Source organism: Erpetoichthys calabaricus, chromosome 3, assembly GCF_900747795.2.
Source record: "Erpetoichthys calabaricus chromosome 3, fErpCal1.3, whole genome shotgun sequence".
Classification (NCBI taxonomy): domain Eukaryota; kingdom Metazoa; phylum Chordata; class Cladistia; order Polypteriformes; family Polypteridae; genus Erpetoichthys; species Erpetoichthys calabaricus.
This window is the reverse complement of record NC_041396.2, coordinates 218,831,222-218,953,117: the sequence shown is the minus strand read 5'-3', so window position 1 is coordinate 218,953,117 and position 121,896 is coordinate 218,831,222. Positions and strand designations below refer to the sequence as shown.

General features: G+C 38.8%; 1 protein-coding gene across 1 annotated transcript; it reads right to left on the bottom strand.

The window, feature by feature from the left end:
- Positions 1 to 7,884: 7,884 nt before the first annotated feature.
- Positions 7,885 to 82,325, bottom strand: mcm9 (minichromosome maintenance 9 homologous recombination repair factor). Its single transcript, XM_028797799.2, has 13 exons — positions 82,249 to 82,325; positions 73,921 to 74,237; positions 49,133 to 49,449; positions 46,283 to 46,364; positions 37,788 to 37,988; positions 26,663 to 26,788; positions 21,632 to 21,751; positions 20,570 to 20,744; positions 15,962 to 16,164; positions 15,494 to 15,697; positions 13,951 to 14,033; positions 12,825 to 12,970; positions 7,885 to 9,888 (listed from the first exon to the last, which is right to left on the bottom strand). The coding sequence occupies exons 1-13, from the start codon at positions 82,278 to 82,280 to the stop codon at positions 8,478 to 8,480; spliced, it is 3,417 nt and encodes a 1,138-aa protein (XP_028653632.1). The 5' UTR covers positions 82,281 to 82,325; the 3' UTR covers positions 7,885 to 8,477.
- Between the last annotated feature and the right edge of the window lie 39,571 nt (positions 82,326 to 121,896).

Here is a 121,896-nt window from a genome sequence, read left to right as displayed (position 1 = left end):
CCTCTGGATTCTTCCTAATCCAAAGGTGATTTGTCCAAAAGTAACCTGATAAAGCTCAGGAGCCCTGGGGGATTAGTATAATAAAGACATTATCTGAATACAAGCAATAACATTAATACTTAAATTGTGGTGAGAGCATGAATGGTTTGAGTTCAAGTTAAACACATCACTTATTGCTGGAGGCTTTAGCCTGAATATAAATGTGTTGTTTATGAAAGGTGCCATCTTCTTTATGGCTTTATTTCTTACTAAGGTATATATTTATCCTTGTTTTAAGGCTGAATTCTTGACTGATTCAGAGTCACACATGGTGTTTGCAGTGGGATCTCAACTTCAGCCAATGGCTGCCAGCTAGTCCCTTTGCTATTAGACCATATTACAAGAATAAAATACAACACTATTCAAATTCCATTAAAACAACCAACCTTTCAAACTCAAATTGTAAAATAGTGGAAAATATAACTCATCAGGCCTTTGATGATCTAATATCTGTTATATCTTGGGCCAGCTTTCTTTTTTCCATGTAATAATGAAAAAATATCTAAAACATGTCGGCCTAGTGATTTAATGGACAAACAGATGTTACATCTTAAAAAACAAAGCCTACAAGAAAGTAAATAAAAAGGACTATGCTTTAAAAAAAAAAATACCCATCCATTCAATTTCTGAACATTAAATCCATCTTTACAGCAATGGGGAGAAGGCAGCAACCAGTCCAAAATGAGATATACTGTATGCTTATATCCACTGTTTCTCTGCCATCAAACCAGAGCATACAGAGGGAATCCAACAAAAAGCACAATACAATATAATAAATCAAATCCCTGCGGTGCTCTGACCTGGACCTGTGTGACGATACCTTACTGCAAGTGGAAGCAGATGGCCTCCTTTCCTCCTATCCCCCTGGGCTGCACTCCTCTCTCCCTCCTGCTCCATTCTGTCGGCCTGATTTCTCACCAGGAAGCTGCTGCTGTGGATAATTTGCATGTTGTGAGGCCACAATATGAATAATGTGTATAAGCTTTTGAAAGCATTTAGTCTCTCTTACTATGTATACGGGTCCTCGTTTAATAAAAAAAAAAAACAATTTTAATTTTATACAGCAGTTTTATTTTAGCAATCACTATAAGCAGGTACTTTATAAATAATTAATGAGGGCCCATAAGAACATCTATAATTTGTGTATGTGTCAAGGATATGAATAGAGTGCTTTTATACTTATTTGGAATTTTATTTTCTTTAGGCTACACTTTCAGAACACTGGTGTACAACTATACTATACAACATACATGGCACAGTGTTTCACAAGTCATCAATGTCCTTGTCACATTTAGACAATCGGTAGTCTTTATACTGAACTGAACTTGTTGTCCACACTTAGAAATTTTCTTAACACAAACAAAACATCCTGGAAAAGCCAAGGCTGGATAGGACTGCACTCCTGAATGATCTCCTCTCATTAATAAAACTCACAATCTACAGTGCAGTCTAAAAGCAAAACAACTTCCATTATTAGATTTGAAAGCAGTGAGGGGGACATACAGCCCTGTCCTCTGGAGGTGGACACTATTCATTTTGAGATTATATAATATTTTGTTAATCCTAATCCATCAAGACAGGTCTCACCACAAGGACAATATGGGAATACTGGACCATTTCCTTTGAAAGCTCTATACCCCCATTACCTACCTATTATAATCAGTCTTGCATCGCTTGGTTTAATGTGTTATTTTTTTACACTACTGAATTATCTTTGGAAAAGAAGGACGATACCCACATCAAAAACAAATTATATCCCAGGTTTAGAACGGAGTAAGCAAACTCTGGCCCAGGTTTTGATTACAGCCTCTCTGACCCTCTTGTCCAATTCTAATCATTTAGTTTCTGTATTTAGAGAGAGCTGGCAGCATGAGCTTTGGCTCGCCCCAATACTTCTGAGTATGTTTGTATTGTTTTAGACATCGCAGGACAGGAATAACTCTGCCTAGCTTCATCCCTTATTTTCTTAGGGTGCGTGGAGTCTCCTAATTATAAACCCCTGGTGTGAATGACAGGTACTAATTGTACATTAAACCAGAATGTACTCATCAGAACTATTTTATGTATGTATGTATTATTATTATAATAGTCGATAAGAAAGAAATGTCTGGACTCAGACTAAAAACATAGTTGTATTCAGTCCTGCAATGTTTTAGCAGCATAGATATCTTACAGTTTGGTAAAAGCCAGTGTAGTGTTTACAATTCTTAGTACAGGAGTACATTAACAGCTGGCTGTGTTGTGGCATCTCACTTGGTGTCTGCAGTGCTGAAGTACATGTCTGGCTACTTATTAGTAAAAGTGTGTCTCTGATCAATGTGACATTATGTTTTTGGCATCAATATTAACTGGGCACTCCACATTAATAAAAGTTAAAGAAACTTCAATATTGTTGCAGATTTACTTAATCTCTTTGATATAATGTCCAAACGATCCAAATGATTAATTATTGTGCAGATCAATAATAGTCAGTGTTTTACTGTGGTCTGTATATTTTAGATAGAGAAACTTTATTTGTCCCCAGGGAGAAAACTTTGCTTTTTACTGAAGCTCTTTAAATAATAAATAGATAACTAAATAAATATATATATACACAAAAATGTCATCAACAGAACACACAACAGAAAAGAAAGAAAACTTCTGACCTGGCAGTCCCAGCCACAGTGAGGCATTATGCAAACGTATTGCCGTTGATATAAAGGAGCCCCAGTAGCGTTTCTTCACACACTTTAATTGGCTTTGATCGAACAAATATTCTCATTATGAACTGTTATTCTTTTATATATTTTTATTTCTGCTTAATACTGCTATCACTATGTTACAGTGCTCACTTTTTTTTTATTATGCATGGTTTCCCTTTTGTTTTCATTCTTTTGATATATAAAGCTGTGACAAAGTATTCCTTGAGCTCTGGAGGGAGAAATTTTGAGAAAGTTCTTTGTTTTGCAGTGATTTCTAGAAAAAATGGCATGAATTTCATAGCTAGGGTGACTGGTTTATTCCACAAAATAATTTTTTTTTTTTTTTTTTAAGTATTACCACACCCTGGCATTTTGAGACACCACCAGTGGACCCCAGACACACTGGAGCGCCATAGCTGTTAATCTACTTAACCTTGGAACTGTACAATTGCTGCTCACCATAACCTTACACTGCACACCACTGCACACTCCTATAGCATTTGGAGAAGGTAACAGCCAGAGCGCACCTTAGCTAACTGCTGTATCCATCTCTGTTGAAGTTTATCAGAATTCTCCTGACAGAGCAAATGTGGATTTGCATGTGGACAGATTTTTTTTAATACAAAGTATAAACTTCTTGTTTGTGTCATGATTGTTGATTTGTTGGTGTTGTGGCTCTGAGGCAGCACTATAAGCAGAATGACCTGTCCCACAGTGAGATGCCAAGCTCTGAACCTGGATCATCTGTGCAGCTAATGCTACCTAGTGGACACAAATATATTACCAACATGTTTACAAAAATACAATTTACATTGAATTTCTTGTAGCTATACAGTGATAACCATTTTCAGTTAAAAAAACAAACCAAAAAAAACAACCAATTATATTTCTCAAATGTTGCAAGTCGCCTTGGATAACTGCATCAGTCAAATAAATAAATGTAAAATGTTCTGGTTCTTGCCTTGTACCGAATCTGAAACCAGTGAGAGAAGTTCTGACTCCGGATGACACAGTAACAAAATAAGCCAGCTGTTGGATATTACCTGGGAAAAAGACTTTAAACTGAAAGTGCAGTTTGTAATTGTTCCTCTTTAGCTTCAGAGGCAAACTTGTTTTCTTTCTGTTAAAGATACACAACATCCATCCATCCATTATCCAACCCACTATATCCTAACTACAGCGTCACGGGGGGTCTGCTGGAGCCAATCCCAGCCAACACAGGGTGCAAGGCAGGAAACAAACCCCGGGCAGGGCGCCAGCCCACTGCAGAATACACAACATACAAGTTGTATATTATTAATGTTTATAGCCATTAAAATCACACCAACAATTGATGAATAGGAGGAAACATTCTTAACTTTAACACAATGAGGAGATCCTAGGGCTTCCAACTTTTTTCACATACTTTAAAAACACTTTCACAATACAAATCACTTAAAACAGAAGAAAAATGGTATTTTATCCAGACTGCTTCCACAGGGGGGTTTGTTTTCATAGATGAACATAAAATTTTGTGCATTTACTAAACATTGAAAAAAAAATACAAAAAAAACTATTGCCCCTGTAATTAACAGCTACTCATTTCACATGCATCCTTTAATGTACAAGTAATTAAGGAACCGCCATTCAAATGACTGAACTACAGAAGCTTTTCAGCTCAAACAATAAAATATGTTATTACTGCTTGCATGACTTTGACAGTATCTCTCCATCTTCATCTAAATTTCCAATTCAAATATCTTGCCACAGATGTCTCACTTTTTTTTTTTTTATAAATATACATATTTGGTTTAAGTATCTCTCTAGTTGGCAGCAGCTTAATATTACAATAGTGTTCATTGTTCTTTACTATTTCAGGTGCCAAAGGTAGCCCTTTTTATTTTGACATTTACACTACGCCTCCTTTTGCAGCCTACCTACAGTTGCAAATCCAGGCCTTATGAACAAAGAGTAGGACTTTAGGGAACTTCAGATCTTGACTTGATGTTATTTTGCACAGTCTATGTGAATAGGATGGACAAGCTTGTTGGGCTGTTCTTGCTACAATTGTTTTAACATTTTAAAGCTCTTCCAGGTTTTTTGTCATCTATGGGCTGTTGGCATTAGAATAATGAATGATGTACAGAAAAGTGATGTATTCTTTTGAAGGTCTATATATCATGTGTGGGGAACAGCCCGGACACAGACAGGTAGACATGATGGTTTCACCACACACACGTTTATTTACAATATTTACAAGTTCAAGGTGCACAAACCCAGTGCCGCAGCACCAATCACTCCTTAAGTCCTGGCCACACAACACAATGCCTTCTCAGTCTCTGGTCTGCCTCCACTCCTCTCCACCGAGCTTCGTCCTCTTCCACCCGACTCTTGCCATTGAATGGTGGGAGGCGGCCCCCTTTATGCACCCCCTGATGGACTCCAGGTGCTTCCCGAGGAGCCTCCGTTGACACACCCCTGTGTGGCGAAAGCTCTGGCTGTGTACCCGGAAGTCCTTCGGGTGTCCCCAATCCTCTTCCCCTCAGCACTTCCGGGTGTGGCGGAAGTGCTGAGGTCCAGGACTCCCAAGGCATCGGGGCGTCCCCTGGCGGTGACCACGGGCCCCTACAGGGTTGAGCTTCCAAGCTCTGTACCTGTGGCCCCCAGTAGAACCAGGGTGGTCACCCCCTTGTGTTCTGGAGGAGGCACAAGCCGTCCTCTGGTCCTCCTGGGCATCCTGGCCGGGCATGAACCCCAGCCGGGTGCCACACGTCAGTCTATTGACAACAAAGTAACTAGTAAAAAAACACTAGGTTGTTATGAAGATGTTAATTTTGAACTTCCAATTGTTTTTTTTGCCCTGGCTTTCAATGTACAGTATACTATAAATGTGTTGACAATTAACTTTTATTCATACAAAAGATAGCACCTCATGACATCTTCTAAAATAATACAATAGGTGAAGACAAGGATCACCATGATGGCCTTTTGAAATACTGAATGTAGTATACATGAATGAAAAGTTCAAATGGCACTCACTATATTGAACAGTAGCATTGATTTTGTGACACATGGACTTTGGTCTGTATAAAATGAGGTGTACTGTTTGGTGAATGACAGATCAAACCTTACATTTTCAGATCTAAACTGAAGCACTGGGTGCCTGCTGGAAACCAACCCTGTATGGGGATCCAGCTTATGATACTTTACATAACCACAACAGCTATGATCATGACAAAAATTATCTAGTTTAGCCTATAAACATCATGATTAATATCCCCTTAATACTCCCTTTAAAAATGTCCTTCTTTATCAGATTTATTCTAATAAAGTGATTATTAATATTGATCTACCTGTGGAAAAACGTTGTTTGCATACATGTGGTTTACATACATACACGTAAGCAATATTTATTTGCAGTATCACTCTGCTTTAATGCAGTAGACTAAAAAGAAAAAAACAAAAAAAACCGGGTCTCATTCAATAAGAACGAATACAACCAAAGATTTTAAGAGGTAAAGACCAGCATTGTGTGTTTATAACATTTTGGAAGGGTTGAATTACTTATAACCGCAGATTCTGGGATGGCCGCTGTTTGATACAATTAACCATAACATTTTACTGTCCCAACTTTCAGCTATTGGTATCTCTGGTGCCGCTCTTTCTTGGTTCACATCATACCTCAGTGATCGCCAGTATTACGTCTTCATTTAGGAATACAAATCTGGCACTACTTCATTCACACAAGGTGTCCCTCAAGGGTCAGTTCTCGGTCCAATCCTCTTCAACATCTGTATGCTCCCATTAGGTGAGATTATTCGTCGGTATGGTCTGAGCTTCCACTGCTATGCCAATGACACACAACTTTATGTAAGTGTTGATGCAACTGCAAAATCTTCACCTGTTGCGCTGACTGACTGCATTCGGGAAATCAATCATTGGATGACAGATAATTTTTTACAACTCAATCCTGATAAAACAGAAATCTTATTAGTTGGTACCAAATCTGTCCTCTCTACCCTTCGTGGGCTAAAAATTGACATTAACGGGATCCTGGCTCAACCCTCAGCATCAGTCTGTAATTTGGGTGTCATCTTTGATCAGCTTCTTACTTTTCAATCACACATTAGCTCAATAGTACAGACAGCCTTTTTCATCTTTGCAACTTTGCAAATGTGCATTCTTTCCTCAGTATGAAAGATCCTGAAACACTCATTCATGTTTTCATCACTACCTGTCTGGACTATTGCAATGCTTTGTTTTATGGCCTCCCGACTAAATACTGTATATCAAAAGATTACAATATGTTCAGAATTCTGCTGCTCGTTTACTTACACACACTAAAAAATCTGCTCACATCTCTCCTGTCCTCTATGATTTACATTGTTTACTAGTTACTTCAAGAATCAAATATAAAATTATTCTTCTCACCTTTAAAACCCTTCATGGGTTAGCCCCTCATTATCTGTCGGAGCTGCTGCTTCCTTACACTCCTGCCCGTGCATTACGATCATCGGACGCCAAGTTACTCACTGTACCTACATAGAGGTTAGTAACTATGGGTGGCAGAGCTTTCAGAGTGATAGCCCCTAAAATTTGGAATTCTCTCCCTCTCAGCCTTCGCGAGGAAAAATCTATTATTAATATGAAACTCTTGTTAAAAACACATCTTTTCAATGAGCATTATTCTTTTTTGTGTATGTAATTTCTACTGTCTTGTTAATGTGTGTATTGAATTGTAAAGTGTATGAAAGGCGCTACATAAATAAAACATATCATTATTATTATTATTATAAGTATCAATATAAAAGATTACCCTAACTGCACACTAATAGACTGTAAGGAACACATCTTACAGAGAGATAGAGAGAATGTTGTAGGGTTAAATCACAAAAAAAAATTCATTATTCTTTAGTATTTTTCATTGAGTAGTAGTGTAATAATAAAAAAATTACTATGTTGTCAGGCCTCCACTAAAAGTTTCCATTAAATATCTAGTTTTAAATCTTGTTATACTGACTGAAAACACAAGTAATAAAACACCTTATCATATTTTGTAAAATATTGTTCCATTCCGATTTTTGTTTTTTAGCTTTAGAGCACATTTTCACAAAAGGAAGAACACAAAAAATTGTAAAATGGTGAAAACATCTCTTGGAATGAATTCATTTCACTCTTGCATGCTCAAGCATGCATAGGTATTGCTTCTACTTTAAACAGAAAGTTCCATACCTCATTATTATACAAAATACATGAAATATACCAAAAACAGCCTTCTTGGTCATTGTAATTGAAGACTTGTTTACTAAAGCATCCAAGAGTAGTCAAGAATATATTTTCTTAATTTTAATTTTGATTAAAACAGCTTTAATTTTTCATGATGAGGAAAAATGTCCTGTAACAAACACAAAAATTACTTGTTGAAAACTTATTTCTGAATCCACTTTAAAAATATACTGGATGTCTGTCATAATAATTAAAAACTCAGCATATTCTTCACCTACTATAAAACAGTAAAAGTGGGGAAAAAAAACTCATCAGTATTTCATGCACTCAATCTGAAAATAAGTAGTATATGAAAATTCTATATATTTTTTTACTTGCTATGCAATTCATTTATGTATAACACAGTACATACTATTTGTTAATCTACAGTACGTGCTTTTATATACACAGTAGATTTTAGGCATAGCAGCATTTATACTAAAACAGCAGATTTGTAATTTTCAGAGTATGAAGTTTAATGGCTTTCTTAAACAGAAGCATGTCCATCACAACTTAGTTTTTTTTTCTCGTCTCCTCTTCCCAATCAATATCCATTGTGTCGTCATCATATTCTGAAGAGCAAAACAAATTCATTTTAGAAACAATGCATTTTGCTTCTGGTAAAGCATTTTCAAATGACTTCCTTTTTCGAGAATTTCCAGTCAACTCCAAATGGGTTTCATTTTGATTGTCACTATGACACTTTACTACTGAATTTCCTACATTTAGGGAAGTCTGTCCAGTAGATGATATCTTATTATGTGACTCACTATCATTAGATGAGCTGAAAGAAAATTTAGCCAACTTGGCTAGTGTTGTGGCTGCCACCCTGGGCCTGCCAAAGCCGTCTTCTGGGTTATTCTGTCCATTCACCCCACCACTTTCTGTGGCTTTACTACTTCCTACATTGTTTGATAATTCATGTTCCTTATTTTCTGTTAACTTTCCAGGGCAATCTATTGACTGCTCATTTTGTTTAGTTTTCTCAGCAGTTTCTCTTGTGGATCGGTTTTCCCTTTCACAAGTGGCACTTTTCCTTAGCTTTCTACTTTCAGCGTCATTCTGGTTCAATGTCAGATCAGTATGTAACACAGGTAATTCAATATATTCTTGCTCAAAAGAAGCTGGAATGGACAAAGGTTCATTATTTTCAAAATGAATTACTCGCTCCTTTTGCTGAAACACGAAAGACTTAAATTTTTCTTTGAGGTCAGCAGGAATATTGGCACCACCTACTTTGTTACTCCCACCACTAGAATCCATTGGAATTTGGTTACTTTTTTTAGAAAAGGTTTTGGGTCTTTTTGTAGCTAGAGGGGTGCTGTGAAGTGGCACCTGCTCAGTGGGAGGAAAGATAACAGATTCATCGAGGTTTTGATCTGGCATGTCCAAAATAATAGATTTGTCAGGATTCTTATTTGGTTCAATTATATCACCAGGAGAAAGGTGTTTCATTTTTTTCTGCCTCTTCACTTTAAGGCTTTTAGATACCTTTTCTACTACAACTGAATGTGATGGATCATCATTCAAATCACAATTATGTTGTTTAGAAATAATGGTTTCAGATGTTGTACACTTTAACAGTTTTTCCTTCAGAGAATTTCTAGCCAAATTAGGTAAATCAGTCTCTTCACTTATTAAACTGTTCCTACTTATATGATCATGCTTACAGTTCTCTTGTACAAATGTAGACAGTTTTCCATTACAGTTTAATGGGGATAATTTCTGTACTGGTGATAACTGCCTGTCGACATCCAACTTAGCGTCATTATCTAGGCAGTTAAACCAGTCAAGACCACTTTCGGGGTCTGTAGATTTTAAAGACTGTAATGGGACTGCTGTTCCAGGTGACAGACTTTGATTAGATGAAGTAGTAGCCCTGCCACATGACGTTTTCTGTTTCTTTGGAGTGCCATTCTGTAACCTGCAGAAAAATATGTAAATTATTTTTAACATTAATTTAATTCACTCATTTTACATCTCTTTAATTGGGTACTTTATTACACCACCACACGATCACAAGAAGCAAGTGTAATGGTTGGTGCAATCAGGGACCAGAATTCTTTCAGTTTTTACACAACGATTTAATTTATGTTAAGCTTTATCGTAAATAAATTTAAAAGGCACAAACAAAACACACTAAAACACTGCATAATGCTATTGATTCTGTCATTGTAAGATATAATGGCCTGCTCAGTGTCTTGACATATTTTGAAACTTCACTCGTTCACCTTTCAGCTCCTAATTCTTGCCACTTTATCGGTAGGTCTCTTTAGATCCACTGGGAAGAACATGGTATTTTCTGGTATTGAAATTTTCAATTGCTGCGTGTGTATGCACCTCTTACATTTATTCCCTTACTACTTTATGGTGATTTAATAACAAGATTTTGAAGGGTTCAGTCAGAGGCTTAGTGTTTCTGCATATTCCATTTTGCTTTGTAGAGTACTTCGTAATTGTGATCATTGTAAAAAGCTTAATTTAAATACTGATTGATTGATTATTGATGCTTGCCATGGTAGGTGGAATCATTTCCTCTCAGAGCATGTATGGCTTTTCCAGTTCCTCATGTTTGGGGCTTGCATACATGCTTTGTGTGTGCTTGTATACATTTCTTTCAGATAATTTTTCCCTGAGACATGCTAGACTTGACTGATGACTTTAAATTGGATCAAATTGGACCAATGAGTGGGCAAGTTTGTACATGACAAATTGTGCCCTGTGAATGGATGGGATTTACAGACTGCCCAGTGACACTGTACTGAAAATAGCACATTTGCAGAATAATTGTGGGACAAATATCACCTAAGCTGCTGATATTTAAAAAACAAAAAGGCTTAAGAAACCATTTTATGGTTTACCCAAGAACCTTTTGCTAGCCTTAACACTTATCTAGTTCCGTTTGCTAATTTCTATTGGTACGTGTACACGTTACATTCTATCAAAGTGACAATACCAGGTGTGCATATTCTGCCTGGAGAAGTGGTTCAGTGGGGTTCAAGCTACAATATAAAAATGGGAACACAAAAATAGAAAGGCCAAGATGTACAATGAAGTGATAAATAGTACACAGATTGACCTACAGTTAGGGGAGATGGTGACAGAGGCTACAGAGGCCAAAGACTTCTTTTTTTAAATGAAGCTGTCTTTGTAAACCTTACATAAGGAAATAGGTGGAATATTCCCTCTTTCGGCAGCCTGTCCCAATAAACCAATCACCACTTGATAATCCTATTGAAACTGAAATTAATCCACCTTTCATTACAATCACAGCATTTTTACTGCCTCTGGGATTTGTAGTTTAGTAGCTATTAGCTGTCGTTTTTAATTATATTATGAAGGAGAGAAGCTCTGTATGTCATTCTAACATGGAACAAAGAGCACCAAAGACAACAGCTTCATAAAACCAGTAGTGGTTTATGAGGTTCAAAACACATATGGGAGAAATGATAAAAATCTAAAGAACAAGGCAAAAAATAAAGCAATAAAAAAATAAACAGAGACTTCTTCTCAATGATACAGACTGTACAAGCCATAGCCCTTCCACCTGAACTTTTCCCAACTCACATTTTACCTTAAAGTGTAAAGGGCACGGTGATAGAGCAGCCTTCAAAATCCTGTGTCTGTTACTTCTACAGCAATTTCAAGAATTATTTTTGGGGTAAGTAGTGCCACCTTAAAGTACAAGGTCCATCTCACTAGAACTTCTTCTGGTAGTTGCAGTGCATCTCTGATTCCCAGTACACAATTTGAAAGGTCTAACACCCTTCAGAATTGTGCCTTTGTCAGCTCCCCATAACATAGCAGAGCTCACTTGTTCCTACCATTTATTGTAGAAACATAGTAAAAAAAAACCAAAAAAACAACGTGTTTTTAACATATTTACTTGGGGATCAGCATGGCTGCTAGTAGCAAGGGTGTTTAGAAATATTATAGTAGAATCTGAGTCTATATTCTGTGGTATGAAAAGACACACCACTAAAGTATTTTTTCTGTTTTCTTCTATCACATATTAAGTAGATGTACCTTAAATTATAACTGTCAGATTAAGAAATACTATTCTAACTTGACATATTCTGACGTATATTAAAATCTTGGTCATGGCATGTAAAAAAAGCAAAACATCTACTGGTGACCCTGATCACAAGTAAACCAAGCTAAAGAATTTATACTGTAACTAATACAGGGAGACAAGTTACAAGTTGCTTTGCAGTAGACACTTTACTAACTATAACTCAGGTGGATGAACAATATGCATTTATGAATATGAACTAAAAAAAATAAAAAAAAATTAAAAAGACCTATACTAAACTTGTTAAACAGTGCCCTTACCATTCATACACCAGTTTCAAGGTCAGATATAAATGTCCCAATCATGCCAAAAAGTTTAATTAAAAAAAATTGTATTAGCAAACTAATCGACTGTCACAGGGTTATACCATTAATTACATTGCCAGATATGGCAAGAATAATTCCATGTACTCATGTTAAAAGTGTATCATGTTTATAGTTGTGTGAGTTTGTTGGGACTATTTCATTACATCTTATTTAAAAAAAATAAATAAATAAAAATTGGCCTGGTTATTTGTCTTCTGTTTGTGAAACAAAGATGTCTATTTTAATAGGAGGCAAAAATTAAAAGGCTAATGAGTATTACTGTGTTTATTATGCAGTAAGTGATGGCACAGTTTTGTTTGTATTACATATATTTATATGAGAACACAGTAAAATTATATTGTGATTGTAAGCAACAATTTAATTTCTGACTGCACAGGGAAAGAAAATGGCATTTACATCGTCTAGGGTGGGAAACACAATATCAGCTTTTACTTTTATTTTGCTTTTTATTGACATTCTTACCGATGAAGCCTTTTAAGTTCATTGTTTAGTAGTTGTTGAAGCCCTAGTCCTTCCAAAAGGATTTCACACTGCATTTTATACTGTTCAAGAGGATCTTCAGGGAATGAGGTATGCAGGGTATTCACACTGCCAAGGAGAGCACCACCCTAAAAAAAAACAAAAAAACAAAATTTTAGCAGATGTAATGACTCTAATCATTCAGCAGGAAATTGTTCCTTAAAATTTCTGTAAGTATTAAAATAAGCCTTAGTTATAAAAATGTTTCTATAATATCACATTTTGAAAATGCAATCTTAAGAGAGGACAATTCATAGTAAATATTTACCTTTTCGGCACATTTTTATATACTGCCAAAAAAAATTAAGGGCACACTTAATCATCACAGTCTAACACCAAATCAATTAAGCTTTAGTGTTATCAATAAGTCAAGTCACTTATGATAATTAAGATTATCATAAGTGATTGTGATTTAACTTCACCTACTTGGGTCCAAAGTGATAAAAGGTGCACTGGAGAGGAAACAGCAAGACAACCCCCGAAAATGAAATGATTTTGCAGGTGTTGGTAACAGACAATTGCTCTCTCATTAACCTTCCTGACAGATTCTTCTCTAATTTTGCATTTTGCTAGTGTCTTTGTCACTACTGATAACATGAGGTGGTACATGCAGCCAATTCAGGTTGCACAGGTAGTCTAGCTCCTCCATGATGGCACATTCATATGTGCCATCACAAGAAGGTTTGAACATCTCCCAGCACAGTCTTGAATGCATGGAGGAGATACCAGGAGACAGCCGTTACACAAGGATGTGCAGCCCAGTCAGTGGCATTGATGCCTTCGTTATACAGGAAATGATATCCCTGAAACTTAATTGACTTAATTGATAATGAGACAATAACGCAACATGCCAACTACACGTAGAAGACTATCAGACTGTGATAATTACATGTTCAGTTAATTTTTTGAGCAGTTGTATATTCAAAAATAAGACGGTTGTTCTATTGCCACACTTGAAGCTGAAGAAGAATTTATCAACCAATTTACACAAAGTATAAACTATTGTTTTTTGGCAGCTACGTTTTATATTTGCATATTTTTGTTATTTTCGACAGGAACTATAATGTACCTGCATAGAACATTCCATTACAGATACAACTGTAATTGCATCTTCCAGAAGTACTGTCTCCCTAAACATCAAGCGTGCATGAGCTGAAAAGTACAAAAATATGGTGTCAGCATCAAGTAGTTTCTTTATTTATTAAAAAATGTAATGCCTTTCCATTTCATGAAGTTTCCAAAAGGCAAATTCAAAATATGTATTTACTAAAGACAATCTCTTTTGGGGAAAAAAAAGATACAAAACCATATTTAACAACGGATCTTGTCACTTAAGACTAAAACAAATATTGAAAATTACATTACTTTATAATGTTAAAAAAAACAAAAAACTTCAATTTTATATGCTGGGTAAGCACTTTAGGAAGCTGAATGATGAATGAATGAAAAAACCTAAAGAATAAGTGTTCTTTGCCATAAAATACCGTGGTATAACTTGTTTGTTATAAATCAGAAAAGATTCCGTTTACATGCAAACATTTATTAGAATATAATCTGACACATCTTTAATTTATTTCTGGATTTGTGGATTACCATATTAGCTATTCACAAACTAATGAAATATTGGAAATATTGGAATATACATGAAAGAAATATTCTCAGGATTAAGTTAATTTCCATAGTTGCTGGCACTGGACTATTAGTTTATTTTACAGTGTTGTAGTCTTGTACTGTATATCCCCCACGTTGTACATTAGCAACTGTATTTTTGGAAGCTGGACAATATTTTTTTTTACAACAGAGACACATTCTCAACAGAGACTCTATTGGGCCTGACTAAAACAGTTAATTCCAAGCTACTGTACATGTGGGCAGTGTGATGTAGTGGTTAAATCTTTGGACTTCAAACCCTGAGGTTGTGGACTCAAATCCTACTCATGGTCACACAGTGTCAGTAGCAAGTCATTTGATCTACCTGTGCTCCAATTGTAAAACCAAAAAAAAAATGTAACCAATTTTATCAGAAATGTTGTAAGTTACCCTGGATAATCGCGTCAGCCAAATAAGAACATGTAAATGTTCTATTTGTCTAAACGACTTGCTTAAAATAATAGATTAAAAAAAAAAACAAAAAAAGGCTATCTTGTTGCATCCTCATTCTAAGGAAGAATTATTACGTTTAGCCATCAGAATGTTCCTTTCCATGAGATTTATTTTGTGACTAGTGATTCCTAAACAGCTTAGTATTTTATACAGTAAATATGACAGTTAAAGTAGTTGTGCATAGGCAAGGCAATTATGCCCCTTGGTGTGGTAAATTCTTTACATGGGATAACTCAAACCTACCAAAGTACAGGTGACTGAATAGCAAATATGTAGGCAAGTGGCATATTTCAGTTTTTGATATCTGTTGACAAATAACTCACTTTAACCTTAATACTTTTCTTATTGAACATGAATATCTGCAATAGAAATAGAGTGAAACAGATGTGCAAATATTTTTTGTTCTCAAAGCAGTACCTAAACATTTTCAAGGTTTGAATATTTTGGCATGGCACAATTCTGACTGCTTTGACTTCAAGTAAAACAGAAAATGGAAATGATGCGTCAACCTTCAGCCAAGCGTCCAAGGCTTTCCAACATCCGAACAGTAGTTCGGGCAGCACTACGGTTGTCACTCTGTCGCTGTAGCTGGTAATAACGAATTAAAACTTCACTTGCTTCATCTGTCATTGTGGGATGTAAAGTCTTAACAAGGCAGAAATAGGTTTTCATCTTTTCCAAACTCCAAAATTTATTAGATTCGCTAGGAACACCTGCAGAGTGAAAGAAGTCAACATGAACACAAACATTCAAATTTGACACTACAAGATATTTTATAACCATTGAAGATTAAAAAATTGTAAAAATGAATTGGTTAATTTATAAAATGAATGTGGCATTTTTTACAAATAATTCTCTTATAAAATTATTTTCACTTTCATCCAAGTCAATCATTTAAAGTGTAAATGCCAAACTATAATTCATAATGTGAAAAGAATATTTTTTACAAGGAAATCTCATAAGTAGATAATGTCTACCTTTGTTATCCAATATGAAAGATGAGATAATACGGTCCCACTCTTCATTTTTTGTGTCCAAAAGGACCAGTACCAGGTCGAAGCGGCTTAGTAGTGGACTAGCCAAGGCAACATTCACAGAGACAGGTATATCGGGGTCATACTGGCCTTTAGGGTTGGTTGCTGCTAAAACAGATGTCCTTGTACTGAGTTTGCAGACAATGCTAAATGGACAAAATGATAAAATCTTCAATCCTAATTACATTCAGCAGCAAAAAATAAAAATAAAATTATGATAAAAACATACACGCACAATCAAACATTCATACATCCATCCAATTTCCAAAACGTATTTACCTATATACCTTATAGACTCAAGAAACTGGGTCTGAATCCTGTGTCAGTATCTGTACACAACATTCTCACAATGTCAGAGTATATTCTGGGTGCCCCAGTTTTTCACCTACATTACAAAATGTATATGTTACGTTAACTGACAGCTTAAAACAGGCCCAGTGTAAGTTTTGTGGGTTCGTATGTGATTGTACTCTGTAATAGAAAACAACCTTCAGCAGAATATCAGCCTATCTTGCACCCAATTCTTCTGAGCTAAGCTCAAGGAGACCCCAAATTAGACAAAGCAGGAATTGAGAATGGATGGATAAATATTGTAGTAAAGGTGTAAATATAAAATATATATTAACAAAATATAAAGTATATAAAAGTATACAGTAATCCCTCACCTATCGCGGGGGTTACGTTCCAGAGCCCCCCACAATAGGTGAAAATCCGCGAAGTAGCGACCTATATTTATTTTATTATTTATACATATTTTAAGGCTTTATAAACCCTTCCCACACTCTTATAAACCTTTCTCACTCTCTTGTTAACCTTTCCCACGCTCTTATAAACACTTCCTATGCTCTTAAACACTTTCTACATTCACACTGCACGCAGCGATCAGACGTCAATGTGTCTGCACTCGCTTTGTGAAGGGGGGCAGCTGAACTCACGCTGAGCAGAAATGGACTTTGTGCTGCTTCTGCCAAAATGCCTGCTTGTCGCTCTGCGCGAGGAGTGTGTGCGTGTGTGTGTGTGTGTGTGTGTGTGTGTGGGTGTGTGAGAGCTGAACGCACCTTCGCTCAAACCCCCCCTCCCCGGAAGCGCAGTACGCTCCTGCCACTTCGCATTGTCAAGGGGGTGGGGAGCTGAATGAACGCTAAGGAGAAGTGGACTTTGTGCTGGCTTTGTGCTGCTTGTCGCTCTGCGTGTCAATAATTTAAAAGCCTGTACATCACCAATTTTCCTGTCTCACTGTCTTGTCTTGCGTGAAGTTAAAATGTTTTATAATAGTGAGATGTTACTCATATCCTTAGCCCGACATCCACATATCATATGTGTTAACAAAGTGTGTTTTATAAGTTTACATGTGTTTAAAGCATGTGGGATGGGAATTTTAAGGCTTAAACTATAAAAATGTTTATTTATATGGTCTTTCTATATCGCGGATTTTCTCTTGTTGCTGATGGGTCTGGAACATAACTTCCGCGATAGGTGGGCAATCACTTGTATTTAAAAACCCGCGAAGTCGTGAATCCGCGAAAAGTGAACCGCGAAGTAGCGAGGGATTACTGTACATATCTACAAAAGTTTACAGTTTACAAATCAAAGCCTACTGAATTGTACTAACATTTGTCTCTCTGATCAGCTTAATACTTTATATATTGATTGGTCATAAGAAAAAAACTGTTTTCTGCGCAATTGCCTCCAGCACCTCACAATTAGTTCTTATGTTTCTGTGGATTGCATAAGGAGGATTTTTAAACGAGCCCATAAGGCATCCAGTCTAGATGGAATTTCAGTATACAGTTCAATTCTACTGTTGAAGACATTTTTAATATCTAGCTGACAGCATCTGTGGTTCTGCAAGCTTTAAAAAGACTATTAACTCTGTTGTAAAGTGCAACTGGTGCTGGACTTTACCCATTCTACATAGTCATTCTTCTCTCTCCTTCATTTGGGTAGTAAACAGCACAAGACTCTTAGCACGCTGTTGCATTAAAGGACAAATTTTATCCAAAGGTAGTAAAGTTACTCAACACTTTTACTGACAAGTGCATGATTATTTTTTGTATATGTCGTCTTCTTCCAGTGTGGTGCCAATGTGTCACCCACTGCACTCGGGTCCCAATCCTGGTGGTTCATTGTGTGGTGGGTGCGGCACATGCTCCTAACCATATAGTCTCCTAATGAGACTCAGGTGCTTCGTAAGGAGACTCTGGTCTTTTGAAGTAAGCAGTTAGCTGCTGAAAATGTTCTATCAGTTCATAGAGATGGGATTAGATTCATACCTAGTGGCATGGATCGTGGACTATCTTAAAGACAGACCTCAGTATGTGCGTCTTGGGAACTGCACGTCTGACATTGTGGTCAGCAACACAGGAGCGCCACAGGGTACTGTACTTTCTCCGGTCCTGTTCAGCCTATATACATCAGACTTCCAATACAACTCGGAGTCCTGCCATGTGCAAAAGTTCGCTGATGACACTGCTATCGTGGGCTGCATCAGGAATGGGCTGGAGGAGGAGTATAGGGACCTAATCAATGACTTTGTTAAATGGTGCGACTCAAACCACCTACACCTGAACACCAGCAAAACCAAAGAGCTGGTGGTGGATTTTAGGAGGCCCAGACCCCTCATAGACCCAGTGATCATCAAAGGTGACTGTGTGCAGACCTATAAATATCTGGGAGTGCAGCTGGATGATAAATTAGACTGGACTGCCAATACTGATGCGCTGTGCAAGAAAGGACAGAGCCGGTTATACTACCTTAGAAGGCTGGCGTCCTTCAACATCTGCAATAAGATGCTGCAGATGTTCTATCAGACAGTTGTGGCGAGCGCCCTCTTCTATGCAGTGGTGTGCTGGGGAGGCAGCATTAAGAGGAAAGACGCCTCACGTCTGGACAAACTGGTGAGGAAGGCAAGCTCTATTGTTGGCATGGAGCTGGACAGTTTAACATCTGTGGCAGAGCGAAGGGTGCTCAGCAGGCTCCTATCAATTATGGAGAATCCACTGAATCCACTTAATAGTATCATCTCCAGACAGAAGAGCAGCTTCAGTGACAGACTGCTGTCACTGTCCTGCTCCACTGACAGATTGAGGAGATCGTTTCTCCTCCAAACTATGCGACTCTTTAATTCCACCCGGGGGGGGGGGGGGGGGGGTAAACGTTAACATTCAACATTATACATAGTTATTGTCTGTTTTTCACCTGCATTATTATCATTCTTTAATTTAAAATTATTTATTGTATCAGTATGCTGCTGCTGAAGAATGTGAATTTCCCATTGGGATTAATAAAGTATCTATCTATCTATCTATCTATCTATCTAGTAGCCAATGTGTTGTTCAGTCTTTTGGGGAAGCAACTAGAGTTCAAAAGAGGTACAATGCCTGGATAAACCTTTTAGGAAAGCTTGCACCATCACAGGGTGAACCCTGGATACAAGGGAACCTGTTGCAGAAAAGAGGATGATGGCAAAATTGGATGTCATCATGAAAAATACCCTCTATCTTGTCCAGGAGGCACTCTCTTGGAACACTTTTAGCCACAGGTTCATTCCACCCCTGTGTGCTAAGAAGCGCCTCTGGGGGTATTCTCTGCCCACTGCCATCAGGCAATTCAATGATTCCCCCACCCCGAATGTACTCATTCATTTTGTTTGTTTTATTTATTTATTTCTTGCCTGATTGGTTGTATTATAATACAATGCTCAATGAACATTCAGGAGGTCTTAGAATGGTGAAAAGGATTTTAGCTGTTGCTATAACTCAAGGAAACATCACATTTTAGATTAACAAACTTCTGAAACTAACAATTTTAAAAGTACGTCGAAAACTCTGGACATAAGGCGACATTGAAGACAAAGTCAGAGTAGCCAAGTTACTAAATGAGTAATGTGTTCAACTTGGGTTTATTACAAACTCAAACTCCTGCAGTTATCTCCCCGACAGTTCTTTCTATCCTAGATACACTAAAAACTTCAATTTTTGCTTTTAATAATTACTCCAATCCTGTATAGCAAAGAAATGGGATTTTACAATGAAGCACTCAGAATGGCAAGTATTTTATCAGCACAGAATACCCATCTCATATAATGGATACAGCCTCCAGCCAAGTCAAGAATAAACCCTTTAATATTTAACATCCACCCATCTATCTATCTTCTCAACACACTTATCCAGAGCAGGATTGAGGGGCAGACAACAAAGAAGTTAACCTCAACGGACATTTCTTTATACTCATCTTCCTCTTTTGTTTTGACAAACTTTTGAACACTTGTTATTAATATAAAATGGAGAAATATGAGTGAGTGATTCTTTGAAGTGTCTTTTTTTTCTTAATCAACCCATTATCTCCTACTACTTTACAGCCTATGCAGTTAATTTTCCAGTGGTAAAATATATGGTTCTCAATTGCAAAAAAAATTATTTAGTCGATTAGTTATACAAATGTTATAATAAGCAATCACTGACCTATCCAAAAGAATTATTTTGTATGTGCTAGCTCATAAATGCTAATATTTACACTATCAGGGCCAGGTATAGAATACAGTATACTAACCCGGCCTTGGCTATGCTGATGGTCTGCTGTTCCATTGCTTCATGAATACATGTTCTATCATGAGCTTTGATGCTGTTGAACTCATCAATGCAACACAAACCTCCATCAGACAGGACCAGAGCACCAGCTTCCAGGTTCCATTCACCAGAGTCCTTCACAGCAGCAACAGTCAACCCTACAATTATAATGCATGATATTAGATGTTAAGTTGTCTCCATTTCCTCCTCATTGGCTTAACAAGAAACATATCTTCCACACATTAAACACTAGTAACTAAAAATATTTTCAGCCATATAAATCCTCTAACTGGTAAAAGATGTTTTATCTTCATGCAATGCAGACATCACAATGGGTTCAACAAACAATACGGATTTTTTTTTTTTTTTTAACCATATGAGCAATTTATAAATTACGTACATAAAGAGTAAACTGAAGATAATAAAAACAGTCATTTGTATCATCTTATACTTGTATTTTAAAATTTGATTTACAAGTATCAGATAAAAAATTACATGCGCAATACATAAATGACTATTTATGCTTCCAAACCTTACATTACTGACTAACTTAGGAACCTGCTGGCAGATTAAACAACAGGATAGATAAACAGGAAGGATAACATTATGCTTCTTGAATTTGGTTTTGTCTCAATACAAAAAAGACAAAAATGAACATTCAAAGTTACTATATGACATTTGAAATATCTGATTTAATATGCCACTTTAACCATATTTACACACATCTATAAAAACAATTTGCTCAATTTTTCTTTCTCCAAAGCTGGTTTTGCTGCTTTATAAGTTACAGTTAAAAGTAATTTTACTGTACTGTGCATAATTAATCTCTGATGTGATCATTATATACACAAAACTCCTTATGAAAAAAATTAAAATGTACCAATAGCACAGACTTTCAATGGTATGTCAGTAATTATGAAAATCTTGGACTGAACTCAAATGAAATTATATTAAAATACATCAGATGCATAAAGATTCCCAGAAAGATAATAGACAAGATTATACAAAAAAATACATAATTAGAATACATTAGTAAACAAGATACCTGCACTTGTGGAGCCAATCCCAGCCGTAAGCACAGATCGTGGAGTAATTTTTGCTGCATACTTCAAAAACTGTGACTTCCCAGTCCCAGGATCTCCAACTAGTAAAAGGTGTGGCTCACCTAAAAATTTAAATGTACATATTTCAACATATGCTACTTAACATTAAGTGGATAATCATGTTAATGTTGAAAATAGGAGACTAAGAACAATTTGCAAATGTGGGCTGCAGGCTGACATTAACAATTGCATTTTCTCATAGGCTCCATTTCCTTTGAATATTTTGTATATGCAGTAGTTCATAACACCTTTCAACAAATTAAGCAACACTAACCTATAACATTAATCAGTTTTTACAAAATGCAAAGCATCTTCTCGTGACTTATAACTTAAGACTTAACACTAGAATTACCAGAGCCTACGAAAAAACTCGTAGATCCGGCCCACCTTAAATCGCTTCTTAAATCCGTTCACACCTCTCCGCCAGCGTCTTTTGTCCTCTAAATGTGCTGATAAAGACAAGCTGCCAGCAGCCGGCTATTCCATCCCCACACCAAACGTGCACGAACTTCTCCCAGCTCATGCCTTGATTGATTATCTGGGAGTGAAGTGGAGTTTTAGAGTGGAAATAATAGATCGTTATTTGGAACACACGCATTTCATGTGTGTTCCGTTTCTACAGTAATCTGTGTAAACACATTGTTAAAACAGAAACCTTTTCATATTCTAGTAATAAATGTTACAAAATGTAGGCATAAACTATAGAATGTGTAAAACCCGAGTTCCAAAGATCAAATAAACACTTTCACAAAAGGTTCAAGGATGATATGACAGTTTCCGTGGCGTAGCGTGCTAAGACCTGCCTCTCAGAGCGCGGCAGCTTTGCCGTGACTCACAGACCTGAGTTCGATTCCCTGCTAGGGATAAAGTGTTAGGTACTTTTTTCTTTTTAACCTCAAACGGACATAAAATTTATAAATTGGTATGCACTGTCAGTTAATGAGATTGTTATATTTTCATGTGTAACATTACTAGAATATGAAAAGGTTTCTGTTTTAACAATGTATTTACACAGATTACTGTAGAAACGGAACACACATGAAATGCGTGTGTTCCAAATAACAATCTATTATTTCCACTCTAAAACTCTGGGAGAAGTTCGTGCATGTTCTAAGTCAGTGGGGGGATGAAATAGCCGGCTGGTAGCTTGTCTTTATCAGCACATTTAGAGGACAAAAGACGCTGGCGGAGAGGTGTGAATGGATTTAAGAAGCAAGTTAAGGTAGGCCGAATCTACGAGTTTTTTCGTAGGCTCTGGTAATTCTAGTGGAATTTAAAGAATGTAACAAGATTTGGTATAATAATCCATTGCGAAAAAATATAAGTGCTGAAATAAAATGTATAAGATTACATATGCATATTAAAACACAATGCACATAAATATATTACATGAATACAAATATGACAGTCTATAAATCTTTAAAGGTCATAAATAAGATCAACTTGAACTATCACCAACACTTCAGCCAATGCCCATTTTCAGAAATCTTATGGTCACATGCCACACACAGGTCAAACACAACGTCAGTGTAGGGAAAATAAGGAAGGGCTTTGAACTTGTCCACCCTCAAGAATGGCAAAATTACGTAGGAAGAGGAAGAGAATTATACTTCAGTAATTATCAATTTTGCTTTTGGCAAATCCAGTAATTAAATACAGTGGAACCTCGGTTTGCGAGTAACTTGGTTTACGAGTGTTTTGCAAGACGAGCAAAAATTTTTAATAGATTTTGACTTGATAAACGAGCGAGGTCTTACAGTACAAGTAGTATGTATACGCTTTGTCTGCTGAGCATCATGTGATCACAACTGAGCTGATGGTTCTTCTCTCTCTCTCGCTGCGGGATTGTGGGCAATCATCTCCTATTCTCCGTCTGAGTCGCTGTGCCTCACTCATATAGTCAACATCCATACGAGCGTATACTGTTTACTACAGCATTAGCATTGTGACTGTGTGTGCACGCGTGTATGTGTGTGTGCTCGCTCGCGTGTGTCTGTGTGTGCTGTGACGTGCGAGTCCCCATTTTGCACCCTAAAACACAAAGCTGAGTCTCAGTACGTTAGCAACACCAGCTTTATTCAGCTTGAAACAGCAACAGCGCGGTTATTTATACACAGACACAGCAGTCAGGCAGGGCCCTGCACATTTATAATGTTCCTTGTATCACCCATCGACGGCAGGCGCTTATAGCATGTCCGCGATCTTTTCGGATTCGCTTTTATGGCGAACTGCTACAGCGCTGGGAGACTGCGATTGCTTTGGGACGCTTTTCCGCGTGTCGTCCCGTTGGGTGCAATCCCACAAGAGTTTAGAAACTCACTGATGCCAGCCATGATTCTTTTCAAAGGTAAAGTGCAGGTTAATTTGTTTTATGTATTTTTACTTTATATTTTGTATTAATCATTTTTATATGAATAGTTTTGGGTTATGGAACAAATCATCTGAGTTTCCATTATTTCTTATGGGGAAATTCACTTTGATATACGAGTGCTTTGGACTACGAGCATGTTTCCGGAACGAATTATGCTCGTAAACCGAGGTTCCACTGTAATTTGGCTCCCATTTCATTCTCCATACCTTTCTCAGTAGTAGGCAGTTTCTGACTTTTAGACTTGCATCAAGGTAACAGAATAATATTGTACAATTTACTTATTAATAAACACAAGTATAACTTCATATATATTGACACGAAGACAGGACACAAGACATATGAGAGAGACAAACAGAACACAGGCGAGGCTAGCCGTTTTCTTGCTATTTAGAGTTCCGATTTATCTTGGCACAGATGAACAGTTTTACAATATCAAGTCTTTAAGGATGGTTTCTGATGTTGCAGGGAGTTGTTCCAGTTTCACGTATAGGACTCTTCTTGCACTAGTGTGCAAGCTCTCTCTTTATGACATTGTCCTTTGTTTGTAGCGTGCTGTACTTTTTCTCAGCTAGCTGTTAAGCTTTTTGCTGTGTCCTCTGCAACTTCATTAAGAAAACCATGACTCTTTCTGGCACAAGAGTTTAGATGCTGAAGTTCCTTTCCTGAAGTAATGACTGCTTCCCAGACTGGGCTCAGTCACTTACACAGTGTCTGGCCGAATGGATCTCAGGTTTCAGGTACAAAAAGAAAAGAGATTGTCAGCTTTCAGCTCCCCAAAGAAGGGGCAGCTTATCAGATTTTAGGTTTCAGAGAGTACAATGTGAGTGCAAGCAGAAAGTTCAGAGAGAAGTGCAGCTTGTTTTAAAAAAAATGTGATTGGATTAAAGTACCTTCCAATTAAAGAATAAGTGCCTGCTCATAGGTGTGTTATTTTGTCCATCAAAGTTATCACTCATTGAATTATAGCTCTTTGTTTGAACTTGGTGTATACTTGGCCCCTTCTGGTCTGGAGGAGCCTCTGTAAAAATGTCACATGAATGTCATAAATGTTATCAGATGAAGTACAGGCTGATCCTGGTATGTTAAGAGCTGCATTTAAAGCCATTTTCTCAGCCATGCTGATTTGAGCGTTTTTAGCTGGATTTCTGTATCCCTGTTAAATCTGCCATCTTTATAGGCCTTGTGTGTCACTAAAAATCTAACAGAATGGGCATTGCACACTTTGTCCTACATTTTCTTTTGTTTCCATTATTATTAACTACTAAGTGAATAGAATAAGCAGTTTATCACAATGTTATCAGAATCAGACCATTTATTTACACCACAACCCTTATCTGGAAAAATGGGTTTGAAAGATAAGAACATTTATATAAAATAAAATAATCTATTATCCCATAGATCCAAATGCTAAAAACCAGAGACACATAGCTAGGTAGAGAATGTCATTGACTTCTGTGGACTTTAAATATTTTATGCAATTTTCATTCTTTAAGAAAAGAAACTTAAGTTTGCTTTAATGTTGAATATGTCCTGGAAAAACTATATCTTTACAAAAAAAAATTAAAAAAAGGAATAATAGCTTATGTACACGGTTAATGGTTCAATGGTGCAGCGCCTCTGATCTTAACCAATCCAACTTAAATTTTGAAATTCAAGAACATAAATGCAAGAATGCTTCTCCGAGGACAAACAGGTTCCTAACATTTTGCACAAAACTGCATTACATTCTGCTTCATCCAGTTACTGGGTCTGATTATCACAAAACCTAATATGAGGACTCTCAACAATTAATATGAAATTATTATTACAGAAATTTAATTTGTCAAAAAATGCATTTCACTGATATGGCATCAAACCCATTCTTTTCTATGAAATGATTTTTAACTGTACTGTTCTTTAATAATAACAGTACCTAAGTTACTGTATATACTCACAGATAAGTTGGCGTTTGAATTTACCATATAATTTCTGGTATTTTATAATGTCGGTCATACAAGTTGAATGCTGAAAACTTGCGCTATTGATCCTTTATCATAAGAGCATGCCTTATCTACAATGGAGTGTTCGATCAGAAGAAAGTTTGAAACTGGTTTTAAATTAAAAGTCATTGACATGGCGAAAGAAATTGGTAACTGCACTGCTGCAAAATAGCTCAATGTGTCTGAGAAACTGGTGCAAGATTGGAGGAAGCAAGTAGATGGGGCCTGATTTTATGATCGATTTTTTGGGTTTCAAGACCTGACTTGTACGTGAGTATATACAGTATTTTAACACTAATAGTATAGAGATTGAGACATTTTCGCTGCAAAATGTCAAGCCTTTAATGTGTTATATTACATTGTTTTTAAATCACACATACAAATTCAATCATTGAATAAATAAGGGGAAGATATAAAATACAATTTCCATAATGGCTTATAGACCACTTTGAAACTGTGACATTAAGAAGTTGAGGTTTTAATGCAGAAACCTTTGGTTCTGTGTCGTTGGTGATACAAGATTTCCATCATGACAGCTGTGGTGTTGGTAGAGGAAAAGTACAGTAACAAATAAATGAGTCTTACGTATTGCAGCTAAAATGCAAAACAAAACAGATACTTACCTCTTACCTTTGTCCCAGAAGCATCATTTCTTTGTACTCCACCTGAAAGAACCATTGCTACTGCAAGTTTGACAACATACATTCCAAACACTTGGGGACACAAGCTCATCAGGATTTCATTTCGACCTTTAAAAAACATATGAAGAAACAAATTAAATTCAAGAGAAAAACAGTAGCTTTGATGTAAAACAGACCATTATAAATTAGCTGTAACAAGTATACACCTTACAATGTGAATTATCTTAAAACACAGTAATACTGCAATTCTAGGTAGGAAAATTTCCCTTTTCCAATTCCAATGCCTACTGCTTTCCCATTTCAGTGGTTAAAAATTAGTTACTGGTTATAAATTGGAAGCTAACTGTATGACATTCAGCATTTTTTTATCATAAAATGAAGCAGCCACTGTAGGCTCACTTTAAGAATCAACACAACAACAAATTGGTGTCATTATGATGGGTCAATTTACATGGGAAAGTATGAATTGGCCTTTATACAACCAGCTGAGAAAAACAAACCATTGCCCTAATATGTCCAGTGTTCCTGGCATGCTCATGAAGCCTCTCACCAAAACCAACAAACTTGTTAAATCAGCCACTGATTGCCATTTGTAGGGTATGAAAACCCTGGTTTACGGAGTGTTTTTGGCCAGTTTTTTGTCTTTCAGTTTTCTTCTTTATATTTTAGATGTTTTATTCAGACCTAGCATAAGAATCATACTTAATTTAAAACTTTCGGACATTTAATTCACTGAAAAATGGACATTTTTTTCAATATAGCATATATATTTACTTAAGAATTTCTACTGTCTACTGACTTGCATTTTAACACACGGCAACACGAACAGGTAAATACAGGTAAGTTTGGTATTTTTTCAAGTCAAAATTATTTCTTCACTATTATGGTATATACATAGTAGTAAGTAGTCACTTATGTATGATATGTCTTGCCACCATACTTCAAAGTTGCTTGTGAATGTTGTAATAAAATCACAAGTAAATCAAAAGCACATAGCACATACAGCGCAAGAATCATTGCCATTGGATTGCCAAGTTTCAGACATTTCCAATGATGTATAGCTGTCAATGATTGGCCATTTGCAGTACATGTAAGTAAACCACAAAAAATGTATTGTTTAGGAAACAGATAATCTTTACAGACCTTACACACAAGGCTCTGTGAGAGTGCATGTGGATTATTCTGTTGATGTGCAATTGTTTCAAGAACTGGTATAAAAAATAACTTTTGAAAATAAAGTTTGATGAGTAGATAATTATGTACAGTTACAAACTGTTTACTTGTTGCTTCAGAGTGATATATAAAAAGTGTGTGTTTATGTATAGATTTTTTTTCTTTAAAAAAAAAAAAAAGAAAAATCAGTAGTGTGCTCACCTCGACTTTCTTGTACACTGACATAGAGGAGAAGGTCATCAGAACCACTTCCAGTTATGATATTTGAGAAATATTGCACATCTTTTTGTTTAATAATATCGATACACAATCATTCATCTCTATTTATAATCAAACTTTATATTAAAATATTTTCGCACTTAGGCCAAAAATGGTGGTGGAATTTTTTCATGATTACATATACAGTGCATCCGGAAAGTATTCACAGCACATCACTTTTTCCACATTTTGTTATGTTACAGCCTTATTCCAAAATGGATTAAATTCATTTTTTTCCCTCAGAATTCTACACACAACACCCCATAATGACAACGTGAAAAAAGTTTGAGATTTTTGCACATTTATTAAAAATAAAAAAATCGAGAAAGTACATGTACATAAGTATTCACAGCCTTTGCCATGAAGCTCAAAATTGAGCTCAGGTGCATCCTATTTCCCCTGATCATCCTTGAGATGTTTCTGCAGCTTAACTGGAGTCCACCTGTGGTGCATCCTATTTCCCCTGATCATCCTTGAGATGTTTCTGCAGCTTAACTGGAGTCCACCTGTGGTAAATTCAGTTGATTGGACATGATTTGGAAAGGCACACACCTGTCTACATAAGGTCCCACAGTTGACAGTTCATGTCAGAGCACAAACCAAGCATGAAGTCAAAGGAATTGTCTGTAGACCTCAGAGACAGGATTGTCTCAAGGCACAAATCTGGGGAAGGTTACAGAAAAATTTCTGCTGCTTTGAAGGTCCCAATGAGCACAGTGGCCTCCATCATCCGTAAGTGGAAGAAGTTCGAAACCACCAGGACTCTTCCTAGAGCTGGCTGTCCATCTAAACTGAGCGATCGGGGAAGGGCCTTAGTCAGGGAGGTGACCAAGAACCCGATGGTCACTCTGTCAGAGCTCCACAGGTCCCCTGTGGAGAGAGTTTAATTAAAATACCACTTCCGGTTGAGCATTTTTTCTCAAATTTCATGTCTATTTTTTTCTCTTCATTGCAAATATCTATACAAACTTTCAATGAAGTAACTCTATTCAAAACAGCAGTCTGCAAGAAAAAATTCAGATGGTTGTTTAAATAAAAATACTTCTTACAGTTGAGTAATTTTTCTCAAATTTCGTATCTGTTTGCTTTTTATCCTTACAAATAGCTATACAAAATTTGAATCATCTATCTGTAATTGTAACCATAGTTTACTTGAAAATTTGCGAAAGTATTCAGTTAAGGTACCACTTATGGTTCCGTGATTTTTCTCAAATTTCATATCTACTTATTTTTCGTCATTTTTTATATCCACACAAAATTTGAATCATGTCTGTATTTAATGCTAGCCATAGTTTACTTGGAAAAATCTGAAATGTGTTCAGGTAAAGTACCACTTCAGGTCACCGGAAGTGGCCCAAAGGTTGATAGGATTCCTTATATTTGATATAAAGCAGGTGTACAAAATCTCAATGCCCTAGGTTAAAGCGTTTGAGTTATCATGTTCATACACATTCAGACATAATTTCAAAAATGGTATTTTCAACAACAGGAAGGTCTAAAACACGTCAAGATTCATCAAAATCTTGAGGTCCATTTTTTTCACGATTTCTATGCTTTAAAGTAAAAAATTATAGCTCCAACTGCAATACTTATTATGAGAGATTGTTTTGTTGCAAGAGATTAAATATTCCAAAAAGGGACACAATGTTTCCAAAAAGTGGGACATCATCTGCCAAACAGAGTAACTTTGCAAAGCTACAGAATATTCAATCTAAAACTTGGGACAATGACAGCTGACAAAATGGGGGTTGGGCATCATAAAAAGTCTTGGCTAAATACTGCAAAATCCAGATTATTGAAGAGATATTCTTGAAACGCCCAATTTTTTTAATGTTCTATTTATTTGATACTGGTATGAAGAAAAGGTTTTTGTTTATACAATGACTTTCTTACAAATTTTAAGTGTTATACTCACTACTCTTCAGTTATATGAAGCTCCTGTATTACATAAGCAGAATAATAGCTGTTCATTTTTGGATATATAGTTTAGGTGAAATAATACCACAACACACTAAGGCAAAAGGAGTGTATTTACCACATGAAATTATGTTTTTAATGTGAAGTATATTTTATACATTTTAAAAAACAACTAACCCACATTTGTGTTTTACAATGGAGCTAAAGGGTACTTGTAGTATAGCAGGTCCACAGCTAGGAAATTAGTCGGCAGTTAACTGGGGAGCTGGCTGGTCATGCCGCATACACTTTGGAGTGGACAGATCAATTAGGTATGTCAATAATGCTGCAGAGGGAGCAGCTCCTTGTGCCTGCACCCAATCTGGCAGTAGAGGATAAGGGAGCCTGCACGGGATAAAAGGGGGTGGGGGGGGGGGGGGGGAAGAAAGATGAAAGAAAAGAAGGAAAGAAGGTTAAGGAAGAAGAGAGAACGCAGGAGGTGGAGAGAGCCAGTGCAAGAGCAAGCGGGGGCGGCGGGAGGTCAGGCAGGCAGCCGGAAGGAAAGTCTCTTGGGAAGCATGTGGCCACAATGCTCAGAGACTAGAGAAAGCTACTCCAGCTGAGCAATCTGGAAGCTGGAGTAATCTGCTGGTGAGGCTCACCACATTAGTCCCGGAAGGCAGCGGGAGTCGGATAGCCCTGTCAAGGCCATGGATGGCCACAGGAACCCAAGCATTCGCAGAGTGAGGTCCAGATTGGGAGCCATGGAACAGTAGGGACTCAGGCCTGCAGTAGTAGTTAGACGGCTTTGTATGTCAGATGGATAGGAGAGGTCACACAGCAGAGGTATGCAGAGAAGACATTGATTTTATAGGATTTTTAAGGACTGCTTCCAACAGTATTTTAACCTAATTTTAATGAATTATTTGATTTTAACCTCCACAATCACTTATTGAACTTATGCACTGCATTTTTGGACAATGATTTGTTTTTAAATCGTTTTTAATAAAAGCAATGATATTTTTTTTACCTAACCCTTGCTATGTGTGTGTCCCCATTTGCCTGGCTACATTGGTCGGCAATGGCATATTCAAGAGGCTCCCAGAAGGGCCTGGTAGCATGGAGCCAACCCATACCATCAAAGTACCAGGGTCCCCATTGTGAAAAGAAGTCTTAAAGCTTACCGAATATGTCCATTTGCTTACCGAATATGTCCATTTTTCAAGCCAAAAATGTTATAAAGTATTGATATGCACCTTGAGAATATATACATTTTGCAAAACAGTGAATTTACGTTGTTTGACCAACAAAAAAAAAAAAAAAAAAAAAAGCAAAAATTTTGAGAATTAGCTGTTTTAAAGGAGACCAGCTGTGCGCTTCACTTTGATACTTGTATTCCGCCGTAGCACCCTTTAGGGCCATGGCTGCGGATTAAACTTGGAAAGTCACTGATAAGTACAATTATTGACACTGAATGCTGATGCCCAGATTCAAATTGCTGTCTCTGTTATGTAGACAACTAGACAATAACCGAAAAAAGTCACACTTATTATTGCTTATATTCTTTCACTATATGGAAGCTTTTTTGTTATTTCACAAAGATATTGCCTGCTGCTACTGGATTGATAATGCACGTTTGTGCTTCATTGAGAAAGAATATTGAGCTGCAATGAAGTAAAATGAACTGAACAAATATTATAGGCATCTATCCATCCATCCATCCATTCATGTAGCTAAACCACTTGTCCAGGGCAAGGTCATGGAGTAGCTGGATCGTATCCGAGCAAGAATTGTGCAAAGCAGGAACAATCCCTGGATAGGGTATCAGTCCATTACATGATGAACACACACATACTTGGGCCAATTTAGCAATGCCAATTCACCCTAGTTCAATCAAGTTGAAGTTTAATAAGTTCAGTACAAATATTTTAGCACAGACAGAATGGCAGCACTAAGCGGTCATTCCTGCCTTATGGACTGATAGGAATTAGTAAGTATAAGTGAATTTACTCACTCAAAAACATCCCAGTTCTTTTATTGCTAAACCATTAGCAAGAGTGACTTATCGTGCATTAAACAAAATTCAATAATTAGTTTATGGCATGGCAATCGTCTCTGTTGAACACTCCACCTTTATTTTCTAGGTTTTTTTTTAGTTTTTTTTATTGTGTATGCACATGACATACCACAAAGTGCAACGTGCAGGCAGTTTGGCTTTTTTAAAGATACAATCTTTTTATTAAAAATAAAATGCAGTATAATCCGTTCACTTCAGATTCATTGTTACAATAAAACTCATATGTGCTCTGTTTACTATACTGTGACTCGTTGTAAATCTTTTTCCACTCAATTGGTCAAGTACTAGTGTGGGTGTGTACTGTGTGGTTTCTTCTTTGAGACCAATGTTACTAAGGAGGCTGCTGTGATCTTGAACTGGACTAAACCAGTTTTTGAAGGTTTCGTTATATATATCATAAAGTTAGAAAAAAACCCTTAATGGCTGAAAAAAAAGAGATGATAAACTATGGACAAACGGCAGCTCAATGACAAGTCACATTACATGAGAGTCTGAAAGACTAACTATGTACAGTTTGATGTGTGGGTCACAGACTTGCACAAGAGAGAAGGAGGTGAGTCCAGGTTTCCAAAAAAAAATCAGCTTTGTTGTTATGAAGACAGGAACATTCTCAAAGCATTAATTCAAATAGAAGCTATCACTTTAAACAAATGCAGCATTCAAGCACTGACAATGATGACGTTGACATCCTGCATTTGCTCCCTTCTCAGACCAAAAGAACAAGACAGCCCTCCTGCACAAGAGAGGAGACTGAAAGTGAGCACACAGCCAGGTCAACAGCCAGTTTTAAATGTTCCCCATCAGGCAACAGACACGGTGGGCCAGTGAACTTGTAGTTGTACCAGCAGCAGACAACCAATTCCTTCCTGTTTCAGTTAGGGTTGTGAAGCACAGTTTGGGGTGGGTTGTCAAGCGCTCAAAAATATCACAACTGTAATTCCCCCATATATGTTTCTAGACCTACCGCGGATGCATACTTGTATATGCCTATGATAAATTTTAACTGATAAATTATGAACAAGAAAACATTGCACACATTAAATAATAATACATTGTACATTATTATACTTGTGTCATTGTGGTGAAAATGATGTCAAACCCAGAGGCATGATCCTGCGTGCTACTGCCATGCACTGGGTTTTTGCCATGAATGTTGTGCTGTATATCCAATGTGGTGACATTTGTTGAGAATGATGCACAATTTGAAACGTATGAATCACGTATTTGTGGAATTTTCCATTTAATATTTTTGGGCCACAGTAAACCCTGGATAACTGAAACTATGGAATACTAATCCACGAATATGTGTGTTCTACTATATAAGGTATATTTGCTCAGTATTGCTTTACAATATTTAATTGTATTTATTCTTTACTAAATACAGATAATCATTCCCACACAAGCATCCATTAATAATAATAAAAAAAACTCTTTAAAAGCCCAAGGAAAGACAAGAGTTACATTTTCACCCATGAAGAACAAAAATCCTAACTTAGGACTTTGGCTGCTGGGACACATTTCTCAGATGGACAGTTTAATTGTAGCTACAAGATTTTTAGCAGCTTGTGCCAAAAGCTAAGAAAGAGTCTCATTGTAGTGTGAACTTTCTTTCTCTTTCTCTCTCTCTCTCTGATAGCTGAGCTGTTAAAACAGGAGATGTGTTCCAAATCATCATACTTAAAAGGAGTAGGAGGGTTCCCAGCTTGTAGGAGATGGTAAAGGCAAGGACACTACAAAGATCAAACAAGGCAATAGTAATCCCCTGCTGTAGGTCACTAGAAAGAGAGGGGGATAAAGAGAGGAACACGAAAAGTAGTTTAAGAAGTCCAGCATATGCCAGTGCAGGAATACAGGGCCACTGTATGAGAGACAGAGACAAAGTGACTGTTTTTCAAACTGGTATGAAATGTAATTCTATCCCAGTATGCTAGAGAGTGGGCAAAAAAGCAGTAGGCAGGGATTCCTGTCCCTCTGCCTAAAGAGAGTGTGAGGCCTGGGATGGGACAATACAGATGACAGCAGAAGGTTCAGGGGTGTAAGGGTCCCATTAGCCGCTAGAAAGGTGTCTCTGGAGAAAGTACACATCCCAGAACAAAGAGTGGAAGTCAAGTAAGACTGAAAAGAGTGACGCCTGCATGAAGTAAATGGCTATCTGCATATTCAGAATTGTGGTGGGCTGTTTGGAGTAATGACATAACCTGAAAATAACTGCTGGATGACAAATTACATAGTTTAGCTATTAATATTCATTATTGAGCTTTTTAAATTGTTCACTGCTGAGAAATCACTTTGTGAAATTATATTCATAATTTAACATTATTAACTACCAAATCTTGGCAGACTAAAATAAATGCTAAACATATCCTCCTCTCCTGTGAAGAGTTTGTGGCAGTTTCCCCTACCACCTAAGGGAGTTTGTCAGGTAGAGAGAAATAGTACTGTGCCTCTTCATATGTGAGTGTGACTTTCCTTTCCTCTACTGACCCACTTGGGACTCCCACTAAATGTACTGCTTCTATCAAGAATGGCACTGTGGCATTCTCCTGCTAGAAGGTGAAACCCAGAGTGTCTCAAGTTTGCTTGAGCTTCAAAGCAGCCATCAATTAAAGTACCACAAAAGGAAATATAAATACCATTGCATATTACTGTTGGCTACTGAATAAAAAAAAAAAAAGTTGGTAGCAACTGAACCTTCTATTTTGCTTTGTTGTTTATCAAGTGATCTAGCACGCACTGTTTTATATTTATGATGCTTGTTACCTTGTGTATCTAACAATAAAGCTGTAAAAACTATTAAATAAAATTCTAACTTAACATAACCACCATTGTGTGGCTTCTAACATACTACAGTGCCTTCAGAAGTATTCAGACCTCTTTTCTCTTTTCCACATTGCTATGTTGCAATCTTATGCTAAAATAGTTTCATTTTTGTCTCCACATCAAGCAACACTCAATAATCCAAAACGAAAAAGTGTGAACAGGATTTTAGGGGTTTTGACAAATGTATTAAAATTAAAAAATGAAATCTCTCACTGGCACAAGTATTTTGACCCTTTGCTATGACACTTGAAATTTGGTTCAGGTATATCTTTTTTATACCTTGTTTGGAGTCCACCTGTGGTCAAATCAACTGATTGGACATTAGAAGAAAATCACACACCTGTCTATAGGAGATCCTACAGTTGACAACGTGTATCAGAGCAAAAACCAAGCTATGAGGTTGAAGGAACTGCCTGTAGCTTAGAGACAGGATTGTGCTGAGGCACACATTCAGAAAAGGCTACAAAATATCTGTGGCACTTAAGACTTTCAAGAGCACTTCATGATTCTTAAATGGAAGAAGTTGGGAACCACAACTCTTCCTGGCTCTGGCCAAACAGAGCAATCAAGAGATAAGGGCTTTGGTAAGAAAGGTACCAGAAACCTGCGCAGCTTAAAGCATCATGTCCAAAACAACTCCAAATAATAATCACTGCCAAAATTGCTTCAAGTAAGTACTGACCAAAGAGACTGAATACTTTTGTTAATGTGATATTTCAGTTTTTAATTTTCAATGAACTTGAAACAAATTTCTAAAGTTTTGTTTTCATTTTGTCATTCTGAAGCAATGAGTGCTGCTTGAGGAGTGAAAAAATTAATTTAAACCATCTTAGCATAAGGCTGCAACATAAAATGTGTAAATAGTAAAAGGGACTGAATACTTTCTGAAGGCACTATGTGTTATTTACACACATTTGAAAATTCTGCCTTTTGTTTCTCAACTTGTGCTACATTTGTCACCATTTTATTTATGTTTTTTTGACCAAGTTTAATTTTCTCTGTTCAGAAGTCACAATAAAGCTAATTAGTTTTCTGAAATTTGTTGGCAGGGTTAATAAAAATAAAAATAAAAAAGCAACTTTGTGTATAGTGGCTGGATGGCAGAATGAACTACAGTGCAGTATGCATCCCAGGTAGAACACCAACACCTGACTGGGATGCCAGATTAAGGGAATGAAGTTTGGGGATACATTTTAAAATTCTCAGACTCCCTATCTGTTAGTTGGCAGCAGCAGTAGTCTGGCTTAACCCTGTTGCTTAAGCCAGACAGATGTAGTTTGGGTACAAGTTAGGTTTTTGGTATAACCTGGAAATGCTTCCCAGACAGAGAAAAATTGCACCAGACGTACTGCCAGGTCCAGGCTTGTAAGAGCCTCAAGCAATCAGTCACATGAGACTAGAGTCAGGACAGGAGCAGAAGCAAGTGCTCTCCTGGTAAGGAGAAAAAGAAAGCCACAGTGTTGATTAAGGAATGAGTAATCAAATAGAGTGCGGATTTATGTAAGTGTCAAACAAGATTTATATTAACTCACCTTACAATTTAAATTTTTCACTACTTTATTATAGTATCTGTAATGTATTTGGCAATGGAGAGGTTGTAGCCTTAAAGTCTTAAAAATGAGAACAACGGACTGTAGAATATGCAACAATAGCAGACAATCATGTGTTAATCCATTTACAACAATACAGTATATAATTTGAAAAAAATATTTTTGCAACTTTACTAAATTTTGTAATATTCCTGAGAGCAAAAGTAACCTATCTAATCTTGTGTGTAGTATTATGCTGGTATTATTGCAACATTACGTAGACCACAAAGAATGATAAAGCATTACTTGCACTTTGTGTGGCTATGTCTCTGAAACCCCTTTCAAGTACTTTAGTCCTATGTTCAACATAATAGTTTTACAAATAAAACAAAGTACAATAATTTAAAACATCTTTATAACTAAACTACTGTACCTATTTTTTTATTGCGAATATCAGGTCAAGATAATTAAGATCAACTCAGATTAAACTCCTTTCTCTCATTTAAAGACCAGCTCCATTTTTCTCAGCACTGAACAAGAACATGCAGGGTCTAAATTGGATCAAGCAATAATAGAAAGACTAACGTCACCATTTGACTGCAAGTTAAGCTGCAAATAGTGCAAGTAATGGCATTGTGTCTCCTTACTTTTACTTTAACTGTTTAACTAAATTTTTTTTAGCTTTTTTATAATTTCCTATACTTTTGTGCATCTAATTAAAAAACTGCAGCATAAAAATCAAATATTATCATCATCTATTTTAATATTAATAATCCATAACAAAATTTAGATGAGAAGTACATGTTTAACTTAGGTAGTTAAGTACATAGAATAGAACAGATAACACAGTACAATAAAACAGCTGTGAGCAAGTAAGAAGAAATTCACAAAAGAATAACACAGAACCAAAAAACCATCACAAATTATGAACAAGAGAGTCAGTTTTAATTGAAACAAACATATCAACAGTTTTAAATTCAAATAATGGTGCAAGATGTGCAGGAACCAAAAAAGTCAAAAAATGGTTCCAAATAGTAATTAGGTTATAATTCTCCATGTTTTTTTTATCTATTAAATGGAAAATGTGTGAGGTGGAAACTGGAAGGAGAAAATGCAAACAGTGCTGAAAGTGGTAAAATTTAGCATTTCTTACAAACTGAGCTATAGAGAATGTTACTAAGACTTTCCATTCACATTAACAAACAGTGAAAACACCAATTTCACACATTTGCACAACTTAAGCAAAGTAGTGTGGTACTATAAAGGATTTTAATTTTAGAGCTATGCACACATGTTCAACAGAGTAATTAGGCTGGAAGAAAAATTCTGAAAATAAATTCCACATTTCATTTACCTGCCAAGGGATTACATTTATATTTATTCCAAAAGTCCTGATATTCTTTCCAAGTATCTTCATTAATAACCACTCCTGTTGGTTGATCATTGTTTACTTCAATAAAATTAGCCTTCAAAAATATTTCAACATTGCAACGAGTGTCCTTTACTAAGGGCTTCCACCTCTGCATTACAACACCATAAATAGTAATATCATCACCTGAAACATTAAACCAATACAGCACAATTTTATACTCATGGCATTAAACAGAGAATAGATACCAATTAACATGCCACATGAAAATAATCAAAAATTAGTAACTAGGTAAATTCGAAAAAATAACATGTAATTTAGTCAAATTGGATTACCACACATAAAATCACAAACACCCAACACCCTAATGTTAATACTCATTTTCTTTTGCTACAATGTAAATGTTATTTGTTTACAATTGATTAACTGGCCTAAAGGCTTATAAATCACACTTAAACAGTACAGTTTCTTCTTGTTAAAATTAAATAAAGAATAACATACATACAGAATGTAATGAAAAAAATAACCAAAAAACATTTTACTGGACAAGCTGAATACATTCCTAATTATACTGCCAATTTAATTGTGCCATATTTATGTGGAAAAGACTGCATTCTACTGTTTTTTGTACATTGTCAATTCAGGACGTGCACTGGAAACAACTGTAAGACATATCTGAAAAACATGTACAGTAGATAATTTGCATCATGTTATTTTGTGTATTTTGGGGAGGGGGTTCCTACTTAAAAATGAACACACAAATTATTTTATGAACAATATATCCACGACTTTTCCACAAAACAGTAAATTATGGGGTGCAAACATCTGGCTACAAGATATCAAAAATAATTAAGTCAATTTCAAACTGCAAAGACAATCCTCACATTTAAAAAACAAATAAAAATTTACAAACATGACTTTTCCATAAATGCAGAGGAAATGTAATTGTTTCCTTTGATAAAGTAAAATTACTTTGATAAATGGCTACCAGGAAATAAATGTCAATAATCCAAGAAGTCATCATTGTTAGAATTATAATTTTCAGTTATCCAGTAAATATTCTATTTTAAATAATGTGATGCTAATCATGCTACGTATAAATGAATTTAGATGGTATTGCACAGTTTTTAATGGATTTGGGACTGACACCTTTATGCGTCTCTTTGTTGTCCTGTATCTTTTATCTGTATACCACAAACTATAAATATATTGGCAGGTCGTGTCACTTGCAGAAATTCTCAGATGATTCTAAAGCATACTAATAAAACGGGATGAGATAGAGTATAGGAGTCAGATGGAAAACTTTGTTTCTTGGTGCAAACAGAACGGTCTGTATCTTAACATCAATAAAACCAACAAACTGGTTATTGCCTCTTGCTGCACCAAACAGCCTCTATGTGCAGTCACTGTTCAAGGAGAGTGGACATAGAGGTGGTCCACATTAATGGCAGGTTGGTTTGGTCTCACAACATAGAGAAACTATATAAGACATGGCAGAGCAGGCTGCGATACTTTAATGTGGGACGTGACAAATATGTGGCCAGTGCAATTTTCCATGCTGTAGTATGCAGGGCTGGTAACATCATTTCAAGAGAGGCTCACAAAATCAACAAGCTAATTAAATGGGAAAGTTCAGTTATAGGACGCACTCTGCACACCCTGCAGGTTGCAGAAAAGCAGGGAATTTAAGATACAATACTGTGTACCATTATGAACAATGCTGCATATTTTATCTCTGATACACTAACACCGAGTATGTTTAGCCACAAATTATTCAGCAGAAGTGTGTCAAACGTTAGTGACGCTCCTTTATACCAAGAGCAATATATCTGCTTAATGTCTCTAAGTGACCATGACAACCAAGTCAGAACTTTTCTTTCTACTATAATGAAAAATACATATACCTAAATGAAAATAATATTCTAAATAACAGCAGGCACGGGTTTATGAGAGGAAGGTCCTCCCAAACATATCTTATAGATTTTGTTTGAAGAAACAGCCAGAATAGTTGGGATTTTTGGGGGGGGGGGGGGGGGGGGGGGGGTTGGGGGTTTGGAAGCATATGACATAAATTACCTTAACTTCCTAAAAACATTTCATACAGTCCCACACGAAAGATTAATTCTGAAACTAGAAACTGTAAACATCCAAGGTAGCCTACAAAACCGGATCTCTAGTTAGCTAACCAACAGGAGAGAAAATGTGCAGATAGGAGGAGAATGCTCTACATGGAGCAAGGTCATCAGCCGAGTCCCTCAGGGTCCTGTCCTTGGAACATTACTTTTCTGATTTATATTAATGACTAGGGAGCTCCACCCCCTGCTTGCTTCGCTCACCCACCCCCGGGTTTGGTTTACCGGATATACAATTTAAATAGATTGTTATTTTCATGGGAATTGTTACATATGCATTATTTTCACTTTTACTTTAAAACTTTTGTAAAAACAATAATGTACTCGTCCTTTATTTCCGGCCCCAGGCATGGTTAAATCTTTTTCTCGCAGGACGTATAATGCTGCTCGCGTTGTGATGGGGGGTGGCTGAATGCACGCTAAGGAGAAGCAGTTGGATCATCTCCTAGCTTGTTGCTGCTGCTGCTTCTGGTGAGCTGCGTATTCTGCTTGTCGCGCTGCGCGTCAATCTTTTAAAAGCTTGCACAGCAACTGTCCTTTTGCCACTTTGCGTCTCTGCCGCTCGCGTTGTGAAAGGGGGGTGGGGGGTGGATTGGGGTTTGTCTGAACACATGCTAAGGAGAAGCAGTCGGATTATCTGCTGGCTTGCTGCTTCTGGCAAGGTGCATGTTCTGCTTGTCGTTGTTTTAAGAGCTGGCAGCACATGAAGCGTGTCTGCCAAAAGCATTCTAACAACTGCTAGGTTAGATGTCCGCGAACTTGTTTTAAATGTTGTCTCACTGCCTTATCTCGCATGACGTTAAAGTGTCTCTCGCAGGACGTCAAATTGTCTTCCGAGAAGATCACGTCTTGTCTCCCTTCCAAGATGTTTTTTTTTTTTAATAACAGAGAGACATTAATTCTGGTATAGTTAGTAAACTTGTTAAATTCACAGATGACACTAACAGTGGAGGGATGGCAAACACCGAGAAGGAAGCAAAAAGAATACAAAATGACCTGGACAACCTTGTGAACAGAGTGAACACCTGGAAAATGCAGTTTAATGTAAAAAAGTGCAAAGTGCTACACGTGAGCAAAAGGAACATCAATTATAAATACAAGATGCGAGACACTGACATATAGGAAGCAACCTCTGAAAAGGATTTAGGGTATATGTTGATGCAACATTTTCTTCAATTTAGCAATGCATACAAGCAATTAAAAAGGCAAATAAAATGTTAGGTTATATCATAAAAACTGTTGAAAATACTGTAAGTCAAGGGACATTATGCTCAATCTATATAATCACTTGTAAGACTTCATCTGGAGTACTGTGTGCAGCTCTGGTCAACACAGTACAAGAAAGATATAGCACCACTTGAAGCTGTGCAAAGGAGAGCAACCAAGTGCATCCCAGGATTTCAGGGCCTGTCCTACTCTGTGAAGTTCAGAGAATTAAAACCTTTTTAGTCTTGAGCAGAGGAGACTGTGGGGGAAACTAATCTAGCTAATTAAAATCCTCAAAAGGCATTAGTAGATCCAAGTAGATCCAACAACATTCTTTCAGCTTAATGGTGAATCACATATTTGAGGACATTGATGGAAATTAAAGGGAAGTGCATTTAAAACTGAAGCCAGGAAGCACCTCTACTCAAAGTGTTTTAAGGCTCTGGAATAAACTTCAGAGATTCAGAGACATGTAGTTGAAGCAGAAACCTTGAAAACCTTTAAGAAGAATCTGGAAGACATAGTGGGACATCTTAGCTATTACCTAAATTAGCTATTAGCTTCCGTTAGAACAGATTATCTCAGAGCATAATGTGAACTACCACAGCTATGCTGATGACACACAACTATATTTATCAATAGCGCCTGATGACCCCGACTCTCTTGATTCACTGACACAATGCCTCACTTGTTTCTAAATGGATGAGTAGTAATTTTCTCAAACTAAATAATGAGAAAACAGACATTTTAGTGATTGGCAAAAATGGATATAATGAAGTTATTAGAAATAAACTTGGTGCATTAGGATTAAAAATCAAGACGGAGGTAAAGAATTTCGGGGTAACTATTGACTCTGACCTGAACTTTAAATCACATATTAATCAGATTACTAGGACAGCATTTTTTCACTTAAGAAACATTGCAAAAGTTACACCTCTTACAACATAGCAAGATGCTGAGAAATTAGTTCACACTTTTGTTTTCAGTTAACTAGATTACTGTAACGCACTCCTCTCAGGACTACCCAAAAAAGACATCAATCAATTGCAACTAGTGCAGAATGCAGCAGCTAGAATCTTAACTAGGAAAAGAAAATCTGAGCACATTTCTCTAGTTTTGATGTCACTACATTGGTTACCTGTGTCATTTAGAATTGACTTTAAAATCCTGCTTATGGTCTACAAAGCTTTACATCTTACACTCCAAATCGTAACCTTAGATCCTCAAATGAGTGTCTGCTTAGAATTCCAAGAGCTAAACTTAAAAGAAGTGGTGGAGGCGGCCTTCTGCTGTTATGCATCTAAAATCTGGAATAGCTTGCCAATACGAATTCGCCAGGCTAATACATTGGAGCACTTTAAAAAAAACTGCTGAAAACACATTTAACATGGCTTTCTCATAGCTTCATTTTAGTTTAATCCTGATGCTCTTTATGTTCAACTAATTATCATTATTATTCATGATGGCTTCAAAATCCGTACTAACCCCTACTTTCTCTTCTGTTCTTTTTCTGGTTTTCTGTGGTGGTGACCTGCACCACCACAACCACCTATTCAAAGCACCGTGATGTCCCCACACTGATGGATTACACGGCCACAAGTCCACATGACCGTCATCATCAAGTTATTCCATGATAACCCTGAATAAAATTAGGATTGATTGATTGAGGTCATTTATGTTAGGTAGAATGCCTAGAGTATGACTCAGGCGCCGCCGAGAGTGGCAGCCTCTTCAGCAGCTCCGTGTACGACTTTATTTTTCTACTTTTATTTTTCTCTTTTTTATTGATCACTCCTATCACTTTATTTTATGTGGATTGGTTCCCTGGACACACTTACTTTTACAACGTGGGCATGGATTTTTACACGGCGAGACTCGTCTATTCAAGTACTCAACTTCGAGCGCTGAGAACAAATGCCAGTCCCGGTGTGGTTCCCTATTTACCCAACGAGGTAAGAAGGCAGTATCGTGGCACCAGAGCCGGCACTAAGCTAAAAATGAAGCGGCTTGCGAGAAAGTGGCGTTTTAAGCCTTCGGTGCCTTCTGTGATCATTGGAAATGTGAACTCAATATCAAATAAGATCAACGAACTGGCTGTGCTGGTGAAAAATGTCAGAACCTACAGAGAATGCAGTTTGTTGTGCTTTTGCGAAATGTGGCTAACTACCACCATTCAAGATGCAAACGTGGAGCTACCCGGGTTTAGCAAAGTTAGAGCGGACAGAAATGCAAGTACATGCGGGAAGCACAAAGGTGGAGGTCTAGCTCTCTATGTCAATACACGGTGGTGTAACTCTGGAAATGTTAACATCAAAGTTTCCACTTGCTGCAGGGACATCGAACTGTTGGCTGTAAGTTTGCGTCCCTATTACTTGCCCAGAGAGTTTGGACACGTCATTGTTGTTATTGTTTACATCCCTCCTCTGGCGGACGTGGAGACAGCGAGTGACATCATCCATTCTGCTGTTGCTAAGTTACAAACGCAGCACCCCGAGGTGCTTGTGCTAATCGCTGGAGATTTTAACCATGTGACGCTGGACAAAACATTGCCTGCCTTCTCCCAGTATGTGGACTGTAACACCCGGGGAAATAAGACTATTGACTTACTGTATGCAAACGTTAAAGACGCATACAGCGCCACCGCGCTGCCTGCGCTTGGGAAAGTAGATCATAACCTGGTTCTGCTTCAGCCTCACTACAAACCAAGAGTGAGGGTCCTACCTACAACCACACACTCATTCAGGAAGTGGTCCCCTGAGGCAGAGAAGGCTCTGAGAGAATGCTTTGGAACTACAGACTGGGATATCCTGCAGGGATCACATAGTGAGAACATTGAGGAGGTTGTTGACTGCACTACTGACTACATCAACTTCTGTATGGACATTGTAGTTCCAGTAAGAACTGTACGCTGCTATGCTAACAACAAGCCATGGATTACAAGTGACATCAAGGGCCTTTTGAACCAGAAGAAAAGGGCTTTTAAAGGCGGTGATCAGCATGAGCTCAAGCGCGTGCAGAAGGAACTCTGAGTCCAGCACAGGGCGGCGAAGGAGCAGTACAGGAGAAAGCTGGAGCAGAACTTGCAGAATAACAGCATGAAGGAAGTGTGGGATGGGATGAAGATCATCACTGGCTGCAGCTCGTAGCGGGATGCCACCATTGAGAGAGACGTGAAGAGAGCAAACCAAATGAACAACTTCTTTAACAGGTTTGACCACCCTAACCCACTCTCACTCTCACCTCGGAGTCCTGCACCCTCCACACATCCTTCTGCTGATACCAGCATAGGAAACACATCCCCACCCACAATTACAACAGCGCAGGTGAGCAGACAGCTGAGGAGACTTCATGCCAGCAAAGCAGCGGGTCCAGATGGAGTATCGCCACAGCTGCTGAAGGTCTGTGCATCGGAGCTGGGGGGTCCTCTACAACGCATCTTCAACCTGAGCCTGGAACAGGGGAGAGTCCCGAGGCTTTGGAAAACATCTTGCATCACCCCAGTCCCAAAGGTATCACGTCCTAGTGAGGTGACTGTGTGCAGAGGGTGCAGACCTATAAATACCTGGGAGTGCAGCTGGATGATAAATTAGATTGGACTGCCAATACTGATGCTCTGTGTAAGAAAGGATAGAGCCGGTTATACAGTACTTCCTTAGAAGGCTGGTGTCCTTCAACATCTGCAATAAGATGCTGCAGATGTTCTATCAGACGGTTGTGGTGAGCGCCCTCTTCTACACGGTAGTGTGCTGGGGAGGCAGCATTAAGAAGAAAGACGCCTCACGCCTGGACAAACTGGTGAGGAAGGCAGGCTCTATTGTTGGCATGGAGCTGGACAGCTTGACATCTGTGGCAGAGCGACAGGTGCTCAGCAGGCTCCTATCAATTAAGAAGAAGAGCAGCCTCAGCGACAGACTGCTGTCACTGTCCTGCTCCACTGACAGATGGAGAAGATCGTTCCTCCCCCAAACTATGCAACTTTTCAATTCCACCCGGGGGGGGTAAACGTTAACATTATTCAAAGTTATTGCCTGTTTTTACCTGCATTTTTATTACTCTTTAATATTGTTTTTTGTATCAGTATGCTGCTGCTGGAGTATGTGAATTTCCCCTTGGGATTAATAAAGTATCTATCTATCTATCTAGAGGGGGCTGGGTGGTCTCGTGGTCTGGAACCCCTGCAGATTTTTTTTTTCTTTCTCCAGCCATCTGGAGTTTTTTTTTTTTTGTTTTTTCTGTCCTTCCTGGCCATCGGACCTTACTTTTTTTCTATGTTAATTAGTGTTCCCTTATTTTAATTCTTATTTATTTTGTCTTTTTTTCTTTCTTCATCATGTAAAGCACTTTGAGCTACATTGTTTGTATGAAAATGTGCTATATAAATAAATGTTGTTGTAAACAAATGAGCTTGATGGACTAAAGTCTCCTCTCGTTTGTCAGATTTCTTATGTTTTGAATTTTCTTGCTAAATAGTCATTCAGACCACTGTGCGGTCAGACCAAAGTGTATGTGTATAAATTAAACCTCCAAACTTTAGCAAACAAAAAACAAGATATGCAAGTTAGCTTGCAATTACAGCTACGGCAATGAACGTCATTGTTGCAACCTAGTTCTTTGTTAACAAGACTTTTACAATATCATTTTCTTAACATGTTGAAAGTTATTGGTATATTTAATTGCTCTTTAATATCTGCAAAAGCTTCCTCTTTCAGAGGAATTCATGACATTTTTGTGATATTTACTAAATTAATTAAATAGCTTACTACTCAAACCTAATATGACCAAATCAAAAAGTATTTAATTGTTTTTGATCATCACTTATTAAATCAGTAAAGACTGGTGACAAGTGGTGGATGGGTACCTCTTTTTTTGCAAATCAGTCTCTCACATATAAACATGAGTGAATGCAGGATTCTTAATATTCAGACCTGAGACTGCAAAACAAATCTATATAATCATTAAATGCAATATGTAAATAAGCAAATTGAATTACAAATATTAATTAGCAATAGAGAACATTCTGTCCCAGTAATATTTAAATTAATATTATAAGCTAACCACTCAAGGAAAGGGGGATTGGGATGAAATGTAACAATAATCATGACTGCTTATTCATTCTTTTACACACAAATACACTATCACTACCAGATTTGCAGCTGTCTACCAAATCATCTTCCAGCACCACAACCATAGATCGAGGAATACTTCCCACAGCAAGTCTCTGCACCTGTTTAAAAAATAATAAATACATTTTATATATACAGTTACACTGCCACTAGAATTGAAAGTATTATTATAAAAAAGTTGATATCTAGTTCCTTTCATGCATATTCCAAAACTTTCACCAAATTCATATTGCTGGGATGCATGTATTGGCAGCACTGAGTAAAAGTCGGGTGCCAGTCACATAACCTACTATCCACACTCAATCATACTTGGCAAGTTAGGGTCACCACTTTACTTAACACACAGCTTTTTAATGAAGGGTGTGGACGATGGCCGGGACCCATGATCGGCTGGGACGCCCCTTTGGCACTAGATCTGGAGGAGCAGTGATGGGATACATTACATCCCCTGGAACATTTGGTGACAGCCCCCCCGGGTTGCATCGGGGCCAATTATGTTACACCAGAGCTCATCCCTGTTGGGCTCAGTGGCCACCGCCAGGGGGAGCTGCATGGCTTAACGAGCCCGTGTGGGCTGGAAAGCAGCCATACCCAGAAGTGCATCCTGAATTAGGTTAATTATCACCTGAAGCACTTCCGGGTGGGCTATATAAGAAGCCAGCAGCCACCACTCGAGAGCCAGAGTCAGGAGAAGGAGGACAACACTTGCCAGGAGGAGTGGTGGTGAAGAGTATGTCTTGTTTTGGTGCTTTGCTTTATTTTTTGTGGTGTGCTTTTGGGACTGCGTACTGCCTGTGGGACATGGGGAAGACATGCCCCACAGTTGAAGAAAAATAAATCTTTTGTTTAGTTTTCACGTGCCTCCATTGTCAGTCTGTGTCGGGTTGGGCGCCTATACAGCACCTTTCACAAGGGTAAGCTCAAGCAAAAGCAGGGAGAATGTGTTAATTCCACAATTGAAGTGCTTGGGCTAGTATGTGTACCCAGGACTTAAAGAAAACACTCATATGAACATTTCATAGCTCAGTTACTTTATTTTATACTGCCTAATACTTGTTGTATATCTATATTTATTATTTATATATATATTTAATCTAACACAGCTGCATATTTTATATGTATTGCTATTATTCATTTTCTTTACTTTGTTTATTGATTAGGGTATAGTTTTCAGTGTACTGTAAAGTATAAGGACAATGGACTCAGTCCTTGGGATCTTATTTGGCTGCAGGTTTTGGATACAACTAGTTTCACAACCAATGACTTATTTAACTTCTAATTAATCTGATTTAATTACCTGGCCACTTTTTCTCTTTTATAAAAGCACATCATTTTGATTAATACACCAATAAGTAATTTGGAAATATTTTTTTATTTTTACCCCATTGCTTTAAAAGCTCAACATTTTCCTGCTGCTTTCCTATTATTTTGGCTTTTTTCTGTTTAGTTTGCTTCCTTAAGTGTATCCAATTACAACAAACAACAAGCAGCAGATAAACACCCTGCACCCTCAACTATTTCAAAACTATTTTTGCATCAGTCTTACTAATGTGCCTATTAGTAAATAATGGATTAAATAACCAGAACAGGAGGAAAGGCAGAATTAAACTCCACATGATAAAGAAAATCTTAAAAACAAAATAAAAACAAAAACAAACAATTCTCCATGCTTAAAATGCATAAATTCTTGGTACATTCTAATAAAAATTATTACCTAACTCGGCCTTGCAATTTCTAGATTGACCCCAGAACAAAGAAACTTGAAAATAGCTTGCTTAATTAGGCTAGGAGTCTAACTAAAAACAGAAGGTGGATGAAAGAAAAACCTGTTGCCACATGGGGTCTCCAGGACCAAGTTTGAGAACAATTTATCAAAATAGAGATGCTGTTCAAGAAGTGTGCAGCCTTTTAGCACCACCTGCTGGAAGAGAAATTCCATTTCAACACACTTTTTGTCTTAGAAATGACATTGTGTTTTTATCACAATAAGCAGTGGGTTGTTTTTGTTTAATTTGATATAACAGGGGTTTCCAAAAATTTTTACGTCAAGGCCCCAGACAGTTGTACCATCTGGTCAGGGACCCCAATGCTGCAAAGGAGAGTAGGAGTATGGATCCATGTTACTGCTAACAGTAGGACAATAGTAGACATAGTAATCAAAGCAAATGCCTAACGAGAGCAGACTATTGACGCACCAGTGATGAAATGTTGTGCGATATCTCTGGGCCAGAGATTCTCTGCTTTTTCCCTTGGAATACTCCCTGCAAATACTAAAATGTTTTGAAGTACTTTTTTTGTTCTTAAATTAAGTACTGAACACTTACCAAGCACAAATAAAGGTGATATTTCTTTAACTCCAAACCTAATTATTGTATTTGGGGATTTAAACAAGGAATTACAGACAGCGGTTTGTGTGGGTCTATGTCTTTTCTTCTAAATGCAAAATGCTCTTTTAATGAATTGTAAAAACTAGTGTGCCTTGATATGGGATAAAACAAGTAGAAAGCTTAAATGTCCATACTTTTAAATTACAAAAACTACTACGGTTACATAAGTATCTATCTATCTATTCAGATTAAATCAACCAGAAAGTAACTCACGTTACGTACGACTTCAGATCAAAAATAAATGAATAAAAATAAAAACAACAAATTGATTGTTAAGGCTGAGCCCACACAACCTTCAATGTTCAGCCTGCTGTACTTGTATTTATTTTCTAAGGAAATGATGAGGGTTACTGAAAATTCTTGATTATTATCAAAGAACACTAATTTGAGATGTTAGTTATGCTGTGGCTGAACAAAGAGAAAAGATCTAGAAGCCTTTAAACAGACAGCTTACCAGTGCATAAGTAACTATTTTTATTTACCTGCTCTTGTATTTTGATTTCTTGGTAGTCTTTGCTGCATCCAGATGCAAGTGAACTTGTAGACATACAGGTAAATTTAGATGAATTACAACCATCTTCATTTGGACAGCATGATGGTGTCACAAAACTGAAATATTGCTCAATGTTTGCTTTAACAGGAAAGATCTGCTTGCACTTAGCACACATGTAATCCCGCTCAAACTCGAGTACTTTCACCATGCTAGTCCTTATGACTGTTGCAGTAATAGACAAGAAGTGGCCAACATCACATGATGTTGGAATGCTCTCTCTAGTCAATTCAGGACAAACAGGCAATCCTAAAAAAAAAAAAATAATAAAATTCAGAAAAAGACTTTTGATTTAATAAAGGTAGTCAGAAATAGTTGGAATTAATGAACAAAAGAAAAAAGTAAAATGATTACTTTTATGCCATACATACGAGACACATGAAGCTGAGTCTATAAACAAAGTACACAGTAGAGAAAAATAAATCTGTACTGTTTCCAAAACATACAATAGCACACTTAACTATAGATAATAAGGCAATAATGATGATCTGATCAGGATTTTTAGGGCTGTTACCTATCACTGAGTTCACGTTACTAGAACTGTCCGATTCCGATACAGATTCATTTTGTTTTCTTTATCCACTTAATTTTTGTTTTTGTTTACAGTAAGCTCCTGCATAACCATGCATGTATAAACCTTATGTTCTATAGTAAAGAGAGCAAGTGGTATTTTTATAATTAAACAGCAGACCACAGGTGTTACCTGTTCATTTTTTATTGACAAAATTAAATTCTGTAGGCTTACTGTTCAGTGAGCATAAAACATACAAAAAAGTAAAATCCCCTTAAAATTCTTTTTAAGCTAAACATGTATAAAAATAGTTTCCATAGTACACATGCTGTAAAGGAAAAAAACTGTCATAATTACAAGCCACAATTAAAATATAATGCTAAAAGGCTAAACAGCCCAGTGTTTACTAAACAGTAAACTCTCTCTTTCTGACTAAAAATGTAAGCTGCTGTTCTAAACACAAGCTTGCTCACCGGCTACACTCGGACAAGGAGTGTCCATTTTCTTTACAGGACAAAAATAAAAGGTGAGAACTCATTCTCTTTAATTTCTGCCAAAGACATGCTCACATTTCTTACACTCTGTTGTTCTTTTCCATACATATCACAACTTCTTAGATTCCCTTGTCTCACTTTATTACTCAGCTTTCTTTATTGTACAAGTTAATATTCCTACTGTCACTCTCCCCTAAAGCATGCTTTTTTAACTCTGTTTTCTGGACATTCAACAACAAAATGACATATGCAATTCCTGAACTACAGTAATACATCACATGAAGGTGCACTACAACTAAATTACTGTAAAGCTGAGAAAAGCAGGCTCTGAAAAAAATTTAACAATCGCCAAGTGAGTCATTTAGGATGAAAATTGGCTGATCTCGATCAGCAGCCAATCACTTCAAGGTAATCACTAAGCACAAACTAAGCAACGTTACATATCATGAACAAAAAAATATTCATTTTGTTAACTAAAACTAAAAAAATGCCTGAAAACTAGAACAAAAAAATAAAACGAAATAGATTTTTATAAATTTAATCACTAGTCTTTGTGAATAATGCACATGCAAGCATGCAGTTGCTGGTATATTTATTAAACATTTAAAAATCGCGCAATCATAACAGTTTAGAGAAGAGCATTGATTTGTGTGCATGTGCAAGTACCCCTTGCTGCTTCCACCAGATTCTGTGAATTTCATTGGTCTTTTCAGGAATCTTGAACCTGACAACGTTAATAATGTAACAGGATGAGTGTGGTAGATGGGGACAAAACGCTCCAGGGAACGGGATGGTGGAAATGGTTCAAGTGCTTTTATTAAACAAACTGTTGTCCACTTGTCATCCTTCTCGCTCAAACACAGTCGTCCCTCGGATCCCTGAAGAGGACGCAACCTTGATTGCTCCCACTGCCTTTCCACTCACCCTAGGTGGGCTGGCTCGTGCTTTCATGCTACGCTATCGCTCTTAATGCCTCTTTCGGTTTGATTTTTCCCCTCTCTTTATTTGCCAGCCTGTAGTTATATGGCTCTGTGGGCACAGCATCTCAATCAAGCACCGCAGGAAGCCGATGAAGCAATTGAGAAAGATTGCACCCTTACGTGCAGATGCATCTCGCCCCAATTATTTCACCCACCTCCCCACAGTGATTGCACCCATGGAGACTGACACGGCTAACAGATTGTTTAATGAAACAGCCATTCTTTCAGAGCCGCGGACCTGCTATACCACACAACTTCATATGTCATGCAAAAAAATGGAAAAGAAAAAAAAAGAAAAAAAAACTTTAGAGATCTGCATCTCTAAATGACTCCACTCTGTTTGACAATTCAATTGCTATTTGTTTGCTCTATGTCCTTCCAGTGTATGGCTGTAAAACTAATAACGACATCCGCTCTTATCCTGTTCAAGGTGTTCAGATCATTGTCTGTGTGTGTCGCTCGCCCACCCCCGGGTTTGGTTAACCGGATGTACAATTTAAAGAGATTATTTTCATTTTTTAAAAAAGCTGTAGTGAATGCCACTTTGCATCTCTGCCTCTCGCTTTCTGAAGAGGGGGGCTGAACACACTCTAAGGAGATGCAGTCGCTTCTCTGAAACCCCCTCTTAAACGGTGATACAATGGGAAACAAATACATTTTTTTTTACCTCCTCTATGCTTGATCACCTGGCTTGCTGCTGCGTGATCTGCATGTCGCACTGCCCTTTAAGCCAGCTGCTGCTTGTGCCGTGCTGCGTAATCTGCATGTTGCGCTGCATGTAGATCATTTAAAAGCCTGTACAGTCTGTGAGAAAATCACGTCTTGACACAAGATTTTTTTTTTTTTATTATAATAGAGATTGTAACGGATAGCCCGGACCACAGACAGACACCATGCTGTTGTCACACAACATGCCTTTATTCAACGTACTGGCACAGCACACAATAACCCACAGTGCTGACAATACCCTCACAATACTCAGTCCTTTCTTCTCTTGTTCCAACAAGCTCCACTCCTGTGCTTTCCTCCTAGCTCAGTTCACTGCCACCCGACTCCAGCTCCTGAGTTGTGGTAACTGTCTCCTTTTATAGAGGACCCGGAAGTGCTCCAGCTCTTCCCGGATTAGCTTCCAGCTGCACTTCCGGGTGAGACGGCAGTCCTATACAGGAAGGCTCAGCCGTTCTCTATACGCCCCCTGGTTATGTTCGTGAGCCACAGCTGGGTTGAATGTCCCTGCTCTGTGGCAGTGTAGCACCAGCTTCCCCAAAAACATCTCCTGCAAAACTTGCATGGATCTCCGCGCCGTATGAGCTGTTGCTCCATCCTTTTGAAACCTAGCATCCACTACATCTATTTCTTTCAGTTGGGGCAGCAAAAAGTTTTTCAGCATTTCAATGTAATGTTCTGAAGTGACAGTGACTGTTGCTCCCCCTCTCCTCAAAAAAGTAAGGGCCTAAAATGCCAAATTCTGTAACATACTCACTGTATCAGGAGTCACTGATGAAGTTCACGAGGGTGGGTTTCTGCCCAATAGTGAAAGTTTTGGTTATTTACACCACCATTCAAATGGAAACGTGCCTCATTGCTGTACATGACAATGGCATCTCAATGAACGGTTTGCAGAATGTTCGCGCACAACTCTCTACGGCTCTTCCAGTCACTCTCAGTGAGCTCCTGCACTAACATCATTTTGTATGGATGAAAATTAAGGTCCTCATGCAAAAATCCTCCTCAAAGACGTGTTGGAAATACCTAATGCAGAAGCATGTTTGTGTGCTGAAAAATCTAGGAGCCTGCAAAATTGATGACCTTACAGCTTGGATGTTTTCAGGTGTTCGTACAGTCCAAGAACAACCTGGAAATTTTCTGTTTAATGTTGTACCCATCTGTCTAAATTTAGCCACCCACTGAAGAACAGTTTTCCAATTTGGGACATCACCATTTGGAGGAATGCTGAAGTGCGTTTGGAAGGCGCATTGTGTAGTGATGATGGACTCAATTGTTTTTGAAGAACGCTTTGACAGCGAAAAAACAGTGCCCTTCAGACCAAGGCATGTTGCTGACTGAAAACTACAATAGATCGCCTATCAAAGGACCCCCACCCCAACCCACTCGGCTGCCTCTACCTCGCACAATGACCTTGAGAAATGTGGTACTTCTTTTTGGCTCACCCTGTATATCAAGGTAACTGAGGCCCCTCATTGTAAGAAGCAGAATAATACAATTTATTGATAAACGTAGAGTACAGAAATATAACTGCATATGTATATTGACATATAAGACCGGACACAGACAGACTAGACACACAAACTTAATATATAGGCTGGCTGTTTACTGGCATTTAGAGTTCTACTTTATCTTGACACAGATAAATAGATTTATGATAAATATTTATGGAAGATGTCCATTGTAGTGTGGAGTAGTTGGTTTGTTGCTGTTCCGAGTTCAAGTGGAAGATTCTTCATGCATTGGAGTGCACTCTCTCTGTGTTGCATGATCCATGATCCTGCAGCTTCCTCAGCTCGCCTTCTGCTTTTTGGCCCTTTGCTGTGCTGTCTGCATCTTAAGGGAAAAGCATTACTGTTTCCAGCACAAGAGTGTAGATGCTGAAGTTCCCTTCTTGAAGTGATGGCTTATTCTCAGCCTTTACACTGGCTCACTGTTTAGCTTGGCAAACTGGATCTCGGCTGTCAAGTTCACAAAGACCCTCCAAGATATATAATGACTCAGAGGGTTATTTTGCATATTTCCCCATTCCTGACAGAATCATCAGGAAGTCCAGTGAATGTCCAGCGAATATCTCAAAGATATACAAAACTTCTTCTGGACGGTGCAGACAGTTTCAAAAGAAGGCTGAACCTTCTCTTAACTGGATTAAAGTCAATATCCAGTTATAAGCCTAGTATCCTCTACAGTCACCCCTCCAGTTTCACATCTTTGATATTATAGATTTTGTTTTTTATACTGTTTATTTAACTCACAGAAACAATATATAAAAAACACTACTGAAAATTTGTATCACATAACATATTTAATCTCATATATATTTCTCTTCTGGTTCATCCTGCTTCCACTTCAAAACCGGTCCCGCCCACACGCAGCTGACACGGCATTTCTCGATTCCTATTCGTCGTCTTCCATGTCATGCACTATACTGGCCTGCTGACCGTAATACATCCAACAAGTACTCGAGGTGCTGCCACAACTGTAAAGTAGCTTTACCACCCTTGCGGGAGCCACCTTTGTCTTACACAGCAAACATCAGAAGCTAAAAATTATCGTGAACACATTTGAGAATACACCCCTTTACTTCCATGGGGGCACAGATAACTCAACCTCCTGGCCACGGACCATACTGTTTTAAAATACATGGGCAAATTTATCACCAAATCTCTCCACTATATGCTAACACTTCTACCTCTCCAGGATATGGACAGTTGTATGGTTTTTGACACAGCGCAAGCTACTAAAGTACGCTTACAAAATAAAGCAAATTCTGCATGCAGTGAAAATGTACTTCTCCAGCTAGATTCCATGCTCGGATCCATCAACCCCTTCGCTAAATCATACAAACACATGCATGAAATCGCTCAGTCCAATCCAACAGCAGCTGTACGAATGGTTTTCAAGGGGTTCCTAGGCAGGATTTACGATGATACAATGCCCCGACATGTCACACCGATGTTTCGCCATCTCAGGGCTCGCAGAATTTCAAAATCCCTGGTAGCCCTTCGGGCAGGCACTCTTAAATTTATTTTGGGCTACCAAAAACTGAAGCAGCACGAATAAAAAAGAGATTATTTTTAATGTATAATATTGTAAAGGAAACAAAACATCAAAAAAATTGTTAAAACAAAAATTAAAACAACTGTATAAAAATTACAATCATCAACTCAAATATTTGGTTCTAATTGAACAGAAATTTCTATGAACTTGTAAGAACTGTGTAGAACATGAATCAGTCTGTGTCAGATTCTGAATCTGAAATTTCCACTGAAGTCACGGATGAGAAAATGCCACTCGACGTTGAGGGCATAGCATCTCCTTCATCAGCTTTCTCTTCCTGTGCATCGGCCTCCATTTCACTGCTCTTTGTTCTTGTCGGGGTTTTATGATCCAGGTGTCTTGAACCTTTTCCAGAAAACATCCAGAAACGAATTGACTTGTCAGGGCAAAAAGATTCAACTGTTTCCCCATTAATGGAGACTTGCATGCAGTCATTCAGTGTTTCAGGGTGTAGAGAGGTACGATGTGTTGTCTTCACTCGGTTCATGCAAGAAAATCCTCTCTCATAGATGGCAGTTGATGGACTAAGTGTCAGCATTAATTACACCAGCAACAAGATATGAGAGAGGTGTTCTGGATTCTCAGAGTGGAGATCTCTGTACAAGCAATCATCTACCTTGCTACCCCGGTGTTCTGCAAGCCACATTTTTAGATCCATCCATTCTTGTGGAATTTTCTCTTTCTCTTCCTCATCTAGCAAACTGTCAAAATGTGTGACAAGATAATCCACCTCTTCATCCCCATAATTTGCCAGCTCTTCTCTGGAGTAGGGAAGAGTGGAAGGGTCAAAAACCTTGAAACAAGAGAGAGGCTTTTCACGCAGATTTTTAAAACTGTTGTCCATGTACTCGACTGTGTTGTCAATAATCTTCTGAATCTCTGCACCAAAGGTGTCTTTGTCTGTGCCCTCACCTCTTCTAGCAGGTCACTGACTTTTTGTGAGCTGAGTTCCACAGTAGCAAATGCTACCATCCTCGTTCGCTGTGAACTTTGTGTCCAAGGTTTTCTGGTATTCTCCTGGTTTTGTTTTTAGGCTGAGTAAGCGTAATGTGGTGCTCTCAACTAACTGATTTGTTCGTGTGATGTTTAGGTTATCATGCTGAAAATCAGTACAGCACTTGGATAAGATGGTACTGTAGTCCAACATGAAATGCAGGAAGCGAACAAATTTCTCAGTCTTCATCTCCTGCACCACCCCCTTAGCCTTGGCTGCATCCTTGGACTTGACATCACTTCCTCCTGCCATGTTCTCCATATGAACAACAGTGGGAGTGTAATTTTTTTCCACAGCCTTCAGACATCTCAGCCGGCTTTGAAGCCACCATGTGCTCTTCAGGCCACTGAAATGTGCCAGTTTCTCATTTAGCAGTTCACTTATTTCTGTCAGTTCTCTTCACTTCTTTGGGGAATAGTAGTACATCTTAAAGATGGTTTTCAGTGTATTTTCAAATTTCACCAGGTACTCACAGCCTTTCACGCTATCCAGCACGGCTAGCTCTAATTTGTGTGCCACACAGTGGATTGTTATGATGTGGGGTATCCTCTATTTCAGTCTCCCAGCTATTCCTGTTTTCTCACCCATCATCACTGCAGCACCATCAAAATTTGCACACACTACTTTCTTTTTCCATGTGTCTTCTCTGATACCCATGGTGTTCACTGCTTCATCAATAGCCTCTAAAATACCTGCAGCATTTGCACTCTTGACTGGCTGACATTTGATCATGTATATGGATATGTCACCATTATCTCTCACATACCTGACATGAACCAACTCCTGTTCTATTATACCAGTGTCTGTACTGCCATCTGCAAGAATGGATAAGAACCTGCTTTCTTGAATTTCCTTTTCGATCTGGTCTCTTGAAGTTTGTGCTATTGCTCCAATAAACTCTCTGCAAGAATGGTCATTGAGGTAAGTGGAACCAAGATCTAGGCCATTTGCTTTTTGAAGTTTGCAAAGACTGCTAAATTTTGCCAATGGTAGTTCACTTTTTGCAACATAGTACGCTGTTCTAAACAGCTTTTTCAGGACTTCTTGTTGTGCTTGGTTTATTTTTAGTATGTTTTTTGCAATAGGTGTTTCTTCTGGGAAAGATGCTGCAGACTGAGCACCAATGCATTTCTTGTGATGCAGAGATTTCTCATGGGTTTTGATGGGGTCTTTCCTAAAATTACTGGTCCCAGTAACAAAGGCACTTGTCGAGTTAGAAATCGAGGGAAACTCATGACACACCCGGCAGAACATTATGTTATTTAGCTTGTCATATTCCAGCCACAGAAATTCTTTTGTCCATGAAACCAAAAAGCTGCGCTTTCTTTTTGCCTCGGTCTGATTTGTCATAACTTTTCCGCTTTGTGGTAGGCTTTTCTTTGGCTGTCCCTTCTTCACCCTGACCTGTCTTATTTGGCTCAGCAGAACTAAAATACCTGGGTAAATCCATCTATTTTTACACACGCACATAGAACGGTCAGCGATTTTTTAAATTCTCTGCGCAATCAACCTCTATCACATGTTTAAGCTTGCTGCGGGAGATTTCACTTGTCACATTTGAATAGTAAGCTAATGAGTGATAAGACGATGTCAGAGGAATTGGTGTGCAATTAATCCGGCACTGACCAATCAGTACTGCCGCTCTCTACACACAGTTTGCGCAATCGCAAAGTGAAAGTAAAAAACAAGTGCGAATTCAAACACGATTTCAATATTTCACATATTAACAGTGGCTCATCGATGTCCGAAAATGACAATTACCCAGCTACATTTGCAAAAGAATGCAAAAGCATTGACATATATTTTTCCTTCCTATGATAACCCGACGGGCAGGGCTGAGATAGATTTTGGTAGCCCGACTGGAAGACACAATAGCCCCAGGACGTCGGGCTAGCGATTTTGCGAGCCCTGCATCTCCTCCGATGAAAATCGCTGAAACACCTGCCGAAAGGAACATTTGCATCTATCCCATAGGCAACTCCTGTAAACAGATTTCCACACTCAATATGAATTGAGATCCTATGGTTTACCCACTTTTATTCCCTTACGGAGACATTGGCTGGCACAGACATTTACAACATGTTCCCAATAAAAGAACCGACAAGTGAATAAGGCTTACTCAATGCCAATTTTACGTGTTGTTGAAAGCATACCACCGGACACAGTCAGACACCAGAATGTCCAAAACACTCCTTTATTTTCCTTTGAGCACCACAATGCCTTCCTCCAACACTCTTTCTTCTTTCTCTTCTTCTTTTCCTTTGACCTCCACTCCCCTCCTCACAAGGTTCGTCTCCTTCCTCCCAACTCTGGCTCAGCTTCTGGAGGGAGGCGGTCCCTTTTATACTGACCCAGATGAGCTCCAGGTGCTCCCCCTGACGACACTTCCTGGTGTGGTGGAAGTGTCAAGAGAGCCCCTGAAAGCACTCCGGGTGCCCTTGGAAATTCCTCCGGCAACACTTCCTGGTGTGGCAGAAGAGCTACCATACAGGACTTCACAACCGTCTGGGCGCCCCCTGGCGGTGGCCACGTCCTCCAGTAGGGATGAGCGTCCCAGCTCCGGTCCAGTGGCCCATAAGCAGACCCGAGCGGCTGCCCCCTCATGGCCCAGGGAAGGTATTGTCCATCACGGGGACCATCCAGGCGTCCCGGCTGGGTAGGGTCCCCATCCATCTGGGACAGCGTACAGATTAGCAATGAGGAATACATTTAGTATTTTGCACTCCAGCGGCAAACTATTCCAACAGTACATCATAGATGCATATGTTAAAACAGAGGGCGCGCGTCTCAACAATCTCAGATTACATCAACAAGATCTGCGCGTCGAACTATCAGACGCACTGCAAGCAAACACTGAAAATAACGCTCATGTAGGAAAAAGGATCATATTACTGTCCACATTTCCAGGAAGTCCAAGATACATGCAACAAGACTATCAGGATGCCATGGCCATAGTACGTAAATTCAGAAAGCCTAATTTATTTATCACTTTCACATGTAACCCTGCTTGGCCGGAAATTCTATATGCACACTGCGTCTTTCAAGAAGTATTTATTTCTTCTTGATTCCTGAATTCCTCTCTCACAGTTTTCTGTTCCTATTCTTACACCGCCATACACTACGGCGGGCGTCGGCTAGTATATAAATATTAGTGCTACTTAATTTTTGCAAGTGCATATGATATCATTAATATTAACAGTTTTTTTTTTTTGTGGAAAAAGAACTGTAGGATCTACACCAGCTAAGATTCGCCTCAACTGCTACATTATTCATTCAGAAGATTTGGATCTCTTTCTACCTGGTTCGCACTCCACTCATCAGGAAACCTGTGTAGAGTTCTACCCAGCCTCTCTCAAGCTCACACAGGCTTGTTTGCTTGATTTCTTTATCTCCTCCCATACATGCGCCTCTCCTTTAAATCCATAAGGTCAACCTGAGATGACGGCCTATGCCAATGACTCATAAAGAGGCTCATATGTGAATGCCAGCACCAGTTAACCAGTGGCCTAAGTATATATATATATATATATATATATATATATATATATATATATATATATATATATATATATATATATATATATATATATATATATATATATATATATATATATATAAATAAATTTATATATACAGTACTGTGCAAAAGTTTTAGGCAGGTGGGAAAAAATGCTGTAAACAAAGAATGCTTTCAGAAATATAAATGATTGTTTATTGTTATCAATTTACAAAATGCAAAGTGAGCGAACAAAAGAAAAATCTAAATCAAATCAATATTTGGTGTTACTACCTTTTGCCTTCAAACCAGCATCAATTCTTATAGGTACACTTGCACAAAGTCAGGGATTTTGTAGGATTATAGTCAGGTGTATGATCAACCAATTATACCAAACAGGTGCTAATGATCATCAATGTCACACGTAGGTTAAATCAGTCATTAACTGAAACAGAAACAGCTGTGTAGGAGGCTTAAAACTGGGTGAGGAACAACCAAACTCTACTACCAAGGTGCGGTTGTGGAAGACCGTTTCATGTCATGGCAAGATTGAGCACAGCAACAAGACACAAGGTAGTTGGCTGCATCAGCAAGGTCTCTCCCAGACAAAGACTTCAAAGCAGACTGGTGTTTCAAGATGTGCTATTCAAGCTCTTTTGAAGAAGCACAAAGAAACGGGCAACGTTGAGGATTGTAGACACAGTGGTCGGCCAAGGAAACTTAGTGCAGCAGATGAAAGACACATCAAGCTTATTACCCTTCGAAATCAGAAGAGGTCCAGCAGTGCCATCAGCTCAGAACTGGCAGAAACCAGTGGGACCCAGGTACACCCATCTACTGTCCGGAGAAGTCTGGCCAGAAGTGGTCTTCATGGAAGAGCTGCAGCCAAAAAGCCATACCTCCAATGTGGAAACAAGGCCAAGTGACTCAAGTATGCACGAAAACATAGGAACTGGGGTGCAGAAAAATGGCAGCAGGTGCTCTGGACTGATGAATGAAAATTTGAAATATTTGGCTGTAGCAGAAGGCAGTTTGTTCGTCGAAGAGCTGGAGAGCGGTACAATAATGAGTGTCTGCAGGCAACAGTGAAGCATGGTGGAGGTTCCTTGAACGTTTGGGGCTGTATTTCTGCAAATGGAGTTGGAGATTTGGTCAGGATTAATGGTGTTCTCAATGCTGAGAAATACAGGCAGATACTTATCCATCATGCAATACCATCAGGGAGGCGTATGATTGGCCCCAAATTTATTCTGCAGCAGGACAACAACCCCAAATATACAGCCAAAGTCATTAAGAACTATCTTCAGTGTAAAGATGAACAAGAAGTCCTGGAAGTGATGGTATGGCCCCCACAGAGCCCTGATCTCAACATCATCAAGTGTGTCTGGGATTACATGAAGAGACAGAAGGATGTGAGGAAGCCTACATCCACAGAAGATCTGTGGTTAGTTCTCTAAGATGTTTGGAACAACCTACCAGCCAAGTTCCTTCAAAAACTGTGTGCAAGTGTACCTAGAAGAATTGATGCTGTTTTGAAGGCAAAGGGTGGTCACACCAAATATTGATTTGATTTAGATTTGTCTTTTGTTCATTCACTGCATTTTGTTGATTGATGAAAACAAATGATTAACACTTCCATTTTTGAAAGCATTCTTTGCTTACAGCATTTTTTCACACCTGCCTAAAACTTTTGCACAGTACTATATATATACTAGCAAAATACCCGCGCTTCGCAGAGGCGAAGTACTGCTTTAAAATTTTTATTAAGAAGAAAAGTAAACCTTTTTAAACTGAGGGAAAATATACCAATAATTATTTGTTAAGGATCTCTTTGTATACCACGCTGTCAGTTCGGCCCTCCGGTTGTAATATGACCAAGCTGTGCGCTGAGCTTACTCTTGAGCATGCAACGTATAGTTGGCCATGTGAAAAACAATCTTGCCTCAAATCAATGCCAACCTTTTGTAGGGTCTGTCCCTGAGACTTATTAATTGTCATTGCGTAGCAGAGCCTTACTGGAAATTGGAGGCGTTTGAATTGAAATGGGTTTCATTGATAACTTCGCATCCAGCTTTTGAGAGTTTAAACATCAAAGTGTCCACTACTCAAATCGTCACCTGTGAATCTAAGATGTTTAAAAGGCATTGGCGGTTGTCCAAAGGTGTAAAATATTTGGCCATTTCGGTACACTTGAAAGCGACAACCGAACAATTTAGCGGCAGCCATCAACTCGCATGCAGAACCATAGGTGAAGAGCTTAAGCATTTCATTCTTATAGTGCTCCTGTGTAGTATAATTATGTCCTGTACCGTCATCAGTCCACATCTTGAACCTGTCCCAGTCATTCAATACATAAGACACAATGTTCCTCCGGATATCAAGAGTGAGCCTGATATAGCAGTGCAATATGTAACACAGAGAATGGAAAAGGCAGTCGCCATCTCCGGGCATGGAAACCACTCGGTAAGTGACAGTTCTTTGATCAATGGTGATCACCTCAGTAGACATATTAATGGGGGTACGGTTGGAACGATAAAGGAAATGGGTACCTGAACGATGTAAACCAAGTCTAAAATACCTACACAATAACTATAATCGTAATAAACGAACAATAAAACAGCACAGAAGCCGTGGATTAAATAAAAAGGCTGCAGTTATCAGCAGGGAGACATGAATACCTTGGCGAAGCAAGGAAGGGAATGAAGAGACCAGAGTGACGGACGGCCTTATATAGGCAGGCAGCCAACTACATGGGAGGCGTGGGGATGCGGGACCCAACGCCGCCTTACACGGCGACCGAGCTGCAGGCTATGGACGTATATATGTACGTAAGTAGGATTCAGTTAGCGTTGGGAACCCACGTTCCAAATTTCTTGAAGATGGGCCCATAACTAACACCGTTGGAAAGTTCAATGTGGCAGCTGACAGTGGCATCATACCACCGAAATAAGTACGTACATCGGTTTCGGTTAGTGCAGGGAAGCCGCCTACCAAATTTCGTGAAGATGGGGCCATAAATAAGAAAGTTTAACATGGCGGACGTTGTCGACCATTATGACCGTTACGCGTAGAATTTCGAAATGAAACCTGCTTAACTTTTGTAAGTAAGCTGTAAGGAATGAGCCTGCCAAATTTCAGCCTTCTACCTACACGGGAAGTTGGAGAATTAGTGATGATTGACTCAGTGAGGGCTTTGCCTTTTATTAGTATATATATACTGTACACTGTATAAACAAAAACAAATCAAACCACAAAAATATCCCACTTTGACATGCCCCACCACACTCCAAGTATTTGCAAATTTCTCATTTGAGGAAGCCTTTACATACTAATCTGTAGTGCGCTGTGTAGATGAAGAGAAGCAAATACCAGAGATGCATTTTAATGGCAGATGCAAGTGTAATCTGGCTAAATTATATTTGGACAATATCTATAAATGTAATGAAAGGTGGTTTTTGAGAAAACTGACAGTCATTGTGTGCTATATGTAACTTCGTAATTAGTCTGGGAATAAAACACAGCAGAACAAAGAAATGACTGCCAAAAGCCATTGATTTAACAATTTCCAAAAGAAATGAGTATAAGGAAATAATAAAAGAAACTGAACTGGGAGCAACGAATTGGGAACTGGTGTTTACATGCAACTATAAACCCCTTACTGTTCTGGCTACTAGGGATGCTTTAGGTACTGAACTACTGTCCAGACCTTTCTGTCCGATTCATTTCTTGCTCCAATACTTACTGCCTTCTGCGTGGAGACTGGGGTCATATCATCCTACCATCACCCATTTTCTCTCTATATGGTTTTTGCACCACTGCTCTTTTCTCTACATACAAAACTCACCCACACTTAATGCCATTTCAGTCCAGCTGATGTGCTCACCACCTACCTGCCTTTCAAAGAAAACCTAGCTCAGCCCAACCCCTTCTTTTTATTTAATTTCATCACTGTGTCAGCCCCTTTTTCCTCTCCGTGCCTTTTGCATGTTGCCCTGATTTACCTGACTGGCAGCTCTCTGCTGTACTCTCTACTTTACATGCCAGATCCAATTTTCGCACTGCTGCCATGGTGCTGAGATACTACAATATTTTGGATATTGGTAATGTCCATTTTAAAAAGATAAAACTTTGACAACCTACTATAGCTTGATTTATAGTGATTACACTTTTTTGTCATTATTTTAAAATTATTTTCATTCATGTTGTGGCCCCCTAGAAAGTTTGCCAAAGCACCCTTGTGGTTGCAGCTGTTGAGAAATTCTTCTCTATACTTTTTACAGATTAACAAAGAAACTATATTTAAAATTACACCCTCATCACTATGCAAAATAAAAGAATGAAACCTGAAATGGTGATTGGAAGGAAGCTGCTTGTTCTGAATCCAAGTAGGAAATTGTTAGTGGATTTCTGTGCTAGTCAAGGATTACACATAATAAACATCATAAACAAACATTTATTAAAATAAATAAACTACTGCTTGTGAGTTTACAGTTTACCACTATACTTTACAATAATGTGATCTGATTTGAGAAAGCATTTTCTGAGCACTTCAGTAAAGAGACATTTTCTTATGGTTATTGGTTAGAGAGAGAGAGGTTAGGAGCATGCGCTGATACAGTGCATTGCCGCACCCACCACATGACAAACTCAGCATCCCAGATTAGAACCCACGTGCAGCCATGTAACGGGTGACACCTCAGCACCACACTAGTTCAGATGGAATGGAACAGTGTGAGGTTTTTTTATGGTGGCGAGTGCCAATTCTGCCACCACCCCCAGGTTTTTCCCTGCAGGTTGGAGGGCCTACATGCAGGGCTGGATGAAGATGACATTATAGCCAGAACACAGCAACTGCAGGTTAAGGGCTTTGCTCAACGAAGTAGAGTCACTTTTGGCGTTTATGGGATCCAAACCGGCAACCTTCCGATTACCAGTGTAGACCCTAGCCTCAGAGCCACCGCCCCGCCCTCCCGTTACTCTCGTTATTGGTTAGTTGGCTTATAAAATTGACTCTTTGGGTCAAAAGTGATGGACTGGAATATGTATGTGAGCACCTGTCAGATGCATATGTTTAGGATGAATCCCCCTCATACCTTCATGAGAGCTTTTTCATGACAGTATCTTGGAAGGGTCAAGCTATCAAAAGTGGAAACCAAAGCAAGGAGTTGCAGTCAAAATGTGACTGGTAAGTGAAGCAGGCCCTCTGTGCAAGTTTTGTGAACTCAATAACATGAGGCACAATGATCCCCAGGCCATCTGCAGCAAGGATGCAACATTGACCTTGGCTGGGAATATCGTCAAATGAGTATAAGGAACGTTTTGTGGGCACTCATTGGGGCAACAGGCTTCTACAAGGAGGTACATAAAAATGTAGCCCCATACATAAGGCGTCTCAAGCAGCAGACACAGTCAGGTGAAGTTAGTGGTAAGTCCCAATGTCTGTTTTGTTAGTTCTGTTATCCATGTGCTTGCTTAAGAAAAAATCTGCCATACGCACTGGAACAACACAATTTTATTGTGGATTTATATGTTCAAATAGACTCCTTCAACTTGACATATGAGGAAATAATGCAACAATATCCTGTTGCAACTAGCTCTGTAAACAATGCACCAAAATCAAGAAAACCTTCCATCTGTATTTGCAGATGGAAACATTGCAGTTTATATAGTAGGGGTAAAAGTCCTCATAAGCTGAAGCAGAGATTATCACAATAGACAGGTGTCTCATGAAGGTCATATTAGCATGTACTCCATGATTTGTGGGCTACCTGTTTGTATTCCACCCAGCAGGAGGAGACAGCAATAAAAAAAGCATGCTGGGGGAACATTTCTGTGGGTGAAGTCACTGTGTTTTTTGATGTGACAAGGATACAAGAGTAAATAGGAGCAAACCAGAAATATTGAAAGATATGACATGGATATGAAAGGAGTCTCTTCGTTAACACATCTTTTCCAAACTTCATCGAGGACGGGGACAGTGCCTTGGCAATGGGAGATTGATGTGGTAGTACAATTTCTAAAAAGAGACTAACCTGTGTTCCTGTTGTCAAGGGATCACACATCACAGGATCCCAGTGAAACTAAGTTAGATATTGGAACAAACATTGTTACCAGCATGTTGATACATGCGGGGTGATGTGGTTTCTACACTAGCCTTGGAATGGTGGACCAACTCGTCATGCTTGCTATTTTAGGAGTCACGGACATATGTCACTTCTGCTCGCATATGTATTGTAGTTTTACCGATAACTTAAAACCATATATCTTCAACTTGTGGAAGTCGTCACAAATGTATGCATGTAATTTTGTTCCTGAATTCACAAGGAAAGTGTTAGGTTTGGATACTTGGCATTAAGTTGAGCCCATTCAATATGGATATACAGAGGACCCTTGACTTACAAACTCAATTCGTTCACTAGGGCTGGTTGTAACTCAAGTTGGTTGTAAGTCAAGACTATTTTTCCCATAAGAAATAATGGAAATACCCATAATGCGTTCCGAACCTCCCACTGCAACACTTACTTAACCCTTTCATAATAAAAAAAGGGTTGTATAATGTGCATAATTTACCAAAACACCAATAATTTTTCTAATGTACTAACCAAAAAGTAATAAAAAGTGCCTAGCCTACCAGAAACAACAATTTCATACTGTACTCACCATTTAATTTGACATCTTTGGGCTGCAGGAAGGGAGGAGGATGATAATAAAACTGAAGGCTTTTTAAAGACTTTCTTTAACTTGCGCTCAGGCATTTGCAATCATTTCAATAGCTTCTTTTGCGTTAATTTTAATCTCCTCCTGCCTACAAGTTATTCTGACGAGAATTTTTCTCAGCATTTCCTTGCGATAATACAAGGAACTATTTCTGAACTCTTCTGAGACCCCCCCCCCCCCCCACTCCCCACTCCCCACTCAATGGGAACGACATGCTGAAGTGCGTCCTGAAGCGCGATTGCCGCGACTGTGGAAGCTTGCTCATTGCCGGGCAGGGATATCACATGCATATCACCCATCGATATCTTTTCTGTTTGCTTTGGCTGAGAGACTCAGCACAGCTTTAAGCCGGCTTTTGCCCCAGCAACAGATAAACAGTCTTCCATACGGAGTTTGGACTTTGGCATGTCTTCTAGTTTGGGGAGGTCCCAAGAGAGTTTACAAATCTGACATTTTATTGAATGAGTGCCGCATTAATAGGAATGTTTCTGTTTGTTTACAATCGCGCAAGCGGATACACGTGACCGCATTCAGGTCGTAACGCAAGATGTTGGTCGTAAATCAAAATAAAAATTTTGGTCGTAAATCAAGTTGTTCGCATGTCAAGCCGGTCGTATATCAAGGGTCGACTGTAGTACCTCTGTTCTTTCCAATTGTCATGAATAGGATATCAAAGGGTTGTGTTACATTTAATGGAGTGGATCTCCCAACATGAGCAATTCAAACCGGAGTCTGCAAATGTCAACACTGGAATTAGCAGCACTTAAAGAGCAGCTTGCCTTCAGGAGGTTGTGAAGATACAGCTTCCAACAGTGAAGTATATTTAGTTATTATTAAGAGAGGTGATAAAACAAGATCATGAGATTAAACACTAAATGGATGCAGTATTTCAGTTTACAAACATTGTGAAAACTCTTATTAGACACCGAGCAGCTTTTAATTTACTGGTCATTCAACATTCGTATCCTCTCAAACGTTCATGAGCTCCAAGCGTAGTGACCAAAAGAATGAGAACCCAAGTACAAAAGGTCAAAACAAAGTTCCTTCAACAGGTGGTTGGGCGAGCTCTCTGTGATAAGGTAAAGATCTTGGAGAGATTCACTGCTTCTATGGATCAAAAGAAGACATTTGTGTAATTTAGACATGAAGATGGTCCCATATAAGGTACAACAGCTATAGCTCACTGAATGAATACCTAAGGGCAGATAAACAGAACACTAAATAGATTATATATACAAGGCTTGGGATCCCCTGGGAATTCCCAAGAAATATTAGTAGATGGTTGCTAAGGATAGGGTTCTGGGATCTGTTCCAGAAAGAAGGATTAGTGTAATTTAGTGTAACGCAAGTCAGGATTCACAGAAAAAAGGCTAATTTTCTTCCAGAAAAACCTGAATTTGGCCAAACCTGTGTTTCTGGAACAGATTAACCCAGAATCATGTGATCATTGAAGCTACAGATGAGGATTGTTTCCTTATATTACACTTTGGAATAGGCTCAGACTTTGCCTGGTCCAGAAAGAAAGATTTTCTGTGGCAACCAATACTCTGAAACTAACCTACTAAAGAGCAAGTGTAACATGAAAAAATTAACACTTTCAAGTTGCAATGATTCATAAACAGAGAATGAAATCATAATAAGAAATCTCAAAAATTACCTGTCAGAAATGTTGATCCCAACAGCACTATTTAAGGAGCAGAAAAAGTTGATGTTATGTTGAAAATGTCCTGCCCCTTCCTGAATGAACAATTGATAAAGAAGCACAACTCCTTTGCCAAACACTGCCCAGGAAAAGGTAACCTTAGACTGATCAGACATTATGGCATGCCCAAAGAAGTGCCTGAATGAATATTATACTTTAACATCCGAGTTATTATGCAACAACAAAAATAACCAAATCCATTTAAGTAGCAACAATAGTAATAACAAAGGACCACAAAACATTATTAGTGGGTGGCAAAATTAGCAGAGAATATTACTGGTACTAAGCTCTCTTTTTTCCCTGTACACACTTCCTTAGAAAGGCAAACATTATTCATTAAAAATGTTAGAAAACTAACAGTGTAGGAATGCTATCTAATCTATTCTGTCAACCAGGACCATTACCATTCAAAACCAGAGGTCAGAAGTCTACTCAACAGCCACTCAAACTGACAACTGCTTGAGTTTTTCTTGTATAGATCATCGGTTCTTTCATTTAACACATATTATCGTATTGTCAGTAGATAATATACATGCAAGTAAGAACTCCTCATTTGTTATAAATTATGCTGCTTTATCACTTGCTCATTGGCATGCTAATTTCTTTCTGTTTACATTGAAGCCAAGATTTCAAGATATCTGGCAAATCTTGTCAAGTGTTGTCCATTGTTATGGTTTATGGAGAGACTACTGTTTTATGCAATAAACTGTTAAAAATATATTTTTTTTTTAAAGGCTCAAATTTCCAATACGCTGGATATCGTTTAATGTGATTTAAAAATCTAAAAATAAACACGCCTGCACAGACATAAAATGATGTGTTTGTTAATTAACATTTCAGAGCTCCCTGTATGTATACAAGCAGGTTAGAAATATTAATGCACCAAATAGCTGAGCCAAAAGACAAAAAAAAAAAAAAAAAAAAACACAAACCACAGCCAGGCTCCTCCACTGAGGAGGGTACCTGGGTAGCTTGATAAATTTCTGTTAGAGTGTCCAGGCCAGTCCTGAGCAAGCCAATGAGTGAGAGCTCAATACAATCATACCACAAAGCAAGAGCAGGATGTTCATCTAATTGTCACCAGAATCTCCCACATACACAGCATAAGTGTCATCCTGACACTGACACCAAACAACTACACAACGACGACAGCGTAGTGTGCAGAAGATGACACAGAGAATGCAGTAATTCAGAAAAATTAACCAAGATTATCTTGAAAGATAATCAGTTTAAAGATATCCCTGAAAGGATTTAAAAGTGTAAAGCAAGCAATCATGAAAACCTGAAAGTGTCAGGTAAAGCACCTACTACAGGCAGAAGTAATGCAACAAATGTTCTTGAAAGTCTCCATCTGCCTCTGAGAAAGCAAAGCTATGATTAGAAGTACATTTTTAATGTTGATAAAAGCAGACTACTCTAGAAAGAACATCAAGCAATATTTTTATCTTTATTGAGAATACACCTACTAGAGGGGAAGTATTTGTAAGGGATGACAGCATACTGCGGCTCTAATTCGCACCAAGGGTAAAAGATGTGACTGAAGCAATTGAATGGTGACATGGCTACTTCCTACCTTGACAAATCATCCTTTAAATGTAGCATTTTTTTTTTTTTATTTACACAATTTATTGTATGTGAACAAAGACTTTTAAATTTTTGTGGCACTGGCTTAAAAGAAATCAAAATTATACAGGATAAATTGAGTTATCTATTTATAATCTATGGTAAATATTCAAAATAGTGAAAAATATTCCCATCAAGCTGTTTTTTTTATATTAATAAATATTGTCTGACTGCCAAAAAGTAGTAACAAAGAAACAAATCATTTAACTCAAATTCAGCAAAAAAAAAAGATCATACATTTTAGTTTTCTTAGATGTTTTATTTAAATTCTGTTGTCAATAAGATAGCTTGCCTAAAGGCTGCCACTAGGTGGAACTGTTAATCTACTTAACTTGCAAGTAAAGCTACTCAACAAGGGAAGCATATCCAAAACGTTAAAAAAATCTTCTACAGAAAATATAAAGTACTGTTAAGAACACTAAAATAATGAGTACAATTTCTTTCATGCTTAGTCCTGGAGAGCTCTATGACTGCAGTTTTTTTTTTTTTACCAACCAGTGTTAAAATTTGTGAGACATTTCTTAATTTTAACAGATTTTATGGTTTCACTCACCCTTTTTCCACTTTTATACTGTATTTGGAAAAGTGAGGCAGCATGAAAGTTAACAAAAAATTATTTACATTGTTTGCGATAGGGTTAAACACTTATTACTAGCTTTTTTGTTGCTTTCTTATTTGTAATGTATTTTTCCTTTTAGGTTTTACACCCTTGTTTATATAGAAATACTGAATTAAAGCAAACAGCAGACGTAAGTGTAAATAATACTAGATGCTAAAAGGGCAGCTTTTTTATTGTCATAACTAATGAAACATCTAATACACACACATTATATAATATACGTCACACATATTTGTATTTCCTCTACCATGATCAGTTCTGTTTGGAACTCATGTCTGTAAAAACCTTTCATTGTAATCACTTGTTTTCAAGTATATCTGTTAGATCCCCAAACCTTTTTTCTTGTCCCTGTGTTTATTTCACAATATATTAGTATACTGCATACACAGTATATATGAAAGCAACATCTTAAAAGGTAAGGTAAATAAGCCTAATCTATCACTGTCTAAAACAAATGCTTGGAACATAGTAGTAAGCTCTGTTAATAACTTGCATTATGATACACAAAAAAGAAATGAAAATACGTGGCCACTATAGATCTGCAGGAGAGAATTTGAAAAGCACTCATCTATAATTAAGATTTAGATCCATTTTGAGAGTTTAAATGCCTGGCATTACAATCTTCATACTTCTAATTTTAGAAAACTGAGAATATGCAGCATTTCAGCACAATTTTAAGCAGTCTCACATACTTTCAAGGTTTGTGCTGAAGTTGTTTGTTAGCTCATGGAGGATTGCTTGTGATGTACTATACTACAGCTTTGTCTGTCCAGCAGTCACAAGTTATAATTAAACATAAGATAGTATGGAAAATTAATGAACACATTAAATTTTGTTTAAGATGACATATTGCCTTGGAGTAAAATAAATTTTCAACATGGCAATGGACCAAATGTACTGTATGTACCCGTTGTGTTCTTGACAATAACAAAATATTGTGCTTTTATTTGAGCTCAAAAAGGAAGAAAAGCAAAATAAAATAAGGTAGTACTTTTCACCAAAGTTCAGAAAAGAGACTGTTAGATTGAAAAGAAAACTGATCATCAACCTATCACTCACTCTTTCATAGAAATCATAAGGAATAATGCTACATATTGTAACATTATAAATTGCAAACATTTCTTAAAAGTCAAGTCAGGTCGGGGAGCATGCACTAGTACAGCATGTTGCCACACCCACCACATGACAAAACAGCTCAGGATCCTGGTTGGCAAACCCCAGGCAGACACGCGGTCCAGTCCCACCCCTCCAGAAATGACCCTCCTCTGGTCTGCCACAGCCAGGTGTTACATGGGTGTCCCCTTGCCCTGGTCCAGCCACTCGGGTCCTCAACAATGAGCATTGTGCCAGCCGGACCACCCTCGAGGAATCGCACCACAATGTTGTAGTTCTGTAACTGATGTTCCCTCACGATTCAGGTAGAGTGCGTCATTCGGGACATCATGAGCAACCTCTCATTTGACACAAAGTTAAACCAGTGGTACTCAAAGATTCTCAGAAGAGATGCAGTACCAAAAGGAGTCCAGTCTTCATCTCAGGTCACTGGATAGCATCCAAGTCTCACAACCATATAGCAAGACAGGAAGCACCAGGACTCTAAAGACTTACCTCCAACCTGGAGAAATTCACACCAGATACCACAGTCCCCTGCAGCCTTCCCTACCCTCAGCTGGTTCACCACCTGTTCAATCTCAGTGAAATTGGATGGTTCACAGATAACTGGAGGATCAGCCTCAAGAACTGAAGACCCAGAGATATCCAACGTCCTAGCCGGAGTATCAACTTTAAACAGCTCCTCAAAGTAGCTAGCCCAGCCGGTCACAGCTGCAGTGTCATTCGTAAGGACCGTTCTATCAGCCGCCCGGAGTGTGACTCTCCGAGGAACAGATTCGGATGTGTGTAATCCTTCGATTCCTTTGTAAGCAGGATATAGGCAACTAGACCATAGATGGTGTGTCACTTGCTCACAGATTCCTCTAACAAATGCCTCCTTATCTGCCCTCAGAGCTCTTGCAGCCATCCTTCTCAGGTCCCGGTACAGACCGGAGTTGCCATCAAGCCACGCACCGAGACTCCTCTTGATGATATTTAGAGTACCCTGCGAGATGGGTACTCTGGGAACACCAGTAACACCAACACAACCCTTAGCAATCTTGAGGGTCTTGTCATGGAAGGTCTCCCACGTCACCTTAAGTTCGGCAGTTGCACCCAAATCCGTAAGTTCCTCACACAAACTTGTCATAATACCCTGATCTTGGAGTCTGGCCAGGTCCAGTCTCATTTTCCTAGTAGGCAGTAACCTACTGGACCTAAGCTGGATCTTCAGAGTAGCAACAACAAGTCTGTGGTCAGAATTCACAAACTGGGCACTTCTGTAGACCCTGCAGTTTTGTAAGGGCTTCCAGCATCTGCCCATGAGGGTGTAACCGAGCTCCTTCACCGCACCACCAGTATTAGAAGAACAAGTCCAATGATGCAGCTCAGGGCACTGAAACCAGGATCCAGTGATTCGCAGCCCCTGACCTTTTGCAAAGTTAAGGAACATGGAGCCGTATTCAAAACGGTCACCAGACCCATGAAGACCGAGCCAATCCTCATAGCCAGCCACGTCAGTGCCAGTGGATGCACTGAAGTCACCCATGACCAGAGAAATGTCACCTTGTGGGCACCCATCAAAAACCAGGCGAAGTTGTGAATAAAATGCCTCCCTCACAGAGACATCACTCACCATGGTCAGAGCATACACTGAGACAACAGATAAGGAACCCAGAGAGTGCCGTAATTGGAGTCTCATAATATGCTCGTTGAAAAGAGTGACATCGGACACCATCGGAAGGAGCCGATCTGCTACAGCAACAGCTACTCCCCGAGTATGACAGCCATCAAAGAGTAACTTCTGCCAACCATCCAAGAACAGTTTGGTGACAAACACCTTTTCCAGCATGATGGAGCACTGTGTCATAAGGCAAAAGTGGCTCAGGGAACAAAACATCGAAATTTTAGGTCCATGGCCAGGAAACTCCCCAGACCTTAATCACATTGAGAACTTGTGGTCAATCCTCAAGAGGCGGGTGAACAAACAAAAACCCACAAATTCTGACAAACTCCAAGCACTGATTATGCAAGAATGGGCTGCCATCAGTCAGGATTTGGCCCAGAAGTTGACTGATAGCATGCCAGGATGAAATGCATAGGTCTTGAAAAAGAAGGGCCAACCCTGCAAATATTGACTCTTTGCATAAACTTAATGTAGTTGTCAATAAAAGCCTTTGAATCTTATGAAATGCTTGTAATTATACTTCAGTATACCATAGAAACAACAAACAAAAATATCTAAAAACTATGAAGCAGCAAACTTTGTGAAAACCAATACTTGTGTAATTCTCAAAACTTTCAACCACTACTGTATAGTGGCTGAAAGTATTTTAATAAAGTAATTAATCCAATTTAATAAAAATTCATACTAGTTTAATTAGACCTTCTTTTCCTGATCCAAGTGATATCACCTTATAGAAAAAGAAAGAACAAAATATTGTGTGAATACAACTTTTCTGTAACCAACCATATAGTGCACTAGTCATAAAACTTGGAAGAACAGTGGATAAAAGATGCATCATTATAAAATATGCTGGCAAAGTATGGATCGTATGATTACTTGGAAATAAGTAGACAGATGTACAACCAAAACATAGGCATCACATTTACCAATAAAGAATTCAAATACTGTCCCCAACCCCAAGGTGTTCCAAGATATAAATTAAAAAGTAATTCTTAAACCCACTTAAACCAATTACTCACCTGAAATTCTAGTATGAAGATTTTGCTTCATTTTGTGATCTTTAGGTGTTGAAAGAGACTGTACTACAAACATGGCAGCTCTTTGTAAAGCACTATCAAATATTAAAAGTACATCATTTGGAAATGAGTTAAAGTATTCTGCCACTTCCATGTTTGTCTCAAACAGGGTTATGGCATTGATGGCTACAGAATAGTGAGCTTCTTCATTGGTTTCCTTTAAAATCCGAATTATGTCAGTCCTGTGATATTCCAAAACAAAGGATTCAAACACCTGGCCTATGAAGGCTACTTGTTCTGGACTCAAAACCATCATGAACCTGTGGAAATATTAAAAAAAAATATTAGGATAGGTAAAATACACAGCCAGCATGGTCTAAAATAATTTAATTAACAAATCATCTTAAAAGTAAATTCTGCTACTATGAAAGGGTTTGATACCAATGAGAAACAGTCTTCAACACAGTTACCTAGCTATACCATTTTTTACATTTTCTTAATTTAAATGCTTTTTGGGCAAACATATTCCTAGTCAATTTTATAAAATGTTGTTTCAGACTCTGAAAACAGATACAATAGCTTGACCTAAATGTATAGTAAATTATCACAAACTTCTAGAAATATCTGCCAAAATAAAATATCACATATGTAATTTGTTCCATTAAGGTTTTAGGCAACCAAATGCCACCAGAAAAATTTTAATGAGTCTTCAACAACAACCATCACCAACTGCACTTAGAATGGTGTTGTATTCTGTCCTTCATAAGAATTTTTCGCATTTACTATTTTGATAACAGTGGCAGCATCAATGCTCTGGAATCTCCCATAAGTGTTCAGTCGGGTTGAGATCTGGCAACTGTGAAGACCATGATATACTGTTTAACTTGCTCACAATCTTGCTGAGAAAATTGTCATTGAACATTTGTACATTTTGGATGCGGAAATCCTGGAAAACTATTACTATCTGAATAGAAACATTTGAAAACAGAGTGAGAGAAGCACTACATTACAGGGATTCCAGTGACCAGAAAGTGCCATCAGCTGCCATTGAAGTAAGGAGAGGGCAAAAAATGGAGGGCAGAGTAAGCAGTGAAGGTGGTAGAATCATGCCAAAGGCAAAAAGCGCTGGTTGGCAGAGCGGATGTTGGATACTTCCCAAAGGTTTAGGTTTGCAAGACCCAGGGCAAAAAGAGACACCATCTTATCCAGGAAGAGGTTCGAGCAGGCGTGGAGGAAGAGCAGATGAGCAGGACAGTTGGGCTCAGACAGCACAGAGCGTAGATGAGGTGGGAGTGTGTATTGCAATGCAGGATTACCTTGGGCCTCATGCATAACACCATGCGTAAAAATTCGCACTATAACATGACGTAAGCACAAAAGCCAAAATGTGCTTATACACAGAAAAATCCAGATGCAGGAATCTGTGCATTCACCAACTTCCGCATTCTTCTGCTACATAAATCCCACTCAGCATGGAAATAAACGCATCTGCACACACTTGCTGTCCCGCCCCAACTCCTCCCAGAATTACGCCTCTTTGAATATGCAAATCAAGATAAATAGCCCTTAAGTCCAGAGTTCTGTGAAAAGGCAATGGCAAAAATACGAGGAAAAATAGAAGAATTTCAGCGAATACCAAATGGAGGCAAAGAAAAACTTACTATTTGTTGGTTTAAACAGTTATATAAGCAACAAAAGGAAGTTGATTGAGTAACATAGCGTGTCGGAGAAACTCGAAAGTTCAAGTTCACAAAGTTGCACAGTGCCGAAATAAAAAAGTTGTCACATATCAAAGTCGGCGTGAAAAGGCGACTTGTAGCTCACCGTCTGAGTGTCATATGAAAGCTTATTAGGCTACAGTGAAAAAAAAGGCACACACAGTGTGAAAAAAGCACGAAATGTCAACTTTAATCTCGAAATTTCCACTTTAATCACGTACTTTATTTTGTCATTAAAGTAGAACATCATAAACTTCATCTTAAAATCATTTAATTTACTAGTTTCTCAAATCCCATCGTAACTAAAGTAGCACGTTAAATGCTTTGTTGTGTATTTGATCTTATATGTGCTCTATGTGCCTGAATCACTACGTGCTCTTTCTACGATAGGACACAGAATCCATTGCGTTCGTAATATTACAGCTCTCTGAATAATTAAAATACTGAGAAGTATACGTGATATCATTTTCATGATAAGTTAAAGCATGTTATTAAACATGGGAACACGGTGGCGCAGTGATTGTTCATGTCTTACAGCAAGATGCTTGCTGCGCCATGCGCGACCTTCAATGAAATGCTTTATTACAGAAGTACTGTCTTTTTCAAACGTACTAACCCCAAATTCCTGTCCTTACTTTTCTTTCTCCAAATACTCAATCGCCACATAATCAGCTCTGTAATGGACATTAAGTCATCTGTAAGCTTAGAATGCCGATTCTTCAAAACTTTTAAGGAACATCGAAATATCTGTGTAATGTTTAATTATTCTATCCATCTATCCTTCCAGTGTCGCGCCAGCCACAGCATGAAAACAGCGCAAGGCAGGAACAATCCATGAGCGAAGCTCAAGCTCGCTAACGCTGCGGCATCATGTAGTTATAGTTAAAGTTTTATCTGTATAATATAATCAACATATTTTGCTGCATTTCATCTTAAAAATGATATTGTCAACATATGTAAATACGCGCTTTATAAAGTGGCTCAGATTGTGCAATATTATAACTGTATCATAAGTGCAATTACCTCACGGTAACTTGCAAGCACAAACAGTTCTACAAGGAGCACTTGGACTGATTGAGTGCGTGTATAGTTCTTGGGATGAAACTGTTTGTGAACTGCGAGGTCCGAACAGGAAAGGCTGTGAAGCGTTGGTCGGATGAGAGCAGTTCAAATAGCGAATGGCTGAGGCAGCGAGTGCTTGATGCGGTATACCGATAATTCTCTTTCCAATCGCTGTAGATCTGTGATTCACACTCAGATACAGTGATATAAATACTCCGAGTGGTACAGTGAGAGTAATATGGAAAAAGATGATCCGCTGTGGCAACCCCTAACAGGAGCACCTGACAGAAGAAGAAGAAGGTGCAGTGAGAGTAACAACACTAAAGCAGTTATGGTATTTAGAATAGTTTGACCATTCTGTGGACCATTATATTGTTACAGGTTAATTACAATCAGATGCATTAAATTTATGAACGATATGCGGTTAATTTCAGTGTATTTGATAAAGCCGCCGTCGTGGATGTGGATCTAAGAAAGGGTAAACACACAGGAACAGTAGCACTGCTTTGACGCTGGGTGTCGCCAGTCTGCAAAACCAAGCGGAGAACTCGTGTACGACAGGGTATGAGGTACCGTGGAAAAGTGCGTGGCTTTACGCCAAGTGAAGGTTTTATACATCGCGATTTGAACGTGGAAACGTTCTTATGCAACATTTCTGTGCATACGCATCGTTTATACATGAGGCCCCTGGTCTGACATCATGCGGGAAGACTTCTAACATGTCCAGTTCCTTGTTGAGGGTATCTATAATGCCCTACCTAGCCCAGCAAACCTACACATCTGGGATATAAGCGAGACTTCATCCTGTCCTCTGTGCTCTGGAAGAACATGCTTAGAACACCTCCTCAGCAGCTGCCCAAAGGCCATTGGGGAAGACCAGAACCACTGGCACCACAACCAGGTGCTCAGAGTGGTTGCCGAAAGTATAGCCACTGATATCGGGTCCAGCAAGTACCATCACACCATAAAGATGTCCTTTGTGAAAGCTGGTGAGAAACCATGCCCACAACCAACAACAACAATGGGCCTCTTCCCTGTGGCCCCCAACTGACAGCTGCATGTTGACTTGGATAAACAGCTGAAATTTCCACAACATATTGTCAAGACATCACCACAGCCAGACATGATCATCATCTCTGAGGTGATAAAACACCTGACCATGCTGGAACTCACAGTGCCCTGGGAAGACCTTATGGAAGCAGCAAACAAGAAGAAATGCGCAAAGTGCCAGGAACTGGTGGAGAAGTACCGAGACAGAGCCCTAAAGACAATCCGTGAGCCCATAGAGGTTGGCTGTAGAGAGTCTGCAGGACATTCACTATGCAAAGTCCTCAATCAACTGGGCATTACAGGAGAGGCAAGGAGGAGGGCCAATAAATCCAGGAGTAAAGCCGCTGAGAAAGCCACTAGATGGCAAATCCATTGGTGGCTGTTACTGGGACGCAAGTCGTGGCATGATCAATGCCGGCTGGGTCATCTGGGTGAGGGTGCCGGATGTTGTAAGACCCGAAACACCTCATGACCCCAGGAACGTCATAGAAGATGCGTCCCAGGGCATCTAGAAGATGTATCTTGCACATTGCACTCTTCTTGCACTTTGTAATCACGGACACTTCAGGCAGCCTTAACCATGAAAAGGAAAATGTGCCTTCACCTTGAGAAAGCAAACCAAAAACATTCATAGTGGGGGAAAAAAGCATTTAAGCCTTCAGACTTCCGCCTGTCGTGGCGGCAATCCCCGAACCCGCTGGTGGACACCGGCGGTGAAGGATGCCGTCAAGCTGAAGAAGGAGTCCTACAGGACCCTTTTGTCCTGTGGGACCCCGGAGGCAGCTGATAGGTACCGGCAGGCCAAGCGGAATGCGGCTTTGGTGGTTGCTGAGGCAAAAACTCGGGCGTGGGAGGAGTTTGGGGAGGCCATGGAGAATGACTTTCGGACGGCTTCGAGGAGATTCTGGTCCACCATCCGGCGTCTCAGGAAGGGGAAGCAGTGCAGTGTCAACACTGTATATGGTGGGGATGGTGCGCTGCTGACCTCGACTCGGGACGTTGTGGGTCGGTGGGGGGAATACTTCGAAGACCTCCTCAATCCCATTAACATGCCTTCCAATGAGGAAGCAGAGCCTGGGGACTCAGAGGTGGGCTCCCCCATCTCTGGGACTGAGGTCACCGAGGTGGTCAAAAAACTCCTTGGTGGCAGGGCCCCAGGGGTGGATGAGATACGCCCGGAGTTCCTCAAGGCTCTGGATGTTGTACGACTGTCTTGGCTGACACGCCTCTGCAACATCGCATGGACATCAGGGACAGTGCCTCTGGATTGGCAGACCGGGGTGGTGGTCCCCCTCTTTAAGAAGGGGGATCGGAGGGTGTGTTCCAACTACAGAGGGATCACACTCCTCAGCCTCCCTGGAAAAGTCTATTCAGGGGTCCTGGAGAGGAGGGTCCGTCGGATAGTCGAGCCTCGGATTCAGGAGGAACAGTGTGGTTTTCGTCCTGGTCGCAGAACAGTGGACCAGCTCTATACCCTTAGCAGGGTCCTGGAGGGTGCATGGGAGTTTGCCCAACCAGTCTACATGTGTTTTGTGGACTTAGAAAAGGCATTCGACCGTGTCCCTCGGGGAATCCTGTGGGGGGTACTCCGAGAGTATGGGGTACCGGCCCCCCTGATAAGGGCTGTTCAGTCCCTGTACGATCAGTGCCAGAGCTTGGTCCGCATTGCCGGCAGTAAGTCGAACCCGTTTCCAGTGAGAGTTGGACTCCGCCAGGGCTGCCCTTTGTCACCGATTCTGTTCATAACTTTTATGGACAGAATTTCTAGGCGCAGCCAGGGTGTTGAGGGGGTCCGGTTTGGTGGGCTCAGGATTGGGTCACTGCTTTTTGCAGATGATGTTGTCCTGTTTTCTTCATCAGGCCGTGATCTTCAGCTCTCTCTGGATCGGTTCGCAGCCGAGTGTGAAGCGGCTGGGATGAGAATCAGCACCTCCAAATCCGAGACCATGGTCCTCAACCGGAAAAGGGTGGAGTGCCCTCTCAGGGTTGGTAGCGAGATCCTGCCCCAAGTGGAGGAGTTCAAGTATCTCGGGGTCTTGTTCACGAGTGAGGGAAGAATGGAGCGTGAGATCGACAGGCGGATCGGTGCGGCATCCGCAGTAATGCGGGCGTTGCATCGGTCTGTCGTGGTGAAAAAGGAGCTGAGCCGCAAGGCGAAGCTCTCAATTTACCAGTCGATCTATGTTCCTACCCTCACCTATGGTCATGAGCTATGGGTAGTGACCGAAAGAACGAGATCGCGAATACAAGCGGCTGAAATGAGTTTCCTCCGCAGGGTGTCTGGGCTTTCCCTTAAAGATAGGGTGAGAAGCTCAGTCATCCGGGAGGGGCTCAGAGTAGAGCCGCTGCTCCTCCGCATCGAGAGGAGTCAGATGAGGTGGCTCTGGCATCTGATCAGGATGCCTCCTGGACGCCTCCCTGGTGAGGTGTTCCACGCACGTCCAACTGGGAGGAGGCCCCGGGGAAGACCCAGGACACGCTGGAGGGACTATGTCTCTCGACTGGCCTGGGAACGCCTTGGGATTCTCCCGGAAGAGCTAGAAGAAGTGGCCGGGGAGAGGGAAGTCTGGGCATCTCTGCTCAAGCTGCTGCCCCCGCGACCCGACCTCGGATAAGCGGGAGACAATGGATGGATGGATGGACTTCCTTGAGTGCACCACCATGTATATACCTACTTGCTGAAGGCTAATTCACTTGATCTGAATAGTTTTATTCACTGCTTCCATTCTTTACATCTTACTCCCCGCCCCCATGAGTACATCCTAAAATTAACAACCTACTTGTGAACTACAGTCCAACCAAAGTATCTCTCACTGTAAAGGCAGAAAGACTTTTCTTGATAAAATTTCCTACCATACCTATGTTATCTACCATATTTTATGCACCATAAGACGCACCTGACCATTAGACGCACCTAGGTTTAGAGGAGAAAAACAAGAAAAAAAATATTCTGAACCAAATGGTGTACTAATATGTTCAATAAAATATAGCAGAATCATATTTCAACCATGTAAATTCAACAGCGGTATTAAGAAACTTCATCACTGTCATTAACAAATAAGGAGAGACTTTAAGGTTCAAGCACTCTTCTAGTTTTATGGAAACCCCAAGGACTGCTCATTGCTAGTGTCAGAATTTATGAAGCTCAGTTGCTCACAATCACTTTGCAGGAGCACGTACCTATCATCATGCACGTTTGGACCAATGCTCCCTGAAGTTATATCGCCAGTCTAGTCCCATCTATATTTGTAATGCCACAAAGCCCTTCATCTCGTGTTTTGTTGTGGGTTTCCAGTTTGAAAAACGAGAATGCGGTGCAAGCACAGCCCTCGATTCAAAAAATTGCTCTGCATACCTGTTTGTCTCATCTGACAGTAGCTGAAAGGCAGCTTCAGGAAAGAACAGCCTGAAGTAGTCCAGCGGCTGGTAATCTGTCGAGTCCAACAGCAAGCCATACTGTCTTGTGAAGTCCGGTAGCCAGTTTGGCTCCCACGGATCAATGTCTAGGTATTCCTCCCACACGAACCTTGCTATAGGTGCATGGCTGCACGAATGCTCTCAGCTGGGGTGGCATCGGCTGGTGTCCCGATCAGCTGATGCCAGTTCCTCACTCTCTTGTTCGATCTCCTGATCACTCTCAACAAAATCAGATTCTGAAATATCAGAGTCCAACTCAGTGATAATGCGCAAAACATTGTCTGCTGAGTATTTTGTTTTCTGCACTCGCCCCACTCCCTCGTGAGATGTCGATGCCATCTTGCCTTTGTTTACATTTCGCAACTCACGCACATGCAAGGATTAGATGCCAAGTCAATGTGTCTAACATTCCTCCAAGCACAGAGGGAATGCCTGTAACGTAACAGTGAGTTTTGTCGCCCTGTACCCCTGGATGTCGATTTTTGTCAGGTATTACACATCATGGTCTGTGACGCAATATTCGCTCCATAAGACGCACAGACATTTCCAACCTTCTTTTGGGGAAAAAAAAGTGCGTCTTATGGTGCGAAAAATACGGTAATTTTCTCTTCATTGTTAAACTGGGCAAACTTGGTCACTGAAGCTTCTGCCAGATACACCCAGATAATCAGCTTTTCCTCAAAGTCAATGAGATTCTTGCTTACTAGTCAACACCTGCCTAGAAACACTTGTTTTGAATATATGTCAGTATTAGGTTTTTAATAAATTTGCAAAATGTTCTGAAAGCATGTTTTACTTTGTTGTTATAGGTTACTGAGAATAGATCAATGGGTGAAAATTTCAAATTTATATTTTTAAAATTAAATCTACAGCACCATAAAATATGCAGAAAGAGGGTCTAAATACTTTCTAAATCCAATGTAACTTGAATCCCTCATTTACTAAAGCATTTGCTTTATTTTTTCCTCGACCATATCTTACAGTAATACATACAGTCAAAGTACTTAAAGCAATTTTAACGTTGCCCATCACTTTCCATGAGCATATTATAAAGTCATAATGTTCATAATACTGTACTACTTACCAGCTTAAATCTGGAGTAATGGTATGGATCATTAAAAACCAATCATTTTTCTTTAGCCATTTACACAGTCCAGTTTTCGTTTTTCTACCATCTTACCTATAAGAATAATACAATTTAAGAGTGTACATTTAAAAGAATCATAAAGCATATTATGAATTACTCTTCAGAACATCACATTCATTAGACAGGTGCAATTACAACTCAAATGGCAATAAATATTCTACCAGGAGCAACAGAGAACGAATGGAAATGGAACACATTAAGAAAGATGGTCAAAATAATATGTCACTATTAAAACATACTCAGCGGGCTAGAATGTGCATTTTGTTACACAATTAAATGTTATGTACTAAAAAGATGGTAGCAAACCTACTTGTCTAATATGAGACAATCCTCAGATTTATGCAAAAATACATATAAAACTTCTTTAAAAAGTTAAAACATTATGAAGCAAGGTTTACAGGAATAACCTGGCATTTTAAATTAACTGCTCTATTTATGTAAGTAAAAAAAGGGGAAAATATCTTCAAATCATTGTGGCTACTCTGTTGCAATGTCTATCATATCCAAAACTGTGCAAAATGTGCAATTATCTTACAGTAATAGAAAACTAAACTGATCATGTGCATTTAATGTCCAATGTTTATTCGTTAGTATCATTTTTTGTCCTACGGCTGAAAGGGTTTAAAATACTTTGTGAGACAGAACTCATTCAAATTCAACACACTGTATGACTCTCTATGATCTCACTATCAGGAAAAATTCCTGAAAAAGGCTGTCTTCGGCCTGACTTGTATGAATAATGCTTGTCCATAACATTTAATACCCAGAGGATTTCACATTTCAGGCATTCACTTTTTAGTCACACATGAAGACGAAGAAGGCAATATAGCAGAAGTATCATTAGCCCAACTAGAAATCTCATTAGGGGTACTAACAACTAATCCACTGGAACTTGAAAACCTCGCAGGTGCAACAGTCATATGTGACAACGGCTCTACAAAAGGTCCAAAAAAATAACAGAATTACTGACTTCCTTGCTCTTCCTCAGTTCACAATGTTTACTTCCTTTTAGTGCTGGGCGGTATGATCAAAATTCTATATCACGGTATTTTTCAAAATTATACCGGTTTCATGGTATTGAAAGGTATTTTTTTCCCCCATGCAGGAGTGGATGTTAACCACATTTTCCACTGCAATTACTGGCTAAGAATAACCTATTCCAATGTCATGAGAATTGTACATTGTACAAAAAAACATTTTAATGTGCACACAAGTATCAATACAGGTTTGCATGGCCCCATAAAGTGATAGTTTTCAAGGGGGTGGCACTAATGAAGAGAAGGAATAACATTGCATGACAGTTGCAGTCAAAATATAGAACCTTTTTATTGAACAAATTTTGCAAACAACTTAAACTAAAATTTTAACAACATATTTTCAAACATCCGAAGAGGCATTTAGACTTAGTAAAATATCCAGAGGTGCTTGTCAAAAGTTGTACTGCACTGAACATGACTTAGAAAAGGAATAAAGAGTAAACATTTTTTGTAAACCAACTACACTTTCTGTTAATGTTAATCTTTTTAAACAACTTTACCATCATTAAACTGCATAATATTTAAACTAATAACAACAATAAAATAAATAATAGTGCAACTTCCAGTAATAATACTATTACTTCAAGACTTCAAGCCCAGGTGCATTACACAGTACAGTATTCACAAAAAAAAAAAATAATAATAAAACAGTGCAACTTGGTGATGACATCTTTACCAACTGAACCATCATTAAGGCAAACTGCATTAATATGGACCTTGCTTCAAGCTAAGATATATACATAAATAATAAAACTGAAACTAGCATTTATAATGTTATTTGTGGTATAGCCGTACGGAATCGTATTAGGGCCACGGTGAAGAAAAAAAAAAATACGGACACAGGAAAGAAAAAAAAAAAGTGTATGTCGAGAATAAAGTCGATATGTTGACTTTATTCTCGACATTTCCACTTTAATTACAACATAAACTATGAGAATAAAGTAGAATGTCGTAAACTAAATTTCATCCTAAAATCAATGTTACATTTACTAGATTTCCTCAAACCCCGTCATAAGTTAATGTAGCACATTAAATGCTTTGTGTTAAGTGTTCCCCGACCCAGTTGTTAATCGCTGTATGCGCTTCTTAAACTGACTTCCTTGACACTAAGAGGAGGCGCAAGCAGCGATCACCGCACAGAATACATTCACTTCATGATATTCCTGCTCTCTGAACATTTAAAATGCTAAGATAAATACTTGATGTCATTTTCAGGATGTAATGCATTAAAGTAGGTATTAAATATGCACGGCAATGTGGCGGTAGTGCTGCTCCCTCGCAGTAAGGGGTCCCCAGGTCTACGTTCAGTGTAGAGAACTTTATGGCAGGTGCGTTGAGGCTCCAAAAAACTGGATGTATGAATGGGTATCGCACAGGTTTAACTGAAATATTGTGTAAATGTTGGGTTTGTGATTTGGTGTTCAGAGATACGAACACAGAATTCAATGCATGTTCTTCTCAGCGGGCTTTCTTTATTGCATGCGTGCTGTCTGTCTGACAGACATACCAAACCCCCAGCTCCTACCCTTCCTTTTTCTTTCTCCACATAACCAATCACCACACGATAAACGTCTTTATGAAATTTAAGCTAGTTATAAACTTAGACCACGGAGTGTTCAGAACTTAAAAAAAAAAAAAAAAAAAACTTCATTATACATGTTTAATTATGTCATCCATTCAGGGTTGCGCCCATCCCAGCAAGCATTGTGTGCGAGGCAGGAGGAAATCCTGAGCGAAGCACCAGCACATTGCAGGGTGAATACGAGCAATGCTTACACTACCAGGGTTAATATAGCATACCAAAACCCTACATCATACATGACTTTGAAAGGAAACTGAAGCACGCCGAGTAAACCCACCAGAAAAACATGCAAATTCAAAGCAAGAAACACCCGGGTCCCCATTGCTGCGAGGCAGCAGTGCAACCTCCACGCCACCGTGCCCCCACATGATTAATACATGCTTTAATGCATTTCATCATGAAAATTATATCCAGTATTTATCTTAGCACTCTAAATGTTCAGGGAGCAGGATTATCATGAAATTAATGTATTCTGTGTTGCGATCGCTGCCGGCGCCTCCTCAGTATAACAGGAAGTCAGTTTAAGGGCTCATTTATACTTCATGCTCAGAACGCGTACGCGACCGCATCATGGCCGCCACGTGTTCATTTGATGCGTCCTCTGAGCAGGTCCTCAGAAATTAACGCAACGCATGCGTGAGTTGCAGTACCAGCAAAAAGTCGGGGGGTGCAGTGTGCTAAAAGTTGGAATGTGATGTCAGAGTCTCTGTTTACTATCTACATGTAGGATCCGCAAAGCGGCTTTCTGTCACGAGATCGGTGTGCGCACTTCGATATTTGATAAATGGTTCGATGTGGTGAAGCAAAATGCCGACATACAGATGTATTCATGGTGCTTTTATATTCAAGCATTGCATATTCCCGATCGTAATACACGATACGTTTAAAATTCTCACATACCGTCTTCTGTGCTCTTTTTTTTTTTTCTAGGGCTTCTTCTGCTCCTGACAGCAGCGAATCACCAGCAATAGATCGCCACACTGAGCACATTAAATGTATGATATTCCAACTCTGCACATTTAGAATCCTTAGATTTATACTTGATATCACTTTCATGGTGAAAAGCATTAAAGTATGTATATTACATTTTACAGATAAAATCGGTAATTTCGTTTAAATAATGAATACTGTTAATAATTACACACATGGGGTGACACAGTGGCGGAGCGTTAGCGCTGCTGTCTTGTAGGGAGTCACGTCGCTGATATTCCCTGCCTGGAGTTTACACGTTTTCCTGCTGGGTTTCCTCAGTGTGCTCCAGTTTCCTTCCAAAGATATGCAGATTTGGGGATTTGGTGCCGCTAAAATTACGCTAGTGTATGTGTGTGCTTGTACAGTAATCCCTCGCTATATCGCGCTTCGCCTTTCGCGGCTTCACTCCATCGCGGATTTTATATGTAAGCATATTTAAATATATATCGCGGATTTTTCGCTGCTTCGCGGGTTTCTGCGGACAATGGGTCTTTTAATTTCTGGTACATGCTTCCTCGGTTGGTTTGCCCAGTTGATTTCATACAAGGGGCGCTATTGGCAGATGGCTGAGAAGCTACCCAGCTTACTTTCTCTCTCTCTCTCTCTTGCGTTAACTTTCTGTGATCCTGACGTAGGGGGTGTGAGCAGGGGGGCTGTTCGCACACCTAGACGATACGGACGCTCGTCTAAAAATGCTGAAAGATTATCTTCACGTTGCTATCTTTTGTGCAGCTGCTTCCTGAAACGACATGCTGCACAGTGCTTTGCATACTTAAAAGCTCGAAGGGCACGTATTGATTTGTGCTTGAAAAACAAACTCTGTCTCTCTCTCTCTCTCTTTGTCTGCTCCTGACGGAGGGGGTGTGAGCTGCCGCCTTCAACAGCTTTGTGCCGCGGTGCTTCGCATACTTAAAAGCCAAACAGAGAGAAAAGCAAACAAATCAATAGGGCTATCTCTGTAACAGTCACTGCTCCTGACACGCACTCCTTTGAAGAGGAAGATATGTTTGCATTCTTTTAATTGTGAGACGGAACTGTCATCTCTGTCTTGTCATGGAGCACAGTTTAAACTTTTGAAAAAGAGACAAATGTTTGAATAACGTTCCTGTCTCTCTACAACCTCCTGTGTTTCTGCGCAAATCTGTGACCCAAGCATGACAATATAAAAATAACCATATAAACATATGGTTTCTACTTCGCGGATTTTCTTATTTCGCGGGTGGCTCTGGAACGCAACCCCCGCGATAGAGGAGGGATTACTGTATACACCTTGCGATGAACCGAGGCATCATCCAGGGATTGTTTCTCACTCGTGTCCAGTGCTTGCTGGAATGGACACATCCCTGGATTTAATCAATAAACATCCTTTTCAGAGATATTGCGGTAAGGTGTCATCGGAATTTAATGGGTGTTCTAGGCAATTCACAACACAGAGAAGCCGAACATGTTCTCGCCGTGATAATATCTCGCACTGCCACCTCGCGGATTCCTCTAGATTTACATAAAGTACGCGCGCAAGTATAAACACTTCAACGCTTGCATAGCAGGAGCGTCCACCGCAGTATGCGTCGCATCGCATGAAGTATAACTCCAGCCTAAGAAGCACGTACCGATTTAACATGGCTCGGGGAACACTTAACACAAAGCATTTAATGTGCGAAAGATAATGTGAGAAAATCTAGTAAATTAAATACTCATCTTACAATGAAGTTTAGTTTACGATGTTCTACTTTAATGACAAATTACGAGAATAAAGTCAACATATCGACTTTATTCTTGTCATAAGCGTCGAGATTAAAGTGGAAAGGTCGAGAATAAAGTCAACATGTCGTTGTACTATTACAAAGTACCCAGGTACATTACACAGTATTGAAAAAAATAAAACAAGTACAAGTTGGCATGCAGTATTATCCAGTAGTATAGAAACAGTATTCACACATTTGAACATAATGGTCCACATCTGACCTTTTAAATCCAAAGTATCTCCAGACAACAGACGTGACTCCTTTTTCCAGCAAAAATTCTTCTGTCATCATGTTCAACTTTATCGTCTGCTACAGCTTCAGTTTCGGAATGTTCTCTGTCCATTTTCACCTCCACTACTGCATGTACTCCGTTGCACGCCTGTTTAGTGGTGTAGCTATGAAAAAGAGCCCCCGTGCAACACCGGTGAAGCAGTGAAAAAGGTCCCCCTTAAACAGTTTTCCGCAGCGCCATGTTCCGAACGTTGTTTAGGCAATTTAAACCAGTGTTGCGGTATAAGAAAAATCCATATCATAACAAAAATAAAAAATGGTTTTCAGTATGAACCGGTATACCGCCCAACACTACTTCCTTTAATATGGGTTTTCGAAAAGGACACTTCCCATATTCCCAGTGTCAAACCCAGTCATATGCTTATTTGATTTGTCTCCTTGAAGCCAATTTTTTTAACAGCGTTTCCCAAACATTTCCAATTAAACTCATACCTTCCTGGAATTTTGACTGCACTAAATCACAATGACACATCAAATATACACAGTGTAATTTACCTTGCTAACTATTTGCCATGTAACTAACTAAAAACTAATAATCTGATGTGCAGAATGCTACATATCCATACCAGTTCTCCCACATCACTTGCACATAGGACACAACACAAAGTGATATTAATGCGCAAGGTCTTTAAATGTGATATTAATGTGAAATGTGGTTGTTTTGATGGTACAATATTCCACGTTTAATCTCATATGTGATTATTACAGTTCAAATTTTTATATTCAATGTCTTCAGTACCATTTACATATTTTTAGAATATTAAGGGGTTTTCTGTACTGTATTTTGGCTTGTTAAATGTTCATAACTTTCAAATTTTCCTAGGTTCTGCACAAAATCTGTCTCAAGCATGACAAACACATTCTTCATAAAAAAAAAAAAAAAAAAAAACCTACAGAGTAAAATAAAGCGCTAAAGAGAAACAGAATGTGAAAAGATTCCTACAAACCATTTGTAGACAGAATCAGCAGTGTAATTCCTAATATTCAATTCTATTTTCTTCTGCTTATGAGCTGTTAGATATGCTTCAAGCTAAAAATGATTTTTTTTTACCGTCTGCTAGAATTTGGTCAATTTTATTAGTATCACACTAACTATGCAATTCTATTAACTTCTCAAAGTCACTAAAGCTTCTAATTCTAACCCAAGTAATTCAATGATTAACATTTTTTAAACAATTATAATGCTCCATTTTCCAACAAAGTGGTTTACCTTAAAAATATTTTCTCCCACAAACACATTGATTTTTCCACTAATCAGTCAAAAAGTCATCTGTAATCAAATAAGTGATTATTGAGTAGAATAGTTCAACCAACTGTGTAGAAAATGTAATGTCTAAGATTAAACAATCAAAGGTGTAGGATTTCATTTAAACAACTCCTGATTCTTCTACGAATAACTACACCATTTAACACTTCAATCCCACAGGGCCAAAGGTGTTAACCCTTCTGATAAGTTCTTAGAATTATATACTAAATACAGTAGGTGTATTTTATTACGTCTGTATTATAATGTTTTTTCTAATACTGTTCGTTTATTTATAGGTCTGGCCTTGAAGAAAAAGTTTCTGCATCAAAACATGGTGGCATTTCTTCTTCATTGTATCAAACATGACTAGATATTGCACAGAAGCTACACCTTTACACCTAAATATTTCCTCTCACCATGACTACAGGCTTAAATTGACATGTCTGGCTCCATTTTGAACCAATTCGTTAGGACTCAAATTATTAGGTCATGTTAATGGATAGTTGTTTTGGTTAACTTTTCACTATAATACAAATGTTTAAAAGAGGTACTTTTTGACAATAATAATACTATATTTTATTTATATTGCACCTTTCCCATGTTCAAAGCACTTAACATAAATTCAGAAAGAACATCAGGGCATATACAATACAACATTAGATACAAATAATCCTCTTTAATAAAATCCCTTTGTGCGTCCAGGTGTCCGTGTGTGTGTGTCTTCTGGTGAAGTGCGCATGCGCGGGGCACGGTGTGATGCGCGATATTACTGTCAAGAGAAAGTTAGAGGCGTTTTACGGAGATACAACCCAGTATTACTGCGAGAGGAAATTAAAGGTACACAATACAGTGACGCATATTACAGCCACATACAAGCCAGTATTACTGTCAGAGGAGATTAAAGGCATATTACCGACGCGCACGCCTGTATTACTGCCAGAAAAAATTAAAGGTATATTACGGACGTACAAGACAGTATTACTGTCACAGAAAATTAAAGACACACAATACACGGCGGCAGCCCACGAAGAACTGTCAGCTCAGCAAGTAAACATCAACAAAAGAAAGGCCGAAAGAAAGAAAAATAGGACCAACAAAAAGAATGAGGTCAAAGTCCCTTGCCATTTAATATAGACTGTTCTACTAATGTTTTATGCACTACTGTTCTAGAGCCCGCTATTGTAACGGGCTAAATGACTAGTATCCTCATAAAACACTAAATAAAGGATATGCAATGCACTGAAATAAAATAAGACAGTAAACCAGAATAAAGTACGTCTGGATCTTGACAAAGAGGGTAAGCTGAAAGAAGAGTTAGAAGGTCAGGGTAAAGTTGAATGTCTTCCTTTCTGAAAGAATGTGTTTTCAAGTTTATTTTTAAAATTGTGATAGCTGATCTAATTTATTTAGGGAGGTCGTTCCAAAGTGTGGGCACTATAGAGCTGAAGGGTCTTATCACCATAGAGCTCAGATTAATTTGGGGCACCACGAGATGACCAGAATCAGTGGACCTTATTGGTGGACAGGAGGTTATTGATGTAGTCCAGTGCAAAGCCATTTAAAGCTTTATAGGTTATTTTTAATATAATATTATATTCAGTCCTGTAAGACATAAGGAGCCAGAGAATGTGGAGCAAGATGGGTGTTACATGTCTGTGTAAGGACTCTTGTAGAAGAGTTTTGAACCACCTGGAGCTGTGATAACAGATTAGAAGGGGCACCTGTAAGAATGAAGTTACAGGAGACAATGCCAGGACGCACTAAAGGCATGGACAAGTTTCTCGGAATTAGAAGAGGAGAGGAATGAGCGAATATGGGACATGTTGCACTAAGGTCTAACAGAATGTATATCATTTTTTAGCAGAGTCTGTTGCCATAAGCAAATCATTAGTTACCCAAAGCAGACCCGGTTCACAGCTATATAATATTCTGAAACCAGTCTGAAAGGGGAGGCCACAACACACACGAAAACTTCTGACAGAAAAGTAACTGATAGGCAAAACGTTGTTCAAATTGTCAACATCAAGACCAGACTTTTTAATGTTCAGGTTGCAGAAGCAATTGTCAAAGCAGCTAGCAGAGAGCCAGTGTCAAGGAATATATGTATTACTGTTGTAACAGTCAGGACTAAGGCATGAAGGCAGGTTTTCATAAATGTTGTGAGGGTCCAGTACGCAAGTAGTAGGCCTCATATTACAGAACAGGTCATATTAAATGGAGAGAAAACTGGTGAAAACTTGAAAAAGGAGCAGGATGGAGAGGGAAGACAGAGAAACATATAAAAGAAAGATAGATTTGAATTATTTAGGTTTTTATTCTGTCATGAAAATGGTGAATCTTTCAATTTCCAGTGTTGATTGGGCCACTTGTATTGTTAAATGTTTGATTTTTTTTGTTTATAATTTTTTTTGAGCTTTTATTATTGTATATGTATCACTTTGTGCTTACAAAATATTGTTCACACAGAAATTTTAAATAGTTTGTATGAGGGGGGTGGGGATCACAACCATTTTTTTTTATTTTTATGCATGTATTTTTTATGTTTTAAATTTATCCACATTCATTTTTTCAGCTTTAATATTTCACACTAATAAATACCAGATCCACATTTAGTGCAATGGTTAATGCTACTGTTGCCACACAGATGCAGTCATCAATTAACCTAACCTACACATCTTGCGTAACGCAGAACGAAAATCTATACAGATATGGGGAGAATGTACAAATGCCAACTTGGTGTAGAATTCAAACCCAGGACACATGAAGCAGCAGTGCTAAATACTGTGCCACTTTGTTAGACATTATGTTAATAACATAATAGTTAAAAACAGATTGATAAAAATGAATGTATATATACAGTATAGTACCTACTTAATTAGGCTTCTTCTATCCAAGAATAAGTACATCTTAAATATCTGTGTAATTATAGGGAAAATAGGACTGTTACCACTAACAGGCCCATTTTCTCATTGTTAATTTATGATGAGTGAATAATACATTTTAAGCCTATATCTGAAAAGAATATTCCACAATGCAGATTTTTAAAGAAACCAAAAAGATTATCTCTTGTATATAAAAATAGGTGAAGTGCAAGTTTCCAAAATTGTTGTTTATAGTGTACACTAGCATTGAAAAGTTTAGAATCGCCCAAAAATTTACACAGTATATATATATATATATATATATATATATATATATATATATATATATATATATATATATATATATAAATCAAGGTACCATTGTTCCTAATGGCAAACTCAGCTCATTTAAAAAATCATGTTTAAATGTTAATTGGCTATTAGAGAAATCTTTATTATTGTGTTAGTAGTGCCAAGCTGCAACTGGTTATTATGTTTAAAACATTGAGTAAATAATCTTTCTGTGGGTTGCAAGATACTGACATTCTTAAAGTTCAATTCTAGAATCAAACAAGAAAAAAAAGCTCCCTCAAGAAACTCAAGGTCATCGCATAAAACATATTGCGAAGAAACTTAAGATTTCATAAAAAAGTTTCCACTAGTGTTTTAAAAAAATGGACAAACTGAATCTAGCCAGGATTGAAAATGAAACAGACGGCCAAGATGCACAACTGTGCAACAGAACAAGTACATCACAGTCCACAGTCTTAAGAAAAACACCTTACGGGTCATCAGTTAGCTGCTTCCTTAATAGATACACACCAAATACTAGTGACTCTGGAATGCTGGCCTTAAAGGTGCAGTTTCACATAAAAAGCTGTATCTGAAACTAGAAAATAAGAAGAAAAGGTTAAAATGGAAAAAGGTTTGGGATCACCCTGGAATTTACCACCCACTGTATGTGTGTTGTTGTGTCTATTTTAATTTTTCTTTTCAATTTTTACTGTTGTAGATTAGACTGTTATTTTGAACATTTATGTTTCAGAACCAAGTCAACATGGATGTAAAAACTTCGAAGTCAATTTTGTGCCATCACTGCATTTCTAACACTACAAAACAATATACATTCAAATAATTACTGTGTTATCACCAGAGGTAGGTAGAGTAGCCAAAAATTGTACTCAAGTAAGAGTAGCGTTACTTCAAAATAATATTACTCAAGTAGAAGTAAAAAGTAATCATTCAAAAAATTACTCAAGTAAGAGTAGAAAAGACTACTCAAGTACTGAGTAACTGTTTGATCATAATAAATGATTTATTTTTTAGAAATGTTGTAATAAGACAGACAAAAATATAAAATAAGGTGCAAATTCTGCTATTTCCAAATAATAAAATAAAAAATGAGTAAAAATAAATAACATCTTTACAAAATAAAGATGCACAAATAACACAAAGTTCCAAATTTCAGTTTTTCACAACAAAGCTTTTGAAGCCAATACCTACAGTAGGTAACATGTATGTTTGAAACAGTGCAAACTACTTACAGTGACAAGATATACTGTACACTGACAGTGTACAGTGGTGTAGTGGGTCCGCAGCTTCAAAAAAAAAAAAAGGCCAGTTTTAAATCCATAAAGCCGTGTCACTCTCCGTAGGCACAATTGCACAACCGCGGGGAGTTAACGAGGTAGTTGGAGTGAGGCACACCTGCACGTGTGGGTGCGATTGTTTTGAGTTGCTTCATTGGCTTCCTGCAGCGTGTGATTAAGGCCCACAGAGACGGGAGTGTATATAAACGGGTTGGCACAAAAAAAAAGAAGGGGGAATCAAAGAAAAGGAGAAAAGAAAAGCGTCTGTAGGGGGCCAGCATCGTCACATGCCCTCCAAATAGCACAGCTGATAGAAAATAACATTGTGCACATACAAGAAGTCTCACTTTACCATGACTATCTGTGCCTGTGCATGTTTGGTTAAAACGTGCTTGTCCTTCACTCAGTGAAGTGATGGTTAAGCTTCAGCAGGAGTTGGCTCTCAAGGTTCTTGCAGTGAAGCTGTGACCGTTTACCAGTGAACAGGAGCCCCGCATGACTAAAAAGTCTGTCACAGGCTGCAGACGCAGGAAGTTTGTGTGTGGTCATGTGACTGCATGGCTACGTCTGATTGGTGAAACGGAGTCATGTGATTATTGTTGCTACATCTGATTGGTGAAACAGTAATGCAGTATATCCACTGGCAACTTCTCTCTGGCAAAAATATAAGCGTATCTAATGTATAAATAGAAAAAAGTAATGAGTCGAGTGTTGCCCAGTGTAGCGGATTAAGAGCAGCGTTTCTTCTTCACAAATGTTCTCAAGTAAAAGTAAAAAGTATGGTGCAGTAAAACTACTCTTAGAAGTACAATTTTTTTTAAAAAGTTACTCAAGTAAATGTAATGGAGTAAATGTACTGTAACTCGTTACTACCCACCTCTGGTTATCACCTAGTCAACATGTACCAGGATTAATGCTCTTAATGTGCTACAGTCAAGAGATCAGAGGCAGAATTCGGTCATGGCTGGATATCTTTCAAAGGTGACCCAAAGTCTCTCTAACCTTAGAGATTGAAAAAAAAAATTTTGCTTTGGAGTTAACTGAAATATTGAATAATGATAGATGTAACAGGAGACACTACATGGATGGGTCAGTTAAATCTGTTCTTCATAAAACATTGAATATGTGCACGGCCTGTAAAAGTATATAGTTAATTGGCTAACTACAGTGACACACCCCTTATTCATGTAAATTGTTTTCACTCAGACCACCTAACATTGGTAAAATGTAGTCAAGCAATTTAAATATTAATTTTAAAAATTTGTAGGGGTGTAAAGGATATATATGTAACAAAATACTTAAAAATTAAACAAACTGTGCACATTGCTGGTACTAAATTAGGCAGTGGGGCATAGTGTTTAAGGCTTTGGACTTAAACCCCTGAAGATGTGGGTTCAAATTCCCCTACTAACATTGTGTTATCACGAGCAAGTTACTTCACCTGCATGTGCTCCAACTTGCCAAACAAAAGAAACGTAATCAATTACATCTCAAAGTTGCTTTGAATAAAGGCATCGGCCAAATAAGTAAATAATTATAAACAGGTGGACCAATCAATTCCTAAAGTCAAGTTCATTTGAAAATGTCCTTACAAGTACAGACTGGACAGTTTCTCCCCTTTGTTTACATTTATTTGTTTGGCTGACGTCTTTATCCGAGGCGTCTTTCATCAGTTATGATACAACTGAGCATGTGCCAACGAGCTGGCTATGTTCTCTGCTCCATCTTCAACCTTTCCCTCAGTCAGAGCATCGTTCCGTCCTGCTTTAAGACTACAATCATCGCCCCCCCCCTTGCTAAAAGAATCCCACCCACCTGCCTGAATGATTACAGGCTGGTAGCACTCACTCCAATCATCATGAATTGCTTTGAGAGAGTGGTGCTGTCCCACATTCAGAGCAGCACACTGGGCACTCTGGACCCCCTGCAGAATGCCTACCAGCCCAACAGGTCCACCTCAGATGCCATCGCGGCCGCACTACATTATTCCCTCTCCCGTCTGGAGAATAAAGACTCCTACATCAAGATTCTCTTTGTTGACTACAGCTCCACCTTTATCACAGTTATCCCACTTAAACTCACCCATAAACTGTCTACACTTGGCCTGCACCCCACCCTCTGTGACTGGCTCCTAGACTTTCTGACTGGCAGGCCCCAGTCTGCCAGGATTGGTAATAGGACTTCAGCCATCATTATCACAAACACAGGCACCCCACTGGGATGCGTCCTCAGCCCCGTCCTCTACATCCTGTTCACTCACGACTGTGTCGCCTCCCACAAAGATAACATCATCCTAAAGTTTGCAGACGACACCGTAGTGATAGGATGCATCACTGGTGGGGATGAGGTGGACTACAGGAGGGAGGTAGACAGTCTGGCATCATGGTGTGAGGACAACAATCTTACCCTCAACACAGACAAGACGAAGGAGATTATAGTGGACATGAGGAAGGAGAGGAGACCTCACCGGCCACTGTTCATCCGATGGCTTGAAGTGGAGAGGGTGAGCAGCATTAAATACCTGGGCGTCTACATCAGTGAGGACCTTACTTGGACACTTAATACCACACAGCTGGTCAAGAGGGCCCAGCAGCGGCTGTACTTTCTGAGGCGGCTGAGGAAGTTTGGTATGTCGACGAAGATCCTCAGCAACTTTTACAGCTGCATTGTTGAGAGCATCTTGACCAGCTGCATCACCATGTGGTACGGCTACACTATTGCTATGGACCGCAAACACCTGCAGAGAGTGGTAAAGACTACGGAGAAGATCACCAGGACCCCACTGCCCTCTCTGCAGAGCATCTACAACTGCAGAGTCCGAAGTAGAACTGCCTCAATCCTCAGGGACCCCACCCACCCCAACACGAACTGTTCACACTTCTACCCTTAGGCAGGGGGTATAGAAGTATGAAATGCAGGACTTCCAGGCTAAAGAACTCTCTTTCCCAAGGCCATCAGACTCCTAAATAACTGACTTGAGTTTATAACCATGGCTCATTCTATGTACCACACACAACTGTATTTGACTTGTCCATCAAACACCTACCTGCACAATTAAACTTATACTTCTATTCTGTTTTTATACTTTATGCTGCCTCTGTTACTTATTATCTACCTGCTACTTATTATTTAGGTTTATCTTTATATGTTGGCTTTGACATTTGGTGTGGCTAGCAAAGAAAGAATTTCATTGTACAGGGAAATGTGTTTCCTTACTGTGCACATGACAAACTTTTGAACTTGAACTAAATGTTATTTGGTTTTCCAATTGGAACACAAGCAGATCAAGTGACTTGCAGTCACACAGTGTCAGTAGCAGGATTTGAACCAACAACCTCTGGGTTCGAAATCCAAATCCTTAACCACTTCACCACACTGCCTGCCACAGTTGTAGCATTTTTGGTACAACTTTATTGAAGGAAAAGAAAGACTGTTCTTTTAGTAATGGCAGGTAAGTATAAAAAGAGGGACAGTAAAGATGGATATTGTTTTGAAGCCAAATGCAACTTCTGTCATTTGGACTCACTTCAAACCAAACAATAATGGAAAGCCAAATGATTACTAGCACTTGAACACTGATACTTTATTAATTAATTAATTAAATTTTTTCTGTTGTCCAGTTAGCCAAAGTGATGAGGAATAACTTAATATTCAGCAGTCGCATGATTGAGGTTGCCATATTAGTTACGAGGACTCAAGATCTAGTACACGGGTGATAAAACTACAGTAATCCCTCCTCCATCGTGGGAGTTGCGTTCCAGAACCCCCCGCGAAAGGTGAAAATCCGCGAAGTAGAAACCATATGTTTATATGGTTATTTTTATGTTGTCATGCTTGGGTCACAGATTTGCACAGAAACACAGGAAGTTGTAGAGAGACAGGAACTTTATTCAAACACTGCAAACAAACATGTCTCTTTTTCAAAAGTTTAAACTGTGCTCCATGACAAGACAGAGATGACAGTTCCGTCTCACAATTAAAAGAATGCAAACATTTCTTCCTCTTCAAAGGAGTGAGCATCAGGATCAGAGAATGTCAGAAAGAGAGAGAAAAGCAAACAAATCAATAGGGCTGTTTGTCTTTTAAGTACGCGAAGCACCGCGGCACAAAGCTGTTGAAGGCAGCAGCTCACACCCCCTCCGTCAAGAGCAGAGAAAGAGACAGAGAAAAACAATCAATCAAAAATCAATACGTGACCTTCGAGCTTTTAAGTATACGAAGCACCGTGCAGCATGTCGCTTCACGAAGCAGCTGCACAGAAGGGAGCAACATGAAGATAATCTTTCAGCATTTTTAGACGATTGTCCGTATCATCTAGGTGTGCGAACAGACCCCCTGCTCAATCCCCCTACATCAGGATCAGAGAATGTCAGCGCAAGAGAGAGAGAAAGAAAAGTAAGTTGGGTAGCTTCTCAGCCATCTGCCAATAGCGTCCCTTGTATGAAATCAACTGGGCAAACCAACTGAGGAAGCATGTACCAGAAATTAAAAGACCCATTGTCCGCAGAAATCCGCGAACCAGCAAAAAATCCGCGATATATATTTAAATATGCTTACATATAAAATCCGCGATAGAGTGAAGCCGCGAAGCGCGATATAGCGAGGGATCACTGTACATTTAATACACTACAACCACAAGACCTTTTTTTTTTATTTGCTTCTAGAGGCGAAATTTATGTCACCAGCTGGCATACCACAGCAAGATAAAGAACATTATTCTGCCTTTTCACCAATGTTTCTGTATTTGACAAAAACATGTCTGCCTCATCGCCCCTTTAATTAACAGTATATTTCTATTTTTTTCATTTTATAAACACTGGTGTAATTTAAATACTTCATTAGGTTGCCTTTACTAATAAATTTAAGATGATCATGTTTATAACCTCTTATAACTTTTATTTTTCCCATCTGACCCCCCCCCCACCACCATTCATACTATCATTCCACCTGCTTTAAGTATTCTGCACATATGACACTATCACTGTGTACACAATAAAGTGCCAAATCAGTATATTCTTTATACAATTAATTCAAGTCCATCGGGGTAATAATAATTAGGCTATATCTAGCTAAATTATGAATAATTTATATATGTTTTGCCATGAAAATTGAAAGTTTAGTCAATGGATGGACAAACATGCCATAACACACATGCAGTTATGAACGACATTGTGCAAGGCAGGCATTAGACTGGGGAAGGCAGCCTTAGTTTGAGTTCCACAGTTAAGTGCTAATTTTCTTTCAAGTCACCCTCCTCACTTGAGGTCAAATCCTGCTCCAAATTAAACTCCTAATTTACCTAGCATGCCTCAGACTAATGGGCTGGGCTGGGCCAGAACCCTCTCCAGCACAGAATCCTTCATTGCACCCAGTGAATAGGAGACAGACAGACTCCCTAAAACTCTTTTTATATATTTGGGTGGATGGAAGGATAGCCTCAACTCTTAGTCTGCAGGCACACAAATTACCACTACTGTGTGGTTTTGTATCCATGAAGATGGTTTGTTGTCTTGCTATTATTGAATTCAGACAATTCTCTTTATTCTCCATATTTTTGTTTGATTTTAGCTTGCTCCCTTAAGACTGAGAGCTTCAGCATTTCTTTTTTCTATCAATTTTACAAAAAGTTGTAGATACAGTAGCAGCGAACAACTAATAAGTTGACTATGGATAATCAACACCTTTGTTGTCGTTATTAAGAATCTATTCAAAGTATTGAGAATGAAAGAATATTTATTTATATAGCACATTTTAATAAAAATAATGTAGCTCAAAGTGCTTTACATGATGAAAAAATAAAAATAAGAATTAAAATTAGGGAACACTAATTAACATAGAATAAATGTAAGATCTGATGGCCAGGGAGGACAGAAAAAACAACAAAAAAAACTCCAGACAGCTGGAGAAAAAAATAAAATCTGCAGGGGATCCAGGCCATGAGACCACCCAGCCCCCTCTTGGCATTCTACCTAACATAAATGAGCTCAATCAGTCCTCACGGTATTCAGGGTTCTCATGGAAGAATTTGATGATGATGGTTATGGGGACTTCTGGCCTTTAATCCATCAATGTAGGGATAAGACATGAACAGCTCAGAATTAAAAGTAAAAAATACATGCTCATAAAAATAACTTCAACATCTATACAGTGAAAGGAATACACCCTATGAAGATTTTTACCACGGCAGAAAAAAAATAAACAAACAAGCCATTAGGTATGTTTCAGCAATTGCAAGATTGACATTGTTAATCAGAAGCTGGAGGAAAAACAGAAAGCTAATTCAAAACTCTACCACTAGGATACCCTAACCTTTCTTTAGGGAGATGTTAACCTGAAATGTCATGAAACCAACAGTGAAATGAGCACTGCATTGAGCAACATTCTTTAACCACAATATACATAATATATGCAGTAAAATACCCAGTATCACAATCACCCAGAACCCGAAGTGCACAGTTCCATATTAACGTGTTAGTAAATGGATAAACGGACGACTGGGCTAAATTACTCAGTACACTTAAGATCTAAATCAAAACAAAAATACGGCAATTAATTGTGAAGGTGAGCAATAACAGTGCAATTAATTAATTTGTTAATGTTCATTTCTGAACCAAGTCAAATTGCAAGTTTAAGTTTTATCCCCGTGATTAAAATCAGTGACAGCATAAACCTGTAAGCGAAAGATGTGCTTCGGAGGCCTAAACCAGCAAAGGTGATGTCTGGCATCCGTGTCATCTGTTAAAAATTTTGCGTTGCAAAGGAATAGATTTTTGTAGTAAGTTTTAAGCAAGATATGTGCTTCGGCTCCGTAACTGACTCACCCTTCTAAGCTGCACTTACAAAAGCAAACACTGTTAATGAATTGGGGCAGCTGTGAAAGAGGGCATGAGTCACTCTTTCCAGCTGGCAATGTTTATCATATTCTAAATGGTATTTACCATATAATTTAAATATTAAAATGGGGTACAAATTAAGGCTTTGAAAACAAAACACTAAGGTTGCGAGTTCAAACCCCGTTACTGACACTGTGCCGCCATGAGCACTTCACCTGTCTGTGTTCCAATTGATAAAAGAACAAAAATGTAACCAATCGTTATGTCCTAAGTCGCCTGTCTAATATTATCAATTATAATAATATCCAAAAAAATACAGAGCTGTAAAGACAACTTCAACGTGGAGGGTGGGTCCAAGGATGCCGTGGACCCAGATGAACACAGACGCGCGGGGGGGCGTTTAGCTACTGGTCTCATGTTTTGGAGCCCTACGGGTCACATAACAAGTTTCCACAGTTCCGGAATCATAAGTCGGGTGGCTGTAGAAACCAGACGACAAAATGCAGCACAACGCACACAGGGGCATTAAAACTAAAATTAATTGCACAGTTTACGTCGTTGTCCTCAAAGGGTAGCATAACTTACCTTTTCCACAGAACACCTCAAAAAATAGGTAAAGTAAAATAATTGCCAGACTCCGACATGTATACATGTGCGCAAAAGCATACATGTACAGCAAAAAACACTTCAAACTTCCAAGAAAAAGCAAATCTGCCGCCGCAAAAAGATTTTTGTGCAATTGCCGCCAGCAGTTCCACTAGTGCACTTCTAGTAGGGGATACGTGAACTAAGAAATAATTAATATGTTAAAAACACAGAAATACCACCATTTTCTTTACATATATTACTTTAAAAAAATACACAAAAATCATGTCCAATGTTTGAATTTAAATTGTATAAAATTTATTTTAAAATTTACACTTCAATTATTAACAGACTTACCTATTATATAAATGACATGGTACCCTCAGCGTTGCGTAGTAAAAGAGGTGTGGTACACACACGTAGATTATAAGGTTTGTGTAACCACACAGAATACAACGTTACATGTGGCATTAACTCATGGCGTTTACTTTAATCTTGTATAAAGTATAATCGGGCACCGTTTATGAAAATCCGTGTGAATCTTAAAGCGTGTGAACTAGGCTATTGCGGTACTACGCTTACAGGAAGGAATATCAGCCAATCAGAGTTAAGATGCAAATCATGTGTCTCTACGGCGCCGTTTTATGTTCTGAAACTACTTTTACCAAAAGACATTTCAAAAAATGGAAAAAGAGTAAATAGAACGGAGCGCGGGCGTTCGATGACTGATTAGCTAAGGTCGACTTTGATGGACGGTTTTCTAGGCCCCGTTATGATCTGCCCATAATGTATTCTGTATTCATAACATTTCATTTGCATTGTAACTGGTGGTATTAAACATTTAACGCTTCGGGAGTAGTGTAGGTCTAACGTTTATTACGCGTTGTGTCTATGTTGCTGTTAATTTCGTGTTGAGTATAAAGTCGGTGGCAGGTGACGCAGTCCAAGTTCTGGACTGGGCACCAATCCGTCACCTAACGTACTCACAGATACTTTCAACCCAGTCTCATTTCGAGAATTAACACGTATGTGTTTTTTTGTGGGAAAATGCCCAGCCGTGGATTAAAACATATAGCCTTCTGGAGCCTTGAGGAATTAGTGTTAGCCATTGTAATCTACGGTTCAAATGTTGTGTGTCGTTTCCTCTTCACATATTTCACATTAGACGGATAATGTTAATATCCATTATCCAGCCCGCTATATCCTAACTACAGGGTCACGGGGGTCTGCTGGAGCCAATCCCAGCCAACACAGGGCGCAAGGCAGGAAACAAACCCTGGGCAGGACGATAGCCCACCGCAGATAATGTTAATATTACTGTACAATACTAAAACAGGGCAGGAAAAAAACTACAATATTAGATATTCGAAAGTGAATAACGTCTAATAAAATTATCCAAAGGATCGCCAGAAAAGTTTTATAATTTTTTTTTTTTTACAATTTTATAGTAATACCAAAAGTAGTATTGTTATTAAAATTTTTAAACCCTTAAATGAACACAGATTTAAAAAATAGTTCTAATAATTACTTTAGTGGGTTATAGAGTATAACATTGTTCAATTTTAACTTTCTTGAACACAATGTATCATTAACATGATGTTATTAATCAGTCGGCTTAAGACAGTAGGCCTACTCCCCATTAAATTAAAATTCATAATTAAAAGTAGTAAGAGAAGTAGGGTTATTTTCAGCCATCCTTAGCACTGAGAATAGAACAGACATGATAACAGAATTATACTGAATAAAAGGGAAATCATATTTTAAGCAAACCTTCTAAAAACATAATTTTTTTTATTATCCGATAAATGCATCAAAGGCCAGATTTCTTTGCCTGACTTGATACTATTGTAATTACTGTACAGTGGTTTTGATTTTTGAAACATCACAAATCCCTTATCCCAGATTTACCTATTGTGTATTGTAAAGCTGTAATTATACATTTATTAATTTTCTGAGCCCATGTATTAAAAGACAGGTTACACTGGGGTGGAAGGTTTTTTGTCTATACAGTAGTGGATGCAAAAGGATGTCCCCAATCTGGAAGGAGCACCGGACCATCACATCACTCTCATTTAAACTAACTGACAAATATTACATTTAGGAACTGCAAACTGACTGTTCATGTTGTTGGGATGTAAGAGTACTTAAGTAGAAAACACACGTTTATGAGAAAATGTTCAAACCACACATCTAACAGCGCTGATATTTGAACCTAGAACTCTGGACCAGTGAGGCGAGGCAGGTGACTCTATCTGCTCTTTTACCTGAAAAGTTTAAATGAGAGAACGGATAAGAAAGTACATGAATTATAATAACTTTTATGTTCAAACAGTTGAAACTGTTATAAAATATATTTGGGGTGAAGGGTTCAAACCTCAAACCTATTTCCAATGCTTCAATGATATTTTCTTCTTTAATGATGTTTTCTGTGACTTATCCAGCAAGCTGCCTTTTCTCTTGATATTTGTTAGTTATAGAAGACTCCTTTGTACCATCAGGCATGCTCACATCTATAACTGACTGTCTTATTATTAGGAGCATAATATTTCAAAATATTTTTGAGAAGCAGTCTTTTCTGACTACAAGATTACTGTGGTTACACATATTTACAAGTACTGTATATGCACTAACAAAAAGTTATTAAACCAAAAAGAATTTTCATGCAAAAAAGCACAAATTTTGTTAAATACACAGAAAACTGATATCTGAATAATTACATAAATGAATGTGAAAAATGTAAAGTGCATTAATATTGCAATTGAAAAAATGGAGGGAGAAAACAAAAGCGCCAGTTGATAGCATTACAGGAATAATAAAAAACCTCTCGGGGTCCAAAGTCAATCACAATTCACAAAGTTACAGTTCCAATGATAAATGCCAACTGCCTGGACATTCTATAGCATCCTAAATATGGCCGCTACAGTTTAATAACAAGTAGATTAAATCCTTTCACCATTGCATCCCAAAGCTCAAAAAATGTTTGGTGTCAATTGCCAAGTAGTTAATAATGGATGAAAACTTCCACAAGTCAAATAATATCCCACTCTACTCAAAACAGTTACTAAATACTGCAGAGCTGCCAAGAAGAAAGGTATTATTAAAGAAAATATATGCAAGTAATCATTAATAAATTCTGCAATAACACAAAGAAAGATTTAGTTGTAACATGAGACAGAATTCAACCTGTAAGATCCAAAATGATAACCACGCCATCTGGTGCAAACTCAACACAATTCATCAGCCTGTCTGCACCTTTGTGGCTGTCAAGTATGACGATGAAATCATTAAGATGTGGAGCAGATGTTGCAGTTGGAAGCCTTTTGAAAATCAGGGGGTAAAATAGAAGGGGCAAAGTATAGGGATATTGAAGAGGGTTTCAGTCTGCTAAATGACAATTGAATGACAATTTTCTTTCAGCAAAAAAATAACTCAAATTACTTAATATTCAGGAAGATAGACTCGTGTAAGCTTGAATTGCTCTTGCAGGAAGAAGAAGCTGTCAAGTGCAAGAGTGTGAGCTGCAGATAGATGTTTAAAGACTATAAAAAGTGTCCCTGAAAGCTGAAGAAAGAGGGTAATTGTATGTTATCTCAATTCATTATATATTTTATGTCCTCGATTACACCTCCCACGTTTATGGTAAGCCATTGAGATCCCCATGGTCCCTGCCATATCAGCTGCACACAGCAAAAAGAACTTCAAGTGCCCCTTAAAATTTTACTAGCACTGTCCATCTTTTGTTCTGATCTGCTAATTGTAACACATGCAGAATTGAGAGCATGGCAGTGCAAATGAAAATTACAACTCTGACAAAGACTCAGCTCAGGCCTGTCTCCATGAGGCAGAGAAAGGTGTCTGTACTTAATGATTATCGCAAGGAATGCTTAACTCACCAGGGTGTTAGCTTTTTTGAAAGAGCTAATTTTCTGTTGAAAATCGCTTCCCAAAGACAATGCTTTTCTGCTCTGATTTTGGCCCACAGTTGTGGGTAACAGAAACTTACATAAGGAACATGATAGTTTTTTTGCTGTTTAGGAAGATATCCTTTATGTGATTTTTTTTGTCCAATTTATATGTAGTAGTTATTCTTTAATTTCTTCATATTTAACATACTTAGGAAGTATTTTTTTCATGACTTTGGATTTTCAATACACATGACAACTCTAGAACAACATATTTTTTAGAAAAATCTGTGTCTGTGTGTTTGTTGTAAAACCTTTGTGGGAAGAATAACTAGAATGAAACTTTTCTTTGGACATTTTGTAGACAGCTTGCACTTGTAAGTCTTAATTAAATGTTGGTTTTGTTCCAGCCTTTCAGCTTTGAGCTTTTCAAGTTAAAAAGTATTTAAAACCGATACCAATAACAGCTAAACCACTGTCCAGAAGTTCAAAATGAATTTAGGACCTTCAAAGAAAGAATTAAATTCAAAGCTCAATCTTTAAGCTTTTAAAGTTCAACATTTCCAAACACAGTAGTCACAGCAAACTCAAATTTCAAAGAAACATTGATTAGAGTTTATGCCTTTATTAAATTATAAGGATGGCTCACTTAATGTTTTCTTATGCATTTTGATCTCAGCTGTTATGAGAAGTGATGACAACTACATTGGCAAGAGGGTTATGAAATTGGATGTCGAAGGAAGGAGAAGAAGGGGGGGACCAAAGCAGAGGTGGCTGGATTGAATAAGTAAAGATGTGAGTGAGAAAGGATTAAATGGGAATGAGTATGAAGATCGCAGAGTATGGAGAAGTCTACTCAAAAACAGCGACCCTATATAAAATTGGGAAAAGCTAAAGAAGATGGAGAAGATGAAGCATTAGCAGGATGCTAGCTAATGTCATGGTTACATAAAATTTAAAGTAAAATGTTTGAAAGACTGAAATGACTGTTCCATGCCAGGGTGTATAATCTGATCATTATGTGACATAACAGAACATTCTCAAACCCACTTATACATTACAGGGTTTTAGGAGGTGGGTGACTATTCTGACATAATTGGATACAAGGGCAGGCACCAGCCCTGAAGAGAGTTCATTAGAGGACTCACTAATGTGAACATGCCCAGTGGGCTAATTTAAGGTAACCCCTATGTCTTTGGGGATTTGGTGATGAAAACTTGAATAGCTAGACATAAACCCATTCAGACATGAGAAAAATGTGCAAACTCCAATAGTAATGTCCATGCTGGTATTTATACCCAGTATACGGTCCAAGAAACAACACCACTATACACTGCAACACCACATAGCCTTTGGACATCATATGAATTAAATAAATACAGTGAGAAAAATCAACTAATTCCTTTTCCAAATCAGCTTTTGTTACTGCATGTTTGCAGGAGACCAGAGTACATCACAGAACACTCACCTACATTGCAGTCTTAACTTATGCATGTCAAATCAACTTAACGTGTTTATCTTTGTGATGCAGGAGAAGGTAGGAGTTCTCAAAGGAAAGCTCACATGAACACACTGAATGTAGAAACTCTATATACAAAGTGTTCTGTGTGCAGTTATCTAACAATAAATTTGTCCACAAGCTACCCTCAGCACAGCCTCATTTTGCTGGGGCTGGATTAAACAAAGTGTCTGACCTACAGCCTTTCGATGGTGGCTCATGTTGATTCCGATGTGCTCCATTACTGTCCCAAATTAGGAACAAAATTTATGGATCTTTCTGTCATATATCATGGATCATTATTCTGCTGAAAAAGCCAGTTTAAAAGTAGGAATGTTACTGCCATGAAGGAATGCACCAGGGGCCTCATGTATAAACGGTGCATACGCACAGAAATGTTGCGTACGAACCTTTCCACGCTCAAATCACGATGTATAAAACCTAAACTTGGCGTAAAGCCACGCACATTTCCACGGTAACTCATACCTTGGCGTATGCAATTTCTCCGCTCGGTTTTGCAGACTGGCGGCACCCAGCGTCAAAGCAGTGCTGCTGTTCCTGTGTGGTTACCCTTTCTTAGATCCACATCCACGGCGGCGGCTTTATCAAATGCACTGAAATTAACCGCATATCGTTCATAAATTTAATGCATCTGATTGTAATTAACCTGTAACAATATAATGGTCCACAGAATGGTCAAACTACTGTTCCTGTGTGTTCGTCCTTTCTTTCTTAGCTCCACATTCCTGACGCGGCTTTATAAATACACTGAAATTAACTGCATATTGTTTATTAGTGTAATGCATCTGATTGTAATTAACCTGTAGCAATATAATGGGCCAGGGAATAGCCATAGTATTCCAAATACCATAACTGCTTTAGCGTTGTTACGCTCACTGCATCTTGTTCTTCTTTTTGCTGCTCCCGTTAAGGGTTGCCACTGCGGATCATCTTTTTCTATATTACTCTCACTGCACCACTCGGAGTATTTATATCACTGTATCTGAGTGTGAATCACAGCAGCAGCTGATCGGAAAGAGAATTATCGGTATACAGTTTCAAGCACACACTACCTCAACCATGGCAAAAAGCGTCAAAGCCTTTACTATACGGACCTCGCGTTTCAGAAACAGTTTCATCCCAAGAACTATAAACGCACTCAATCAGTCCATCAAGTGTTCCTTGTAGAACTGTTTGTACTTATAAGTACAATCACCTCACTGTAAACTTACACTACAGTTATAATATTGCACAACCTGCGCTACTTTATAAAGCGCGTATGATGACAATATCATTTTTAAGATGAAATTCAGCAAAATATGTTGCTTATAGTATACAGATAAAATTTTAACTTCATTTAAATAATCTGTATTGTTAATAATTAAACATGTGAGGACACGGTGCCGCAGCGTATAGCTAGTTCAAGGATAGCTCCTGCCTTGCGCTGTATTCTTGCTGGTGCTGACGCGACACTGGAAGGATAGACGAATAGAATAATTAAACATGTACTACGAAGATATTTTAATGTTCCTTAAAGGTTTTGAAGAATCGCCGTTCTAAGCTTACAAATGGCTTAACGTCTATTACAGAGTTGATTGTGTGGCGATTGGAGAAAGAAAAGTATGGACAGGAATTGGAGGTTAGTAGGCTACGTTTGAAAGAGACAGTACTGTAATAAATTATTTCATCGAAGGTCGCACATGGTGCAGCAAGCCTCTTGCGTGAGATATGAACAATCACTGTGCCACCGTGTTCCCATGTTTAATAACATGCTTTCATTCCTATCATCATGAAAATGATATCACGTATACATCTCAGTATTTTAATTATTCAGAGAGCTGTAATATCTCGAATGTAATGCATTCTGTGTCCTGTCGGAGAAAGAGAAAGAACGGAAGCACGTAGTGATTCACACACATAGAGCACATAGAAGATCAAACACAGAACAAAGCATTTAACATGCTACTTGAGAAACTAGTAAAATAAACGATTTTAAGATGAAGTTTATGATGTTCTACTTTAATGGCAAAATAAACTACGTGATTAAAGTGGAAATTTCGAGATTAAAGTTGACATTTCGTGCTTTTTTCCCACTGTGTGCCTATGTTTTTTTTTGTACCCTAATACGCTTTCATATGACACTCAGACGGTGGGCTACGACTTGCCTTTTCACGGCGACTTTGATATGTGATTTCTTTTTTATTTCGGGCACTGTGCGACTTTGTGAATTTGATCTTTTGAGTTTTTCCGACACTCTGTCACTCGATCAACTTTCTTTTGTTGATTATACCACTGTTTAAACCAACAAATAGTACGTTTTTCCTTTGCCTCCACTTGGTATTCGCTGAAATTCTTATATTTTCCCCTGTGCTTTTCCCATTGTCTTTTCACAGAAGGCTATTTATATTGATTTGCATATTCAAAGAGGCGTAATTCTGGGAGGAGTTGGGGCGGGACAGAAGGCGCGTGCACGTACGTTACTTTTCACGCTGATCGGGATTTATGTAGTGGAAGAACGTGAAAGTATGCGTGCGCACAGATTCCTGCATCTGGATTTTTCTGTGCGTACGCACAATCCCGCTTTTGTGCTTACGCCATGTTATAGTGTGAGTTCTACGCACGGTGTTATACATGAGGCCCCAGATGTGCAATGAAGTTTAGAGATCCCTAGACACTCAAACCTTGAGGGGGTTTTTGCAAAATTCTCATCTTTCCACATGGGAAGTAGAATTCATCAAACCAGCAGAAGCTTTTCAGCCTGTCCTGTGTATATTCATTGTGTTCCTTTGGCCACAGAAACAACATATTTTATTTTTTCTCTGTCAGGTGTTCAAGTTCAGTTTCACATTTTTTGTTCTATCAACATGAGACAATGAATACAAACATTGGCAGTGAATACAATGTCATAAGCTAAAGATCACATCGGATTGTACAGGATATACAAACAACATTCATCTAGTTGGCTGTTGAGTAGACATGAGACCAGTGGATGTGGTGTCAGTCATAATGACATGATACATTGACATTTGCATGCCAATAGGCCTCTATGGGTCCCACAGCTGTATTTAACTTTTGGTTCCTGTAGCCCAAGTCTTTCTCTGCACTGGTCTTGTGAACCTCCATCAGTCCTCTTTGGTCAATTCTTTAGACCAGGACAGCCATTGATTAGTTTTCTTTTGGTGGCAGTCCTATGAATAGGACATCAATATTCATGATATCTCTGTCCGAATTGCTCATAAACATGATACACCTCACTACATCATATGTGTGCATTTATAATGCTGTTACTGATTGAGGATTATACAGTGTGTGGCCTGAAGAGGGTGAGCCAGCTCCCCAAACCCAACACCGCAAGATGCAGACACAAGTTCAGCACAGCACACAGGTTTATGTTTGGCCATGGGAAACTCTTAGTTTCCCACAAAAGCACAGTCCAATTAGCACAATAATGAAACACAGTGAAGCACAACACTTTGTCTCTTCCCTCTGTCTCTGTCTGTCTCCACTCTTCCTCCAGCAAGCTTCATCACCTTCCTCACGATTCTGGCAGTTGAATCAGTGGCAGCTGGCTTGGAGTACTTCCAGTGTTCCCTAGGCTTGGGCTGGAAGCACTTCCAGGTAAGATAGGAGCTTGATGAAGCAGGGCTCTGCTGCCTTTGCAGCACCCCCTGGCGGCACCCCTGGAGCCCAACAGGGCTGAGCAACCAGACTCTTATTTCCAGCATGCCCTGTGGGAATCTGCAGTGCTGTAGCAACCCAGGGGGCTGCCATCAAGTAATCTAGGGTGATAATGCCCTGAGCACACTCTCTGCCCAAGTCCTTCCACTTTGGATGTCTCCCAGCCAGTCAAGGGCACTGGCCATCTGCCACAAGTGTCATTAGAATTTCTGCATGTCTCAATGACATTGTATCCTGGAAGAAGAAACACCATCTAGAGCTCAACCTGACAAATATCTATTTGTTATCCCACCTCTTCAATCCATTCAGCAGCCTATCTCTGCTTAGCACAGCTCATTATCACTAACACCCATCAAGTCTGTACACAACCTAGTGGTGGGGATCAATGACCAGGTGTCCTTCCTTGACCTTGTTGCAACAATCTCTTGATTTTGCAGAATCATTCTATACAACATATTCAAGATCAGACTGTATCTTAGTATGTACCACAACTCCTGGCCCAGGCTTTGTTCTTGTCATGTTTGGACTATTGAAACTTTCTGCTGGCAGAAGTACTGACATGTGTTATCAAGTCACTGCAGATGTTTCAAAACTGCAGCAGCATGTCTGGTGTTCAACCAGGCAAGGTGAGCATGGGTCACTCCTCTTTTTAAAGAATTACATTGGTTCCCTATAGCAGCAAATATTAAGTTCAAATGTTTGATGCTTGCATTCTGAGTAGTCAACCAGTCAGCACCTATATACATTGTGACACTTCTGAGGTCCTGTGGTCCTTCTTGACCACTGATGAAAGACATCTGGAGATGCCACCTCTGTGTGGCATCAAATTTCAACTCCAGACTCTCATGTGTAGATCTCACCTGGTGAAATGAGCTGCCCATTTCCATTTGAAAATTTAACTCCCTCAATATGTTGAAGAAGCATTTGACATCTCCAGTGTTTGTTGAATTTCTATCTAACTGAGCTGTTAGATTTTTGTAACCTAAGAAGTGTAACTCAAATGTATTTTATTTTGAGCTCATCACTTGTGATTAGTTCTGTAACGTGTTATGAAACAGTTTCCCAGACTGACATTTTCTTGACTATGTTGAACTCCTTTTGTAAGTTGCTTTGGATAAAAGTGTCTGCTAAGAAAATACATGTTAATGTACAGTAAATGTAGCCAGTTATATGACAGGAGCAGGTATACCTAATAAAACATCCTCTCTGTACATATAACCATCCTTTCCTAATTCAGTTTTTTTTGTTTTTCTGAATTGTTTTATTTTTGTACCTGCAATTATAATGTTTTTCTCTTTTTATCCATTGTCTTTTTGTCATCAACCTCTTCAATTTAATCTCTAACATATGGAGAGGGTTCAGAAGTTGGTCTGAGTCATTTACGATTGTCTCCAGAGGCTACAGAATAAAGTGGCTGTAAGTTTACTTCCAAAATATTTTATTAAGCACATGCGTGTAAGCAAATAACTGGAGTAGTAAACAGTCAGTGTTACAGGATGGGTTGTCATGCTCGAGATGATCATAAAAAGACTGAAAAAGACTTATTAAATGAGCAGGTCAGAGAGAGAAAATAGTCAGGACAAACCAAAATCAAAAATGCTACCAATATTGGATGACACCATCTTGGCCAAATCAAGTGTCGAAAACAAAATTAAGTTGCCAAAAATTTCAATGAAAATGTATTCCTCCAGGCTAAACAAAATAGAATTGCTTTTATTTGAAACAACAAAGTCCAGCTAATGAAGTGTATGTGACATGCCCTCATAAAAATTGCTGCCATGACTTCACACACTGGTACCATCGTCTCCCAGCAGCATATGGCACTGAATGACATCACATACAAAACTAAAACAATAAATGGCAAAAAGTAAAAGATTGCATTTAATTCCTGACAAGAAGCCTGGACTTTGTTTTATATCTGCTAATAAGACCTGATTAGTGAGATTTCTGTTATCAGTTTTCTCCTCTACTGATTACATAGATTGTGTCAAATAACTTGTTGAAAAGTGTGTAATATGACTTTCACATTACTGATTTAGCCATAAAGAAATGTAGGTCAGTGTTTATTGTTGTAAGAACAATTATCCTATTAGTATGATTAAACATACCCTGATTATATCCTGACATTCTGTAAACTGCAAATGCAACTGTCAAAAGACTAAATTCTTCAGCAGTGTGTTGGTTACCAATATGACCTTATTTCAAGTATGACCATTCTGAAGGTGTTAAGCATAAGGAATACAATAACAACGTATGGCTGCTCAAGGGTGTGGTGTTAGCCAGAGAAGGAACTCCCACTTGCATCATTCCATCATAATTAAAATACAGTATCTTTATCTTCAATACTTTTCTCTTGATGGTCTTTAAGAGTTCATCTAGAACAGGGGTGTCAAATTCCAGGCCTGGAGGACTACAGTGACAGCAGGTTTTCATACTAATATTTTTCCCGCAGTGACCAGTTTTCACTGCTAATTAATTTATTTTCCCTTCATTTTAATAGCACTGTTTTCAAGGATTCAGTCCTCTGAATTGGTTTGTTTCTTCATTAAATGGCAGCCAAACACAAACGCGACGTGAAACGAGTCAACAGATGATCAGCTAAATTGGGGCTTCAAACTCCAACCAGTTTCTTAATGAGAAGCCAATTCTTGCTGTTAATTAAGCCCGTAATTTAATTCCATAGTTTGTTGCTGCTCTCATTCTGCCACAGCAGACATTTCTAGAACTGTTGATTTCTGTTTTTTCTAAGAACACAATAAAAATGTTTTGGTGAGCTGAACTTCCTTCTTCTCTTTTTTGCCTAGAAGATGTGACAAGAATGGGTGAATCTCTTGCATCCATCATGGACCTGACTGTGTGGACCTCTCATGCTTGAGCTTCCATTGACCTTCTTGGGTGTGCTGGCAGGAGAGAATTTTGATTAAGGATCAGGTGGAAAAATCATAAGCAAAAAATAACAGGCCTAAAGTTAAAAACTAGGAGATCAAAGAATCAAGACGTCATATCCAAAACGTAACTTAAAGCCATTGTCAAAAGAAAACCAGCAGTAAATTCAGAAACTAGTAAAAGCCCAACACAAGCACAAAAGTGGGAGTTGTAGGTATTATCCATAAACTTAGATGAAGTAGTACTGGGCATCTGGAGTATGAAGCAGCACATGTGTGAAATCACAGGCTATGACCTCTAGAAATGTGCCCCAACAACTAGCCAATGTGTCCCTCAGCCATAAAATGGTGACAAACAAAATGCTGCAGGGATAGAAACAAAACATGATGTTAATAACATCACAGCAATAATAAGTGTACAAAATTGTAATAAATTCCAAATCTACATTGATCTTAACTCATGAAAGTATAGAGAGTGTGGAGAAAAAAATTGAAAATCTGACATGTCATAAGTATGTCTTGCCTGTGCTGTGTCATGGGGGGTATTTTTCGTACGTCGCTTAAACCATCCGAGATCAGGTGCCTCATCTTGGATGAGTTAATGCCAGTGAAACTCATCCAGATAAGTCGGTTTTTGAAACACAGCCGTGTATTAGATTAGTTTAGCTGGATCTAATCATACGAGATGAATGCGCGCGCCCGCGCTGAGTGAAAAGCCCATATATATTGAGTTTAGAAAACATGATCAGCAAGTCTTTGATAGGCTGCAACAAAATGACGAAAGAACGGGCGCATTTTTTTTCACACACGTGGCGCAAGACCTTTTATTCGAAGGACACGAAGAATTTCAAGACTTAATATACACAAGGGGTAACACTGCAAAAGCAGCCCAGACCAGAAAAGACGGCTGGCAAAAAGTGGCCGAAAAAATTAAACGCTGAGTAGTGTACATTGTACTTACTGAATGCAGCGTTTCATTTCCTATGTGTCAGATTAATTATTATTTAATATGTCATAATTCCAGATCAAACGTGAGCACAAGGAGAACATGGGAACAGGTTAAAGTGAAGTACAAGAATATACTTCAAACTGGTAAATATTGGTATATAACTATTTAAAGAATTGTTGACATAAAGAATCATATATAATATAAAAAACATTAATTTTAAAGCTAATAAGGAGGCAGACAAGCAAAAAACAGGTGGAGGTCCACGCGGTCCAGACCTAACCCCTGCAGAAGAGTTGGCTCTCCAGCAAAATGCCCATCGCCCTGTTTCTGAGGGCATTCCAGGGGGAAGCTCCTCCTCAGAACCAAAGGCAGGAAGCAGTGGTCACTTCATTTCAGGTAAAGGATGGTCATTGCATATTTGTCCTCCATGTGTGCCATATAGCCCTCTTTTTTGTTGGGTCAGTTGCAGGGAATGTCATATCCCTTAAACCTGTGTCTGACCAACGAGATATTAACGAAGGTCAAATATTTGATAAAGACACTGTGTCTGATTATTCATCAGGAGGAGGAGAGGTACATTTTCCAAATAATGTTTGATCAAACTCCACTCTGATCAGTCCCATGTGCCCCAATCACATTTGGAAATCCTGGTAATGAGAATGTTAGGCTGATTGTGAGATTCTTTATGGAACTGTGGGTGTTTTTTCCTGTGTGTTACCTACCTGCAATGGCATGAAACGCCTCTTTTATTGTCTGCACATGCAGGTGTCCAGGAAACACTATGAAAACCTGAAGGAAATGTTTCAGAGCCAAACAGACTTTACGAATTGCCTGGCAAACTGCACTTTTCGATAGATGTTCCGCATCGCCTACAGTATATAAAAAAGTGCCGCTTGCAAGAAACCTCAAAGCAATGCATACTCTGTGTGGTTGTGAGAGCCCGACTTCGCAGAGTTTGACTTCGAATATACGGAGCTAATAAATCTTTGAGGTACAATATTCCCTCTCGGCTAAAGCGGTATCTTTCGTACAGAATTTCCTCCGGGAGCAATAAAGGAACTTGCCGATCGCGCAAAACCCTCTTTATATGAATTTCTCTTCGTATAATTTGCGCACCAATATCAATTGGTCGCTCATTCATGAACGGCGAAGCTATGACTGGATGACTTCCACGCACCGTCACTGATCACGTGTGTAAACTAATCCTTGTTTACGCAGAACAAACCTGCTCCGAGCAGGTTTGCGGATTTGGATGTGTTGCTATGACAACACTTCCAGCAAGAGTTTCAAAAAACCGACAGATCCAGGATCAGGCCAAATCGTCAACAATTACATCCGGCTAAGCGAGTAATCCACGTACGAAAAATACCCCCATGGTCTGCAACTACAAAAACAGAATGAGTTCTGAGGCATCAGAACAGAAGTAAGTGCACCTTCTTTGGAAATGACAAAGAGATGGATGAGAAGGAGGAGGAGTGAATTGTGACACACGGTAAATTCAATGTCTTCTCTCCACATATTTCTACAAATATGTCCACACATACAGTAGGTGAGGTGATGTACTTGTTACTGTATATAGAGTGAGTTAGTGGTGAAAAATCAACCGACAGGCTTGGCATTAGTTTGGTAGATTTTTTTGTCTCTTCTGTTGGTGTTAAACATTTGAAACATCAAATATCCTGCATTTGCCCGATTATTTAAACCTAATTTCAGATGAATGGCATTAGCAACTGCTTCATTAGGTCTGCACCTCCTGGATTAGCACATTGTTGGGCAAGGAACCAGTTGAGATAATGCATCCCCCTAAACTCCTGAACATCCTGTCCATGTGAAAAATTATCTTTGATTCCTTATCAGTATTCCATATTTACCTTTATTACCATTGCCATATTATTTTAATAATAGATTTATCATTGTTCTCTCACACATTAGTGGGTATGCAGCAAACTACAGTATAATGAGGCAGCCAAGCTAATGAACTGATTCAAAATTACTAACACACTTGACTATGCACAAGTTAATGTTCATTATGATAGATTATTGTTGTGGGGGAAATGAATGAAAGAAATTGTAGTTAACTTCATTTTATTTATTTTTGTATTTTCAGAAAAGGTTGGTAAATAGTTTCTACTCAGATATTGGACAAGTACTATTCATTGCAACACCCCATGTAGTGGCAAGGTTAGCACCAGGCTACACAGAGGGCATCTTGTAGTTTGGGATAGACCGGAATCAGACTTAAGAATAGTCAGACACAAAACGGTGGTATTTTCCAAAAACAAAAGTGGGTTTTATTTAGATGTGCACAAAAAGAAAAATAATGTCCCAATCAAAAATAGTGAATTATAGTTACAGTGGATTTTGAAAGTCCCAAAATGGTAAATAAAGACAAAAATGCACAGACAAAAAGCTGCAGTCTTCCTAAAGAAACAAAACAATCGGGAAGAAACTACACGCACCAAAATCCAAAAAGTCCACAAAAATATTTATCCAAAAAAAAGGTGTATATACAAGAAAAACAAAAAGTGCACTACAAACCCAAACTACAAGACACCTCTGCAATAACTAGTAAATAACTACTTATATACAAAAATATTTACAAATATAGTCACAAACTGTTGTTTGGTTTAATAAATGAATTCGCTATACCAACCACACCACCAGGGCTGGTCTTAGGCATGGGCGAGCAGGGCAGTCGCCCGGAGCCCCGAGACAAAAAGGGCCCCATCATTCGAGGTTTTGTTTTTTAGATTGACGCAAGCTACGTATCTGTACTACGAAGTTTAATGCTAAGCTTACTGTCCTTTCCCGGGGCAGGGACGCTGCAACAGGGAACATGGGCTTGGGGTGTTCGCTATGGCCAGGGCTCTCGTCGGAGGAGACCATTCCGTTCCAGACAACGGTTGCATCGTGAGCGTAGGCGCGGACTTCTTCCCGTGTTTTTCTGTCGCATATAACGCCTTCTTCCCTTTTCCGCCTTGGCATTGGCCTTATCGTACTCCGCTCGTAACTGCGTCTTATTCACGTTAGCAGTTTCGCACGTACCATATTAATATGAAACGCAATTATCCATCCGGTGCTGTTAAATTAAAGAAAAAGGTAGATGATGTAGTCTTCATTGGGACACAAAAGGGGGGTTTGCTAAAATTTGTCGTGGCCGAAATGGTGCATTCTCCTACTGATTCCTTTCAAAACCGACCAGCAGTAAGCAACGAGCAACATTCACGTCACATTCCACAAGAAAATGAGCAGCCAGATGATAATGTTCAGCCAGCAGTTGCTGAAAGTTAAAATGAGAAGACAATCTGGTGCCTCCTAATGCTTCTGCTCTTGAAATATTGCAGTTTATATACCAGAACAGCTTGCAAGATTTCTGTTCCAAACGTCGCCTACGTATCTCCTGACCATACCAGTTACTCTCGCTGCTGGGGAACGCAGCTTTTCTAAGCTAAAGATAATCAAGAATTACCTCAGGACAACCATTTTACAAGAACGATTGAATGCTTCAGCATTAATGTCCATTGAGCGAGACGTTGTCCAATCGCTTGATTACTCGGCATTAATTAAAGATTTCGCAAGTGTTAAAGCGCGAAAAGTTGATTTCGTTTCTTGAGCTTTATTCTGGAATGTTCTTTAGCCCAAGTTTTAATTTGGTAGAAAAAAAATGGAAAACGGTATAAAAAACACACATTTTAATTGTGACAAAAAAATAAATAAAATGCTCTAAAATTTATAAAAATATGCACCACTGCACTACACATTTTGCACACGCTGGGGTTAGCTACATACCTCCACGCGGTGCCCAGTGGAAACAGGTCAAATCTGGCTGAACTGTAACTAATACTACACGCATTTTTGGGGGAGGTTAGAGGACGTGCTAAGAACGGCCCTGACACCACCGACTCTAGAGAAAACCCCAAAACACAGCGAAGTGCCTCTTATATTCGGGGAAGACATCTTCAGCCAATCCTGCGACACGCTGCACCCTTACACCAATGGCAACTGACGCAGGTGGTTTCTGCACAGGTGCTCCTCTCAATCTGCAAGGCAGGTATTAAATAGGCAAGTTAGCGGCCTCGTGGGAGCGCATGCGCAAAATCGAGTGCATCCCGACGTTCTCCCCTCGGACTAGCCGATACGCATCACAAAAGTAAATTATTTACTCTTGGGACTTGCATGCACTAACTTAACTAAACGCTCCGCACTTTTTTCTTTGCTAATGGCAGATGGCAAAAAAGATGCTCGCCTTTATGACGGGGTACGCGCATCATCCTGCAGCACTCCTGACCTGACACCGGCGTCCCGCTGAGTGAACCCGTCGAAGCCAACGTTAAAAATGATCGTGAAGGCGCACGCCGCATTTCAACGATTTAAACAGGTAAGTGTTTTAATTGTTGATTCGACTGTACCCTATTCTTAGAACCTTTTCCCCTTTAAAGTGGTAATGCCTGGTAGGTGGATTACCACATTGTCATTAGAAAAGATTCTTGGGATTGTCAATATTTATTTCGATAATAAAAAAAGGTTTGCATTTTTTGTCTAGAAATTTTACAAAAAAAAAAGTAAATGCCATTTTCACCTCAGTAAGTTCAAGCAATGATTTAACCTCCATGGTCATATTTGTATTACCCCACTTTGAAAAAGAAATTAAACAGTAAACATGTAGACTGCAGTTACAACGTTGGACTCACACTTAATGCCAAGAGGTGTTCCATGCCTATCATCATCTATACAGTTAAATATAATAAGTCAAAAAGTAGCATTGAAACGCCTAAAGTGAATATCAGATCATACCTTATTCATATTTTTCCTCAGGGTAGAAGTGTCATAACAAATGATGGACCTTTTTTATATTAGTATTCATTCTTATTGCATCCAGTACATTCGAGGCTTAGAGTATGAGACTCTGACTACAAGGGGATTTAAGTTGCCTTAAGGCATGGTAGCCAGATTAATAGCAGTACCGGAGGGCCATTAATTAATTTTGGGGGTCTTGTCATTTACCTAAACATAAAACATAAGTACTGTGATGGACGACATGCATGGCCAAGAAGGAGTATGGCTCCTTAAGAGGATGGGAGGCCAGTCCTATACCACCTCAAGAAACAGGCAAAGATTACTCTATCTCCCCCAGAAGACAGGCCAAAGATGCCAATGTCAGAGTGTGTACACTGGCCTCCCAGCTTCATTGGACCCACAGCCAGGAGAATAGTATTATGGAAGGACATGGAGAGACAACCTGGCAGGACAACGGGCTCCCCTCAGACAATAAGAGACAGCTTCCTTGGGCGATTTTAGCTCTACGGCTACCCGCAAGGCACTCTGTATATTGTAGTCCCCTAGAACAGCTTTGTCGGGTTCCATGAGGGCCACCAGGGGGTGCAGCAGGGATTCCTCATCTTTGCTTTATGTGACTTCCGTTTGACCTGGACGTACTACTGGGTTTGAGATAGAAAAAGCCCCTTGACCTCATCCAGGCAAATCAGAGTAGGGTGGAAGCAGACAAAGCTCACCTGACAGTGTGGTAGGATTTGTGTTTAATGCAATTCTGGAGTCTCTGTGGAAGATGCTTATGTAAATAAACTAGTTTTATCTAAATAGGACTTGTGTCTGTGAGATTCTGTCTGGGGTTGGGTGATGTCTGGCACCCCCTACTGTCCACAGTACATAAGGTATACCTGGGAAATACCTAGACTTAAGAAAAGGGCTAAAAGATGATAACTAACAATTACAATAACAATTAACAGAAATGAACTTGAACAAAGACAGTTTAAAGGAAAAAAAAATCATAGAAGCCACATTTTTTGCTTAACCTTTTGTACTCTTGCATAGTCATATTTTGCTCCAAATTTCTGTCTCTGTGACCATGAATTTCTGATCTGTGACATACCTCAGAGTTTTTTGTGATATTGTTTTCTTTTTGTGCATTTTTACCTTTATTTTCAATTTTGGCATTGTTAGGATTTATTGTTATGTTGAAGACATCTTTGTGTTCTGTCATTCAGAGGCTCATCACAGCTGCAACATGGTTATGGACGTATTGTTTACTGTTGCTATGCCAGTGACTGTTCATGTGACATGATGGTCACATGATACTTTGAGTTATTATTCCTCGCTTGTATAAGATGGAGACACACTAGTCTTGATGTCCAGGTTTCTAGATTCAAAACTTCCGTCCAGGTGCGTGTTACCCACACAAATTAAGTTCAACTGCTAGGTTATTGTGTCTGGGTTCTGACATTGGCTTTGGTTAACATTTTAGGGTTTTCTGTTAATTGATTCTCTGTCTATTCCTTCTAGGGGTTTTTTTATTTTTTACAAGCAAGTATACATTAATTTTCATGATTCAGCAGCACTCAATTCTGTGTGTTATTACAGCTCCTATGGTATTTATATTTTGATATTGTAGTCCATTTAGATTTCAAATTATTTTTTGGGTCATTTCAGTTGCCATTTTAGGTGACTGTTACATGCATTGGTTGTTATGTCTTTGGAGGTCTGACCTGGGCATTAGGACACAATGAAATAAAAGGTCTTCCATGGCAATCCTTCACTATCATAAATGCAGGTAAACACTGCCTGGTAAAATCTGTGTACTTCTTTCTTTTGTGTATTGACCTTTTGCTTTTGTCCTTGACCTACAATTTTTTCTGTTCTTTTTTTAGCCTTTGATCTCCTGGTTTTGGGCCATTTCTACTTTCACATCCTTCTCCTGGTCACTTTAAATCTTGACTGCCCAGCTGACTCTTTTTCTCTTTTTTTGACTTCCATTTGGCAGTCCAGGGGAGATAGAATGCCCTGAGCAGACTTTCTCTCCCAGCCCTTACATTACGGAGGTGTCCCAGCTGGGTAAGGGCGCTGACCATCCACAACAGGATGAACTAACAGATAGCCATATTTTAAAAGTAAGTATGCTAAAAATAAAATGAGTCAAGTTTTTCACCCACCAAAATGTCAAGCCTACCATCCATAGTTCATCAATGTTTAAAAATCCCCACAACCACATCCTTGAACAGTGATACTCAAATTCTCAACTTTGTGTGTTAAAACTGAGACTTGGACACCTGGCAGGTTATTTTTTCCATGAAGGCTGCTGTGTGTAGTTTTTGTCCTCCTCTTCTTCTGCCATATCACTGTAGTGTTGACAGACATAATACTGTGCAATCATCGTAGGCTGCTCTCTGGTTTACTGTGCGGTTAATGTCATTTGCACTCATTTCTATATGTAACAATTTGCTATTAAAGGACTACTCTGCCCAAAAATGATATTTTTTAAAATGCTACTTACCCCTGTAGTTTGTGGTGATGGCTGAAAGGAATTTTTAATCTTGCGTTCAAAGGCAGAGATAGTTTGTGACAGAATAGGTTGCAACTAGTATGGGATACAACAGGCACCAACCACACCAACACAAAAACAGGTCCTGGGTTCAAATAAAGATTTTTATTTTCCATAAATACTTCTCACAGGCTTCTCTCAAACATTGAACAACACACAAAATCCAAGCAATAATGTTCTTCTCCCTCTTTGTCTTTCTTCTCCTTCTCCTCCAGGTGACCTACATCCTTGTCCACCCGACTCTGACTCCCTTCATCTAAACCAGACCTGGAAGTACTTCTGGTGCCACCACATTGCATCCAGAAAGCACTGCCGGGTCAGATAGAACCTCCCTTAAAGGAGGAAAGAGCTCCCTCTGGCAGCTCCTGTGAGACTCAGTTGGGCTACCTATTGGAACTTCGATTTCCATGAAGCCCCGCAGGAGTGTATATGGAAGACCCAAAAGACAGCTGCTGACACCTGTTGGACTATGGAAGCAAAAGGCTCCTGGTGGCAGTCTCCTTCCATTAGACAATATCATTAAACAAATAATATTTAGAAGCGTATGCACAATTTGTTCTAAATTGCATAAAGGTAATAGAAAACAAATATTGTCA

Excerpts from the sequence above, each read along its gene's own strand:
- mcm9 (XM_028797799.2), bottom strand. The coding sequence starts at position 82,280 with ATGATCCATACCATTACTCCAGATTTAAGCTG. Across the intron at positions 21,752-26,662 it reads TTCTGGGACAAAGGTAAGAG|GTGAGCCACACCTTTTACTA; the intron begins GTAAGTATCTGT and ends TTAAATTTTTAG. Across the intron at positions 16,165-20,569 it reads ATCAGCATAGCCAAGGCCGG|CATTGTCTGCAAACTCAGTA; the intron begins GTTAGTATACTG and ends TTGTCCATTTAG.